The following is a 138,931-nucleotide window of genomic DNA, read 5'->3' as shown; positions in this document are numbered from 1 at the left end:
CGGTTCTATGGTCATTTGATCTAAGAAATGATCATTGGAATTTCTTGTTACTTGTTTGAGTATATTTTAAATCTTTCTCTTGCACAGGCTTGTTAGTGTCAGAATTATAATACAGCATCCGCGCAGATATGTCATACCTCACTGTACATGTACGAAGGCTAATTGATCAGTCATTTGGTTAGTTTATGTCGAAGTAGTAACACTCTTAATTAAACAAGGAAAGTGACTTTTGCAAAATGAACAATATCGCTGAAAGAGCAGTGTTCAATATTTGCATACGAAAGGTCTAGTACCTAAGAAAATCCTTACTGATATAGTAGCAACACTAGGGAATGATGCCTCATTCATATGCTACAGTGTAAAGGTGGGTTGCGGAATTTAAGAGTGACGGCCAGAGAGTGGGGAATAACGACCGTACTGGAAGGTCTATCACTGTTGCAACCCAAGAAATGGTCAATGAAGTCCATTGTAATGGATGACAGACGAGTCACAGAGAGATATGTAGCAAGTACAGTGGGGATTTTACAGGAAAGAGTACATTGCATTCTTACGGAAGATCTTGCAATGAAGAAATTCTCAGCCCATTGGTTACCAAGACTTCTGACAGCTGATCAGAAGCACAACAGGCGGACTTTGTCGCGTGCTAATCTGAACCTTTGAGACACAGATGCTGCTAACTTTCTGCAGAGGTTTGTGACTATGGATGAAACGTTGGTCCATTATTTACTCCCCAGAGGCCAAACAACAGTCTTAACAATGGAAGTTACCTGGTTCTCTCCCGCCAAAGTAGACAAAGTCTGTTTCGTCAGGTGGAAAGGTTATGGCCTCGGTTTTCTGGGATACTATTGCTTCAATGCTCGGAACCCCGGTGTTCTGGCGTATCAACGTTCAGACGTATTTGCGCTCTGGTCGATACTCTAATTACCATTCATTTGCTTACTTGATCTAAAGACATTCCAATACGCAAATCTGTTTGCAAAATGTTGTTCTTTCATACCATCATGAAACTCAAAGATATCCCTAACAAAGCTTAAGTGTTAGAAATTTGCTTTATTGATAAGTGCATCTTAATTGTTTTGAATTGTATATATGATATAAACTAAGAAGCATTTAAATTGTGTATAAATTTAAATGAAATTTAGTTTACTCTTTGAATGTTAAGTGCTTTGATATATTGTCCATTAATCAAATCAATTGAATTTGCTGTTGTTTTCATATCTAAATTACTGTTGTTGCATTAGATCTTCCTGAATGAATTACGTATTTGCCTTCAGCTATTGCGATGCCCATATATCTGTATGTTTTACACGTGTATAGTCTTCATGTTACCGCATGATAGCAGTGAATACAACAATAAAAATGTCATTTGTAATGTTACGTTGCAGTGTTACCTAGAGACACTGACTACATATTGTCGAATTAAAGCATTAAGATAACATAGATTGACCAAAGAACCTGAGACAAGTGTATTCCAATGTAAACCGCCCTTGGCCATTAAAACTACATCCTGTTACTTTATGCCAATAATACATAGCGACACCAGTCACCTGGAATAATGCTTCTTATTGTAAAACCGTTTAAAGACTGCCATAACTACTTGCTGGTTCCATCCTCTAAACCTAGATAATAACGAATTAAAAAATTAAATACTAAAATGATTTCATATGTTGATCTAAAATAAGAAGTCTGGTATCATCAAACAAATAAACACAAAACATAAAAATTGTCACCCAAGACACAGGTAGTCTCGTATCATGAAAAACATATACATAAAAAATAATGTCAGCCAGGACATATGGTAAACGCAGTGTATGTGGTATTAATGATAACCTACAAATCTGTATCCGTAATTAGTATCACACAAGGCTATATGCAGCGTCACAGCGTTAGGTAGAATCCGTTTTCTGCCACTCACAGATAGTTACCGGGTAATAAATAAAACGTACTTAACGTCGGACATCCGGGTCTGTAAGTAAAGGGTTAGGGAGATATTGTACATGTACATGTACTTGTATATTATGGACAGCTCAATTATGAGTACACCTGTTGTAGGTATGTCTATCATTACATCGGAATGTATTGTTATTTAATTTACAAAATGGAATCAAAACGATATGTTAAAATGCTGATTTTTTTTTAAAAACCTTTAGTCTCTGAATTATTTAACCGAAACATGACTAGTAAAATAATGCATTAGAATTATTTTCCCACAAAGAGATTCCGAGTTCTAGATTTTCTTCTTTGGTCATATATCTTATGTTTTAGACTTCAGTGTCATTGGTCGGAGTTATCGTTTATAAACATGTAATTTCTCCATATCACGTATAGATATGAAATTTACAGAGTATTCTTACAGCTTAAACGGAGGGAATTCATCATAGAAAGGATAAAAAATTATAATGATAACTGGATAACTTTTATATCAGCATTTTGTGTAATTGTACGATATTAAATGAGTACTTATTTTATGATTGGAAAATAACTCATTTTATTAAAAGGTCCTGCCATATTTACACCATTAAATAATTCCATGTCTTTTTTGTTTTAGAACTTCTTGAAATGGGAAATAAAGTCAGCCATCAAGTATTCGAACCAGATGCCGAATTTGATGAATGTATAGTTATTAAAACTATAAATGACTTGAATATCGTAGAGTTGAAATGTCTTCATTTATTCACTGAACGTTAAAAACAGTTTCAATTCGCAACATATATACACTGTTTATGAAAATATATCTATAATCGTTATCATAATGTCTCCCTTTGTATTTTGGAAATGTGTTTAAAACTTTGATATCTTATACAGATATATAGAAGTATTAAAAATGGACAAATAAACATTAACTCTCTCTACAAACCACAAGTACAATATGCTTCATCCATCATTTCTATCGCCAGTTGATATGGCGCCGGCACGGCCACCTACAGAATTAGAATTACGTGCACGACAAATAAATCCAGCCGAGCATGACTTCCCATTCGAAAACATTGTGTTTGAGGGAGGAGGCAGCAAGGGGATGGCCTATTGTGGAGCCATTCGTGTAAGTATCCCAAACAACGATTTATCCCTAGACGCATGTAATTATCTGCAGTTGTCACGAAGTGAAAGTACACGACAATAACGCTTTATCTTTATGTCATGTTTAATAATTCCTACCGCGATCAAATTATGATAATAAATAATATTGCCATGAAGGAATTAAGCTTTCCCGTTTTCCTCTTATACTGTTCGCAGATTTTCTTTACTTTTTTTTTTCATTTTTTCTCTCGAGGTTGGATTGATAACCTGAAGGGTACAACGACCACCACAACTGCTATTCTGATGAACAAATTAGTATTAGATTTTTTTCAGTATGTTAACGATCAAGCATAGCATATCATGGATATTTATTTAATTTCTTATAACAATTTTAACCAGTCCTATAGTATATCAGGTTAAGAGAGTTTATAGTTTTATCAAAACTAGCAATGGATTATTTTTATCTGTATTCAACACTATACCCTGATATTTATTGTGGAGCTGTCGTTTCTTTAAAAGCATGTAACGGCCTGAATGAGTGTTCTATTCATTGGTTGTTAAGTGATCGTGCATATTTTGGCTAGCATTTCAAAGAAAGTAGAAAATGAGATTTCAACATACACAGACACGAGGTGATTTATGTCCCGTTAAAAGAGTTAACATGTCAGAAAGAAAAATATTGAAGTAAGTTTGTGCGTATCCTTAAAAGGCACTTCTGTTGCATTATTTTTATATATCTCGATAAAAAATGTATGTTATAGCTGAAAAGCCAATCTAAAAGTGTGACTAACATTCAATGTTAATTTATTGGTCCACTATAAAGCTGTAGGTTGTTGTTTTAAATTTATAGGCCCTCGAAGAGATCGGTTTGTTTCCACAAATAAAGCGATTCGCAGGAACAAGTGCCGGGGCAATCACGGCAGCCTTGCTGACAGTTGGTTACACTTCACATGATGTCGAGAAATTCATGAAGAATGACATGTCCAAGAATTTCATGTTAGGTTGGTATCTGTAATGTGAGATAAAAATTCTTGCTAATTCACGTTGACAACACTGTATAAAATTGGTCAAAGAGTAAAATCAAGTTCATTGCTTGTAACAAAAAAAAAGTAATATATAACTGACATTTTAGAAAAGTTTGATATGATTTAACATTTTCTGGGTCTGGATAATATCTTTTTTTAAGCATTTCACATTGTAATTTACATCGCTTTTTCGAAAGTATAGGTAACAACAACCCCATCCGTGTAGGATTTTCCCGTTGGTTATCCGATATAACAATATAACCATATGGATATCTTTTTATGAGGAATCTCATTCTTATTGCAGGAGCGCTTTGACAATACTTAACGGACTATTGTCTTATGATTTTCAATGTACATTTACTGCATCATTAAGAATAAAGTCTTTGTAAAAGGGCAATTTCTACAGATCCAGAGATGGCATTTATAACCTTGGCATCATTACTTACTCTCTTAGTCACAACTGAAAAGAGATCGGTGTCATCTCTATTGATACAGCTTACAGCGTCTTATTCTCAACCTTTTCTGGTTGAATATTGCAATAACATATAAATATATGATTCGTGGAAAATCACTGAATTTTGACAGACCTTCATGACTCAAGCCACCTGTTGATTAACTATTGATCATGACACATGCCATTTCTTTAAGTAAAACAAAGAAATGATCGACAAAATCTGAATTCAAACACAAGTTCGACGAAACAATAAGAACAAAAGAAAGTTGAGCAGGGAGATTTCTGAAAAAAGTACATGGATAATACGACCAGGTGTTCCGGAAAAGTTAGTGTCTCTTGCTACATCAAAGATACTATGGTTTTAACAACAAGACATCCGAAACTTTATCGTAAATAATCTAAATACGGGTTGGAAAATGTAAAGGTTTAACATGTGCCAGTTCCGAGAATTATCGCGGCAAAATGTCGTGTTGTCACTATGGTTCATGTATGTGTATAAAAGTAACAAGTTACTATATATATATATACATATATATGGACCGAGGGTTGGAAATGCATGCTTCATACTTAAGACGACTCAAAGATCAATATATTAACCACGACTAATCAACGCAATAAGATGTCTTAACATGATACTCTCATGACAAGTCGTGTTTTGTTAGTGTGTCGCTTTGTCGCGATAAATTATCTTGACAACAAGTATATGGCAGTTACATGCCACCATGGCTGTCTTTTAAATGTTTTAAGACATTTTATAAAAATATTACAAAAATATCAATATAAAAGCAAAAATGATTTTAGAACAAAAACCATGCTGTTATCTCGATTCGTGTTTCACCGTTCCTGACAAATGACAATTGTCTTCAATGTTTACGACGTTGTAAACGTGTCTTGAAACTGAAGCCCTTTTGTTAGCAGTTAGAAGTGATGTAAGAAATTACACATACAAACACAACCATCATCAAAGGGTAATTTCTTTCTTTTTCTTTTTTAAAATTTTTCTTTTGATGTTAAACTATAAATTAACATATAGGAGATCTCTCTCCCTAACATCGATTCTATTGATCTTGTAGTGTATGAAAAAATGTTTGCTTATAAACCTCTACAGGTTAAAATGTTTGTCATGTTTGGTATTTGATACTAAATATATATAAATAAATAAATAAAAATATACACACGTAATCCAACGATAATACTAAATCCACTAATGTATACGGTAACCACTACATTGATAGTTAGTTATAAAGTCTATCAATGACTTTGTTATAATGTAGAAATTCTCGTTCAATTTTCAGGCACGTGCACTACATTAAAACATATTAAAATCCACAAAGCATATGTATGTTGTCAAGTAATAATGGTTATAATTTTTGGTCGCGTAATTTTATTATACTACTGACACAACAGAATACTTTTATTAATTAAATCCTATATATCATTCTGAATTGTTACAATACATGGACATTTTCTTTATTAAAAAGTTTGACCGTGTCCAGATATAAACTTTTTTATCATCACTGGACAAAGTGCTTGGTTTATAATTTATTAACCTTTTGCTCCAGTGATAACGATCATAACTAGGAAATTACTTTCCCCATTGATAATATTTTCCGACTTTGTTCTTCAGTTAAAGTAAATACATAGGAGGAGGTACCTAGGCACGTTTTGCAATTGAGTATGACCATTTACTAAAGACAAATTATTTCATGGCTTATGCACAAGGTAAACTCTAACAGTTTCGTGGAAGAAGTTGAAGCTTTTCCAATCAACATGAGAGTTTTTTTTATTAAGCGAGGTACTGCAGTTTTTACAAGAATACGTCGTACAAACAAAATACCGGCGTACAGGATACATGTCCGAACTTGTGATCAAGTGGGCAGTTATTAGAAAACCCTCAAATGTGCATGAGCTTTCAAAAACATTGACATACATTGTGTGATAATTAAATATACTTCAATTTTTAGGATATGACTTTCTAAATTATCGTTTTCATCTTTTGAATATGATTTTAAGCGACAAGAATCTTTAAAGCAACAATTGCCTAATAAGATTTGGCGAGGAAATAGGGAGTTCGCCTCGTAGATGATGAAATAAATCTATAAATAAACATTTATTGTCATTTTTGTTCGCATATTTTTGAGGATGAAACATTGTGTACCCCGATTGTTGTTCGAAAACATCACCATGTTCGGTTAGCAGCAAAACAAGGCGAACGGATCACATAGTTCATCACGTGATGAGTCGCTGCCACAAGAACACGGGTACATGAAAAGTAAGCTATGCTACATCTTCATATTTCTTCTATCTTTTGTGAGTAGGTAATCATCATTATGAGTTGGTAGTCAATCGGATTTCACATTAGGATTGCTTATCAGGAAATGAAAAAATCAAAGACATTTTAATTAAATATTTCCATGTTGCGCCGAAAGTATTTGTACTGCGTCGGCGTTTAGTGTCAGCGCCCACGTGCTAATCGCGCTTTTAAGGTACCGGGTAGGCGGATAGAACGTAGTCATTCTTTACCGTCACCAAGCAGTTCGGTTGCAGAAAATAATTTAGACAGCGACATGGACAATTCTGTTGTACCCTACATTAATGAATCTAGGAGAATTAGTTGACGGAAAATTGTCCAATTTCGAATGGAAAATTTACACGTCAGCATATCTTGTATGTGGTCTCCATGGATAACAAAGTTCCCCTTAAGGTAATCCTCCATCGGATTTGATTTAACTATAAGCGCCAGGTTCCAGCACTGCACTAAGTCTTAGCCGCCATGGGCAATTAAGTGTTTTCCCGCCATGGAATACAGATTTCCGGTGGCTATTTCCGTTTTTTTTTCGGTGCAGCAGATTTCAACTCGCAGGTTGGATAAGTGTTGAAGTGAAGGGAAAGATTTTGGCAGAGCTTAAGACGCAAAATGTTCGCTCAAAAGACGTAGGCATCTGTTAAAACAATATTTATACGCAATGCATTGATGTATTGTGCAGTTTTATAATTACTAAGACTAATCAAAACGCCAGCTGCTTATCATGATAGGCTTTCACAGAAAAAAAAATGTAATTTAAGTTCTGTGTTATTTTTTAACGGTTTGAAATTGTTTTTCTCCCAACAAAAAGTAGTGTGGAGGGATGCCAAGGTTGGGACCCTGGGTTCAACCCCCCCCCCCCCTCCTTACATCATTGAGCCTCTTGCAGGAGGTCTCTTTCACTTCTTTCGTTAATTCATTTCATCATATTTCCTTTTTTCTCTTCAATCATTCTTTCATTCATTAATCACTTTCATACAAAAGGAGTTAATAATCAGAAATTTCACATCAACATAGCTACAGATGTTAATATTTCAATTTTATAAGAAGAAAATGTGTATATGCTTGTATGGAAAACATTCTACCCACCAACTCAAAACCCTTATACATTAAGTCCAGGAACGTGCTAGCATTTGATAATCAATGAAGGGTGCTTCATATCATATTAATGTTACCGTTCGTACTAAGCTCAGAGAAAAGACTTTGGATATTAGTAACGGGACTTCAGAAGAAGAAGACACAACCACTGACAACATTACAGTGTTCGTAATTTTCTAGATTTTCAATATTAAATTTCTGAAGTGAGAAATGACAAAACATCACCGTTCATGTTATATATAGAGGTGTTATGCAGCACGTACACATTTCAAACCGGTTTTATAAATTCCTCAGTGGTGTAGATAAACTACGGCATATCTTTACGGTTACGCGTTTTTTTTCACATTACGTAAACCGGAAAGGTTTTCATCTTCCTTCTCCCATTAAGCGCTGGTTTATAGTTTATATCCTTTAAATCGAAAGTTCAGTTAACTTGTTTCACGGGCTGCGCCCAGACCTTCGTCCTATAATTTGAGCTGTTATCTTAATCGTTTGGTTTTTCATCTCATTTTAAGTTTGATAATATTGTTTAACCATGCCACATGAACTGATATGACTGACGAAAATTATCGGAGCTTCAGATTAAGTTTACTTGTTTTCTCGTTTATCCTATCGATCAACATGTTTAAACTCTCTGCTAAGTAGACTATAATTCTGTTTATCTGTTTTTTTTTTTTTTTAATTTTTAATTGAAATGAATGATTTGTACATATTATGTAAACTCGCATTATACGTAAACAGAACCCTTGCCCTATCAGGCCTTCTAATATAACTAGGATCTCTGTAGGATCAGAACATCTACTTTAAACAGGACCCGTTTACTTCAATCTTCTAATGTACATAGAGTATCTGAAGGATCAGAACATCTACTTTAAACAGGACCCGTTTACTTCAATCTTCTAATGTACATAGGGTATCTGAAGGATCAGAACATCTACTTTAAGCAGGACCCGTGTACTATCAGACCTTCTTATGTAAAGAGGATCTCTGTAGGATCAGAACTTCTACTTTAAACAGGAGCCGTGTGCTATCAGACCTTATAATGTTAATAGAATCTCCGCTGCATAAGGATTCCACTTTATAATTGATCCTTTCAACAATTAGTCCTCCTGATGTCAATAGGATCCTGCAGGATTACGCATTATAATGTTAAAATGACCACTGTAGGATAATGTTGTCTTATATTACTGATGATATCAAATCTATTTGGTTCATAATTGCTGGGCTATGATTTTTCAGATACTGGGTACTGTGTACTCTGATGTAATGTACTAAACATTGTAGATGTAATCTGATGTAATGTACTAAACATTGTAGATGTAATCTGATGTAATGTACTAAACATTGTAGATGTAATCTGATGTAATGTACCACACATTATAAATGTATTTTTGTTAATACTGATCATGATGCATTGATTCACATTTCCAGATGGCTCATTTGTTTGGAGAATATTGACTTTCTTACCGAGATTCATGTTCGGCTATGGATTAAGTCCAGCATCAAGGGTGAACGATTGGCTCGGTGAAAAGATCCGGAACAAAACAGGCAATGCTGATATAACGTTTGAGCAGGTATGTGCTCGACAACAAAGAGATATATCACATTTCCATCTCGTGATATGCTTACGAAAGTAGATATTGTGTGGATATGTCTTTGTATACACATGATATCGCTCAGAAGGGGTTATTTACTAGCGGTTGTATAAGAGCATTTGTATATATTTATATAAATCAACTTTATTTGTTGAGTCGTTTATGTTTACACACATATTTATTTATTGTCTCTTTACCTTATAAATATGTTACGAGATAAGCGACTCCTTCAATTTGTTTAAACGGAGGAAATAAAGGGCGGACTTTTGAAGACTTTTATAATGAATTTAGTAATTGACTTTTAATTGACCTACTTTACTTTAATTTACTTACTTTATCTCTAATAGCTTTATGACATCAGCGGGAAAGAACTTTGCATTCTGGTTACAAACATTAATAACATGGCTGAGGAATACTGCCATCCAAAAACAACACCGGATATGCCTGTTAGACTTGCTGTGCGCATGTCCATGTCTATTCCAGGTAATCGCTCGAGTGATTTACTATTTCGTTTTGCATTATGCCCCAGGCATAGAGAACAGAAAATTTCGACCTTTAGGTTTTCGATTTACAACCAACGTGGTTTTATGAACCTCATAATTCTTCTTTGGACTCTTATAAACGATCGGGTCGTACTCATAGTACAAAACAGGATTTTCATATTTTATACATCATACATTTATTGATTCAAAGTACAAAGAAAGAAACTCTAACTTGACTGTCGGAGCATTGAAATAGTAATACATAACATTAAACCCTTTCACTCAATGGAGTTATCACCTCTGTATCCCAGGAATGTGTGAATAATTCGGAGTTTACTATTAGCAAGTTTCAGAAATACCCCGACAGTTCATTAACGGAACAGAGGAAGTGGTATTAGCTTCTAAGTTACAAACTTTACAAACCAACAAATTAACACGGCTTATCAACATGCATTGTAGTGACAATTCAGTAAGAATACAATAAAATTGTTGAGAGCAAAGCACAACAAGAAAATACCAACATGGCAACATAATCATAATCCAAACTCAATTTCAATAAAACTAGGTCAAAATATGAAATATTTACACGGAGACTCCTGAAACAAGTGCAAGGAGAATATGACCAAGTGTTCCGGAAGAGTAAGCGTCTTTTGCTTCATCGACGACATCCGACAAATGATTGTTTGTCAAATCAAATAAGTAGTGTCACGTTCTCAAATGAACACAACAACGGAACAATGTTAGTAACCATACGTAGATATTGAAATATATTAGATTTTACAATATAAAAGCTACAGAACGGTTCTGCTCAGATAGTGTTTTTTAAAACATTTTTTTGTACTGAGAAAATGCAGATGATTATTTATCTTTCATTGATTTCACAAATTACCAAATTAAGAAAATAAATTGTCCACTAGAAAGTCTGAGAACTCCCACCTTATGTTTAAAATGTGAAAATTATTAAACTGATTTGACGATTGAGTTGGCGAACCATAATTGGATAGTTTTTTTCATTTTACAGGCATGTTTCAGGTGGTGAAGTATAACCACTGTCCCCACTTACGACCCAACATGTATATCGATGGAGGGGTTCTGTGTAACTACCCGATTCACTGCTTCGATGGTACGTGATTTCAATGCAGCATGTTATGAAATAAGATGAGTTCAGCTTTCTGATTTTTGGAGCAGTATCGCACCCTGTGCTTCTGTTGACATCCCGGAGGTTATGAATAAAAATATGATTGTAAGGAAGCTAGTACGGGAGGTTACACGTTTTGCAGAAATGGTGCCCTCCGACCATATCAAGACACTCTCTTCGTCATTAACGATTGAAACTCTGTCCTTTGTTTTAAGTGATGGCCATCTTAACACAATTTAAGTGTCATTATATATGAATTATTAAATTGGTTCTGATTTTCACAGCAAAATTAATTTTTAGAGATATTTGCCCGTAGGCTGGTGGTTGTCTATGAAGCCAGAAGATACCTTTATTCATAGGATGTGTGATGGTCAACAACTTCCTGTTATTCTTAGTAAGGCATGCAGATTTGGAAAGAAGTCAGATAAAACCCTTGGATTTCTTGTGGTTGGTATAATGTTAGGAGTTGAAATTTAGATGTATAACAATTATTGGAAGTTCTGATATATAAGAATTGTTTAATGGAATTGAAAATAAAGTTCCATATTGAAATTTTCCAAACTGAAATTTACAAAAGTCTGTGCCCAATTCCTAAGTATGTTATAAAATCTATACACTCGAATCTCATTATTGCGAAGTAGGCAGGACCATTGTTAACTTCTTTAACTGAGTATTCGATTTAAGCAAGTTCGAATGTTTAGTGTGAGGTTTGGCTTGGACAGACGCAATGCTTCAAATTATACAGGGTTTTGAAGTTATAAGAGTTCGAAGTAACAAGGTTCAAATGTTATTCAAATAGGACTTGAAATTCGGTTTAGACTCATAAAAAATGAATCTAACTTTATAACTTCAGTATTCCGAGACTGAAGCCGACAGCTTTCGGTTTTATCTTGAGAACAGAACACCAGTGCAGGCCCGCTCAAACTCTCAGCTTAACAGGTACCCGTGGTTTATACAATGTCGTTCCTTATCTTCATAATAGTACAAAAGTGAACGATTTATATATTTGTACTATGATGTTTTACCTGTATCGGATCTTGAAGAAAGTTGGAAGTTTAAAATAAGTAGAATTCTTGAATAACTTAAGTCATCATATGATAAACAATCTTCCAATAACAACATTACAGTTCACATAACTAGTAAATTCATAGCTTAATATAACATTATCATAGGAGACGAAGAGCAGAACTGCTGGAGAAAGCCAGAGAAAGGAAACGGATTGGGGCTGCTGTCAGCCGTTTATTACCAGTAAGTGCATAACATTAATAGACAACACTTAATCAACCTTTTTCAGGTTTAATTTTTTTTTATTAACTATCATTTTATTTTAATCCATATGATTATATCTGGTATCTGAAAGTCATCTTACGTTCTGTCATCGTAGTCTATACATGTACATAACTATTTCTGAGTTCGACTCTTCAAACAACACATATTTTTTTTATTTCAGCTTTTGGACAAATACGATGAGAGTCATGACGGGAAGATTGATTACCAGGAGTTCCAAAAAGTATATGTACGTAGAAATATTGACCAGATTGAAATGGTGCTTCCCCCAGACATTAATATCACTGTTTAGTAGATCTTGTAGTATTTAGTTAACATGTTTGTGTAGATGGGAACAATCCAACCACACCTATATAGGAACCACCAACATCACAACTGATGAACGACCTAATTAATACTCATACTCAATACATTGACAACAGAATCATAAACAATTGATTAGCTTGTGTGTTCTGTCCGAGACTTAATGATATCTACTTACTGAAAAGATATTAAATTCTAGTTTAATGCGAGTTTCCTTTTCTAACAGGACCACTTTTCAGACGAAGATAAACAGACATTGTTTGCTGAGAATGCTAGATGCCAGGACATATTTAAAAGGCTAGACAGAAACGGCAATGGTCAGGTGAGAGTTTTTTTTCTTTGTTGGTTTTTTATTATTATTATTTTTTTTTTTCATATCGGAGACTTCGGGTAAAACATTCCTTTGTTTATCGTAACCCTCTACTATGGCTCTTTAGATACCTAAAGACTTGCCCACCATTTCTTTACTATTACTGCCTTTGATTTGTATTCGACATTATCGATGTAAGTATAATGAAAGTAATACTTAATGCCACATTTAGTACAGGAAACACTTCATGTTGCAGAATCAAAGTCTTTCACGCTATGCGATAGTCGGATCTTAACCCGAAGGGAAGGTTCTTATATTGGAAACACCAGGCTTAACGACTCCAACTTTCCTTGAAGGTTGAGATCCCACTATTTCACTAAAAGGCGGGGACTAGTTAGTTTTCTCTTTCTAGTATTTTGTGTGAATATTGTTTTTTATGTTTATGTTTGGTTTCGTTGCCTGTTATTTATTGCCACAATCGCAAGGATTGATTAATTACCTGTCCCAACCCTAGGATCAGACAAGAAAATCACACACCAGGTAAATCTCAAGAGAAATGTATTTATCAATATTGAACAAAAGTTCTATGTTAACTTTCACTTTATACTTGTCGGACCACATTAGGACAGATGGTGTATGGTGATAAGTTGAGAAAATGGATTTTGATGTAGAAAAAACACTTAATGTTTTAAGGGAGCTCAAGTACAGCATGACTTAAACGTCATTGTTTTTACTAGGTTCAAACAAAAGAGGATATTGTACCTCTCGGGGTAGATAGTCTCATACTTCATGTACATTTTCCTAAATATATCGACGTTGGGTTAATGACACAGTTCTTTTTACACGTTGCTTTTTCTCCAGTTTTAATACTTCTGCCAACTCTGTCATTGACCAGGTCACTCTCCAGGAAATAGCACGATTCGTGGAACAGAGAGGTCTTGCTGTTAACCAACGATACCTAGGATACAAACGACAGGATGTCACCAGCATCGTGTCATATGCCTCCACCATATTTAATACCATGCTCCTTAATCTCAAGCGCTTGTATATGGAGGTACTTTGCTTTGCATTCAAACATTTGAAATATTTACCAATTCTGTCTTTTCATAGTGATGATTGTTCTAAAGAACAATGATTAATTTAGAATAGCTCAAACGATTGTATTCAAGCTGCGAGATCTGAGAGAGTTGATGGGAGTGATTGTATTTCAGAGAATGTTCTAATTTAGTGATTTCTCGGAACTTTGTCGTCCTTCAAGTGTACCCTGATTGCAAATAGAAATGAATATAGAATTATTCTTTATAATCCAAAATAAAAAAGGTCGAAAACCGCATCCAAATCGATCAGGCTAAAAATACAGAAATGTATCGGTATTTTCAAAACAATTTTAACATGATGTGTATATCATGACAAATTAACATTATATATTCCTTATGTTAGGTCGACAATTAAAATATTTTATCTTATTTACAGTGGTTATGTATGAAAAGCTAAATTATATCACGGACTTAGATGAAATATTTCCGTAATTATTGTTTTCTCGAAAAATATTAATGAATCATGAAGTTCCATTTTTTCTCCTTATGCATGCAGTATATCTAGGTTATGATGAAGTATCGTGGTTTTATTAAATCTTCAAACTAGAGTACTTGGAAAATTAAATCATATCTGTCCATTTTCTTACATAATGTAGACTACTGAAACGTGAAATATGGGTATAGGTAAATAACACTAAACACGAATGTGTCACGTGCTGTCACGACAACTGAGAAGCCCAATATACACCTTCACACCTGTATAAAGGTACGAGATCAAGGGATGTCAGCAGGTGGGTTAGGGGTAACCTGAACTTTAAGTTACCGAATAGGTGTAGGGTATGCTACTTTCGATTTTCCATTTTACAATGATGTCCGCACTCATGAAACGAGGAAATGTATAAGGACCAATTTGAAGAAGATGCGGAAGCCTGGTGAGATAGTTCATTGATGCACTACCTATCTTTTTGAGCCTTGAATAGGCAGCTCTCCATGTGCAAAAATCTTAAATTTGGTTAGTACATTTAACACATGTTAATTTCTTATAATCGCTGGATTGAGTAAAGCACAAAAATAACAAAATTATCTCCTCCACATACTTCCAGTAAATGCAACTATGCATGATAACTTTTCTCATAAATAGCACATACAGATTAAAATACACAGGAAGCTGTTCATTATGAGTATAGATTTTGTAATGATGTATTTGTAGTATATCTGTATTTGTAAGAGAACTGAGGGTACGCTTTCGTTAATTTGACTGGATTTCTAATCGGTTGCCGGTTTGTATTGTATAAATCAAGGATTCGCCACATTTTTTAGCGATCAAATGGATCATAAAAAGGATAACATTTACAGCCCCCAGATTCACGAATTATGAAAACACAGATAAAGTTAAGATAGCATCCGCGTGTGTGTTCAGACACCCGTATACAGTATATTACTTAATTACTCAAAATAAAAAAAAACGTAATTAAAATTGTAAAAAGTCCTTTCTATATGTATGTAGCACTGCAAATATAAGCTACATCAGTAGGGGGTGAATAGAATATATCACATAAGTAGCGAAAACGATAGCATATAGAACACATGATGTTTCCTGGTATATTTGTATATGGCTGTTTCGACAGCGTTGAACTTGTGACGTCACAGATGTGGGCTTCCCATCTCAGTGTGCATTTGAGATAAATCACAATATCTCGGAACCGGAACTAACTACGACATTCGCACTTCCTTGGCCTTTTGTTGTATAATATGACGTATTTGATAGCTAACTGTAGCAAATCACTCAGAGTACACTTTAAATCCGCAGAACAAATTAGTCCCCATAATTATACTTCCGTATATCAAAATTCCACTCACAACAATGCAAACCTTGTAAACTATCGAATTCTTGCAACGTTTTCGAGCCACATTTGAAAAGATTGCACAAAAGACAAACAAGAGAATAACACCCTTACACACAAATTGAAGTAAGACCAAACAATGTATTAAACGGCAAATTACAGCTGTTTCGTCCTTCTAGTTCTAATCAGTGATGCTAAGCGCCTAAAATTTAAATCTAGGAGGTGACCGATGAAAATTATAGTGATCAATAGAAATGTCAGAATCTAGATGGGGAGGTGCACTGACCCAGTAATTCAGTAAATTGTGTAATTGTCTTATCTCTGATATTGAAATAACACGCAAAGGCTCTAAAGTCTATAATGAATGACCTTACTGCATTACAGTATGATGACCTTGAGCGGACAGTAGGCATAAATACGGGACACGTTGAAACTGCGGACTTCGAACTTGAAGAAGAAGATATCGCCTTTATGTTGGAGGTGCGTTACCTAGGTAACAGTAGTAAAACACTTGTGACAAACCGATAGTTTAAATGGTATACTTTACTTAAGGTCGATATAATACGCTACATTTTCTCTCGTCTCTTCTTTCTTACGTCTTTGACAATCGTTGAGGTTCTTTTTTCGTAACTGATATTAAACCAAATAAAAGAATGATGTCGTTGTATATTGTTTATATCTGTAACAAATACTTGTTTTTATTTATCTTGTTATATTGCTATTTGTGTTATTTCTTTCGGTAATAACTTAACTCAAAGCGATACAAATTATATACATATGTAACCCTACTCATTGCACGATATCAATAAAATCCCCGTTTAAAGTGTAAAGACAGGTCCAAAGAACTTCACCAATGAAAGATTTGAACATTTCAAGTCCTCTCATGTCAAAGCAATAATTTGTATGCAATTTATAATATGTGTATAATATCACTTCGATAATAAAAATGCAAAACTAAAAAAAAAAAAAAAAAAACAAGAAGGAAATCCAGTGTGTGTTGTACCGTTAATATAATTTTCCCGTTTCAGCAAGGAAGAATTGCAACCATTGATTTTCTTAAAATGTATGTGGCGAAGAAAATGAAAAACGAAGAAAAGGAGGTGTAAGTTCGAGACCCTGAACTGTAGATAAAAGTGATATATAGCTTAATGGACTTGGTAAAAGGAAAGTGTGAACTATAACGATACCACGGTGCTTGTTGTAACTTGTGTAAGTCTGTATTCTATTTTTGTCCGATAGATATCTCAATCCTATTTAGAAGGTAGTTCAAGTTTGAAAAGACTTTCAATAACCGTACTGTTATTGCATTGTTGAACATGGAACACCCAACGTGTTAATGATACCAATCTAGTTATTATCATTGTGTCAGTAAATGTGTATCAGTAAAATACTATGTGTATCAGTAAAATACTATGTGTATCAGTAAAATATTATGTGTATCAGGAAAATACTATGTGTATCAGGAATATACTATGTGTATCAGTAAAATACTATGTGTATCAGTAAAATACTATATGTGTATCAGTAAAATACTATGTTTATCAGTAAAATACTATGTGTATCAGGAAAATACTATGTGTGCACGGCAGCGTGATAAAGATGTAGTTCGGACAGAAATTTTGAAAGGAACCTGGAGGATTCCTTTTCTATTTTTTAAGGAAGGATATCAAAGTCAGACTCACTTACTTTTTGTATGGATGTCAATTAAAGACCTATGGAAGCTTGTATTTGTAAATTTATTTTTTAAGTATTGTTTAAACTGAATACTTCTTACACTGAGTATCGGTTTAACTGAAATTCCCTGATGTTCTTCGAACTACGAGTAGTGTATGGTTACTAACGGCTAACTTTACATGGAAAAGTTGGAACAAAATAAAAAAAATAATAACCCCGAACAATCAGAAATGAAAACAAATAAAGGTACACTTACATAACTAAATAATCGTGCGCCACCACAGACAAAAACTCCGAGATTGGTCCAAGGGAGGCTACTCTTACTACTTCGACATATAGGAATTAACCTTCGTTTTAATCTACTATTCTTTTTGTGATGGCGATGAAGTGAACTACTGATCACAGTTTGATTTCTGAAATATCGTCCATTATTGGCGATTAATATAAGATTTTAGTGTGATTTTTATTAAATCACTTACGAGATTCTTCCTTTGAGTCATATCATATTAAGATTTGCCTTTCTTATTTCTTACGGATAAATTGCATTCTATGTCATAGCACCATTTTAAAGATTGCTTGAATATGTCTGTACCTTAAGTCAGTTTGAAAAAAAAAGAGTAATACAAGAAACAGACCATTTTCTGTTCAGATCTATTATTCAAAATGGCTTAAGCATAAACATTCCTGTATTCCTTGAATATATACAAAAATGTCACCCTGCAATAGACATATTTTTGCATATTTAAAGCTGGAGTTTGTTAATGCAGTATAAGTGTATTGGATATAAGTAATCCGATGTTAATGTAAAACACCGTACAAAAACACCACGTTACATCAATCAATACCTCTGAAATATTCACACGAAATTGCAGCACCTTCTCACGTCAAAAATCAATAGGTGCTAACGACACTTCTCCATATATGGAAGTCTATAAATATATATAGTCTATTACGGAGCTCAGACTTCAGGTACAGATGATAAATAAATTATAACACTCTACTTTTTGAATAAATTCAGCTGTTGTAAAGATCTCTATTTTATTGGTTTTCATTTGTAAGCTGCTGTTATGGTATAGCTAAAGTGTTTAAAAATTAAGAAAGCCCTCTCTCACCTTTAATTATTGCTTTAAAATTGTAGTATTTTTATAGGTATTGTGTTACATTCTTAAACTGAAAATGATTAACACTTCCTGTGGGATTAACATTCTCATTGAACCTTAGCTCTTTTGTTCATTATCCCAGGAAATTAGGACATTGATCAACAGTTCCGTTCATTGATTTTACGTCAAACCGAACGGTATACTTATGAGTGTCGTGCAAAGATATTGTGATATTCCTAAATAAATGTTGTAGATTGTGATAACATAAATCTAAATCTTAAGGTAAATACTTAAAAATTATTGTTTTTAATCTTATGTGGTTAAGGAAATGAGAAGGTGATAAGTTGTGTTAATCTTACTAAGAACAACGGGATTCGCGACCTACAGTTGTAAACCCTCGTCATATTTGAGATGCTGTATTAAATGTCTTCCTAGAAAAATATGTCTTTTATATCAACCGCTTATCCAGTCGATCTTTTCCTTCAATGTAACCAATATGGACCTTTACACCAAGTTGTATGATAAACGCGATAATTTCAATTTCCCTATTGGTGAATTTTCCATTTCTGAATAGCAATAACCCTGTATCACCAAAATATTGTATTCACATATCGCGGTTGATTCGATATTCCCGAGCCTGTTCCTACTATCATGATTTTTACAAGCGCCAACTGACGAACAAACAGTGTTTCTAAAAGATGCAGGTTGAAGAAAATTATGGGGAAGTTTTACGGTCGTCATAATGATCTCATTGAGAAATATTCTGTTTCTTTGTGCGATATGAAGATGGACCTGTTTAAAACTTGTTACTTTGCCTGTTGATTCTGTTGTCGTACACATTATTCTCATTTGAGTACGTGACATTACTTACTTGGGTTGACCAAGAGTGAAATGAGGGGTGTCGGCGATGAAACAGAAGACGCTAACTCTTCCGGAACACATGGTCTTACTCTCCCTTATGACTATGTTGACATATCGGTATTTTCTTGTTGTTTTTTCCACTTATTTGAATTGGCATGACATTGAATCATAAATCACAATGAGCACATCTCCAGGGACAGGTACATGCATGGTAACAATATCAGTAGGTACATGCTAAACAGCAATAATCGTTTTCAATAAAATTTTTATGTTTGTGTAAGTTTATCAGAGACAGATAATCCGGGGCACATGTTTTCTTCTCCGCAAAAACATACATGGTTCAAAGACTAGTTCAATAAAATGAAAATACATATAAACACCAAATCTACAATTATATATTAACACAATGACGTAAAGGCGGCAATACCTACATATATACATTGTAAATGTATATCAAGTTTGCTCTTCATATGAAAATTCTTATTTTTTAAACAAACATTTTTGATATTTTTTATTTCATATTATCAGGAATAGAAGATACATATGACTTTAATATGAAAGGAGAAAAAATGATTTACAAACGTTACAATTTGTGGTAGTGTGAGGTGATCTGTGTATCACCGGCTTATCTTCTGTGTCCATTGTACCATCTGGATAAAAATTTGGATAAAAATCTTTGATAATCTTCAGAATCAACCACAACCTATTGTATCAAACCTGCATTTTGAGTAAAAGGAATTACCAACCTGCTTTCTTTGCATGGGGAAATAGGGAAAAATAAGAACCTGTCACAGACACTTATATCTTCATATCTTCTAGACTCCCTTAATTCTTTTTAAATAAATAGTTTCACGGAAAAAGAGAAAAAGATGTATTCCAATTTCGTTGCTTCTTACGATCATGATGGATCTCTGCAGGTGCAGTTCATAGGCCCTATCTTCAGGGCAGTAGAGAGGTGCATGAGTCGATAATATTGTATTGTTTCTAGTAATTTTCGCGCATGGAATAAATAAAAAACAAGATATAAATATATTTGTCTTTCTTGACACTACCTCACATTAACCTGTGTATTTAGTGTCACCTACAATTATGGAAACCTTTGAGTTTAATAAGTAAAACAAGGATTCGAAATGATTTACAACTAATGTTGCTTACTGACATTCTACAAGCGGGAGGAAACAGTGGGAAAGATGATAAAGCACAAACTGTAAGACATTTAAGTTTTGTACCATTCTTACAGAGCGATATCTTCCAGTTTGTGATACATAGTTATCGTCGATTTCGAAATCAGCTAGAATGAAGTGTATTCTCTGTGTAGATCAATTCGTTATGCACAATGAACGTTTATTTGATAGTTACCCTGGAACACAAGCGTTGGCTAGCTACAGTGCTGTTGCTAACGTAGCGCCACGATTGATGTGTTCCAGACATGTAAGACGTGTTTAGTGTTACAGTAGCTTTCATGATACTTGCCAGGAATTCTGATTCTGACAATCAACATTTGACACCACAACTTATTAAATGTCGGAACAGGTTATCAATTAACCTGGTTAAAGATTATTAAACGTAGATAGATTGTTGTCCTTACAACGGAACTCAGCTGCGCTTCGCAATTTTGGGAATATGTCAGTCAATTACGGGGCAAGGATGGTATTAGGAAATAAATGCATATGTAACAGACGAGTCATTGACAACACGGAACAATATGCTCAATACATCATCCTGTGTAACATAGTTACCCCGTTTCTTACTTTTCTTAAGATTAAGTTCACCTGTCTAATCATGAACAGAGCTGCTTCTTTCAGCTTATCGAGGTTTATCCAACTATAGAAACAGAGTGTAAGCTACAATGTCTATATACTGTATGAATATTTATTAAGTAACCGGGCACGTATACATGTCTGGGAATGTTATTGTAAAAAAAAGGTGTCATATTACTACAGAGGTCCATGCCAGTTCTTCCCATGTAAGATGTCTTATACAAAATGTGGCGGTTAACATTGAGATGGAAGGATATCACGGACAAACCAGTTAGGCGGTGTGACGTCAGTAAACATTGATGATATCATTGACACATTAGGATGATGTCATCAATATAATGTCAACTACACACGGATATAATAACAATGTACTATTCTGTCACCAATGTAGCACCACCTATCCTTTCGTTAGACGCCTTAAAGTCTTATAACAGTCTAGTCTTATGAAGCCGGTGTCCACATGTGATAGGCCCACTGACGACACTTTTATAGTGTTATCACACTGAAATGTCATAACCTGGATACATAACGTGACATCCGAGCCGATCACACTTTGTGCATCCCCTTCAATGCTATGTGACAAGCAGGGGAATACGAAGTATCATTTTATTTATTGTAGTATGTCATGGCTTGGATAAGAGGCTAGTGCCATTTTTCCTTTTTTTAAACAGAAGATATTTTTACTGTATAGTGATTATATAAGCACAGAGAAATGGCTTCTTTAATAATGCTAAACAAAACCATGTTTTGATTGTAACATTTTAATAACACACACTTGATTTCAGTATAGTTGATGAATTCTAAGAGAATATTTCCGTATAAGTAACATTGTGACGTTGACTACAATATATTTGAGACGTGTACAACATACGCTATATATTTATTTCGTCCATTTCACCTTTGTTTAATGATTGTTACATAACAAACACATTTCAGTACATCTTTTATCACCCAACAATCTACACCTCAAGAAGCTATAGCCTTCCACTCTAGTGTTAACACTCCATACAGAAGTGAAAGTGAGGGAATGTCAACAGATATATTACAAAGAGAAAAGAGTATTTAGAAACGAGAGGAAAAGATAAATATCACAGGTTAAGTCGCTCTTACCACTATATTATAGCTTGCAGCAGGTACTGTTATTATACTTCCAGCAGGGCCGTAGATACCGGCAACGTTAACAAGTCGTTTCGGTACCTGGTTTACGTGACGCTAAACACATAAACGACTTTACCGGTACAAAGCTATATCAGTTTGATTTCATTACAACTATTTAACACTATGAAATAATCCATGATTTTTATCAGTGCTTTATCAGTGATTTTTGACTGCTGTTCATGTTTATACAACATATACACTACATCTGTATTTCCGTTAATATAATATTTCTTATGATTAATTCGTAATGATTTCATAAACAGGTCAGGGTATTTTGCCTTATTTCGATAAATAACACTATCTTGCCTCGGGATCATGTGTAAACCTCACTTTACAAAACTATTTTGTTGTTTCAGCTAGTTCCACGAGTGAAATAATATCAAACTCGGTTTAAATATAAGGCGATTCCAGTAGGCATAGCATATCAAAAGTAATTTTAATCGCCTTAAAAATCTAATTCCTCTTCTTCTCCAATTTTAAATCAGTGGTAGCTGTGAATACTTTGTTCGATTATAAAAAAAGATATTTTAAAAGCCTGTTTAATGCACATCGATTGAATTTTCCGAGTAATTTTCAGGTGTGTGTAATATCGCGGTTCCTATTAAGATATAACACAGATTGCATGTCGAGCCATTTCTGACGATATTTTGTGGTTTAACACAATGCTTGATATCAGAGCCCTACACATCTCTCCTATAGGATGGTTAAATGCACCACACTTAATACAAATCCTTTTTAGCTACGATTTTAGTAAGGATCACACTGTTGCCTGTAATTGTTTACTCACAACACTCTTTGTTGGAGTGACAACCCGTCCCCCTCTCCCTAGTGAGTTGGTTTAACTGATAAAACTTATTACAGAGCCAAAGAGATTGCAAAGCGAGTGATAGCCGTTTGTGACGAGTCTTCTCCTACTGCAGCTATCAGACGTTGGGTGAAGGGATTCAGGTGTGGCAGGGAGTTCGAAAGATGGTTCCCGGCCGGAACGGCCATCCACCAGTAATTACCCAGAAAACAACGACACTATGCATAAACTGGTGTTGGAAAACAGCCGTATTCTTGAGTTAGTTCTTGAAAGTTGTGAGGAAGTGGAAGGGACTATGTTGAGAACTCAAGTAGTATAATTGCAGATATCTTGCTTTTTTCTTTGTGAGGCTCAAAACTATGCGATACCCACTCTTATTATATATATATATATATCTTAGTGTGCTTAACGTATCTTCATTATAGATATATTGTGTTGATAGTGTTGAAAGTGTTGATAATGTACATCATTTGCCGGGGAACGAAAATTCCTGCCTTGACCATTGCGTCTATTCAAAAGCTGTTAAACCATCTGGTCTTTTCCTTGTGTGTTTTCTAATATTAAGACAAACAAAGAAGCCAATGAAACTGTTTGATCTACATTGTGTGCTGCAGGTGACATGCACAAAAACATAATAATTGTCTCCAGATTTATAGATTGTAAATATTATGTAGCGATAAACGTCTTCTATAAAGGAAGCCGTGCCATTGTGATATTTATTCAAAGTAATATTATTGACGATGGGGCTTTAATAATCAAATTAGTTCCTGGATAATCCTGTAAATCCCCGGATACATACCGCCAATGATTTAACGAGTTGCTGAAATTCCCGGTGCAGAGTTGTATATCACCAGCTTTGTTGATATTAACGTCTCGATAAAACGACCAATAAATTAACAGTGGCCCAAGCGCTTTAAACAACTCTAATAAATCTAATGCTTAGAATAATGCTTTGTGTTTATAAGGATCTTCTAACGCAATCATAAAGTTGTATCAGTTCATCCAAATTCATCATTACATTCAAATGAATTCAATATGATGATATATGAACCGGATAAAATATTAGCCTATTAAAGAAAACCTAGAAAATACCAATATGTCAACATAATCATAATTCAAAGTCAATACAACTCGGGCAAAATATGAACAAAAGGAAGATTTACACGGAGGCTCCTGACAAAGTAGAAGTGGAAATAAGACCAGGTGTTCCAGAAGAGTAAGCATTTTCTGCTTCATTGCCCATATCCGTTGTGTAAATCTTGAACAATCCGACCAAGTAACTTCACGTTCTCAAATCAAAATAAGGTACACAACAGAGGAACCAGAAGGCAGACTAGCGAGCATCAAACACGTCCAGTTTCATATCGCACTGAGAAACATGATATTTCTCGATGAGATCATTATACCGACTGTAAAACTTCCCCCTCATTTTCATTACCTGCATCTATTGAAACACTGTGTTGAGCTTGTCATCAGTCGACGACTTCTTACACGAAAATCATGATAATGGGGAAACAAGCCATTGGACAGCAAGTCAACGGCGACATGTAAACACCATAGGGTGGGGTACATAATAGGGAAATTGCTATCATCACGTTTCTCATAATTCCTGGTGGAAAGCTGTCCATGTTGGCTTCGTAGTAGAAAAAATCGAAATAAACGGCTGATGTAAAAGAATCTTTTGTGTCCTTGATTTCCAATTCTGGTGGGTATATATGATTGATATAGACAATAAATTTCTTTTTTTTTTGAAAGACACTACCTCAACAATATATCTGACAGTGAAATTAACGACTGTGCAAGGTCTTTTTGATTTGCTTTGATTAGCTCTTTGATCAATGCCACAAAAAAGAATCAGCCAACATTGGGCCATAGTAAGTTCCCATTCAAACAATTATTAAAACAATCCTGAACATGAATTAAAATTTTGTCGTGTATAAATTATCTACCATTTCTTCAAACGGACGTATATTTTATACCAATGAAATATGTATGAAATGAAAGGATATTCAATCAGCAGTTAGCCTTTCGTGAAAGATGAGACAGGGGCAATCCTCTACGACTCTACGTGTACATTGTGTGTCTTAAATCCATCCATTTTAGGATGATATGTGACGTGGCGGATTAATCGTATGCATGTTAGTGGTTAGACCACATTCGATGTTGTGACGATACTTATAACTGGTACAGTGATTTACTGTTATACAAGGCTAAGTGAGATATCCTGTATCAAGCGCTTATCGTATGAAGGATTCCTTTGTATCGCCTAACGTGTATATAGTTCCCTTGTATCGCTTATCGTGTATATATTTCCCTTGTATCGTCTATCGTGTATATAGTTCCCTGGTATCGCCTATCGTGTATATAGTTCCCTTGTATCGTCTATCGTGTATATAGTTCCCTTGTATCGCCTATCGTGTATATAGTTCCCTTGTATCGCCTATCGTGTATATAGTTCCCTGGTATCGCCTATCGTGTATATATTTCCCTTGTATCGCCTATCGTGTATATAGTTCCCTTGTATCGCCTAACGTGTATATAGTTCCCTTGTATCGCTTATCGTGTATATATTTCCCTTGTATCGTCTATCGTGTATATAGTTCCCTGGTATCGCCTATCGTGTATATAGTTCCCTTGTATCACCTATCGTGTATATAGTTCCCTTGTATCGCCTATCGTGTATATAGTTCCCTTGTATCGTCTAACGTGTATATAGTCGCCTTGTATCGCCAATCGTGTATATAGTTCCCTGGTATCGCCAATCGTGTATATAGTTCCCTTGTATCACCTATCGTGTATATAGTCCCTGGTATCGCCTATCGTGTATATAGTTCCCTTGTATCACCTATCGTGTATATAGTTCCCTTGTATCGCCTATCGTGTATATAGTTCCCTTGTATCACCTATCGTGTATATGGTTCCCTTGTATCGCCTATCGTGTATATAGTTCCCTGGTATCGCCAATCGTGTATATAGTTCCCTTGTATCACCTATCGTGTATATAGTCCCTGGTATCGCCTATCGTGTATATAGTTCCCTTGTATCACCTATCGTGTATATAGTCCCTGGTATCGCCAATCGTGTATATAGTTCCCTTGTATCACCTATCGTGTATATAGTTCCCTTGTATCGCCTATCGTGTATATAGTTCCCTTGTATCGTCTAACGTGTATATAGTCGCCTTGTATCGCCTATCGTGTATATAGTTCCCTTGTATCGTCTATCGTGTATATAGTTCCCTTGTATCACCTATCGTGTATATGGTTCCCTTGTATCGCCTATCGTGTATATAGTTCCCTTGTATCGCCTATCGTGTATATAGTTCCCTTGTATCGTCTATCGTGTATATAATTCCCTTGTATCGCCTATCGTGTATATAGTTCCCTTGTATCGTCTATCGTGTATATAGTTCCCTTGTATCGCCTATCGTGTATATATTTCCCTTGTATCGCCTATCGTGTATATAGTTCCCTTGTATCGCCTCTCGTGTATATAGTTCCCTTGTAACGCCTATCGTGTATATAGTTCCCTTGTATCGCCTATCGTGTATATAGTTCCCTTGTATCGCCTATCGTGTATATAGTTCCCTTGTATCGCCTGTCGTGTATATAATTCCCTTGTATCGCCTATCGTGTATATAGTCCCTGGTATCGCCTATCGTGTATATAGTTCCCTTGTATCGCCTATCGTGTATATAATTCCCTTGTATCGCCTATCGTGTATATAGTTCCCTTGTATCGCCTATCGTGTATATAGTCCCTGGTATCGCCTATCGTGTATATAGTTCCCTTGTATCGTCTATCGTGTATATAGTTCCCTGGTATCGCCTATCGTGTATATAGTTCCCTTGTATCGCCTATCGTGTATATAGTTCCCTTGTATCGCCTATCGTGTATATAGTTCCCTTGTATCGCCTATCGTGTATATAGTCCCTGGTATCGTCTATCGTGTATATAGTTCCCTTGTATCGTCTATCGTGTATATAGTTCCCTGGTATCGCCTATCGTGTATATAGTTCCCTTGTATCGTCTATCGTGTATATAGTTCCCTGGTATCGCCTATCGTGTATATAGTTCCCTTGTATCGTCTATCGTGTATATAGTCCCTGGTATCGCCTATCGTGTATATAGTCCCTGGTATCGCCTATCGTGTATATAATTCCCTTGTATCGCCTATCGTGTATATAATTCCCTTGTATCGCCTATCGTGTATATAGTCCCTGGTATCGCCTATCGTGTATATAGTTCCCTTGTATCGCCTATCGTGTATATAGTTCCCTTGTATCGCCTATCGTGTATATAGTTCCCTTGTATCGCCTATCGTGTATATAGTTCCCTTGTATCGCCTGTCGTGTATATAATTCCCTTGTATCGCCTATCGTGTATATAATTACCCTGTATCACTCTAAAATACGTTTTAAAGACAGATATACACCTCGATTTCTTTGTTTTCCCAAAGTTGTAGGTAAAAGAGCGTTGCTCAAGAGAACTTATAACTTACTAGCATCGGATAAAGAGTCTTTCAGGAATGAAGAATTAAGCATGAAAAATTGATCAGTTCAGTCTGTCCGATTCAAGAATTTCAAATAAACGGGAGATAAGCTAATAGAATGATTCAATTCAGCGGTATAATTGTTTACAAAAAATAAGGGTTGTAAGTCACACTGCTTAGGACCGTTGGAACGAACTATAGATTTCAATCAAATTACACCTGATAGCCTTGTCCTCACTTACAAGTAAAGATTCCAAACGAAAACATCGAAAGACAAGATGGCCATAAAACACATTTATTCGTCTAAATATTTACAGAGTGTTCTGCTTAACTAGCTAGAAATTGATCATATTTAATATCGAAACGAGACGACGTAATGTAAAACAGAACTCATTTGCTTCTGCTCGATTTACGGGCTACGAAAACGGCCTTGGTAGTAATGCATATCGGTTGGGTCTGATGAATGTTAGACTTTTATCCGCTACCAAACATTACGTAACACAAATACAGTATTAATAGTATTACCAGATCCCAATGTTGGTCTACAGCATCTAATGGATTCATTCTTGCAACGTTTCTTTCGTTAGAGATATTGATACCGAATCAGTCTTAGAGCCTACCATATCAAAATCAGTGCTAAATGCAGTGGTATCGAAACACATTGTAACATACAACGTTTGCAAATGAAAAACCTGTCATTATCAAAACAAAGTTAAATCATCCGATAAAGTTACATTTACATAAAGATTAAGATACCAGATATAGATTAACTATGTATCAATAATAACACGTATTTGGATACCAAACATTGTTGTTACCCTATATCTTCACAGTTACATTTTTGACTTCTTTTGCATTTGTCTAGCAGACGAGTTTCCTCCATTTTTCAGCGCGTACAATTTCCTTAGCGTATGAATGAGTAACAATGTCACAAATATCGCGAGAAAAAAATGAAAAAAGTTGAAATTATTTAATGGTTATTTATGTAACTAGTAAGAATTGAGACATATCAGAAACATTCTTTACAATCTATCAAGATAATTAGAGAGCTATGAACATACCATTTTATATGTTAACGTTGTCCACACATAATTGACATATCCTATATTTGCTGAAGTTGCTCATAGCCATAAAACATGGAAGTATCCTCGTTAAGTAGATACTTTTTTATTTAAAAAATATAGATAACATGATATATTATGATAATGATAACTGGAAAAGTATGTGGACATTATTTTCTCTCATCATTCACAGACTTGTCACCCGTTCAAGATTCCTTTATCAACCCCTAGGGTATGATTTCTCTGTCAACCCCTAGAGAATGACAGATAGCGTGTGCACCGGAAGTGAACCGGAGCTACTTCTACACACGTCGTCTGCTACATCTGAACATTATTTTTACCTGCTTGTACAAGCTGATTATCACCGAAGCCAAGGCTCTCTGAGAAAAAGTATGATGGGAGAAAAATAATCATCCCCTTCCTGGGGATTGGAGACTTCTCTCTTACACCCTCAAGGTAGGGGAAGATTCTACTATTCATTATTATGTTGATGTCTTAAAGTATAGTTACACATGACCTAGACATGGACTCCTGGAAGTAAAAACAGTGCTCAGCTGTTTGTAATAAGCACCGCCTACTGGAGATGAATATTAATTTTCATTTAATATATTACAAGATTAAAACCAGGAAGTCTCAGGATAAAGTGGAGTAGAAACTGCTCATATCTGATGATGAACGATAACTCTGTAAAACGATTCTGTCATTAATTAACATCAAGGTGACCCTCCCATCACGTTATACGAAACATTAACCTGATTTTTAAATCTAAACGGAACTAATTACATGCCATTTTATCATTATAGAACATGCGTCTAATGTTTATTTTCCGTCCAAAATTGTAAGCTATTTATGATAAGTTGATAAACACCTGCTATGGCGGCACGATATTTTGACGATCATCAACCTCCTTCAGCATTATGAAGATACTGTGTCAAAGTTTGCGCTGTTGGATGGAAATGAAGTATCATGTAAGTTAAGAGCTGAGGTGACAGATGGAATATGTTAGATTCGGAGGTGGACATTTTTTTTCGCAGTAACCAAATCTGGAGAGAGCTTATTCGATTCTTACTAGTGTACTAGGACAGAATGATACTTTGTGACAGGTAGTTCGCCAATGAGGGATTTGATAGGAGAAAGAGTATGGGGAACAAGTAGGGTTGTTTTAAGGAATAAAAGGCTAGTCCTTTGTGATGGCAACCAGACTTTGCGTGATTTTGTACATTATGGTCACTCTACCGTCTCTCTGTCTACCTGCAAGGCTGTACCAGCCCCCCAGTCTTTGGAGCATATATCCAAGACTTCCTATGTTGAGATACCTATGTGTCAGAAAGTGGGCGACACGACGCTGGACCACTTCCAGTTTATGCATGCCTTTTTATGATGATCTCAAACTATATTGTGGGCCGCTGACTCCTAAGGCCATCATCCTGAAGTCACTCTGGTGGACAGTAACCCATTTTGTCCACAGCTTACAAAACTAATTACCCGAACGACATCCGTCGTGATTCAAGTGCTTTTGAAATAACGTTATTTTTGGTGATTGTACAAAAGGCACACAAGTGAATAGCAGTTTGTATTAAAAGGTGTAATTCACTTGTGGGAATTTCTTAATTATAGTGTTCTAAGATAAGTACATGTGTATAAGCTGGACCGTATCATCATTTAGTAATCTCAAGCATGTAAATCTTATTTTGAAAGTCTTTCCTACATTTACAGTGCCGAGAAAAAATAAGTGATTTAAACATCAAATCCATTGTAACATAAAACAGGTACATGTCATAATGTTTGCATGACCTTATATTAGGAAAATACAATATGTACACAGTACATATATATTATAAACCGTACTAAACGTAGATTCGGGTCAGATGTAAAGTGTAGACAATGTATATTACAGTAATCAGCATTTCATGTAGGTAGACCACTAGATATGAAATATGTATATAACTAGAATTATAAGTAAAACGTTAGATAAACCAGGTATTTCAGTCAACAAATGGTCATTGTTGTGACTTCTGAAGCTCTCTTTATGTGATATAATATGACCATGATATGCATTCTAAGAAAAGGGTAAAGTAAATGGTTGTTACATGGTCATTCATGAATTTCACAACACATAATATGATTGTTGACGGCTCAATCTAATTTGTAAACCCATATGGATCAGATTTAACTTCGTAGCACAAGGAAGTAGAATTAATCCCAATGGCTCACGATGGAATCCGCACAACTTCCCTTTAGTCTTTTTTCATAAAAATTCAACCCAGGAAGTCAGCTGTTGACATACCTTACTGATATCGCGATATTGGGAACAATCACTTAGGAATACAGAGTCAATCTTGGGATGTAAGTATCGATGAATGGGGAAACAGTCATGTTTAGAGATCTTAGATGTGATTATATTGGCAAAATATCACGTGTTAGATAGTCTGTCTCTACCGATATCTAATTCCAATGTATAAAGACTCACTGAGAGAACAAACATGTCTCCGGTTGTCCTCGATTTATCATTTATCATTTGTGAAAAATGCCCTTAGTGAATATGTAGTATCTGAAAATTACTGTAGGTAAAGAAATGCATATGCTGAACATGTTACCATAGCTATTAGTCGGAGGTTCAGCATCATTGAATATTTTCCTTATGAAAAGGGCAGAAAGGTGGAAGCACTTGTTAAGGGCAATCACAAAAAAATATTCCTTTCGGAATTTTGGTATGGCTAGAAAGTAATCATCTTTACTATCAAAGAGAATTGTTTTAGTGCCTGTGGCATCCACTGAAAAATACTGACGTATAAGGTCAGTTTCCTAGACAATAGTCAAACAGATCATGCAAGGGACGGAACACTAAATCCAAACTATGTTGGCATCAGGCTTTACCTGTGTCTATGGCTGGCATTTACCGTCCATACTATGGTTGTATCTGTTGGTACACATCTTACTGTGTTTGATGACAGACGTCATTAGTTTATGTGAAAAATAAAATCGTCAATTATGACAAAAGTCAACAAAATGAAGTGTTATTGAGGGAGGAGGCATGTAGGCAGAGAGTGGGAAGGTAGTTAAGAGATAACACTCATATCATGTGATATATAGTGACGCAAAAAATAACGAATGTACACTTGTCATGTGATATCGATCGGTTACTCAACCCAAGCTCTTCTTAAAGACCTCAAAAGAATGGCACTAAGGCGTCAAACGTAGCTATCTCCTAATGTCGTAGATAAGTGTAAAGAGTAGAAGTTTTAAACATAACCTTGAAGTTTGTGATACATAATCTGTAGAAATAAAAAAGTAAACATATCGGTGAACGTCTTTATTTTTTAAATCTGTAATATAACATTTAAAGATTTCAACAAAGAAATGAAAAAGTGAAGAAGCAGATATTATGCGATTACTTCATAAAAAGGACCTGTACATAAAGTACTGGGTTTGCCAGATAAGGTATTGAATGTGTCGTGAGGTAATTATGAAAACACATTAATCAGCGATCTGCTATTGATAAAGCTCCAAACCAACACCTATTGTATCTAACATGATTATTTGGTTTATCTCACTAATATTTATTCTCTAATAAGGATACATGTTTTCATCTGTTTGTTACATTCGGGTTTTCGGTCTGGATTCATGGTTACCATCATACTTATGTAAAAAATAAAATGATTCTTTACATGCTCTAATGTGTATTGCGTGTAACTCTTTTATCTAAGAAGCTCTCTGTGATGTTGTTTATGATAAGGAAACGTTCTGCTCCTGATAGTCATAAAGCACTTTACGACTTGTAGCTTTTTTTCATGGAGTGACAAGACTGGGAGTTCACGGCTTTGAAGTGTGGAAGCTGGACTCGCTGAGACCGATGTAGACTGGGCATTTGACCAATAGCCGTCCATTGAGATAAAGTCATTGCCACGACTTGTGCAAGATCCTTAAAAAGAAGTTCTGTATTCATTTAGTGGTATCTCTTCACAGCTGTGGCTGTGAGAATAGTGAAAGTTTGCTTACGAGACAAAGCAGGCAAAGTGGACGAGACGAGGAAAGCTGGTTAGTAGGACAAGTCGCGGTGGGTCCAGACGCAATGCATATACATAGGCTGACAGATCTTCAGTTACGGACTTTAGATTTGACCGAACTATTTTCAGAATTGAAGCTTCCAAACATGAAGTCGTATATACAAAATGTAAGTTAAAACTACGACAATGAATTTTATATGATTTATATCCAAAGTGTTATAGAAATAGAAATTAAACATATAGATATTGATATTATACAAAATCTAGAACACTATGTATTAACGATATAGAGAAAGGGGTCCTTGTACGGAAAATTAAACATAAATAGTCAGAAATGTTGAAAAACAAAGCTGGCGGCCGGTATCGTTAAAAAATGTATCTGAATTTGCATAACGATGGAATTTTTTTGTATATATAAATAACCTGCATTTCTAAAGCACCGTGAAACTGAAAGCAAAGAAGTAAGGAATTTCTAGACACGTGTTTTAACAATTCAGATCCCTTCACGTGCAGATTTTTCGTTTGACATTGTGCCAAATGAAATACAGGCATTTTCACTTGCACACTGTTAGTGATATGCTTTGACAGAAGGACAACGTGCGCTGCATCCACGGCATGTCTACGTCTCACACTTTAAGAAACATTTCTTTCAAAAGCACTGCCGCGCACAGTCTGCTCAGAACAATCACAACAGGGCTGGCACTTAGTATTGGCACCTAACGGAAACATACATCGTAATGTTTCATTTCCATATGTTACATGACCTTTGCACAAATTGGTAGACTTGGCTATGACCTACTTTGTGACATCGTGCAAAACAAGTGAGTGGAAAAAATGTTCTTATTTACACATTTACTTTTATCACGTCTGTCTGTCTGTCTGTTAGGCTGTCTGTCTGTCTGTCTGTCTCCGTGAACATAATGGAAAAATAAGCAAAATGCGAGTGACCTTCAGATGCCGTATTTATGTTTCTTTGTTTTGCTTAAAACAAAACACGGGTTTATTATTCATGATAGAATTATTTGAAAGTGTAATACAATCTATACTTAACACGACGCTAGTCGAAGAGGAAGGGTGCCCGTAGTTTTGATTTCATGTGAAAGCAAAAAAGTCCTTCATATTCCTACGCAAAATTAAATAAAGTTTAAATAAAGTTCAAATGCTGATTTTAATTGACAAATGAATAAAATTAGTATAAATATTTCTAATAAGATAAATATAATGTTTTAAAATGTTAACGTCCATAAACTGATTGATAGTTCGAGGCGTTCAGTTTCGATTTTTTTAAATACCCATTTGCTAAACGTCTATGGCTACCCCCCCTCTATTAGAAGACTTTATAAATGTGAAGGTATCTTCTATTTCATTTTAGCAAAATATGTAGTATTTCTAAACATGTTGGAAATTGTTGGAAAAGTTGGAAATATAAATATTTTTTCTACAAAAAGTATTTCATTTTTGAGGATAACATATCAGTCCTTTAAAAGCGAAATCGGACAGCATTTGATCATAACCTTAATTATACAATTAATTATTGTTGTTAAGTAATTAATTATACAACAAACAATTGTTAATTAAACAATGTAAACAAATTGTAGATAATGCTAACTATTGTCGAATTTCATCACTACTGTAGCATTGACGGAGTACATGAAACTGGTTTATAGGCGCTAGAACATTGCTTTGCAAAGGGAATGCTATTTCAGTGTTCTGAATGACTTAAATCATTACCCTGTATTATCCTGTTTAAAATTCCAAGCCTCACGTCGATTCCTACTTACCTATGAAACGAAGTACATGTTGTACTGTTGTAAACATTAACTAAATGATTATCAGCAGCAGCAGCAATCATTGTTAGTGTTGGTATGCAAACGTGTACAGAGGAATATTCAGTAAACTAGAAACGAATACTTTGTACAGGCTGACAATGACTCCTTTACATTATTTCTGCAGCACTTATTTGTAAACAAATTTTCATTGTTATTCTCTCATGACAAGTGTATGGAACAAGGTATCAAAGTACTTACATCCGTTTTGTAATCGCGGACTCATAAAAACTGGTGTGTTTTCCAATACTGTTATTTATGGTGTGTTTCGTCTTAAGCTTCTCCAAACATTGTGAACAATATCAGCACAAATACATAATCATTTGCAATAGAGTCTTTATACCAAATAGTCGACTTCCTCAAACACCAAATATGATATATATCTCAACTCTGTCTGTGGATGGTCACTTGTAAAACTAGAATCAAACACCAGATATAATGTATACCTCAACTCTGTCTATGGATGGTCACCTCTAAAACTAGAATCAAACACCAAATATAATATAACCTCAACTCTGACTGGGGATGGCCACCTGTAAAACTAGAATCAAACACCACATATAATATATACTTCAACTCTGTCTGTGGTTGGTCACCTGTAAAACTAGAATCAAACACCAGATATAATATATACTTCAACTCTGTCTATGGATGGTCACCTGTAAAACTAGAATCAAACACCACATATAACATATACCTCAACTCTGTCGGTGGATGGTCACCTGTAAAACTAGAATCAAACACCAGATATAATATAGACCTCAACTCTGTCTGTGGATGGGCACCTGTAAAACTAGAATCAAACACCACATATAATATATACTTCAACTCTGTCTGTGGATGGTCACCTGTAAAACTAGAATCAAACACCAGATATAATATATACCTCAACTCTGTCTGTGGATGGGCACCTGTAAAACTAGAATCAAACACCACATATAACATATACCTCAACTCTGTCGGTGGATGGTCACCTGTAAAACTAGAATCAAACACTACATATAATATATACTTCAACTCTGTCTATGGATGGTCACCTGTAAAACTAGAATTAAACACCAGATATAATATATACCTCAACTCTGTCTGTGGATGGGCACCTGTAAAATTAGAATTCCTGTTTATAACAGCCAAGATATTAAAACACTTGGGTCGTCTTTTAAAAAAGAAATCCTATACTGTTTGTCAAACATCAAACGAATTCCAGCCGAGATATTGGCACGGTGTTTTCTTGTTGTTAAAGGTTAAATGAAGAAAAAGTCTTAATGTACGGTTATTGGCTGGAAACAATCGATTATTCGTGTATATTGATCTATTAACGTTCATATTTTTGTCATTATTTATTCAAAATGTGAACTAAAACTACCTTATATTAGATGCGACAAATAAAATCGGTCTTGTCAAGAATTCGTTTAGAACCCGACCGATTTTTTTTAATGCGGTGTTGTCTAACGGGAACGTTATCATTTTTTAAATATCAGGATATCATCTTTATTCACCATGATTGCTTGATGAAACAAATAACTATTGCAGGAGACTTGTTTTGTAGCCCTAGGTTTTATAGTAAAGTTTATTTAGTACACGTCTATATATAATACAGCTGTAGCAGTGCATGGCTGTTTGTATATACACATATAGTATTGTATGTATAAATATGTAATATTGTCTTGTTGTACTTGCAGATATGGCTGTTTATTTTCATTTGCATATATATAGATATAATATTGAATGACCGTTACTGTATACTAATTCAATCTATTAAGAAAGATTTGCGAGACAGTAACCGAAGTATAAAATGCAAGCTTTTCTAAACGGTATATTGTACAATCTGTCTACTTGGAAAACAACATTATCAAAAGACATTGTATTTTACACTGTGTATCGTCCGGTGAAAAGGAGAATATCTAGTAGGGATCTATGTCCAATAATCTATCAAACTTTCTAAAGAAAGGCGATAGTAGACAGGTACATTAACAGATCAATTACTCTACACACATATTGATGATTGTTATTAGGTTCAAATACAATTCTGTTCTAATGACTTATTGTGTGTGATCGTTATCACCGGAATACCCCCTATTGTATGAAACACTATAGTTGATGTACTCCCATCCGTCTAATATGTATACCCTTAACGTCATTCACTCGCTATTGCAGAGAGCACTACTGAGGCTTATTGTACACAATCGATGGAACCGAAAGGCTTCGAAACAATTGGACGAGAAAATTTATACTACACTTTGGTATTCAAAATAGATGTGCTATCGACGAAAGCCATCTCCTCAGAGGGTCACAAAGTCTCAGAAGACCATCCATTTGGTCAATAACGGAACCCATGGATGTAGCAAGCGGCAGGTGCCAAAGCCGACCTATCGACCAATCAGAGACGTTCTAAGATAATTCGGTTCTGTCACAGGCCTGGCCACAATGTGAAAGCAATGTATGGTTGCTAGTGATACTACAGTGGTAGTACGTAGTGTCAGTGCGGCTTTCAATAGGTACGTAATTGTGTCCGGTATAAACTGCTTGGTGACAATTTGTTATGGACCTCGCAGTGAGTACATATGATATCAAGTGTGGGTGTATTAAGCGTTTATGTTGGGAGTGTTTAACTTGTCTGACACATCTTAGTTTTTGTTTTGCTGTGTTTACCAGTGAAATTGTGATGCATTAAACTAGGACATGAACATGCATTTCAGGTGTGCACGATAACAGGTGAAGTAAAAGTGTTTACTATAAAAAGTAAATAAAACCGGATTTCGTTATCGCCGAGTTTACAACGACCTGGAAGGAATGTCGGTTTGTCCCATCGTCTAGAGTTAGTAGTTTGTTAACGAGCGTGTGCAGGATACTTGACAAGCTGCGTGTTATTCTCGTGTTTTGATGAAGCTTTATTGAATTCAATGGAGCGTGGATATCTTATTAGATCTCAGTTGTTGAGGTGGAACCATTAGATTTGCCACATTGTGTCGGTATCAACACGGTAGGGTTCAATAGCCGTACTATTTGTTGACACACCACGGTGGGATAGTGTATTCTCAGCGGGAAAGACACGTCTTTTGTGATTTTGTATGTGTTATGAAGCGAAAAGTGTCGCTTCACAGCGGTATATTGTCTTTCTGGCGCACAGGTGGCACTTGTGGGCAACTGTCTGGTTTTTAAAACTAATAACACACATTCGATTCATTATCTGAAAGTCTATTTTTAGCTTCATCTGTACTATAAACTTTTCATTTTCATTAAAAATCGTTCTATTTTAGTATCACTTCAAAGAAATCATCCATTTTTGTGAGTTTGTAAATTTTACAAACCTTTTGCATTCTTTCTTATCGGGTGTGATTTTAAACCTCATTAGCACTGAGTGGGATATTTATTACTCTACACAAACGACATGCTACGTTTTATGATCTGTATTGCATGAATCCAGTCATGTATTTCTATGTTACTCTGTGGATTTTATTTTATTCTGTCTTGAGTGAAGAGGAATCTCTCTCGGCGCCACGGACAGCGGGATTGGGCACTCGGCGTATAGCCCGTAAAGAAGGGGATGTCATTTTCGGGGCTTTGTTTCCTATGCACAAGAAACCGCCAGAGACAACTGTTTATACCCGTTCTTGTGGAGTGATTTGGGAACAATACGGCATTCATAGACTAGAAATTTTTTTGGAAACTCTTGATAAAATAAATGCAAATCCCAACATCCTTCCAAATGTGACGGTCGGGTACGATATCCGTGATTCCTGCTGGTACTCACCTATAGCTCTAGAACAAAGTATTGACTTCATTAAAGATTCCCTAGCGAATTTAGATGCACAGGAAGCTCGTGAAAATAATTCAACACGAAAAGGTGGCTGCAAAACAGAGAACCGAAAGCCAATAATTGGTCTTATCGGACCTGGTTCCTCTCATAACACCATACAGGTTCAAAACTTGCTGCAGATATTCCATATTCCACAGATCGGATTCTCGGCCACAAGTATGGAACTAAGCAACAAAAACTTGTATGACTACTTTCTTAGAGTAGTTCCCTCAGACAAATACCAAGCTCAGGCCATGCTGGATATCGTCATTAGGTATAACTGGACATACATATCCACAGTTCACACTGATGGTAAGTCAAAATGTTTTCATCTTTTTCACATATTTTTTCCGAAATTTTGTTTCTTCAGGCAATCAAAGTTGAGAATATACATATAACGTTTGAGATTAGAAAATACCAAAGCATGTTTTTCTTGGATGCTTGCGTAACGGCAATACATGCTTTAAGATGCGGTCTGCAGCTCACATATGACGTCATATAAGCATTTTGTGAGACTGAATCGTGACTTGTATTGATAATGACAGAAACACGGCCACGGTGTTGGTTATGATACTACGAAACCCTCTGAAAGGCACAAATTTCGCCTAAAATTTATATCCTTATAGCTATTTAAGGTATCCATAAATGTCAAAAACATTTCCTGTCTATAGCCATGTATGTAATTTTGGAGATATGTTCTGTCTGGGAAAAAACCTAACTTCCTACTTATAACAGTAATATCATGACGGACTTAAGTGTTGTATGTACTTCAGCACCTAGGCGGGCTGCATGGTGGAGATGGATATTATTACGTAATTACACAGTGGCGTAGATAGGGTTTAGGGGTAAAGGTAGGCTGCAGATATATGTGACTTTCACATGCTAACTTCTGTCTGGGAAAACAGAAACAATTCTAACACCACCAAACTATTTCACAACAAAATTCTTTTTCAAACTTTTATCGTATATATTTCTAGATTATAGAACATGTAAAATACATCGCGTGACTCTAGAGAAACCCAAAAAATACAAAGTACAGGATTTGTGAAAAGACAGGATGGCCCATGTTTGATTAGAGTTTAAGCAATATAACGATATGACAATTTGTCTGATATATGCTCGTCTGGACGTGGCTGTTACCTGGCAATGTTTGTCTAACCCGCATGTGCTCCACTTTTTCCTCGGGAACATTGATTTGTATTTCAATCTGTTTGTAAAGTGTTGAAATTTTCCCACTACTTGAAGTATTTGTATAAGATCAGAACATATAAACTTGTCGACCTTGAGATGACACCAGAGTAAAACGCTTTGGTGATTCAGCATACTTGTATTTATTGCTCAGGGTTATCATAGTTCATGCATTATTTTACCTGTCAACTATAAACTCGTAATTTAGCATCGCGTGCGGTTGCACGTTCGGAAGAACAAATATACAACTTTACGTAATAGTGACAAATATGTAGCGTTGAAATATTTATACGGATGTAAGAGAGTTTGAAAATCTTCAAAATCACTTGAAGTGGGCTTAGGTTTAAAGAATTTTCACGGTGCAGTACTCAATGGAGAAATATTACTAGCAAGCTTGTCTTTGTACTGACAATATATTATATAATACTGTGTTATGGTATCAAAGTTTCGTAGTATAAATCATCAAATATATTCTTAGTAAATCACTTAGACCTTCATCCGTTATAATAAGTATAAAAGTATGTAACAGACAGAGTTATATATCCTTTTCAATAAATATTTAGATCTGTATATAACATAGAGACATAAAGTGACACCCAAATTTTATGATACTCAAGACTTACACAGTCATTAAAGCGAAATAATACAAGACAATGTTTAAATTGTAGGTTTAGGAATAAATTTTGATATTTAAAGTATTCGTGTTACATAACAATCAATAGAAAAAATTGAACTATAACGACCATAATACAACATAAATCAGCCGATTGTCTATATGCAAAGCTAAATTGTAAATGGAGTTGAACTGATTTGTTGTGCAGAATACGAGATTATATCACCTAAATAATCGATTTCAAAGTAATTAAACTCGTCTAAATTGCATGTGGATTTTTTTATGCGTCACTGTAATTATTTTTGGTGTCTTCAATTTTTCATCAAAAAGAATATGCAGTGCCTTTTGATAATGTTACACAATTTTGAAATAAAAAATAAGAAAATCAACTTTCTGTTTCAATTATTCACATTTCAAATATTTTTATTTGTCTAAAATATGTTTCTTAACGAAATGCATTCAATTCGATGTTATGAATAAACGAAGCTGAGATAAGTGAAATACGAAATAACTTTAATTGAATGTGAGTGTTATTAGTTCTCCAGTATTGATTTCCTATTAATATGTTGTGTTAGATTTTCGGTATCAAGACACTTATAAGTCATTTCTCATAAATCATTCCTGATTTTCTCAAATTTAACAATTAATAACTCTAACAATGAACTATGAGTTTAAACAGCTTTTGTGCAGCTGAAGACTTTGAATGTATATCTGTATTATTTTATTAAAATAAAATGACAGTATTGATTAAATAAATAAATGATTTGTTATAATGAATCAATGACTGAAGTGGCAAGTTGACGTCGCTTTAACAACATCCTGTTGTATAAACAGTATGCTAAGAAATGATCGCGATGTTGACAAAAAAAATTTGTAAGGGGATCTTCAATAGTACAGTTGCTATATATGAAGATTTGTGAATCCGTCCGAGCCAGGAATTGGCTGAGATTTTGTTGTGTCTATTTTAGCAGAGTATCGAGATTTGTGTTTTATATGTCTTTTTTGTAACAAACGGATACTAAAATTACGTCTGGATTTCCCAGAGGATCCTTCCATTTTGATACAAACAGATGCATAGTGTAGTCTGGTTTCTGATTAACGGGATGGTGTCTTATTCATAATGGCATGTTCTATGAAGCGACACAGCATTTGACGTGAAAAAACTTTACAATCAAACACCTGTGTTTAACGACTGTTGTCTGAACTGTTATCGTGAAAAATACAAATACATCTGTTCAAAACACTGTGTGTGAGGTAAAACACAACACCCTGGTAATTGCCAATTATAAATTACTCCTCTAAGATGAAGTTCTATGCACTTACTTCAGAAGGTAAACCATTGATTGGATTTGCTGTGGTGATTGTGATGTGCTGTTTAAAACATGATATATACTGGAGTTTTTGTGATGATGGTGAAGGCCCGTAAAACTGGTATATTGGAGTTGGAGTGATGATTATGATGATAGCCTGTTTAAAAGATGGCAAAAATGAAGTTGATATGATGATGGTGATCGGCTGTTTTAAAACATGGTATATAATGGAGATGGAGTGATGATGGTGATGGCCTGCTTAAAAAAACATGGTATGTTGCAGTTGGAGTGATGCTGGTGATGGCCTGCTTAAAACATGGTATGTTGGAGTGATGATGATGATGACAGCTTCTTTGAGATGGTATATATTGATGTTGATATGATGATGGTGATGGCCGGCTTAAAAACATGGTATGTTGTAGTTGGAGTGATGATGATGGCCTGCTTAAAAACATGGTATGTTGGAGTGATGATGGTGATGGCCTGCTTAAAAAACATGGTATGTTGTAGTTGGAGTGATGATATTGATGGCCTGCTTAAAAAACATGGTATGTTGTAGTTGGAGTGATGATGTTGATGGCCTGCTTAAAAAACATGGTATGTTGTGGTTGGAGTGATGATGTTGATGGCCTGCTTAAAAAACATGGTATGTTGGAGTTGGAGTGATGATGATGGCCTGCTTAAAAATAAGGTATGTTGGAGTGATGATAGTGATGGCCTGCTTAAAAAACATGGTATGTTGTAGTTGGAGTGATGATGTTGATGGCCTGCTTAAAAAACATGGTATGTTGGAGTTGGAGTGATGATGATGGCCTGCTTAAAAACATGGTATGTTGGAGTGATGATGGTGATGGCCTGCTTAAAAGCATGGTATGTTGGAGTGATGATGGTGATTGCCTGCTTAAAAAACATGGTATGTTGTAGTTGGAGTGATGAAGGTGATGGCCTGCTTAAAAAACATGGTATGTTGGAGTGATGATGATGATGGCCTGCTTAAAAGCATGGTATGTTGGAGTGATGATGGTGATGGCCTGCTTAAAAAACATGGTATGTTGTAGTTGGAGTGATGAAGGTGGTGGCCTGCTTAAAAAACATGGTATGTTGGTGTTGGAGTGATGATGGTGATGGCCTGCTTTAAAAACATGGTATGTTGGAGTTGGAGTGATGATGAGTTGTTGTGATATTGATGATGATGACCTGTTTAAAAACATGGTATGTTCGAGTAATGATGATGATGATGCTGATGGTGATAATGATGATGATGGCCTGTATAAAAGATGGTATATATTGCAGTTGGAGTAATGATGATGATAATGATGGCCTGTATAAAATTTGGTACATATTGGAGTGATGATGATGATGATGATGATGATGATGATGATGATGATGATGATGGCCTGTTTAAAAGATGGTATATATTGGAGTTGGAGTGATGATGATGATGATGATGATGATGATGATGATGATGGCCTGTTTTAATGATGGTATATATTGGAGTTTATATGTTGAAGGCCTATTTAAACATGATAAACATGACAGTTATTTTTTCTTCTTTTTGAAGAACCCCATTTTGAATTCGCGATGACTTAGTACATTGATATGGGAAAACATTGTCACCACATAAGGACCGATAAAACGAACTTTGAATTAGCCCTTAACAGCGAAAAATGTTAACCTTTATAATTCATATCCGGAGTACGACGATATCGAGCAAACTTATCATTGTTTATGTTTAGTAATGTGGGTACCAGAAGTCATTGACTGGACTACGACAAAGACAGGGTTAAAGAAACACGATACCGAATACGTTCGACTGATAATGGAATAAGATATGGTATCAGCTGATACATTTACAAGTAGTGTTCTAGAGATATTTCAGGTAAATACGCCAAACCGACTTATCCTACACGTCATTTTCTGTAGATGTTTACCTAATGTATCAATGTAATCGTTGTCAGGCCATTACGGTGAAGGTCCGAAATCTCTACGAATGAATTTTATGTAAATCAAATATTAAGATCCAAGACCGGCTTATCCAAAAGAATATTGTTTTTGTCATTTCCGGTAAACCATGCTCGATCATACTTTAGAGAGTATACTCGTCTGAACTTTTTTGAAAGATTTCCAGCATTTGAAAGCCAGAAGAAATCTTGTTTTAATTATAGGTGTATGTTCCTAGGCAGTAAAGGTAAAATTGAAAGATTAATTGTCCATGTAGACAGTGTTTAAATTAATTATTCTGTTGAATTTGTTATATCTATAATGAAATCAGGATATCCCTTCTATCTTTATTCCCACATGTTTAAGTCATAATTGGTTTGAATTCATTTAAATATTACAAAACGCATCAAACACATTACCGACTAAAACACAAGATCAGAAAGCATGATGATAGTGATGAATTTAGGGAATTAAGAAATCATTACGATCACTTTTTCTATATCATTTTACAATTTTTTGGATTGACATAGACAAAGTCCGATAACAAACGAAGTTTAATTTGTTTCACGATATGTCGATGTTGTCACACAATCATACATCTTTGCTTTCTAGACACAAAACACATTCAGCGTCACTGTATTGACAAACACCATACACAAGATTTACCGTAGATCAGATTAAAAGTGGTTCTGGTTTATGAACTTCGCATAAGAATGCACATTACCGGAACCAATCTTGTAATTCTAATCTCCGGAATCGCAGTCGGTAGCGAGACCGCCCGGAATGGTGCTTAATGATATTGGTGGAATCATCGTATGTAGATTTGATGAGCTACAACCGTTATCAATATTTCTTAATTAAACGTGTAATCATAGCTAAAAATCAATACAATTTCCCTGATCGTTCGACCGTTCTTTCATCTTGATTATAATTTACGGAAAGTCTGGAGTTTATATGCCGGACACTGGTGGAGACATTCCTATAAACGCACTTACTACACTTATACATGTCACCACTATAATACTTCCGGTGTTTAATTTTGACAGTGGGTCATTCTCTATACATGACACTTTGCATGAGAATGTCGCTCATGCTTTTATAGAAAAAAAATGTGGGATAAAAAGAATAATGTAGAAAGTCATTTATGAATTCACAAATAAACAAGTGTAAAGTGTAAACAAAGGTCAATTGAATTTACAACTTTCACCTGAAATCTCGACATTAATTATATCTCACATCATCTGCAGTACGTTTCCCTTGATTCACAAATGTAACATCAGTGGTACGTCTTTTTCACCTACTAAGTCTGACATGCTCTAAGTTTACATACCCCTTCGGCATTCTACTGCCCATTAATGCTGACCAGTAAATATCGCTATGTGCAATGGAAGTACAAGAGGTCTAAAACTTTGGTCGTTGTGGAACTAGTATTCTAATAATGGACACAGTTTTGTTATATAATTCTATGTCTGTGCTATAGTTATTTTGACCGATTGTCATTGATAAAACAGAAGAACCAGTCGTATCGTTTTAGTGATATTTATCTATGTGTTTCTGAGTAAATAATTCTGTTGTTTTCATTCAGTTCATCGTATCTCCATAACATGAATAGTTACATGGATTATTACGGTATTCAGAGTTATGAGATATCAATGGAACAATAATGATCTATAGGGTGACAATCATGTACACAATATTTCCCTTCTGAGGGCAATCACTCCTAGAACGCATTGCCATTCTATTTCTTCATCCCTTAAACGGCTTTGGCCGGTTCCGAATTGTCTTTGTAGTTATACATACGTTATCTGTTGCAGGAAAAAAAAAAAAAAAAAACAAATTACGGGCATGTCAACATCATCTTAACTAAAACTCAAATTCGATAAAACTTTGGCAAAACATTAAGAATGGATAAATTTACACGAAGACCATTGACCAAGTACTAGGGAAATAAGTGACCGGGTGTTCCGGAAAAGTTAGCGTTTTATGCTTCATTAAAGACACCATGTAAATCTTGGTAAATGCAAGTAAGTAATGTCACGTTACCAAACGAGAACAAAATAGATAAGAACGAAACCACCAGCCAATCTCATATGACGCAAGGAAACAGAATATTTCTAAAGCGATCATTGAAACCACCATAAAACTTGAAACTTTGGAAACAGTGTTTTATAAGTTGGTTTAGCAGTGTAACACAAATTTACAACAATTTTCGGAAAAGCTTATGTATATAAAACGTCAGTTGGTCGAGAAGATGAAGACAAAATACATTAAATTGCAAATAAGAATAGTTTCGGGGAATAGCTAATCCGTTTTTCATAAATAACAAAACAGCAGGCACTATCTTACACTGTTGGTTTTGGCTTTCAATTACTAACATTTTTGCGGTATGTTATGTTTGATTATATCGATAACTGACTTGTACATCAATACAAAAAGGTTACTTAGTGCAGAATCAAAGACATTCTACTCGGGGTAACCAGTCACCGATTCATACATGTATGGCAACACATGTGACCCATAATTATGTAACGTTAACTTCCAGTGGGTTTTAAACTGCTGATATCCTGAAATCTTTGTTACTGTAATACCAAAGTCACAAGGACATTGCGATTAGAATAATTTGTTTTGTATATTTTGTAATGGAAACTTAGCATATTAGGTTAACATCAGCCTGATAAACCATTCATTATTTGATAAGTAAGTCACATGACACTTGTCAGAGTACAAGTTCCCTGTGTGAGTGGATGACAAAAAATCTGCAAAATCCAGATCGATTACGCTTCTTAACTACATGTATATGTAGATAACGAGCCGAAACTTACCAAGCGTTAACGTTCGCTAGTGAGACAAAATGGTTGTCAATCATCTCCATTGTAAATACGTTAGGCTTGTTATTAATATGTTGTCAACAATTTTCGATAACGCGAAAGACACTGTAACTTCTACCACAGACACACGTATACATTGAAGAGAATAATTATACAATGTGATTTATACCCAAGGGTATTTTAAAACATTAATACACCATTAGGTCATTACGTGGAGCCTCCTTTGTCATGGATCTGTGTGGACTACTTGAAGATACTTTATCTAATATAATTTTACATACCTATCATGAATATTTATTATAATAGCCTGTATTTACATATTCATATAATTCTTATGTATTGCAGTGAATTTTCTCTCTTATTAACAAAAGTTCTTTTTTTTTTAAATTAGATTTGCAGATAAGGGTTTTCTCATTGAACATTTAATATCTTGACTGGCCAATGAGCGATGTCAAAAACAACCAGGAAAAACATGTCAACAGAATCATAATTCAAGCTCACTAATTAATGGGGAAATATAAATAAAAGGAAGATTTACAAGGAGACTCTTGAAAACGTGCAAGGAGAATAAGACCAGGTATTCCTAAAGAGAAAGCGTCTACTGCCTCATCCACGACACTCACCATGTCAATCATGGTCAATCCAAGTCAGTAACGTCACGTTCCCAAATGAGGTATATCAACTGTAAATTGGTGTCATAAATGCCGAGTAAAGTTGGTATGTTTTTACTATTGCTGATCTGATAATATGAAAAAAGTGAAAAACGAAAACATAATTGCGTTTTTTTTACGTAATTGAGGAAATTGATCGTTGATGTTCTTTATACTTTGGAAACTTAATGTATGATTACAATATGAAACACATGTATGTGGCTCGAAAATATGTTACTACGATTATAGATATATATATTCACCCTTAGTATTCCTACTATTTAATCTATGATCATATACCACGGTATCTACAAGTAAAACCACAAATACGTTGTGCAGACCGTGAGAACATGTACTACGCATGATGCACTTGATGTAAGTAGATGCACTTCTTGCTTTACACTAGTTGGCCATAACTTCCTGTCGACTTCCAGGAAAACAACAAAGAAAACAAATGTGGGGAGAAAAGATAAACTTGAGTGGGCATAACGGATACAGTCGTGTCAATAGATGTATACTCTTATATACCTGTGTTTCCATTTCATATGGTATTTATGAAACGTACTCCTGGATTCTATAGTTAGAGGGCTTTAAAACTAGAAAAACGGGCTATGATGACATCACATTAACTATATATACAGACGTATATGCACTGAATATTATGAAACAAAAACCTGTAGTACGTTGTAACGTAAAGATAGATATATGTAGTATAAGGTCTCAGAATGATAATAGAAGACTAGAATCGGAACAGGTGTTATTTAAGAGAAAAAAATGAGATTTAACTCCGTGCAAATATCTGGAGTTCCAATAGACGAAGTGCTGGGCATAACTATAAGACACATATATAACAGTGATTACATTACACTGATCACATGACAGGGAAATAAATAATGTGACTCTCATCCAGTTGATTTCTCAGTCACATTTTCCTTATCGATGTCCAGAACAATGTGAGAAACATAAACATTTCAAATCAGAACAATGTGAGAAACATATACATTTCAGACCAGAACAATGTGAGAAACATATACATTTCAGACCAGAACAATGTGAGAAACATATATATTTCAGATCAGAACAATGTGAGAAACATACACATTTCAGATCAGAACAATGTGAGAAACACACACATTTCAGACCAGAACAATGTGAGAAACACACACATTTCAGATCAGAACAATGTGAGAAACACACACATTTCAGACCAGAACAATGTGAGAAACATACACATTTCAGACCAGAACAATGTGAGAAACAAACACATTTCAGACCAGAACAATGTGAGAAACATACACATTTCAGATCAGAACAATGTGAGAAACATACATATTTATAAACAGAACAATGTGAGAAACATATACATTTCAGATCAGAACAATGTGAGAAACATACACATTTCAGACCAGAACAATGTGAGAAACATACACATTTCAGACCAGAACAATGTGAGAAACATACACATTTCAGACCAGAACAATGTGAGAAACATACACATTTCAGACCAGAACAATGTGAGAAACATACACATTTCAGACCAGAACAATGTGAGAAACAAACACATTTCAGACCAGAACAATGTGAGAAACAAACACATTTCAGACCAAAACAATGTGAGAAACATACACATTTCAGATCAGAACAATGTGAGAAACATACACATTTCAAAACAGAACAATGTGAGAAACATACACATTTCAGACCAGAACAATGTGAGAAACACACACATTTCAGACCAGAACAATGTGAGAAACATACACATTTCAGACCAGAACAATGTGAGAAACATACACATTTCAGATCAGAACAATGTGAGAACCATACACATTTATAAACAGAACAATGCGAGAAACACACATTTCAGACCAGAACAATGTGAGAAACATACACATTTCAAAACAGAACAATGTGAGAAACATATACACATTTCAGATCAGAACAATGTGAGAAACATACACATTTATAAACAGAACAATGCGAGAAACACACATTTCAGATCAGAACAATGTGAGAAACATACACATTTCATATGAATGTTTCCGCCAAAATCATTGGACCTTAACTGCTGTACTTCCTCAACATTAATGTATACTATTGATTCAACCAGTTTATACAATGTTCCGACCGGTAATTTGACACATTATCGTAAAGATTATTATCAATCATATTGTAATAATTGATCTCCATTCACTTTAGTAGTTTAACTGGTATTTATACATTCTTATAGCACATCTCGAATGTAAGACTTTTTCCCCAATGCTCTCACTGATCAGAATGGAAAAAAAGCTCAAAATAACAGCACGTAGTAAACATGCAAGACAATTCCTCGAAAGAGTTAAAAAAAAAGGCGGTGCCGGAAGTAAACAATGACTGTTATTACGCCAACATTTTGATTATTTTGAAACACAACTATTGATATATGCTGGGTTTTGTATTCTAAGATAGAACATATGGCGAGTATCATACACGGTCCATCTTCAGAAGGGACGCGTCTTACATTGATACATATGAAGTAAGTATAGAGATATGATGATGTGACGTAGTGATAATAGGAACACGTGATCTAGTGCTGTACTGGTGCCGGTGGTCTTTCGCAAGGACCACAGAATTACACGTAGCTTAATGGAAATTGTAATAATTTTCCTATAATTCTAGATGAGTAGATGCATGTACGGTTATAATACACCTATATAACGCTAATGTTTATGAGTAAGTGAGTTATTGATTTGTAATGAAATCCGACGAGCTGCCAATTAACTTTCCGTCGAGAATAAAGACGACTGACGTGTGAAATATATTGATATATACAACACAAGGACGGACTTTATCAATTTCCAAAATCCAGGCAAGCCTTATTGCATCTAACATTGTTCGTATATTTATAATTTACGATCGCATAATTATTCAACAAATTCAATTATCGTGTTCTGATTTTTATGTAATGTGTATATACTCTTGATAAGGATTTTATAAGTGATGAACAAGTTGCTTTATTTCAGACATATATACATTTTGCATGTTGACCGATATCTATAAATTGATATATGCTGGTTGGAAATGCAACATACTGCTATACATGTGAGTTATATAAAAGAGTATCGTGTCTATGGACTTTTATTTTGAATTCCAGCCAAGTTGGACCGTTTTTCTGGTTTGGAATATGTTTATTCAATTAGCAGATACATTTTGTTGAATTTGATTGATATTGGAGTTGAACTATTTTCAAAACTTACTGATGGAAATATATCTTCACTGTCAGATGTACTGTTTCGACGCAGTCTGTTATGTAAATATCTTACGGACAACTTTCATGCCGATGTACGTTTTGCCGCATACCAAGTGTGAGTCAAATAAATTAAATTCCTCGGGAGACTATCTGTGTTACTGATTTGACTAAATGACGACATTGCCCAACACCAACACAACAGAAGCCTTGTGTTCATGTCTATCTCGAACAGTGCCAATTCCCACCCAACTCTTTCACATTTACATAATCTAAGGGTGAGGCACGTTTTATTGATTCTCTTCTTAATAAACTGTCATCGAGAATAGACTTGATTGGTACTTAATTATACCAAAGAGAGGGTACCTTGAAATAAAAGCTCTCGAGGATTACACTACCAGAAATTTCCTGGAAATGGTGCTGAGTTTGTAGAGAAGTAGGAAGAAAAACAATACTTAAATGGTCATTACTTGAGGAGTAGATCGAATATAAATTGTCAGAGTAGTAAACTGGTGTCTGAAAAATGCTAAAGATAGTCATTAACACAAGGAGATCTCTAGTCAGGGACATGGTGGCGAACAGAATGTTTTCTTTACCACGCCAAACATCAAGATATGAGTAAAAACATGCTTACGGATGGATACGAAAAATTTACCAACGTATTCCTTGGCATATACTCCATGGAGAACAATACAATTGGTGTTAATGTTGTCGTTTTTTTATCGTTTACTTCAAAGAGATAAAATTGTAAAGAGTCATGAGAATACTTCACATTTTTATGGAAGCATAATTTTGTCAGAATTTCTTTTCACTTAAATATAATTAGTGATATAATTTTTATTGCAATGTGAACGAATGAAGAATGATGAATTCGCTTTCGCACATGAACTATACGCGAAACAAGTATCCGTTCGTTTTCCAGCCTAACATGTTTTAGAACAAATTTATTTATAAACCGTGATAATATTGATGAATTATATTTATAATGAATGTATTAAATTTTGCTGTAGTCATCATTTTATCCTTTCTCTGATCTCCAATCAAATGCACACTCATTTCAATTGCTAATGCGAATCCACACTATAGGTCAGTGAGATAGGTTGAAAAGTTATGGTGAAGTATATGTCAAAATAGTGGTAAAATACTCTTTGACAAAGAAACATGTTAACGGATTAATGGAAGGTCACGGAAAAGGGGTTGTAAAATGCTTATACATTAACGTACTAATACGACTTTATAAGAATGAGCTAGCGATAAAGTCAACACACGTGTTATAAATCATTCGCTAGGGAAACAGAAATATGCATCATTAAATGTTTTCAGTACATTCAAGGTTTATTCTGCAAAAAATAAAAGGAGATCAAACTGCTGATTATTTTCGGCACTTTTTACTGGGATATGAAGCGTTTCCCCCTTTCTTTCCAGTTGTAAGTGTGAGGAGACTTTTATTTGTACCCACCCTCCCCTCCTTATATACACGGAATGTTTGTCAGGCTATTGTACAACCCTCTTGACGACATAGCAATACTCGACAAGCAACAGTTGTTCATTCTTCGTGTTGAAGGCATTGCTTTCGAGGGGGAGGGGGAGGTGGGTGTCTCTTTTAAACATAGGCACATGTAACTTTCTCGATCATATCCTGCTGCTAACAACGTCATATCTGTCATAAATTGTACAATAAATGCCTCTACTTTTAAATTCAAAGCAGAAAGAATGATGTTTTCAATTAGCGACTCTGATGTTGATACGTGTAAATAAAATATCAATATAATGATATGTTGCCTCATGTAAAGACTCCTTTTAACTCAGTAATGCAAACAATATGTCTGGTATGATACAAATGTAGTTTTTTGAATTCTTGATAAGTATATTCAGCATGTTAACTTGATGCTTAAGAAGTTTCTTACGAGATGTATACTATTTTTAGGCACATTTTTATATTAAGGAATTGATACCTGCTTTCCACGTTTTAATTCTCTCCAATAGTGGCATGGTTCAGCAAATACACATGTACTTGGCGCTATTCTAAAATTATCTGATTAATGAAAATTGCGAAATTTATCTGATTATGGAGCTGTTGCACCTCCCCGTCTAGATTTTGACTTTTCTTTTGATAACTTTGGATTTTCCTTAGTCGCCTCCTAGACTTCAAATTGTCGGCCTTTAGCATCACCGACAAGTCATAGAAGGACGAAACAGGTGTATGATGCAGTTTAATTCATTGTTTGGCTCTACTGTATCTTACACTAGATTATGAAAATGTTCTACACCTTTGTGTTTTTGTACAATCCTTGATATGGAGGCGATCGAAGAGAGAGGAACATAGTGTTTTGACCTTCAAAACACCTTTAAATGTTTGGCCTAGATACAAAATAACGTGTCTACAGCTTTCTGAAATATATAGATTTTAAGCTGGTGGGTTTATATGACCCAAGACACAAATATATTCCAAAACTTCATTTATCTTCTTTTGAATATTTCTGAGATGTTGCCATCCGGTATTTCCGTCTCACGAATAACATCTATGATGCCCCTGTAGTCTTAAAAATTTGTCACAAATTGATTCTGTTTCAGAGTGTACATGTGTTGCTTCCTGAACACACCTTCCGCCATTGTCAATTTGCCTGCTATGAAATTTACTTAGAAGCTGAAAATTTCCTATTGAGTTTTTCTGGTTTTATCAACATCGACAAAATATGTGATAATTTGCTTATTGTCTCGTGACTCTAAAATCCTTTAATCTATTTCGTATAACACCGTTACCTTGTTTCCATCCCCCCAAAATTGGCTGATATTGATCAAGTTGGCAATAAATTTTATTTTTATTATGCATTTTCCAAGTGCGTTTTTTATTTTAAAAATCAGTAATAATTTATCAAAATTTGCTTGTTAGCTAAAATAAATCTCATGCGTTCACAGCAGATGGAATATGAATGACTACGAAATAGAGATGAATATCGTAACTTCCTTTTGAGATAAGTTTATACTTCATCTTATTATCGTATCTTGCAGTGGAACAAACGAGTACATAATACTACTGCAAATCCTGTCTCCTTATATTCTTACTTCAGCAATGCAACAGTACTGACAATATTTCATGCGTTATCTATATATTGCATGTTCAGAGAAAGAGAAGAGAGAAAGGGAGATTAAGGTAAATTGTTAACATGAGGCACTATAAATTTCACTCACTTTTTAAAACTATTTATATTAGATGATCTGACTCTGCCACTATTTTACCTGCATTCTCATAAATGTCAGAACATCAGCTCGATATGACATATATATATGGTACCTGCTGTAGATAGTGGAACTAAATCAGTTGTTGTGTCAGGTAGTGTGAGATATTATGCAGCAAATCATTAATAGTTAAACAGATCTCAAGGTTTATCATAGAATTTATATCAAAGAAACAGACATTTTCTCTACGTGAGTGATGTATATCGCGTGTTTTATGTACAATTTGCGTGGTTTATTGTCCTTTGTCTTTTGGTTTTGATGGGTCTGCTATTCAGACATGTTGATCCTAATAACCGCATTTAGTATTTTATAAATATGCAGTGAAAGATGTAACGGCCAATTTTGAATGGAAAATTCGCTAACTCCAGATGTAAGTTAATGAAAGTTTGGAAAAGACACATTCCAAATTGTCAAATTCTATGGTTACTGAACAAATGATATTCTATATCTCCTGTTACTATGGATACCATGACATGGCCTACTGACGTAATCAAGATATATTGTTAGTAAATTTTGTGATGGGACATGAAATAAGACATTTTCCCAAGACTGGTATTTGGATCATGCTTTTGGAATTAAAAAATAACTCTTATCTATACATAGGGTTTAAAAATATATTATCTTATTTAAAGCTAATGGCAATTTGCATTGATCTGCAAATATTTCAATGATTGCAAGTGACAGTTTTGTGAGTTTTTACATGTAACTTTAAGTCAGACGATCTATAACAATTAAGATCTGTTTCCATGGTGTCACAAGCATTGTCTTGTGTCATTCCACGCGGTCACTACATCTTCATTACATCGTTCCTCGTTACCAAGGAACACCATTTGTAATGATTACCTTTCGCTCTGGGGATCACGAACAAAATGAAAACATTTGTGTCATCTTCATTTTTTCATTTCTATAATAAAGTAAAGCTGCTATGTTTATTATGATTAGATGTATACTAATTGTACTGGGTCTGGTTTATAAGAACACAAGTATTCCAATCGGGAATTGGATTCGGGTTTTTTTTTTTACATCACTTCACTTTTACGTTACCGACGGAAAAATGGTGAAGCTGTCCCACGTGACTTGCAATAAAAATAAGTCAATCAGCTAGGCTGAAACATTGATGCTAGTATTGATAAGATTATGTTGGAATAAGACTTTATGATGCCACAATGATTTACGTATAGCTACGGTCCTGACAGAGGCAATCGAGACATTGGCAGCCTCTGAATAACCTACATTGTGATGTGTACTCTTCAGACAATATATTCTGACGTGTCATTCAAGGAAGGCATGTATCACTGGAATGTTAATGCCTGATTCTAGCAGACGTACACTGCCTTTCTTGATGATGAGCGATAAAGTGACAATTGTGAAACAACCATGGGCATATCCAATAAAAATCCAGGCCATTGTGGTGATAGCTTCAGTTTTTGTTATTTATAGTTTATGATGAAATGGTAATTTCCGGGAAAATATAAATATTTGTAGAACAGTTGTCAAACAGTGGAGTTATTTCTTTTTTTATATTGCTATTTTCCTGGTCATGTCTTTTATCTTGTACTGTTATTGAATTTGTGTTTACAGACATAATATGGTTCAGTGGCGTTTGCACTGGACCGAAAGTGATGGATCGAGCGTTCACGGATAATCTTAGAATGTCCTTGATCCGAATTTCGCGAGCTTCCGCTTACGTCAAGTGACGATTCTTGGTCGATATCTCTAAAAGGGTGAACTAATTCATCGTTGTTTCAACAAGAAGGGATTCAATACTATACCGGGCTGTCGGAAAGGAACCATGTCATTTATATAACGTGTTCAGTGAAGTAGAATACCATACGTAAACTGTTGTACAGGATGTCTTTCTGATAAAGTTTTCGATTACTAAACTTTATAGTCATTGAATTCATACCAAAAAGAAAGGGTAAGACAGATAGTTTATGTTTGGTGCTGAAGAAGGAAAAGGGGCTGTAAAATTGTCTCATATCTAAATCACTGCTAGATTATATACAGTATGTGTTATCTAATGCGGATGTACCATATCAAAAAGGAAGAACACATTCTCAGAATAAAAAAATATTCAGTATTTTAAAAGTATTACCAGAATAATGATAATAAAATAAGGATTTGATATCAGATGCAAAACGGACTCAGATATGCAGTAGAGATTATGTCTATTTATATTTTTAAAAGAGGTATAAAAAATGAAGTTTTTACCCAGTTTCCGTTAACTTAAATATGAAAATCCTGACCTAAATTTGGCGCGTGGAGTATGTCTTTTGGAGGTAAAAAAAGGAGGATTTTTGGGATTACTCAGACGTTTTGGTAACACCCAAGATCATATTCTAGATGGCTTATGTTGTAAAAGAGTCAACCAATGAAAGTTTGGCGTCATCCAACGCACGCTTGCTTGTATACGATTTTACTTCCTCGTGTCAGCCAGAGTCATTTGAAGAAAGACGATGAGGTTTAATGTCAACACATTGAAATGTCATAACCTGTTCATAACATCCGTACAGTTACATTTATGCGTTCAATTCAGCGCTGAGCGACAGGCAGGCAGCAGGCAGTTTCGCTTTAATGTTCTTAGTAAAGGTATGTCACGGCTCGGGGATAGAACCTATAACATTGGACAGACGTTCAAATAAAAAATGAACAAGAGGCAGTTTCAAGAGAGACAGAAAAAAGTACATTTAAATGTTTAGCCTCCCATTGCATTTTTTGTAGGCAGGGGGTGTTAACAGGCACAGTCCTCACGCCCTCCCTGCAGAAGTACAGCCCCCATACATATCCCTTCTCTGGATAATGTGGGGAAATGTGGACCTTAACAAAGTGTTGACTTTTTGAAAAAAGGTGAGTAGATGAGTATTGCGTGTATTGATATCATTACTGGTACGTATATCGATTGAGAAGTAATATATAATGAAAATTGAAGAATACCATTAGAGCAATATCATTTGGCTACTAAGTTATTAAAATGTGTTCTCACAAAACACTGAATTGAACATAAAATGAATTTTGTGATGAAATTCCGATTAGTTTCGATGCTACATTTTTGTCCGACTGAATTAGAACCTTAGATGCATTTAGTCTGATAATACAAGAACGTATCGAACGTTGAATGCTACTTATTCTTAAGCAATTTAAAACGATATAAGAACGCGAAGGGAACTATGATTACTTATACAATAAAATGACAGGATATTGGTGTTTAGTATCACATACTTGCCTTAACTATGGCTACCTTTGTGACCTTCTGACAGGTATGCGGTAGGCACGCGATACCAGAATCATCAATTTTTCATCAATTATAATTCGATTTTTTCCCTCTAAGAATATTTTGCTTGCTTTGCTGGAAGTCCACGATACTGTCAGTGAAATGATCGTTTGAACCGTAGAAGAAACCCGTATACAAAGTGTACGCATTATGCATGTGTGTCTTTTTTTATTCTATTCCATACGACTCTTTTCAACAAATTAAAAAAATGACAGCTGATGAAGCACCGTCAGTCACGTCATGGAGCTCAAACACTAAGCCTCTCGTGTTATCAGATGAGACCTTAAAAAGAGGTTTTCTCACTGTTATAAACAAAGATAAGCACTAAAAATCAATAATGAGATAGCGTAAGTCTGGCTGGAATAAATTAAACAACGAAAGAAAACACGAGAAAAAACCCAAACGAGTTAGTGATAATGAAGATTACTGAGTCTGAGCAAGAGTAGGTTTAGTGACCTTCAGACTAAAGGTAATCAGGAATAGGTCTAAAGTAAGGGTGTTTTACAACTGTTTATTGGCACAAGGGACCTTAATCGACGAAACAAGACAATATCAGATATACCAGGGTCTCAAAGATATACCAAGGGGGTCACCTTCAACACAGAAATGGTAGGCAGAGCAATGATATGGTCTATTCAGCCGGGCTCGGGTATAAACAGGAACTTTAACCGGCGAGAAACAAAGTAACTGCTGTTGTGATTCTCTAAAGGAAATTACCAGTAATAGGATGTGTAAGTAAAGAAGTCCCATCTTGTATCATTATCTTAGTTCTAGTCTGTACGGCTAACTTCCTGTCAACTTCACCAATGACGAAATGCATCAGTGCGTTGTAAATAAAAAGCATATTTAGAAATATGATTCAGAAATATAGAGACAAATTTTGAAAATTAGCACGATGACCATAGATATAAACCCAGTCAAAATAGTGATTTCTACTTAGTGACTTGCTCTGCATTTTCTAAGCTTGTCATACTTTGTATACCCAGTACTGATGTAAAGATACGGAGGCTGGATACAGTGGCTGGTGAAAGATGCTAGCCAAGGCAATAATGGAAATACACAATCAATAGCATTAAGTCATAAACTCCATACTTATAACGTACGTAATAGAGACAGGTCCATTTGAATAACTTTTTACAAGATAACCCTGGGCACCGTCATACAGTTGGCTTTGATAACAGTAATAGCCACACGGACGATGCTGATTATAAACCAGAACACTTCATGTGTATGCAATATCTATATAGTTTTGTGTGTATGTTTTATGTATCTGTGGTAAAATTGCTGATGCATTGCTGCTTGCAAATATCTCCACATCTGTGTGGAAAATTGCAAAATATGCACGTTTTCATATCTTTTTAGTGTAATTTGTAATGTTTTGTCTTGTGTGGGTATTTATGAATACTTTCGTATATATATTATATTACATCTGTGCGGCAATTCAAATATATAAAGTATTCAGAAAGACGTGTGATTAAGGTACTATAAATGACACGCTGCGCGAGACCGTTATTGCCTTAGTATTGTTGTTTTGTAAACAACCACGAATCACCATCAACACAGCGGCTGCAACAGTCGCTAATGAATCATCTATCTCCGTTAAAATCAAGTCAAAATTGACGTAAGACAAGATAAATGGGTAGGAAATGTAAATATAATCATTTAACTGTCTTGTTAAATTTATAGTCGTTATGTTATAAACGACAGAGACTTGTAGGCAATAAACAACATGACTAAAATGAATACTTTTTTTTTTAGAGAAATCGTAATTGTAAGATCTTCGATGTAGGTCTGCTAAAATGTAACGTTTGCAAACGTGTTCCGATCTACTTGAGACTCCTTTTTTGAGACGTAATCCGAAATCAGCACTTTATCTCATAGCCAAGGAATATCAGTAATTACTGCACCGACATATCCAGGTAATTATCAACATTGTAAACATCTTTATGTGAAGAGTATTGAACTGTCCTTTCATGACAAATTGAAATAATAGAATGAAGCAATTAAGTGTAAACATAACCGAAATTGTAATTAGTGTAAACTGACTAAACCAGAGACAATCTGAACAGAAAACGTATGTATACATCTGGCACATAGCTTGTAAGAAGATACCTTGACAAATCAAAGCGGATGAATGCCGCATTTTTCTCTGGCGGATGTCTTCGACGAAGCAGAAAACGCTAATTTTTCCAGAACACCTGAACTTTTTACAGGAATCTCCCTATAAATTTAGTTTTTTGTGTTCGTTTTTTTTAGTTTCGGTTTTTGTATATATTTTCCCCTTTTATTGAAGTTTTTGTTTGAATTGTAATATCTGTGTATTTTCGTTGTTGTTATTGGAATGGTACCAAATATGGAAGTAAATGGATTTTTTTTGTATGTTTATGATAAATTTTGAATCTGCTCTTTATCATTAAATTGTATTATGTGAATACTTGTTATGATTAAGTAAGTGCTATTGAGTTACATTTATGACCATTGCATTTAAGAACTTTCAAGAATATGACTTTGAAGGATAGTGTAGCATTTTACATATTTGTGTGATTTGAACAATGCGTCAATAATATACATGCTAGATATTAAATGTCAGAAAACCATGTCATAAATGTTATTTACAGTATACTAAAGTTAGTGATAATAGAATGTCTATTCGTTTCTATTTGTCTATTTCACTATCTCTGTCTCTCTCCCTGTAGAATATATTACTCCTATTCTTCTCACGGAGTGTCAATATAAAGGTTGATGTTACATGTATAATACAGCAGAGAATGTAACTTTCTGGTCTAACTGCCTCCAGACGGTACTTAGATGTAGGAATCATTGATTGTATAAACCTCACACTACCTATCAAACATGGAAAGTTAAACCTGCTAAAGGTTATGTGTCACCATGACGTCCCCAATTGACCACGTGACTAGTGTTTCACTGCCTCGCCCCATATATCAGACGAGAAGATATGTCGGGACTTCCAAACCCTGCCACTATGCCATCCATCCTGATGCGCTAATTACACACTATATACCATAAAATGGAATACGAAAAAGTTCAGCGCCCTGTTGTAAGGTATATAACAAGGATCATTTCACTTAGTCAGCTAGCATTTCAAAGCTGTAAAGGTCATGCGTGATTTCTGAGAAAGGTCAACATTGATTTTATAGAAGGTCAAATTGGAATTTGGTATAGAATTGCAAGAGAGAATGTGACAAGATTCTCATTGGCAAATGTTTGGGTCATCTAAAAATAACGGTCTTGGCATCACTAGGCTTCTGAATTTAGCATTGGGAGATTTAGTGTTGAATCAGGTACTATGGGTGTCGACAGCTTTTAATGGGTACTAAGTTTCTCACTTCAGAAAAATTAAAACCCTTTTATGTTTCGCAAACATTACTTTGAAAAAAACAGGATAGTGACCACTATTATTTACTAGTGCACGCTTTCAAAACTTGAGGAAGTTAATATGCCATAATACCACTGTAAATCATCCATATTTATTGCAAGACATGTTTAAAACACAAATAATTGAATCAAAATACAATCCACTAACAGCTTTTGAATTCAAGATGGAAACCATTTTTGCCATTTCATAATCTAAAATTGCGGCAGAGATTTTTTTCTGCTGTAAATTGCTAAAGTGCAAATTCTTGTTACGTCTTAGCTCGAAAAAGCAATACCAATTTAGAATTTCTCTTTTCGATAAAAAGTAAGAAGGACAATGATGAATTAGGATTGGATTGGCAACGAAGTTATGGTTTGTGTGGGCTTATCTGATTGTTTGCAAAGCTGTCTATTCTAAGGCTTGTTTCCGTTTGTTCATGTCGAGTTCTCATTACAAACATTGACAGTCTAGGAAATTTCTTCGACGCCGTTCTTCGGAAATATGAAATATTGATATCAACCTTTTCATAGAGAAGATGTGAATCGTAACTCGTCAGACAGGACTGTAACCTTGATCCTTCAGCGATGTTATGTGTCTTGTATTCTGTCTCAAAAAGTGCATTCAAGCATTAATGCTTCACGATTTTCACTCAAACCATGGTCACGTGCATGAATAATGTAATAAGTTACAGTTTTTTTGTCTTTCAGAAAAGAAAAGAAAAGTTTCCATAATCAACATTACAGAAATGGTGATATGGGTACTAAATTCAACAAGACAAACATGCCTAATGGATATTAAGCGTAAAAGTCATCCCGTTAATTTAATAATAAAATGAAAAAAAAAAGAAAAAAAAAAAAAAAAAAAAAAATAAAATTAAGTGAATTAAGGAGGGAGCTTTGTAGAGTGAAACCATTTATTACTAGTGAATGAATTTTTCACCTGTGTTTCAATGCATGCACGAGATGATATTGAAATAAATTGTACTTCCTGGTAGGGAGAGCTCAATGATTGAATGACATGACTTGAAAACGAAGTTTAACAGTAATGAAATACCATTGTATGTACAATATACAATGTATCATGGAATAAGTCTGTTGACACTGCACTTCCCCCTAGAAACCACCATACACAAGTTAAAGTACAATCCAGGACACCGTCCCGTGACTGTGAGTAACTTGTTCAAGGGTAGCACACGTGAACACTGGTATACGTTTGCGTGTTATGGGTGGGGTATAACCGTAGAGACAGAAATAGAAAAGGCCTTCTCAATAATTAATGCTGCAGAAGCAACATTTCAATAGGCTGCATCTGGTAAAAAGAACATTAAAATCACTGTTGCGTGTTAAGCACTGACTCATGGTGACATTACTTATAAATTACTTATTTATATAGATATGATCAGTCGATAATACATTTATCACCTTTTATCATCAGCTACATGTAGCTACATAATTCAAAGATCTATAGAACCTGCCATATTGTTGACGTAATAACTCGGCGGTTCATAGTTCACTGCTGACCTTAAGTGCAGCAAAAGAAGTAGGTCACCATTCCTAGACACAGGAAAATATATAGGTCAACGTTGGTCTCGGATGCAGGAAAAAGCGTAGGTCATTGCCAATCTGACACACAGGAGAGTATTTAGGTCACCATTGAACCCAGACACATGAAAGTATGTAGGTCAGCGTCGGTTTCAGACACTGGAAAAATATTTAGGTCACCGCCCATCTGTGGCACAAGAAAGTATGAAGGTTACCATCGATCTAACTCACAGGGAAGTATGTAGGTCATCATCGATCTTAGACACAGGAAATTTTGTAGGTCATCATCGATCTTAGACACGGGAAATTTTGTAGGTGACCACTAATCGCAGGTACTGGAAAGTACTTGTATACAGGTCATAAACTTTATGAGGTATCTAGAAAGTATGTTCGTCAAAATCGAGATGTGCTGTAGCAGAAGAGGTAGACTCCAAAATTACATAATCATTAATTACGTCTTCCTGAAAGCTACTTTTCCGCGGCGTAAGATTCTTAGACAAAAAATTGGGAGGTTATCCTTAGGAAGGACAAGTTCTTGAAAAGTTGTGACATGTGAAGTCCAGAATGCGGAAGCTTTAACACAACTTAGATAAGTCAATGTAACAGTTAATGAATTAAACAATTGGTTGCATTTTACAGGTGAATATAATGGATACAGATGATGATCTAGTGGTTATGAATATTTAATGTTATAATGTTAATGTATATATTTATAAGTGGATTATAAATGTACTTCTATATTTATAAGTGGATTATAAATGTACTATAAAGTTTCCCATCAAACTTAGATGACGTCAGTTTGTCGTTAGATAAGTACTTTTGTGATTTTCCTACCACTATAAAAATGCAGTGAAAATAGAATCAAACAATAAAAACATCAAATACTCCTGAAGACAACAGAAGAATGAAACTCAAGATAAAACAGTGCAGCCTAAAAGTATATGTTGCTTACTAAACATCAATATAAGCTCCTCTAACACACATGAAAATAACATTTGATGTTTGAAGATACTTATTTCCCAAACTTTCCGTTCATTTTATTACTATCCATTTGCAACACTCCTTAGGGCATCGGAGCTGTGAAAGATAACTCGGTGACATGTTATTCAATTTGAATGACGAAATAATTTACAATAATGTATAAAAATGTGAAATTTTAAAAAACAAATGTTGTCAAAATGGTTTTATTTTGTTAAAATTGAACACACTAATTTGTTTCCTTCACGCGGTTGGTTCACTCGACAAGAGAAAAATAAATACCAGCATGTCAACATAATCGTAATTCAAACTCTAATTCAATAAAACTAGGACAAAATTTTCATAAAAGAAAGATTTACACGGAGCACATGGAGAATAAGACCAGTTGTTACGGAAGAGTAAGCGTCTTCTGCTTCATCGACGGCACCCGACATGTAAATCTTGGTCAACACGATAAAGTATTGTCACGTTCGCAAATGAGAATAGGGTATATAATAACGGATTCAACAGGCAAACCAACAAATATCAAACACGGGTAGCTTTAGAAAGACAGAAATAATCATAGACTTTTTTCAGAAAAAAAAAAGCAAATACACAGTAAAATAGCTATTTGTATGTATGATTATGATCAAGTTCAGCAGCTGTCTTGTGCATGTATTCTATGACATGTATTAATGTTGTTTTTTTTTTAAATATCTGCATTGACAGTGCTTGTCTGCGGGTTGGGCGGAAGTTCACAGATGCCTCTTAACAAATCGAAATATATCGAACAACGACATATTTATTGCCTATACGATCTGTCTTTTCAATAATGTAGGCGACATATGAAAGTACACACACGCTATATGGAATATTGTGCTTACAGCTCTGTATGGACAGATGTTGCCTAGACCTGCTTTGATTACGTCTGTTTTGGCGTTCTTGTAACTATTTTTGTTAGTCTTATCGGGTGAACGTATCTCATAGCGCGAATTCGCCTCTACTCTCATAAAATATGACAGTATCAAAACGCTTGACTGTCTGGTTTTAAGCCCATATTAGCGTTTGATGATGTTTCTAGCCTCAGTACGAGATTATTTGTCTTCGAGCAGATCTGTTCGCTGATTGCTTTAACTCGTTCTAGCTGTTCGAACATTACTGCTTGAAATTTATTTTTGTGTACATCACTGTTAGGTCAAAACCTATCAGACCAGCAATTTGTTTGTTTGTGTGGTTAATAGGTTCTTTATCTAGTGAACAGCAAGGCTTATTTTTAGGCGGGGTAGCTTTGAAGTAGCAGACAGAACCGTAACCTCAGGTCTCTGTAATAGTCTTGCTTTGAGCACATGGGTATTGTTTGATTTGTTTTAAACACAAATGGGAATGGGTTGGGATGGGGGAGGGGCGTTGATGAAAAATAAGACGCTTCTCCTTCAGGAACGCGGGAACGTGTTAATTTATTGGTTTTCCCGGTTTTCTAATTCCTTTTAATGTAAGAACAAAGCAACAAAATGTTCTCAAAAAGGAAAATGTGATACACTGTATCAGAGTTACCAAATTTTAAAATGATGTGATTCAATTATTTTGACTTTTTTAGAATTCGTAGTTTTTATCGGCTATAATTTACCACGGGCTGATCCAGAATTTTGTGATGAGATAATTTTGAAATAATAAATTGCATGTCTAGTTTCGATTTAATATACTTATATATTTCTAAATATCGTTTTTAGCTCCACAATATACGAGCATCTGTTAACCTCTGATCTTGATACTAACCTACATCTAGTGTCGGTCAATATGTCTAACTCTGGGTTTTTAAGTGTTCATATTCACCTCATGGCCAGTAGGATTAGTGGTACTATCTTGATACATAGTATCGGTGTCAATGCTCCACCGGTTTATCCCATCATAAATGAAGCAATCTTGGGAAGAGGACGACTATTGATGGACTGAAACAAATTATCTACCTGACATTGTTGTCTTATTCATGCATCAAATGTCATCTTTGATACGGTTCCGAGATGTGGCGTTCTGATACTGAACACTTCGAGCTTTAATCTGTGAAATGTGTGTTCAGATATTCGATCCAAACCAGACAGTCCTACCCCTCAGAGGCCTCCTAAATCGTTCTCTGGTAAATTACGACAGTATCTTACCGTTAAACACAAAATATCAGACGTAAGAAAATGTTTGAGTGGAAATGTTATTTATATAGAACATGCGATTTACAGTGACATGTCAGTGATCTACCATTATATAAAGTATATCCGGTCAGATGGCCCAGGTCAGACTGGGCTCTGTAGTTCATATCATAATGGAACTCTTTCGTTGAACACCAGACACCACCGAGTCGAATGTGAAAGAGAAAAATTCCTAATGAACCCTTCAGATGTTTTAAGACTGATCATATATATGCAACGACTGCACTCTACAGTGTTTGTTATCAAGTAAACCCTATACATCACGTATCTAAGGACATTGAGTTTGTTACTAGCATGACTCACTATTTACGAGATGTGATTCAAGCTTTTTGATGATCCCAATACGATGTATTGCGCGAAATCCTATCTAATTTATTACCGTATCCGTGAATGACGTTCCACGACGATGCTAATTAGATTAATGAATTTGTCAGTGGTTTTGTTGATAATCAGACACATATACTATTATCTACAGTGAGATGAAAACCGAAATAATTCAGATGTAAATTTTCGTGAGAGGTTCAATTATTCTACCAGTTCTATAGAGGTTAAAGGTTGTTTCAATGTCAACACAACAGTAGACTTGTCAACACATGGGAATCAGAGATACCAGAGTACTTTCTATGTAGAGCGCCGCTGCCTATGTTTCGATACCAGTTGACTGATCCGTGTGGTCATTTGCGAAGGATGGACATGGTAGCTCCAAATCCACAGCTCAAACTGTAAATAATGACCAATAATGGCTAGCTGGACGGTTTAATTTCCCGAGCCGCAATGATAATCCCTATTCTGGATCTGATAGGCCGGACATTGTCATTTACAAGTGCCCCTAATAGAATTTCGGCCATTAACGGCCAGACCTGATGAGATTATCGATGGAACCCGTGAACTTTGTTAGCATAACATAATGCATTTTTTTATGTGTAAGAATACATCATGGACATCTGACAATTTCCTGTCATGTCCGTGCAGAAATTTCTTCCTGAATGAACTTTTAAAAGTGGTGATGGTGCATACATCCATTTTCAAGTTTAATTTAAGATATATTAATGTTCATTTTAATAAGAGAGTGTGAGAATACTACTGGGTATTTCTTATTTCCTTGTGTTTTATTTGTAGACTTCTAAGTTTGTAAAAACATAAACCACAAATGTAACTGGCACCTTTCAATACTTATTTAGAACAAGTCATGAATTAGACTTAACAATACAGCAAAGATTAAAAATACAACCTACACAATATAAAATTGTACTTGATATATCGAGCATTGATTGCCTGTTTCGATGGATGTTTCAAGAATATGAAATGATACCCAATGCGACACGTATCCACCATCTAAATGTGATAATGCATTGCACAGATGGTGGACGATCCCAAACCTAATAATAGTTAAATTATCTAATGTAAATATAGATATATTTGGAATGTTTCCTACGCGTGTGATATATCAATCCATTGTAAGGGTAGGATATATTACCATAACAAAGATTTATAGTACAAATGTAAGTGTGATGACATTTCTTAATGTAATAATTATTCATGTGATGCTGATTATCTTGATAGGCCAGATGATTTCCATTTTAGTATTATTGCCAGATGATATTTTGTGATTATATCAAAGACAGTGAAGGAATCAAACTAAAGTTAGTGGGGCAGATGTGATGTGGATATAGTCTTGCAAAAATCAGAAATCGTGGTTAGTACAGCAAAAATGACAGGAATTAAATTGACTATTGTATTATTAGAAAAGTTACATTTTGAATTAAATTACATTGTTTCGATATTGTTTCTGAGACTTTGACCTCTAGTATAGGGTACGTTTGAGATCTTACTCAATCAATATTAAAAATGCTTCACAAACGCGTGAAATAAAGAGCCTACAAAAAACTTGACATCAAGCATCTCGATCTTAAAGGAGTGACATATATTTGATAGAACTGTCATTCAAAAAACAAGTTTTTATCTAAATTTCTTAAAATAAGTGTTGCTAATGTTTTTCGTCTCCGTACTGTGTTTGTCGCGAAAAGATACCCTGTCAAGAAAATATACCCTGTCACGAAAATATACCCAGTCACGAAAATATACCCTGTCACGAAAATTTACCCTGTCACGAAAAGACAGCCTGTCACGAAAATATACCCTGTCACGAAAAGACACCCTGTCACGAAAATATACCCTGTCACGAAAATATACCCTGTCACGAAAATATACCCTGTCACGAAAATATATCCTGTCACGAAAATATACCCTGTCAAGAAAATATACCCAGTCACGAAAATATACCCTGTCACGAAAATATACCCTGTCACGAAAAGACACCCTGTCACGAAAATATACCCAGTCACGAAAATATACCCTGTCACGAAAATTTACCCTGTCACGAAAATATACCCTGTCACGAAAATATACCCAGTCACGAAAAGGATATCTCTTAATCATATTCATAATCTTGAAGGTGTTTTTAGTTGAGGCTACGGAATCCATATTTTTGAAATTACGTTTTGATCGATAAAGAACAAAACAGAATCGTTCTAGGAACAATGACCCTAATCAAGACATTATAAACAATCAAATACCCTTTGACGAATTATCAAGATTTAATGCAAACCAGGAGATCCCAAAGAAATACTAACATTTCAAAAACAACAAGACATGTAAACTAACTTTGTTTTCCTCAGCTACAATTGGGATATCAAACCTTCAGGTTTGGTAAGAACATTTGTATTCATGCTTTGTCAAGAAATTTTCGTGTTTTGACAGTCATAATAATTATGGTCAAAGGCTATGTAAAGACATTCCTCGCAACCTAATAAACCATTTCATGAGTTCAGAGTTGATGCTGTTCGGAGTAATGGCATAATGTCCAGAGATCCCTGGTAACGGTAACGTAAATAAGAAATGAATCATTCGCATGCTACTGAATAAAGAATTCCAGGGATACCTATAAGTAGTTATGACCATTGGAAATATTTCACGGTAATCGGAGTATCTAGTATCTAGTAAAATTTCTTTGGTGTATGCTTAAGATTTTCCGTAGTACCCAATTTAGACTCCACTTTTGTTTTCGTCCACATATTCAGATTTTTTTATGATTGAAAAAATCATAATTCAAATTTCATATCATATAACTATGACAAAAAACTAAAAATAGAAAGATTCACTCGGAGACTACTGAAAAAACGAACAAGGAAAATAAGATCAGGCGTTCTGGAAGAGTAAGCGTCTTCTGCTTCATCGACGACACCCGCCATGTAAATTTTGGTGAATGCAAGACAGTAATGTCACGAGCATATATAAGAAACATAGCTTCTCTAACGTATAAATAGAGTATTTATCAAGGAAATGACTATGACGACAGTAAAACTTTGTGTGACATTAACTATTTTTAGAAACCAACCCTTGCATAAAAAGATGTGTTCGAAATGTATATCAATAAACATTTCAGTCTAAGAATAAAACAATTTGCTATTGACAGATTTGAAACAAAACTTTTTGAAAAAAAATGTGTTTTAAAATATATCATATACAAGAATTATTTAACATGTTGGATCATTGAGTAAGGTAGAAATGCAGCGGCAGCTGCTGTGGGTGTCAGAAACAAACGTCAATCTGCATTCTTTGCCTGGAAGCCAAGTGAATTCTGTCGGAAATGATTAGATGTAAAAGGAAACACTTAGCTTTTAATTTCCTTTACAACAGAGTCTGCGAATATAGTAAGAAAAAAATCACAAATACTTCCAAATATAGGGTTCGAGTTTAGCTTTAGGAAATAGGTATAATACGCACATTGTAGATTAGTCTGAAAATCACTCGGCAATGACGTAAAGTCTTATATTTGACAAATAAAACAACTGCTAAGATTATTCCAGGAGTTGGTTGTTTGGTTCGGTTTAAGTCAAATTTCTCATCATTTTCCGTGAGTTTTGGCAGCTCATTGTTAATGACAGGGGATCACGTGTAAATTTCGTTTCAAAAGATAATAAAATTATTTTTGCACTAGATGTCCTATTTTATTTTTTATAAAAGCACGTGACTATTATTTGATAACATTTGATCAAGATATTTCCCTCCGAAAGTGCAGATGATGAATATCAATCCGTTAACACAACCCATCTCAATTATAGCCAAAAACATCATTACACATAGTAAAACAAAAACATTAATATTACATTCAATCTACAGTATCAAAACTATACATTACAACATCAACACATTATTTACCGTAACATCAACTGCCGATATCAAAACCATACAATACTACCCTTAACATATAGTATCAAAGACAAAAGAAGAATACATTTCAATACAAATTTAGAATAAGGTGGTAACTGAGGTAACTCAGAATTGATCGAAATAAGATTGACATAAGTAGGTGTATTGACCCCGTAATTAAATATATTTTGTATCTGATGATTTCAAAGACACGTAAACTGCATGTGAATATCGAACCCGACATAACAGCATCACCACATAAGAAAATAGAATCAACACACGATGTCAAAATGATTAATCTTATATCATCAATAACCAGGATATCCCTTACGTCAGCATCAACACACAGCATCAATAGTCGAGCTGAAATTCGATATTAAACATCAACTACAGGGAAAAAAAGAAAAAAAGAAAAGAGATGACGGAATAACACTCAGCCACAAAAACGCAGACCAGGATGTGTAACTTAGATATCTTGAAATGAGTTTCCTGGATCACACGTGGTAACCATCAAAATTTGATAAACGCACGTCTTTATTGTTTCATTACCACGTGGGGTTACCTCTTAAGTACCTAATAAGTCACTCTCGGTAAGCCATTTCGAAACTGACTCGTGGGAGACGACGTTATACACATGATTTAGTTGATAAGTATTCTATCTTTATCGTATATAAAGGATCCGTGAACAACTGTCTAGTATCTAATGTCAGTTTCCTGGCCACATATCAACCTTGTAAAAGATTCTGCAACACTTCTAAGAGTCGTTAAGCAATCTAGTTAATATTATATACTAGGAATTACTTACATAATGTGAACGTTAGGTCTTAATATTACACAATTTATGTTTATTTACAACTTTACTGATGCTGTTTATTTACCACAAAGGGAAATAATTGAACATAGATAATAGAATAATGTTGAACACATAAATAACATACGATGCAAGAAAGAACGACGAAAGAATTTTTTTTAATAAATAAGGATGTTTGAAATGTAATGACAGTGTTATGATTCCTACTTATTTCCCATCTGTAATTACACAGAACTAAACAAATCCATTCATAGATACCTGATATACGGTCACACCCCTAATTTTGATTACCAAGAGTACGATGAAGTAGAAGCCATTCTATTGGCAAAAATCAACATATCGATTGGGTCAAGTATCATTAGCCCTTACATCAATCGCTTTAACGGAATACTGCAGACAGATGACCAGCAACTAATATGATTGATCTAAGATGGGTATAATAAAACTCGTCTCAAACAACGTTTTATTGCTGAAAGTAATTATCGGTTCTCACGTTTTCTATGTGAATGTAAACATAAGAATTGTCCTCCAGTAGTCATTTGTAACTGATAACAAACAATAACTGGTTTTAACCATTTATTTACATTTATTGTATTCTTTAGGATCTGTCTCCCTATATAGGAACATTTTATCACCTTAGTAAATATTCTGATAATACCACTTTGTCTGCTCCTTCGGCACATCTCTTACACGTTGTGATAAAATATTCTGAACTGTAAATTTTATGTCTTAAGACAATATCATCATTACCTTCCATATAATATGTGTGAAGCATCAACCCATAATAGCACAAATTCCAATAAATCACAGATAGAGACTTGCCTTCAACCCCACCCTATTTACGTAAGGAGGGTACCTGATCGATATAAGGGTTCCGTGTCTAGTACGTGTTCTGACCAATATGGCCCCTCTGTTTGTCAAACCGTCACGTGACAGCACACAATTACGCGCCAAAGGTGATGAATGGCGTTTTTATTTTCTCGCCATTTAACTTGTTGTGTTATTAGGAAATTGCGTGCAACATGCCTCTCTGCAAAATGTACGACATACGAACTATTCGTCTATGGCGTTCCAAGTACCGCTGTGTTATCCCTGAAGGTTTAGAGCCCCAAATGATGGCGTCAAATATTATCCGACACATTTTGTGAACATAGTATCATGTTGCTCGGAAAGAAGTTAACTTCCGCTTTCATCTGTCACGTGCGTCGATTTTGTCATGCATTTAAGAATCAAGGAAAAGCTTTTTACTTCCTCTCTATTCACTGATGTTTGATTTTATGACTGTCAAAATCAAGCGAACCATTTACGACTTTGTTGACTAAAATTTATCCCCTTATTTCGATAAGAAAAGAAAGACCATTTCGTGCAAGTCGCGGTTTGGTGAGATACCAATGTGTATTTGTTAATTTTGTGATAAATCCTGGTATATGAAACCATGCGCTTGTCCTATACCTAAACAATCAAAATAAATCCACGAAGCCGAACGTATCAAACATTAACGTTGCTGCTTTTGATAAGAAAAACGTGTATCTTTTTAAGCTGCAAAGATGCTTTTTCAGTTTATGGTTTATGTAAGTTTATATATGTATATCATTTATAGTCGTGTAAACATATTATAGTGTTATTGCGAAGCCCTGCGCTGAACACTTCATGCATGACAATGATTCTGGTCATGCACAAGCTTGCGTACCAACGCTTGAGTTCCCGGCGGTTCACGTGGTACTACGGCGGTGAATTTACATAAACGTATGTGATGACAAAGTTAATCATCTTTCAATTACTTTCGGTGAAGGTAATTTACCTGTAAAGCTTGTACAAAAGTGCGTCAGTGAATAACACCTACATAATCAGTATTAGGTGCGGTACATGTCACATCCTAAAACTGCATTGTCACAGTTAATTAAATGTACTGGTGGTATGTATATAAATTGATTTAAAATGAACCTTATAAACAACTATTTTTTCTTCCAACTTATCTTTTGTATATTTTCCTACTTCTTGACTTCAAATTCGATCTGCATATTCGGAATTTATCCCCGTTTAGTTTCGATATTGACCCAGTATCTAAAGAATAAAATAGAGTGAGTATATACACAGCATAACGAAATATTTTCTCTCCGGTTGATGATAAGAACAATCGATTGTACTTTTGTCGTTGGTAATTGTTACCAAACAATACCACTTTCGATGTTTTCGAATTTAAGCAAAAATATTCGTTATATCCTAAAAAACCATACCTTATATTACAAACAAATAGTTATTATGAATATCATAATTGGAGCACTATAGAAACCATTTCGGCGTTTGTTGGTATGAATATTCGATAATCTAATTCGGTTGAACATTCTAACATTCTGCCTACTCACTTATATGTGTTTTTTAAATCTAATTCAATATCAAAATGTCATATTTTTTTTCTATTGTAAAAATTCAAAGTCTCAAAATGAAGAGTAGGTTTCACTACTTCACTATCAATGTATGATTTCAGCAATATCAATTGTTACCCTTCCAATCAGCCGCTGATTTCGATCTTTTGATATTTTTGCCTTCAACGAAACCAGCTTGGACGGTTTACTTCCAATGGGTATGATAGACAACATTCCTGCATCCCCAACTATGGTGTATATATGTCGCAGCTGATTCGATATTCAAGGGTCTGTTCCCATTATCAAGATTTTCGTGCAAGAAGGCGTCAACTGACAGACAAACTCGTAAGAAAAAATTTCAAAAGAATGCGATACGAATCTGTACGTGTTTGATGCACGTCTGTTTGCCTGTTGGTTCCGTTGTTGTATAACCTTGTTCTCATGGATTAACCGATGTTTGTATGTACGATGAAGAAGACGCTTACTCTTCAGGAACATTTTGCCTTATTCTTTTTCAGGAATCTCTGTGTAAATCTTTCTTTTGTTCATATTTTGTAATAGTTTGTTTTGGTTATGATTGTGTTGACATATTGTTATTTTTATTTTGACAGGACCCATACTTAATAACTTTGATATATTCTCCAGTCCAAGTACGATTCTGTTTCAATGTGTCATTACAGACATAAAAGGTGAAACATTGAATTTTTCTCAGGTTGATATATTGAGTAGATTCTATATATCATTATTAAATCGTTTTGTATCAGAACTAAAACCAAATTATTTTCATAATGTTTGAAATCATTTACCAAAGTCACATCGGACCCAAGAAATGCATGCTGAAATATGAATCGAATCACCAAAAATGAGGAGACATAGAGAACAATATATATACATTTGCCCCAGTAAAGTATTTTACGTCTCTATCTTACCTACTGAATGTTTATGCAGACGTTACACATTGAGTGACAATTTCAGAAATACATATTGTAAGATAGTGTAACTCATTACAAAATACAACTAGAAATAAACTGGTTTGTTATCTTTAAAGCAAACAAATAAAAACAAATAAAAATCAAACTATTAAAAAACTACTTATTGCGCGTTCTAATTGTCGTGAATGTGCGAAACCCCCTTTCGGTCAAAGTTCAAAATATGCTAAAATGTTATACCACATGTGGTAAAACATGTGTGTTTATACAACAGTTGCAATGATTAATTGACGTCTTTGAAGTTGAATCACACTAACCTATTGTTGCAGTAGCTGTGTTAAACTGTAGACGATACAGACATGTGAGATTAGTAAACAGTCTAATGAATACATACGGTTTATATAAATATCTAAAGTTTCACGTGATACAAGGACACGTTAACCATGGATAGTGCTTTCTCTCGTAAGCACTCCAGTTCATGTGTTGGCATATGTCGATACGTCAAATTAAGTCTGCTTAGATCCAACATACTATACCAAAGTTTCTCCTCTGGGAGTTGAAATAGAGCAGAGACGCTCAACATGTTTGCCAAACCTGGAACGAGTTACAACTCTATTGTTTACTGCAAAGCAGTCTGTGTAAATGTTATTCAATAAATGTTGCAATGACGGTTTTAGGGAAGTGCTTAAATTTCTTTGAACCATTCATTTATGTAATGATATAGATGTCTTCAGGGAGGCTTTAAATTCATGTTACTTCTTTCTTACCGTATTCAGTGTTATATCATAATACGAAAGCGTGACTGTCACTTCACTAACAATGAATGCTTTCTCCTATCCTGATGTGAAAGTGTTGATATTTCTGTTTTGTTCATGTAGACTAAGGTATTTCGGGTGGTTTGTTGTGGAACAGATCTCAACGCTTGTTTTACTTATGATATGGAGTTTATCATGCGAAATAAATTGAAATGCGAATAACTGAAACGGAGGCGGACGTGGAATTCGATCTTGTTGAAACTCTTTCATCCTTGCATCAAAGCAGTGACATATCAAACGTAAATAGATCAGGTCAAGACATCTGTCATGCGTCAGAGATAAAAAAAACGGCGAGATGCTTTAAAATCCGAACTCATTATCAACTGACTTCTTTTGCGTAGTTATAGTAACAGTAATAGTAGCAGTAGTGGTAGTAGTAGTGGTGGTGGTGGTGGTGGTAGTAGTAGTAGTAGTAGTAGTAGTAGTAGTAGTAGTAGTAGTAGTGGTAGTAGTAGTAGTTATAGTAGTATTGGTAGTGGTAGTGGAGGTAGTAGTAGTGGTGGTAGCGTTGGTCGTGGCGGTAGTAGTAGTAGTAGTGGTAGTAGAAGTAGTGTTAGTAGTATTGGTAGTGGTAGTTATAGTAGTGGTAGTGGTAGTAGTAGTAGAATTAGTATAAGTAGTAGTAGTAGTAGTAGTAGTAGTAGTAGTAGTAGTAGTAGTAGTAGTAGTAGTAGTAGTAGTAGTAGTAGTAGAGGTAGTAGTAGTGGTGGTCGTGGTGGTATTGGTAAAAGTAGTTGTAGTAGTTGTAAAACGAATTAGCATTTCACATACCAGATATGTCATATGTAGTGGTAGTAGTTGTAGTAGTAGTAGTGGTAATAGTAGTGGTAGTAGTAGTGTTGGTAGTAGTAGTCGTAGTAGTAGTAATAGTAGTGGTAGTAATAGTAGAAGTAGTAGTGGTAGTAGTGGTAGTGGTGGTGGTAGTAGTAGTGGAAGTGGTAGTAGTGGGAGTAGTAGTAGTGGTAGTAGTAGTAGTAGTAGTAGTAGTAATAGTGGGGTGGTGGTGGTGGTGTTGGAGGTGGTGGTAGTAGTAGTATTAGTAGTAGTATAGTAGTAGTGGTAATAGTAGTAGTAGTAGTAGTAGTAGTAGTAGTAGTAGTAGTAGTAGTAGTAGTAGTAGTAGTAGTAGTAGTAGTGGTGGTGGTGGTGGTAATGGTTGAAGTAGTTGTAGTGGTGGTGGTGTTGTTGTTGGTGGTGGTAATGGTTGAAGTAGTTGTAGTGGTAGTGGTGGTGGTGGTGGTGGTGGTGGTGGTGGTGGTGGTGTTGTTGGTGGTGGTGGTAATGGTTGAAGTATTTGTAGTGGTGGTGGTGGTAGTAGATGAAGTGATAGTGGTTGTGGTGGTGGTGGTAGTGGTGGTGATGGTGATGGTCGTGGTGGTAGTGGTAGTATTGGTAAAAGTAGTTGTAGAAGTAGTAAAACGAAATAGCATTTCACACTCAGTATATATGTGTCATTTGTTTTTTGATCTAGTGCAATGTAGATATTATATTAAGAAAATTCATCAAATTATTCATGCTAACAACATTGATTCCCTACTGACTTCTCGGATAAATCCGCAGCTGTGGCCATATTGTCGATTACAAACCGCTACATCACTGGTGTGTTATCATCAAACAATATATCGCTGAATAATGACAGTCTTATAAATGATATATGTTTGATTCTCTCTATTTTTCCAAGTATTATCGATATATGTCTTGTGCTAACCTGATTTTCGTAATCCACACATGTATCTATTATTAATGAAATAATTGGTTAAGTCATCCTTTAGTTGTAACGTTTGTTACGTGTGGTTATGAAGGGTAAAGCTAACACCATTCTATCTCCGCCAAGTAATGTTTTATCAATAGGTCATCACCTAATCTGTGTGGGGCCATTAATTCTACCTCATACAGTGTAAAACCAATTATATATTTAGCCGCTATTCCACCAGTCAAGACATTCTGAGAGGCACGCGCATGAAATTGCATTTTTATGTTTTGGCATTGACACATGAGTTTGTCTGATGTTAATATTGCTGCGAACACCTTTCGTGGCTTCTGTATGGCCAAATTCTCTATAAAGGGCTCGAGTCTTTACATATACACTTGTATCATTGTTCGTATTTCTGTAATTCTTTCAAATTAATTTTCCTTGTATACTGCGAATTTCTGTGAATAGAACATAGAACAGACTCGTTTCAATACTCGTAAGTTAATAAACATTATCGATGATTTCAGATATATAGAAATAAATGCACATGATAACCAAGCTGTCTTGTTATGCTATATTTTAGGTATTCTTGTCATCTGTGCCGCCTTGGTCCATTGTAAGGAAAAACAACTTTGCATAATGCCAATGTTAATTTTAATTACGTGTGACCTCAACATCAGGTTCTATGTTTCACAAAACCAAAATATCGTCGCCTGATGATAAAAGAATTTTATCATTAAATTCACAGCAGCGCATTGTTATACGGGTAAAATTATCAAACACATTGTAATCCTAGGAGGCATTTTTATTTGGATTATCAATTACAAATCATGGCGTCTGTCTTATTAAAGAAGGAAGTATGTCGTTGGCGCCTACTAATCCGATGTAACACATTATAAAATGAGTGAGAACCAGGTGCTTGGATGGGGTTATCAAATACAACTTCGACGCCGGATGTTCAGCGCCAATGTTGGTATCTGAATAGCCCCAACACCGGTGCCTGGTTATCGGGGTTATGATAATAAAACATACGTGCCCATATTTGACATAACTCGATTCCTATAATCGAAACGAAATGAGTGAAGTTGACGTATTTTTCCTATCACCAGTAACAGCCATATCTAAATTGAACAATTGAACCTCATGAGGTAAAAGTTTAACAGCTCAGTCGATTACATAGAAACTTGGGTGTGGATAGTGTTAGTTTAAGAAATTCGTTCCGTTAAGATGTTGTCTAACAAAACATATTAACACAATATTTTCATCGCCAATCATTTTGATTTCGCAGTGCCTAATAAAGCAACACAAAGAATTTTATCCTTGTGACGTCAAAAATGTTCGATGAACATTGATTAAATGTTTCTCGGAATAAATATATTCTTATAAATGAATCGTGATCATAATTAACACAGGATCAGATTATGATATTTTGGAAATATTATGACGCCTTTGAGGGCGTGAAATTGTACCCGATTTCTCTTTGCATGATCGTAAGAGGGAGGCGACTGAACATAATTTGTTCTTTGTTTTCCAAAGATCTTTCTGTTCCAAATATCTTCCTTGATATTGCCCCAATTTTGGTCTTAGGTTGAGCGTTCGCCCCATTGCACGGGAGTTACTGGAGTGCTTAACGTTTAGCATCATGGTAGTGATGGTACACAAGCAATATAATGTAACTGCTGGTGGTCTTTGGCAGTATCATTCAGTATGGTAGCACTATAAAGCCGACTTCAGTGTAGAACTATCATAAGAAGGCTTACACAAATACGACAGGAGAGGGGAGCACGACACTGCAATCGTACGTATAGAGGAAAAATATGTTTGCCATGCACGTGCGACACTTTATTGAAAAAAATATGATTATGGTAGATATCATCCTTGTGTATTGTTTCTCAAAATTCACTTTAGCATTCGTATTTTTCCTACCGTGTTTGTATTTATCCATCAGTTTATATTTTGTATATATGTTACGTTCTGATACTTGACAATTAACCACACTGATCAAACTAAAAACTACACTTCTATACACTGTGGATGCCATTGGAAGCTTGGCTGAAAAGCCTTTCCGTTAATAAGTTTTGTGATTACGCTGAGGAAGTTTGAAATATGAAAATATAAAAATGTTCATTAAGCAATTTGTAAATCGTTAACTACAGTTACGATTACAAATTTTTATTGTCTAGTCCTGAGCAGCAGTCTTAAAAAGGTTAAAGTAATTCTGTACCCTAAGTGTATACATAAACTGTTCGTGATGTGTATCTACTTGTTAATTTGAACAAGTAAGAATGTTTATGTTATCTTCGATAGATTAATTACTGGTAGCTAACTTCTGTTGAGTATAAAGCAAGCTTTTACCATGAAACATTGGGCAGCACGCCATTGTATTTTGAAACATACCTTCATCCAGCAGAATCAGTTTAATGTCATCAGTGCTAAGAGGTCATCCGATCGGTCACCCTTAGTTTCCGTCATTTTTTGTGTGGTACACGTCACGGCAATTCTCTGGAAAACCTATTCCTGCTACAACAAATCGATTGGAAGGCCCATCAAATGCACATTTGAAAGAAATAAAATGATCCGGGAAAATTCATAGCAGGGTAAACTTTATTAGCCGTTGTAAACAGCCGTCAGATCCAGATCGAGAATCAAAGTCGGTTAAACGTTTGAAATCATCACATCTGAGAATGGATTTAAGCATATGTTATGTTTGTTGTTATTTTTATATACTGTACAACACTAAATGCTCCAGGCAACGGTTTATCAAAGGTAGCAATGATGTTAAATGTGTTTTTTCTTGCCTAGTGATTGGAACCCATCAATGTATTGGTAATTTGTTATCTTTAATCAATGAACGTTCCAGATGATATCTATCAATTGTCATTCGTAAAGTCAATGACGATTAATATCTAATAAAGTACCCACAGAACGAAAATAGATCAATGAATGTAGCGAATGATTACCAAACCAGAATCACCTCATGTCATTTCAAAATATTTTATTGTCGTGATTTTATAGACAAAGGGCACTACAGTTATAGCCTACAGTCTATGAAAAACCCTCCATTTGCTATTATAAAGAAATATACACAGCATTCAGAGCATGAATAAGGTGAAGGTATTGGAAAAATACCGGATTATTTGAGAGATGTTATAATTCATAAAATAATCATTATCAGATATCATTACATCACTTTATAATGACGAAAATAGATCGGAAGTCACTTTGAATAGAGCGCAGCATAGACAAATTGTTCATACAAACACATCATGTTTTGCTGGACCCGTAAAGATGACATACACATCAAAATTTATTCACAACAATGTATGAATGAAAGATTTACTTAAAAAAGACGCCCTGTTTCAGTATTTGAATATCTGAATGAACTCAACAACGTATTTTGTCGTATTTACATCTAATCCATGTCTACCATTAAGAAACGTTTGAATAAAGAAAGATAATTAAGAATTAGTTGTCTTTGTTGATAAAATGAGGGCAATGGAGAAAGAAGTGAGGGGTTTCATTCAGGTGTAATATTTGGGGAGAAGCTGGTAATATGTATAAGTTAGTAGGACACCAAAATGTCTATCATAGTGAAGAGGAAATTAATCAGAATTACCGTCGATAGAAGATTGACTTGAATTATAAGGACGAGCGGGGCACCTTTTGATAAAAATCTTTAAAAATGAAATATTTTGATAAAAACGACTGCATCAATTTCTCTGTATAAGATGTTATGACTTGTTCACCACTTTTAGCCAGTAATTATATATATTGCTTGAAGTGTGCCTTTTCTTAAATCAATCTTGCATGTCGTAAGAACTTTCCGGACCCGGAGACAAAAATGTCCATTTCCTACACGCCGTTCCCTGTCATGTCTTTGCTTATTTCCTGGTTTCCTGTTACTGATATGGGCCCTGCAAGCATCTTGGCGACCCTGATATATCTGGTCTAGTCTGATACGCTTTAACGCGAGTCACATTCCTGCTTATATTTACAATCAATTTCGTTACCAAGGATCTCAAATACAACTCCACTGTATCGCTGATTTCAATGCATTATGGTTATTCATTTAGTGACATTGCTCAATAAGCATCATAGATTCGTAATAACTCTTAGCACACCAGATTTCGCTGGGGTACATTCGCGACAAAGACTATTCCTTCCTTAGGTTTAATCTTTGGGGATAACATGCCCTGATCGTCATTTGTAGATAGGTCTAGACCAGAACTACGCAGTAGAGTTGTTTTTGTAATTGAAGAAATTACTTATGTTCCTTTAAGTTATTTTTCTATAACCCCTCCCCCCACCCGATGCATGAATCGAGTGTGTGTAGTTATGGGAGCTACAATCTTTAGAAGCCCGTATGTATGTGTGGTCATTCGGTTTGAGGTACCGGTATATTAATGGCTTTTTACGCAGACAATTAAAATTCTCACTGGAGTTGAGAAGAAAGTACGTAACCAGAGTCTATATACAGAACACCATATAAAACCAAACAGAAAGTACAGAAGATCGGTAGAATTGTCAGGGACAAAAAAAATCTTAGAAGTGAAAACTGGCACTGATTAATGATGCTAACTAAGCTAGTCTAACTCTTCGAAATGTCTCCTGTCAAACTCAGGATGTTGTATATAGGTCATCATCGATCTCAAACAACGAGAAACAACGAGATCAAGTGGTTGATACAACTAAAGACACACGTGTGAGTAAATGTAGCGGGACCTTGGAAAACTAAGTTTAAGTAAGAGCAGTGTTATTAATAAGTTAAACTTCATAACATGACTGTTTACTCCTTCTAGGACTCACCAGTGATACTAAGTGCCACAAATGTTGAAACAATGAATGAAATTTACAAAGATCCAAAATGGCCGAAACAAATGATTAAAATAATAAATAAAATAATATTTTATGCTGTAAAAACTGAAAAAAAGACCATGATAGAATCGGGTGATTGTCAATCAGTAATAAACACACAAGCCAGAATAATATTCACAATCACTTTGAAACACATTTTCCTGAAGTGTTGAGATATAGATTTGGCGTTAATAATTGACTGGCATGTTAAACAGATACAGTTCCTCCTTGAGTCATGGCGTTGTCACATCAGCCTGACTTTGAAACACTTGACACAGCGATGCATAAATAATCTTGTAACTTATTGTGTAACATTTTTCTTCACCATTTTTGTCACTAAGCTGTTGAGTGCGTGACATGGCACAAAAGACGGCAACCAGACGAGATTCTATTGCTGGGGTGACAGGATATTAAATCGTGTTTTTAAAGCCCGAAAGCGGCTTCTGACGTGTTAACCGGATGTTGGTATGTCCCTTCAGAGAATATTGACCGTAGCTAGCATGTACTTGTAAATGAATTAAGCTTAAAAATTAGTTTTTTTTATCCACAATGTTCTGTTACAATAACATCCGAGCTTAAATGACGGCAATATGATATATGAGGCATTAGCAGGTCTAACAAACTGTATCAATCAAACTAGGCATAAATTATTCCCTTTACATCAAGCTAAAACTAACCCGTTACAGTCGAGTGCAGTCGGGTGAAGCAATAATATCTATCACAGATGTACAATTACCGGGTACCTAGTTCAAAGTCATTTAATATTCATCTACCGCTGATTGTTACATCTGTAAAGGGACATCGACAGTCATACAACGAGTGATAATTCTGAAACACATACATGGCAGCTGATATTAGCAAACAAGTTAAATTTTTAACACTTTATGTGACATTTTGCTATTTCTAATGTAGGCGTTCAATGCCGCCTTAAGCACACCTTATACAATCTGCTTTCATTAAAAAAGAATATAACTGAATAAAACTTAAAACCGTTTTCTACTCTATATTGTGCTTTCCGAAAAGTTTAATACTTATTATTATTGATACATCATATCATTTGTTTTCCTTTCATATCGCTAATGCGTGTTTATGACAGTCTCTTATTTTTACGCCTGTGGATATTTTCTTTCGAAAACACGTGAAGAAGTAGTGACGTCATTTGAGAACCAATATGTGATATTGACTCGTTAATAAGTAATTACTGATGGTATAATTAGGTCGCCGCTATCGCCACATCCTCTAATCACAGGAACGGTATTCTGCCGCATCCATGTTCAAGCGTTTTGTGGATAATTTACTTTCCTGTTTGGCTGTCTTGTACATGAATTATGAATAGAATTCATATTCGATAGTATCAAAGTATCATTCTCCTAGGAAAAGGACGACCAAGTAGTCATTAATTATTCATGCTTATGGAATATATAGTCTCACAGCTTGTTATGGACAACTCATCATAGCCGCAATTTCAGACCGTGCCGATTGTGCGCGCTCCGTTCCTGACTTCCGGTTTTATATATCCGGTTCTTCTTCATCTAATGGACAGTTGTGATGGACACTTCACAAACAACGTTAATTTAACACTACAAGATAAACCTGGCAACACGTTCATTCCGTCGTCTATGTCTATATTACTAAAAGACCAGTACAGCCTTAAGATTATATATGGTGACAGATTACGCCTTACATCAGGATGTTTCACCATAGTTTGATTGAAGTGAATAATTTAGATTATATCACTTGAAAAAAGAACACGATTAGCAGATGTGTTGGACCATACATTAACTTTCAAACATTTGATCGATGATGCCCTCACCATGAGTCTTCCTTCATACCTTTTAATAGAATCCAACTCATATCATATCTTCCTTTCAAGGACAAAAATGTTACAAATTAGTTAGCTATCTCCAACACAGGAAAGGCAGAAATCACGTTAATTCCACCAAGTAACATTCCAGAAACTTCAACATTAACATGTCACTTTTTGTCAAAACATCTTAATGACTTACGGACTATTAATCATATGTTTCTCATAGCAACGAGCAATAACTCGTTACAAAACAGTTTCTTATGGTGAAGGAATGGCTACAGAAACACCATTAACAGCTGTAACCCACTAACAACGAGTTATGTACTAAAAAGGATAGGACATGATAGCTGCCGTCCCTCAGTGTTAAATGTACATTATTTAGGTTGTGGGTCCCTCTACCCACGTATTTCCATGTTTTATTAGACCACTGAAAGCAAATGTAATTTTTAATTATTTCACATAAAAACCGACGCTTAGATTCCGCCATATTAAGTCAATGGTTTTAACATCTGGGGTTTTCTTGGGCAGGTGTTTTACCTCATTTCTTCTACTTTGTGAAACATATAAGCAAACTGTTTATTGTAGCTATAGACCAGAGATGAAAAAACCGACATTGTTTGGCCCTAAAATGTGTAACCTGTAAAATTGGTACAATTGCGTTCTTTACTTGTATATTCTCAGAACAATAAAATTAGGCAAATTGACAATTTGCTAGTAATTTGTTTAAATTCAATACCAACTGTTTACAGAGAGTTATTGCAAACTCCTCAGATCATATACCTTCTACGTGTTCGGTGTTCATTAGTTTACTTTGTGTTGTGTTCTTCATACCCGGCTCTTATCGCAGAAAATAAAGATTCCTTATTAATCTTCCATTTTTTAAATCAAAATAAATTTGCCCTCAGTAAACCGATTTTTAGTCTGGATTATAATTTTGTTCAAAGGTCGGGATTTTGATGTTGTTTATACTTTTGTATCGGACGAAACCACTCACTGCTTTAGATTGGTTATTAACATTACAGGTTGTAGAGAAGATGACGAACGAGACTGTTAAAATCAAGACGTCCTTCACTTTATTGTTTGACCCTGAATTTTTAGTATGTTGATATTCGTGTGAATGTCATAATTACACATTAACAAGTTTCGTAAGGTGACTGTTGTCTGTGCATCTGGTAAATAGTCTTCCTCACTGTTTTCATTTAACATGTTTCTCTTTACAGTACCCAAGACTTTCCCACACACCGATTGCGTGACTGTTAATTACGTATATACATCTTGCACGGAAAAAATCAAACGTTACCATTTCACATGCACGACATCAAACAAAGACTGTTCGCAATTTTGTCTTTGTTACTTGATATTTGATGGATTTCATTATATCGTGGATTTTACATTTGTTCTTCGTTAGCATAACTGTACCTAATGATACTTGTATTTCTTTTATAAATAGTTGAAATATTAATTGACTCTAGAATTTATAGCGTTCCAGTGGCGCGGTTAGTTACTAATGAAGGAACCAGAATTTTGTGCCAGAATCATTGAATGGCAGTATACAGTTGGTTGTAACGTTTGTTGGAGGAAGAAATACGCACGGCCGTTGCTGCCAATCCTTTCCTCAGCGAACAAAATAACAGATGTATTTTCTTAATTCTTTTATTTTTGATTACAAGTTAAAAATGAATGTTATTAAATAGATTAACGATGGTGGTGTATCACGTGACCATGTTCGTGTGCTGGCGTGTCTGTTCGTCATAATCAATCGATGACGAGGGACACGTTTGCAATCGCAAACTTCCTTTTTATTAATGCCGTGTAGGGGAAAAGGGGATCCAATCTTACTGGAGGCCTCTCCTGAATAACACTTTTTCATAAAACAAGATATCTAGAAAACCTATTCTTTACGTGGATTTTACCAGCTTACTGACATTCACAAACATGGCTTCTGTCATCAACTTTCCTCTATGTTCAATGGAATTTCCCGCATTGTTGTTTTTGACTTACATTGTTATTTTCTTTTTTCAGTATTTTTATCTTTCATTAGAAGCGGTAAGAACGAATCTGTAGGCTATTGCTAACACACCTAATTCAATGACTACATACATCCTTATAAATTAGTGTAAATCAGAACTTAGAACTGGTCGTACTAGGTGACACGAAAATGTCGTGACAGTCAATTTTACCTTGTCCTTGAGTAGGAACTCTGGTACCACCTCACATTAACAATCTGACTGATAATCTCCGACAAGTTGTACACTGTCGGCAGCAGATGTTTTATAGCTAACCCATAATCGACTTCGGAGGGTGTATAAAATAAGAGGTTGTTATGCATTGATCTGGAATTGAACTACATGTAATATGTTAAAGAGATTTTGAATCTATGTCAGATTGGTGTGCATTATTGACAAGATATGTCACGTCGTTATGTCTGATACATCGTTTTCGTATGTGATCAATTTTTATCGAGTTTTATGTCGTGAAACTCGTCGACATGAACGTCAGGCTGCAAAACATAACTGTCTTGTTGTATCATGTCATATATTTATTAACGGCCATGCTATAAATATCGGAAGACACTTGAAATAAGTGTTGAGATATTTTAAATACGATGACGTCACATGATTGTCGCGGTGGTGAAAAACGTGTCGATTGCGTCGAAATAAATTACTCTTATAAGAAAATTAATTTAAGAATGTTTGCCTTTTAAGAATACGGTTATATCATAACACTCGTGCCGATTTAACACTGATTTTTATAACTCGATGAATAATTTGATGGGTCATCCGCCGAAAGGCTCATGGTAAAAACGTACATAATAACTTAATATTTGTAATGAAATAATCATTCAGTGACGATATGCATCTTTTTAGACCTATCAGAACTGTACATGCTACTCGCTACATTGAAATTCGTCTTTTTTTAGGAGACAAATGGCTTCACGTACACTTTATAATGAATATCTTGTTGCACATTGTTGTAATATAAAAGAAAACAAAGTAAAAAAAATCAGATAAGAAAATATAAAAAAAAAAAAAAACACATCAATTATGGAAAAACATCAATTATGTAAACACATGTATGAAAAACATCTGTTTTGTAAAAATAAAATAATAAAAAAATATCATTGAAGTACATATAAGAAATATCAATTATGTTGATGTAAATAATAAAAAAGAAAAATCCGATGTGTAATTATATAAACAATTATGTATATATATGCGAACACCATCACTATCTAAACTCTGTTATATGATAGTATCACAATGTTTTACAATGTCATGGTCAGTCTGAGTAGAACAGTGTATATCTTTAATGGATAATGGCATGTGCTCTATCTCTGCACCCAAGGGTAATTAAACCATGATACAGGGAGGTCTCTAGGCTACTGCTGAAGGGCAGTGTATAGATGTTGTGACCTATTTCAAGCACTATGTCATCGATTTTAACCATTATTTGGAGATAGCATTATCAATGATAGCTGATTGATCGGATGTCGGTTACAGATATATTTAGTGTAAAACATAGATGTCTGCCAGTTCTCTAACACACCAAGTCGCCTAACACACGAATACAAATCTGTCATAGTCTTGTTCTGAATTTGTCTCCTGATGGTTTCCAAGAAATATGTCTGTTTTATAAAATCAAATAAATAAAAGGTTGAACCGTATAAGATAGAAAACATATTTCATATGTATAAACATTGCCTTCAGAAGAAAGAAAATATGAACTCTGTAGTAGCTCGTAATGGGTTTTTTCCCATACAAAATATCCTTCTAATACCAAATGTCATGGAATGTAGATTTACAAATAGAAAAACACCCCTTTGTTAAACAAATAAATGATACAAATCTAAAAAAAGAAACACCAAATGGGACTTTCAAACATTCTAAGGAATGTTTACAGCCTAAGACGAGATACGCTCTATTACATAATATCACTCTATTCAGACGCATCGTATACGTTGCTTTGTGGATTGTGTATTCCTATCTATTCTGTAGATTTTATAAACATATGTTATCAACAGTGTTTTGTTTTGCCGTCCTTCCGTAAGGAGTTAATAACGCAATACATCAACGTATAACATACCACAAAAATTTCCGTATTTTCTGAAAGAAGACACCACAATGAATTAATATCATTGAAAAAATCATAGTGGCGAAAACTTGACTGTGTAAGGAATTGCTTCTCTATTGTGATAACATAGTGCGATTGCTTTTTCATTATATTTTAGTTTAAATTATTCAAACCTACGTATTTGAACAGTACTTTCATTTTACAATGTAAACATGTGGCAGTTTCAGCTTAAATCACATTGACAAAACTATTTAACATTGATATCACTATGACGACCGTAAACCTTATCCATAATTTTCATCAACCTGCATATTTTGAAACCATGGGTTTTGAGTTTGTCCCTCAGTTGTCGAATTCTTACACTAAATTCGTTATAATGGGAATAGATTTTTGAATGTTGAATCAACTGCGACATGTAAACATCATAGGTTGGGGATGCAGGAATGTTCCTATTCAGAAATTGAAAAGTGGCTGGTGTAGAAGAGTCTATAGTGTCTTTGATTTCCAATTCTGGAAGGTATATGCAATTGGTGTGGTAAAAAGTTGTTATCATTTAAAGACGTCATCAATATATCTGAAAGTGAATTTAAACGACTTTGCAAGGTCTATGTGACCTGTTTTGATAAGCTCTTCGATAAATTCAGCCTCGTAAAAAAAAACAAGCCAGTCAACAGAGGGGGCACAATTAGTTTAAATAAGGATGCCAGTAGTCTGTTGGGCGATCTTACCACCAAACTCGTCGAAGATGTTCTCTAAACGGAAACTAGATCATTTCGTCCCCCGTAATTTTTTTTTTTGATTTGGGCGTTTTGATTTTTACAAAACACGTTTCACAACCATATATTCATACAGGTGTTAAACTGTATTGGAAATAAAGCTCTCATTACAAGAGAACAAAGGCATTATTTTCATGTTAGTTCGTGGTAAAAGCAAGGATTAAAAAATAGTAATAATATTTTACGACAATGACGAAATTATTTTATATATAACACCTCAAGAGACTTTCTTTTTAATCTATTTAAAAATGTAACAAACTAAATTTCATGGTAGTTTCCTGTAAATGAATCTGATAGCCATGTAAGGAGAGTGCTGACTTGTCATGATTAACAATCAACTGTATACACGAATCTGGTGTATGCCTTCAGTATTTAAAGGCAACTATGACTTACCTTATTTATTGGCCCCGTAGATCTCCAGACAGATATATTATGTTTAATTCAATAATGGTAATGCAGGGATTTAATGAAAACAAATCGCCAATTTATCACAGTACCATAAGGGAAATTGATATATATTTACACCGTGTATGTCTCTCCTCAATACATTGTTGTGCCTATATAACATTGTAGAATAGATATTTAAACCATTAGATAGAAGACTCGAGAAGTTATGCTTGTTTATAATTTTTGATTCATTGCAATAATTGTAAATTAATATGCGTTTTTGAGAGGGTAGTTTCTTTCATGCATTGATCGAGATAGGTCATCTTCATCGCCGTCAAAGATTAAACACATTGTAATTTGTTGACATGAAGTATCATGAGGGGTTGATTTTGACTTGATGCCAGATGTTGAGAGGAGATTATGTCGAGACAGGGTAAAATGCGGTTGCTTTGTTTGGTTGAAAATCGCTAGTGATTTAATGCCAGACATCAGAAACATGTTATTCCCTGAGTTGCATTTCGTTCTATATAATTATCTTGTACTTTATGCGCATAAGCGGAGCTTGTGTTGTTTTATAAAATCGTTTATTTTATCCACTTTTCAATCTAGATTTTGATATTTCTTTCAACCAATTTTGATTTCCTCATTTGCCTCATAGATCTCAATACTTTAGGTCCTTAGCATCAGCAACGAGTTCAAAAATGCTGTTTCATTCTAAATTTGCCTCTTTCGTGCAATTTTTTACACGATGTATGTTAAAGGCAGAGTGCATACGCTGTCAATAAAAAAATTCTAAATAAGAAACACATTTGAAAGATTAAGTGTCAGAGGTTGATAATCGATAAAAACCTTACATTTCCTTCTTCAAGAAGAGACGATTGCTAATTATTCAATCCATTTTAACAAAGCATTCCTACACTCTTGCTTCTTCCTTTTGCTTCAAACCATACATTTCGTCACAATAAAAAAAGTGCTAGGTAAACTAATAAAACATCATTAAGTTAATTTCTAGATATGAGTTTGTTTAATTTCATACTTGTGTGTGTACTGTAAATACTTTGTTTTTAGTTGGGCGCTGCAGTGACTTTTATTGAAATTAATTGGTTTAATTCTTCACCAATTCATATCTCGTTTTCCCTAAAGACTGATAAGTAAGTTTCGAGTTAAGGAAATGTCTTCTGTAAGCTCATGTTCATTGTAGATAGCTATCAATATTCGGACGACTATGTTGACAACAAACACAGCAGTCTTTCATTTATTTACTTTTTCATCAATTTGATATCATATTAAAAAAAATCCATGACAAAGTGATATATATCGATAAGAAATACCCGAGCATTATTGTCGTTACCTTCTTCACTCCCTCATCAGTGCGCATGGGTTAATGGTAATCAAAAAGCGAATCTGCAGCCCCTACTTCGTATCTTTCCTTAAAGGTCACTACTAGATACTTCTATCCTCTAGAACTCGAACTATATCTATTGCGAAGTGCCTGTAAAGTAATTGCTGAGAGGCCCGTGGCGTCCCAGTGGTACGTATGGATTGCTGGCTCCGACTGCCTCCAACATCAACCCACCATATGTTCGACCTGATGAAGGAATAGAGAGGAAAGACTTGTCAATTGCGCAAGACTACAATACTAGATCTAGATATCACGCTGGAGTGTTTTGCACTTAGGCATTAATTTGGAACCAAATAAAGCAATACATTATTTAACTCACGTGGTAATTTTCTACGTAAAATGTTGGGATCGCAAAGACATTGATTATGGGACCTTCTATCTTTAGATGGTAAACATGATCTGTTAGTTTCGTTTGTCTTATCTGAATTATATATGCATACTGTCTTGCAAATGATTTCAATGGCAATCGAATTATAGTTACATAATTTTCATATCGCATTCACTTTAATGCAGCATTCTTGGTTTTGAATTTAATTTGTTTTTATTTAATGAAATTTTGTGAAATATATTGTGCCATTGTTTATTTTCTATTGTTCCACTTGATAATTATTCCGATTGAATGACACGTTCCTAATAGTTATTAAATTTTGAGTGAAGAATTGCTTATCGGAGTATCTGCGGTTTGCTTAGAAATATATTGTTTTATTCAAGTTTGATATGCAGACTTTATTCAGACGTGTATTTCTATTCTATTCAAATGTATTATGTACTGTCCTATGAATTAAAACCGTCTAAGTCATAGAAATTGTGGTAGAGCTTTTGGGTTTTACCACTTTTGTGACCATTCGGATAGGTTATCTTTGTCCTTTATTCACACATTACATGAACGTCACATTAATTTCTCTGCTTATAAGGATGCTATATGTTTCTTTTTCGTGGATTAGAGTGAAAATCGCTTTTACCATTGTTAAAAAATTGGGTGGCAAATTGATTCGTTGAATTAATGGGATTCTTTGGTGATTAAAGAAATAAATCAAAATCTATAAACGTAAAAACTACGCGGTATGTCATTTCTATCTAAAGTGATATATCTTTGACTTGATTGTAATTGTGTTGCACAAACATTGCTCTTGCACTGGAATCAACAAAGAACATAATGACACTAATTTTCACGTCTGTAAAAGACAACTTGTAGTTGATATACTTCTTTCTGGTCTGAAAAATTATCCTATTTTTTTTTGTTTGTTTGTAGATTGTAAATCCTTGCTTTAATCAGTTATTTACTCTTTAGAACCAATAATTAGAAGTGTTTAACCTCCTAATGTAGATTTCAACGTTATGAATCATCGAGTTCATTTACATTTATATACATCCAACATGCATCAACCGTTCGCGCACTACAGATATAACACCCGCTGCCTCAACGACAGTTCCTATTTATTTTAGTTTGATGTGTTCTGTGCACGAGGTGCATGTCGCTTTGTGACTCTTCTTCAACTAATTGTTTAATGTTGTTTATTTTTTGTCTTTCAACGACGCAGAACAGCAACATCGACAACATTTTAGTCGATTTGCTAGAACCCGCTGCCTTACCATTAACCCCTTGTCACTCATTGTGAGATTCAACAAGATGTATTCAAACGCCCATAATTATCCAACAAAGACGTAGCAATCTTCTCTATACAACTTCAACGACTCTCGTATGTATTTGTTTCCGTAAATATTGTTTTGAACTGAAAAAAGTATTACGCCTGTCATGTATCCACGTGTTGACTCAGTTACATCACGGCAAAGAATGCAACCATCGTGAGAGACGATATGTAAAGGCGGCAGGCAAAGTTTTATATCGCTTTACCCTTAACTAGCATCAGTAAGGTATTAATGTTTCACTAACACCATAGTACCTACAATTGCCTTCTATTCGATTGCTGGCTTCTTTCCAAGAATGTTCCCATCCATGCAGCAAGGCAGACGGACGAAAATGACTGAAAACTGGCTTCAATGGTTGGGAATAATAGGTATTGCCAGTTTAATTCATGGCATGCAATAATATCATATTATAATATTATTTTTATTGAACTCGTCATGAAAAAAAAATAAACAATAAAAATGATAACTTAGAATTTTATTTCAATTAAGAATAATGCAAATGTCACAATTAGATAAGGGGTAGTAATTGAGTAAAAAACTTTTTTTGCGTCTTCATACTGTTGAGCATCAACGTTTCTCAAAAACATTCGGTATCCTTAGTGGCATCTTTACATAAAATTGTATAATTTGTCGAGAAAAAAATATATGGATATAATCTAAGAAAAGATTCAAACGATTTTACTGGACCTTTGCATTTCAAAAATCAGTGTTTGAGATGTTTCTTAGGTCTTACAAACGCATATATCTGTATTCTGTATGCGATGACTGCCAGCATCTCTCAGCTTTTCTTATAGTCTTTCTTGAAGGCAAAAAATCGCTCGCGACCTTAACAATTTTCAATATATGATGGAACCCCCCCCCCCCCCTACAATTAATGTAGATACAGACAATCAGATCTGGTGTATCATCGGTGTACCAGGAGACCAAGGTGAATATAATTTAGATATCGGTTTGGTATCCTTACTTTATCATAAGTCTCCGTTTGAATCTTTCTTTTGTTCATATTTTGTCTATTCTGTACCTTTGTAACATTTATTTACTTACAGCCAATCAGAAAGTTCGTGACACAGATGTGAAGTCAGTAAACTTGAATGTAATACAATGACTGCTAATTTCCTGTCCAAAACCATACAAACCAAATGCCTGAGCTAGGTTAATAAAATAAACTGGAATCTTGATTCCACTCAGGAGATTTCATTAATGGTTCATCCGTGTTGAGCTCAAAAGGTTGTTAACCAAACTGGCATCCAGCTTTTCATTCCGATATAGCAGGAATCCTCTAAACGAAGATATAGAGAACATTTTATTCCAAGCTAACAAGAGCTAAATGAGTTCATTATCGTAGCGGTAACGTGCTTTTTTTAATTCCCAACTTCACGACAAAGTCAAAATGGCAGATTGCATTTAAAAGATTTATAAGTTCGTCATATTCTTAATATAACAGAAACGGAACTCCTAGTTTGATAAACTGTTTTGCAATATTTGTTAGTCGTGTTTCACGTAAGTTCCCTGATGTGTGTTTGATGATAAATTAATGGCTTAAAGCAATCAGATTTCGCTTACTTAAGTTTGGTTATGGAATACCGGGCGAAGAATTGATCATATTTGGGAATTCAAATGTATATATAATGACTAGTGTGGTTTTTTTTATTTCGACCTGAAAAAAAGCAAGGCTTTATTTAATAGGTAACTGAGCATTCGTGACGTGTGTGAAACGCAAAGAATAGCTAAATTGGGGTTGCTTGCCTTGAACCAACAATTTTGTCTGATATGAAATAGGAATACTCACTCATGTTTTACACGAAACATGACAGATTGGTTGTAGTAGGGCCAGTTCAAAATGGATATCAACATTCTGACTTTTCTATGGAAATAGTACTAAAGTAGAGTGCAGATAACAACGTTTTTAAATGAATTGACATAATCAAGTTTATGCAGTCACGTCTTCTCAATATTGATTTCATATGTAGGAAAGAGAAGCAATAATGTGGTGTCGGTGTATTAGAACTTAATGTTGAAACAGCAAAATAAATGAAAGAAGACATCAAAATGCAAAATCAAGGTCGGCGAAGTGAAATCCGTTTATCCATATATATGAATGCGTTTTCGGAATGGTAAATGTATTTCAGTCTTAGATTTGGGAAATACACTAAAACGTTAAGTGCACATTCTAGTTTTTTTTTTTTTACATTAGTGGGTGCAACACTGAATCTATGTTATCTTATTCATAGCTCGAGATAGCAAAGGAAAAGGATGTCGAACTTAGGTCTTCATTAGAGCATAGAATTCCTGTGTCGAATTTGATGTACTTATATAAAGCTTTAATCAAACACTACTTCTTCAATCACTAATCAAGACAGAGAACGGTCGGTCTTGCGTTGATGTCACACGTTTCGCATCCTGATTTAATAATGTAATCAAGGAGTTAGAAAAAAATGTCGTTCCATTGAGAGGCCAACAACAATGCTCATACGGACAACATATTCTATTTACTATCTGATGAATGCTATGCTCTTCACGTCAACACAAGTTTTTGAGATGCATTTTGACACACAAAAGGAACTGGCGACCAAAGACTTTGCCTAGCGTGCACCTGTCAACACCCAACAATAAACTAGTTCATATTTTCGCAGTTCACACATTCTTTTCAGACAACCTCAGTTATAATAAATATATTTTACTTCAAACAAAATTGTAACCAAATTTAGACACAAGCTAAAAGCTGGCTTGCATGTGCAGAGGTGTTAAAATGGAAATTATTTTGTTGAAGTGAGGCGCTGATATTACTCTCGTAAAAACAGAAATACGGTTTGAGGTACCACACGCATGTATGTGTAAAAACGAATGTCCCTAGCGTGTTGGAAATTTTAGCTCAATAAAATGTCGGAACAATTAGCTTAATTACATCTATTTACATGGTAAGTCATAAGATATTTTTTCATGTTCAGGAGGATTTGCGATTGGTGTTAAAAATTATAAATAATTGTTGAGTCTTAAGCAGTAAAGAGGTGTTACATTAATGAATCTTATTTTGAAAAAAATTAAGAAAAAAGACATTGGCAACTAAAGAAGGAAATATGTTTATGTTTTGACAAATTGAATTTGAATATTATGATAACTGTTGAAGTGTCCGTTATTACGTAAATAATCGCATCTCGTTGTCAGTTTTAACGATATTTATTTCCAGTTTCCAATCAGAATTATCATACAATGTCAACTTGAAACGGGCTGGTGCCCTTACACGTACTATATAATGACTAAATTCGTCTATTTTATTTTGTCTATTTTTGGGTCAGCCTTTTTATCGTTAAACGAATTTTGACAAAACTTGGTTGCACTTATTGTTGTTTCTGGCTATAAATTCAAGAATTAAGTACTGATACTTAGCGACTTAACCATTGCATTCAATGGTTAAATTCTAATTAATTTATTCTCGGCTGCTGATGTGAAGTATCAAGACAAGGAGTATATCTACATGATGGAATATGAGACAGGGAACTAACAAAATTTAAATCAATGTCATTCGATTGGAAACTGAGCTTTTCTCTAACAGAGATAGAAGACAGTCCATGAAGGATATACATCTTGGTTGAGTTTGAAGGAAAAAATTCCAACAGATTATTTGAATACCTATGGGAGCTATCTGTGCCCCTCTGCTGGCTGACTGGTGTATTTTTCTTGTCAAACGAGGCTGCATTTATCGAAGAGCTTAACAGGTCACAAAGTCCTCCAATTCCACTTTCAGATATATTAATATTAATGCCTATTGTTTTTCAAAAAATGTTATTTTGATCACGTAAATCGCATATACAAAAAAATCAAGGAAATCAAGGACTGACTCCTCTACATTAGCCGCAAATCTTGATGTTTTCCTAAAACCAAAACGTATAGCTTGCCGTCAAGCTGTATGATCAGCATGATCACTTTTCCTACAGTGATTTTCCCAACATCCCTGCATCCTCAACTTATGGTGTTTACATGATGTGATATCCAAGGGCCTGTTCACAATACCACGACTTTTTGTGTAAAATATCTACAACTCATAACACAAGGTATCACAAGATGCAGGTTGAAAATTATGAGGGAAGCTTTATGGTCGTCATAGTGATATCATTGAGAAATGTTTTATTTCTTAATCTGGACGTGTTTGATGCACGTCAGTTTGCCTGTTGGTTCCGTGGGTGTACATGTCGATGATAACGTAATATTACTTCTTTGGATAAACCTAAGTTTACATAGTAGGTGTCGTCGATGAAGCAGAAGACGTTTACTGTTCCGGAACACCTACTTGGTCTTATTCTCCTTGTACTTTTTCATGAGTATCCGTGTGAATCTTTCTTTTGTTCATATTTTGTGTTATTTTTGTCCAATTTGTATTATGTTCGCAAGTTGATACTTTTTGTTGTTTTATTTATGTTTTAGATTTCAGTATGATACTGGAGACGATTGAATATACATAGCACAACTAAAAAAGTAACATGACAAGAAGTTTGTAACCGATCTTTTTCAAACACGGTAAGCTTAATCAACATGAAATGATGTCTGCACCTAAACGGCAGTTTGTTTCGACTGTATCTGGAAGAGTTACTGCCCCTTATTGTTATAATGTTGATTTTGTCCGGAGATCATCTGACTCAGTTTTCTTTCGAGTTGTTTCAAACTTGGTAGGCTTAAACCATCAATACATGAGTTCAATTCAACAATTTGAATTTATTACTCTTTGATTTTTAGCATTTATATTTTTTATTGATATCTCCTTCCTCAGGTTTTCACTAATTTCTCTGAAACTTTGTTTGCTTTATAACAATGACATGACTTACTGGCATTGTGATTTTACAATTTCCGAAAAAGTCATTACCATTTGTTTTTTTTTAATTGAAACATCTTGTTCATATGTCTCTTCCTTAGTTTTCAACCAATGAACATTTGGTAGGCTTGAAAACCTAAACATGATATTATGGTTTTCTCGAATAACATTTTGATTCAATGACATTTAATTAGATTATTGGCGATTGTTCTGTTCAGCTTTTTAATCTCGTCCAGAGACTGATTTCTAGTTTCAACCCACCTCTTTAAACCTAAGTATGCTTCATCATTCAAACTTATAACACTATTTTGCCTCCTGGTAACCTGACTTATTTTTACAATTTACATCAAATCCTGACTATTTCCGCCCTGTGGTACTCTTGTAGTATGTACTTTTCAACAGACAACAAATGTAGTTGATTATTTTTACCCATATCTGAGGTAGACGATATGGGTCTCTCTTATCAAACAGAGAGAGTATCTGACTACATGAGCCTCTCCGTAAAATAGCTTGCTACAGCTACACATGAAATTTATCAGTGTTTGATTTCATCTAATTTTTTACCTTTCATTTCGACCAATTTGAATTTTCCCCAACCGCCTCCAAGTTTTTAACATTTAAGGCCCTTACCATAACTGACGAAACATAAGTATTATGTCGTTAAATTCATGAAATCAAAGAATGTAAAAACATTCTACATGTTTTATGGTTCCTTTATTCAGCGGAGAGGAACACACATTTGATCTGACTAAATATTAATGAATTAGAAAAATAAATAGATAAATAAACAGCAAGGAGAAATACCACATAATATTTCAAGGTCACATTTGTCCAAAAACACTATCTAAAAGTTAGTAAAGAAAAACATTTATTGATACACAATGTACCTTTCACAAATGTAAAAAGAGAAAATTGGCATATGTTTCGGAATGATGAGCGCCTTCTCCTTCACCAAAGACACCCGTCATGTAAATTGTATTCAATCAAAGTAAGTAATGTCAGATTCCCAAATGAGAGCAATGTTAACAACATCAGAACCACCTGACAAACTGAAAGTTATCGAAAACATCCAACTCCAGATCGCACAATGTCTTATATAAAATTGATATATAAAAGCAGAGTTAAGTCTATGGATATGCACATCGATATATCAGTGTTGAAAACGTGCTCAACGACTATAAACATCAACACGCACCCTTGGGTATTATATTCAAAACCATTAAGCACTAATTTCAAACTAGATAGCTACATCTTTCTCAGCATTTTGCACTTTCTAGCAGGTCATGTGTCATGTCTTGCACAAATGGAAGTATCACCAGATGTTTTACAAATACCAATTATTTGTCCATCATTGATACTTCATAGGAGTTATTTATCTTAAAAGACACACATTTTACAAAATTACATATTTCATGATCTTTAAAATTAAATCGAATAAAAGTAATTTAGTTTTCTGGTATCAGAAGTTACATTTGATGAATTGCCATGCAACCAATTATAAACACTTTTCATAACAGGGCTATTCACCGAACAATGTCAATGTCATTAGATATATATGAACTAATCTTTCTTGATATAACGTGACGTCAGAAAGTGATAATGAAACAACGTCACAGTAGACACTAACATTATCTAAAGAAAATTACAAATACAACTATAGATATATGCAACGAAAAATGACTTAAAATGACACAAATAATCAGGTTCTCCTTAATATCAACAAAGGTGATTCATGCGGTAATTTTTTTTTTACTTCATTGAACTTGTGTTATATATTGTTGTTGGTAACACGTGGTCAGACGATGCTCATTTGTCGTGAAAGATTCTTTAGTATTAAGGATATCACGTTTTGACCGAAAGTAGGACATAGTTTAACATAAAATAATTCCAACGTAATGTTTTAAATTCATGCTCTTTTATATATATCATTTTAATGTGTAGTTTTATCTACAAAAGAGCAAAAGAGGAACACTTAATGACATTTTGCAGATTGTTTTAGATGTACACATCATTTTGTGACAGTGTAGCTGACGTCATGGTTCGGTTTTCCATTGTAAAAACAACTATCATTTTTATAACGCTATCAAGTACTTGTGTATGACGCAGGACGTATTACAGATCACAGATTATAGATACGATTTGCGATTAAGCGCAGCGAACATGCTTTTTAAATCGTCAGAAAATTCAAATAAAGAAAAAGAGAAAGATCCGTTTCTTTAGTTAGTTTATCATTTTCTATCCAAGCACAAAGTCCGTTAAAAAAGCTATAATGTCAGAACACTGTCATGTATGGGGTTTAAAGTAAATTAATATAATTTACATTTTTTCGTTGCCATGGAGTTCTGAGAGCGTAAACATTGACATTTCAGATTACCCTTTTTCTAACTAACACAGTTTAACGCATTTGGAATAAAATGAAAGAGATTTGCTAGAAAAAACAAGCCTGAAAAATCACACAGAAGGATTGTTTTCAACGTAAAAATAAGAAATGAATATGTCCTATCACAAATATTCTGACTCCTGCAGCTGTAAAAGAAGTGTAGATACATTGCATTTCGTTTTTAGGATACTTTATTTCTTCTAAACATTCAAAATATTATTATCAGAAAAAATGTTAAATATTTTTGAAATTTGCGTCATACGTATTATATAATTCGGACAAAAGGTATAAAGAATACCATAAAGTGCAGGGAAACCTTCTGAAATGAATACACAAAATGCGAAAGATGTTGAATCTTAGGAGAAAGAAAAGCTTTAAGAAGATATATATGTTACTTTTTGTTTGCGTCTATTTCGAGAGCAAATGAAATGCTCTATTTAGTTTGGAAATAAGTGTGTATGAATGACAGTTTTACACACGGCAAGAGACTTAGAATGTCTATATAAGAAGTCTATGGACATTGTAGAGTCAAGTATGCCTCAAACATTACTGTACAAAACCGGATCTAATTCACTAGAGTATATCACCCTGGGATAAACCAGGGTTAATTATAGGTTTCACTGTTGTAAATCTTACAGATTCCACCGGGAGTCGTCAACTCCACTGAATCTATTGGCGTCGAAGCCCGTATGTGGGTGTGTCAAAGCAATACTTTACCAAGAGCCCAGAACATTCTGTTGTTTTGATTTCTCTTACTTGAGTTTTATCTGCATCAGATACATTAAACAATAAAAGGAAGGGAACTGTGTACAATGTTTTCGAATTTGTGAGTTTTTTTAAAAGTCAGATTTGAAAACATTGGATTTAGATATAACTAGATTGTGTAAGTTCACCAAAGTGTATTTTTTCACTATAGAGATACCGCATACTTGGACGTCCATATCACATTCAATTGGCATTAAATTTTAATTATAAGACCGTTGATATCATAAACAGTTACACACGACAAACAGTTTGAAGAATAACAAAGTGTATGTTACAGTATTTACAATATCAAAATTTCATTGTCCACATAATATCATGTGCAGTGCCATGTTATCAATAGGCTTGCCTCTGACATCAGTCTGATGTTAAAAAAAAAAAAAAGAAAGAAAGTTGAAGGCAATATATTGCTGATTGTATTGTGTTATAAGACTATGAATGCAATTTTGCTGTATGTCAATGTGTTAATTTGGAAAATTTTAGTTAATTAAAAGAATGGCACAGCATGTAAAATATGCTTTGTTAATCTTCTTAATCTACAGCTTTAAATCATTATTTTGGTACAACGCTTAATCTTATGTAAAAGAATAATAAAAAGTAATAACATCGACCAACAGCATTGAGCAATGATCACACATTGCATATAAAATAACATTAGGGTACCTGCATGGCCACTCTAAACGATTCTTAGCATAACCTAATATATATTTCGTTTGGCAATTACTTGAGATAATAATTAAAGTCCTAATATAGGAGCTGATTAGGAAGATCTTCAACAAACAATTTACCGGAATGACCAGTTTATGAACAATATGCTGATGACAGAGCGTATACTTAAATTGATAAACAATTTCCTATTCTCCTGCTTTTTAATTGACTGTGAGACAATTAATCATTGTTCATTGATAATTTTTATTTTAGAATCCTTAAAAACTTGACATTAATCAAACACTGACAAAGGAAATAGTTGTACAGATTGGTCACTTAATATGCCTTAATTTGAATTAAAACTGTAATGGTACTTCAGTAAAAGTTACATGCCATTTTATTACTTTCATTTATTGTCTTACGTGCCTAACTATTGACCACACTTTGGCGCATTGAATACCGTATGTATCCATTTCTTATTGATTCTTGGACTGAAATACATGTATTACCCATAAGGAAAGTTGATGTATATGGCTTTCATTCTACCAAATGCACTGCAGTTCTATATAAGAATGCAGTGCGGGTAATCCGTAATCCAATATATACGTTATACCATACGTTGCCATATATATTTACTAATAAGCATATACACCAAAAGATGTCCGTGTGTCTCTCAGGACCAAGCTTTCAGAGATTTGTTAGCTTAACATCACAAAAAAACAAACAGCATACGTCGTATAACTAGATATTTGGGTTTTATAATGTCACTTTTAATAGGAAAAAATCTTTAAAATCTGTTTTTGAAGCATTCTTTGAAATTTCAGCGTTTCTTTCATATGTTTTTGATTATGTATTCAACTTGATTAAAAATACGCCAAATTCGGTCTAAATTGAGTTATTGCTAGAATTACTTATAGAAGAGCCGTAAAAGACAGTTAGGTAATGTACATCTTAACAAAACTGTCTGTCTGGTTAAGTGTTTTCGTGATAAAGAATTGATTATAAAAATGTGTAGACAAAGAACGCCATACATATATATTCATCTCTAGCCTGATAAAACAGACATGCCGGAGAAATGGTCGTGGCATGTTCCTTTGACACGACAGACAGCCACGTTACGGCAGACAAGGTGAACACAATCATTACAGATTAAAAGCATAAGTGTCAATACAAAGTTAGGTTTGACCAGTAAATGTCTTTTTATAACCGCTAGGGATTTACGTTTTATTTATGAGAACCTGTTGAAAGGTTATGAACAATACAATTCGAGACATTTACCATCCACAGACACTGTAGTGATGAATTATCGCGTAATAATGCACGTTACAGTTATTTTGAGAGGTCTAGTCCAACATTATAGAGAAATACTTTATTTTATAGCAGCAATGTAGAAAGCCGCGAAGAACGAACAGAACTAGAAAATATCTATAAGACACGGATGCCCTATGCAAACGAGGGTTTGATCACGTGTAGAACTTGATGTTACGACACGATAGAATACATGTCAACCAAATAAGAAGAGAGGTTCTGGAGGAATGATATTGAATTCGGAACAGGGCGTAGAGGACAAGACGACCGGACATGGTCAATTTGCAAACCCCCTCCTTCCATAACATGGCAGTGGCAACAAATATGGGATATGCTGTTTATTGCAATCCGTAGTTATTTATTACAAAATAAACGATAGATGTGAAAAGTGAATATAAAAAATTGTGTGAGATTTAATCTAGTCTGAACGTGTATGGCGAACCAGTCAATGGATGATGTGATCGCTGAAATGATTCTTTTGTGCATATACGAGTATAAATGAAGAATTTTTATTTGTTGTTTTTAAGGACATAATAGAATGCAATCCACCTGGTCACATTATAGTTACAATACGCTTACCTTATTGCGTTTTCATTTCAAGCTCAGAGAATAGTACAAAGTTCACATACTATAGATGGTTTGGTTAAAGTGACAGAACCCATGGCTTTCCTTACTTGGCAGGTGCCCCAAGTACAAACAAAAAGTGATTTTTTTCCAAGTGAGGCGTTAGTAAAGAAAAACAAAGCTAGGATAGAAAGATGACACAAAGATCTAAATCGCCTATTATGAGCATCCAATTATAATGCAGCAGATGTTTTATTTACGCCCTGTCTGCATGACAGCTGAGTTCAGTACCAATATGTTTAAAATCAGTAGTCTTTTTTATAATTAATTTAATTATGTGTGGGAATGGATAAACTATCGCGTTAAATGTCTGTGTAATACGTTTACATCGCAGTTCGCGGTGTTTGTGAAATTCTAATTTCTTTATGTACTCGTAATTACTGGTAGTTGTTTCAGGTTGCCTTTTAATCAGTACTAATGACCGTTGAAAGCAAATTTAAGTATCAATTGTCTTTTGACAATAACACCAATTTTGGAGATGTAATATGGTTCAGTTCACGCTAAAGGATGACCTAAAACCATTTACCGTAAAATGATTACAAAGAACGATACTAAAAATAGGACGATAACTTACATTGTACCGACTATATTATGTCTTACATTTCACTACACCATACGATAAATATTGATCCTTACCTGTACGAATGTTAACTAAAAATTACATAATTTGATATTTGTATGTTTACAGGTAACTATGGGGCACGTGGAATTATGGAATTTAAGAACCTTGCCAGAAATAGCAGCGTATGTATTGCCAATTCTGAAAGCGCTCCCTCTCGACAAGATCCGCATTTGTTTGACGGAATCATTCGACGAATGATTTCTTACCCGAATGCCAGAGTTATTGTCTGCTTCTGTGAGGGAGCCACTGTTACTTCATTGTATAATGCTACCAGGAGAGTGAAGAACGCTCAAGGACATTTCCTAATCCTAGGAAGGTAAAAAACCATACATCAACTTTCTTTATAGACTTATTTTTTACATTTGTCGATCGTTCTAAAATCACCACATTCGAAACGAACTTTAATATCAATGTCAGTATATAGGCGTCTGCCTCGAGAATAAGAGCACGGTTATGATATATAACAAGTTTCTATATTGTATCTGATATAAACGTTCTATGTAATTATGAATACGAATGGCTGTGGTCAAGATACGTTATCAATCGACCTCATCTTAAAAAAACGTTTCTACTGCACGTTTTAAGAGAGAGCACAGTTGTCTGAGCACACCATCATACATCTTGGCATCGGTTTGGCATCAGGTGATCTAATATCACTACAGACAGCGAAAATGTTATAGAAATATCAAATCATTAATTTTAAAATGTGAACATTCGTGTTGATAAAAGCCACAGTTTACTGTAGGTATAGATGTACTTACTTGAAAGCACTTTAGATTTTGAAACCTGATTAATAAATGTATAGATACTCGATAGAATGACCAGAGAAATGTACTTTTATCATTTCAATTATATCATCGTAATTCGCATTCTGAAAAAATAATATATCATTCAATTTGCTGTTTTATAGGACTAAAAATAGCACCAATGTATTTTCTATGATCCCTGGAATTATGTGCAGATCTTTCATTTCATCTGCACTTTAAGTCAATGAAATATTCCAATGTTATTCCATTACCCCGTTATTAGACTACATTAACCTTTGCGTCTGTCGGTAGTGACGGATGGGCGGACAGACCTGATGTGGTGGAATCCATAGAAGAAGCTGCGGCAGGAGGCATGTCCATCAAGCTATATTCACCAATCATCCCAACGTTCGATAAGAAATTCAAAGCTTTGAATCCGTACTTAAATGAGAGAAATCCATGGTTCAAAGAATTCTGGCAGGAGAAGTTCGGTTGTACTATTCCAGGAGATGAAGATGCTAACTCGGAGTTCATCAATAAAACTTGTACAGGTAGGCTTTTTCTCTTGTCTCATAACGCCGAATCATATTGGTAAGCTATATGCAGTTTGTGTAACATGTTCAAATATCACAACATACAAACGGAGAATTAAGATCGTGGCTCAAAATGTAATAATTTGCTATCATAAAGAAAATATTAATCCTGTGATAAAATGATTGCTATTTGTGTGAATCAAACACAAGAAGAGTTATAAGGAATACAGTACGTGCTAGGATCAAAGTGATACTGTAAACATATAGACATTATATTTACGAGCATATCATAAAATTGGACTTGTCTACACTCTATCAGACAGGCATCAACTTCCTATAAACAATATCGTCATTACATACAGAATGATATAAACAATAGAGACTTCATGATGGAAACTTTTCATGGACAATATGAGATGACATCCGTTTTCATATGTTCCACTGAGCTATTGTCACCAACAAAACAAGAAATATAGCATGGACCTTTCATTCGTCGATGACTGCCTCCGTTTGATTTTGTTCTCTATATTGTTCCTTTTAAAATCACAATGTAACTTTTCTGGATTATGTGATATAAGACATCTTATTTTTTCAGTTTTCGTTAACTTTTATAAAACTCATCTCAAAGTTTTACGTGTTTCTTAATTTTTTTTCATTATGTGCTCGTCAAAGCTTGCAAAATACCTCCAAGATTCGTTTCACCATTTTTTTCAAACAAAGCTATTTAAGGGAAATCATTTACAAAACCGATAGCGAACAAATCCCATATTATTAACATCAATAATTCATGGCGAAAAAATTGCGACCAACTACAAAACACTTCGTGATCTAGTCCCTTATTGTCACCAACAATAAAACACTTGGTGATCATGTCCCTTATTGTCACGTACGATAAGTGGCATGGTAAACAAGGTCCTTCTCCTCACCAAAAAAATCATATGTTGCTGAACTGGTACGAAATCTTCACCAACTATAAATCATGGTGAACAAATTACTTAAAGTCGCCGACAATAAAACACATGGTGAACAAGTCTTTGAAAGTCACTGACAATAAAACACATGGTGAAGAAATACTTTATCGGCCCCCGAAAATGAAATATTCTATCATCAGATGTATAACAACTGTTGACACAAATTAAAATCAGACACTTTAGCACAGGTGTATATAAAGCATGTGAGACTTCAGCTGTCCATTTTCTACTGTGCAGGGAAAGAGATACATCGGGACTTTGTACAGGATTCAAAGCTTGGCTTTGTGGTGAATGCCATGTATACGATGGCTACAGCCCTTCACAACATGCATCAGGACATATGTGGAGATTATCCCGGCCTTTGTCCGGAAATGATTCCTTTGGAGGGTCGACTGTATAAGGAATACCTGCTCAATGTATCCTTGATAACATACAGTAATGACGACCTCCATTTCGACAAAAATGGAGACCCGCCGGCAAGGTAGGTCCTTACTTAATCAGAATACAGATTTCTGGTGTGTCAGTAGAAATCCATTTTAATCATTATCTGTCAAATAACGTTATCATTACCGTTATGTAAGCTTTTGTGGTCTTGGTTATAACGATTGTATTTTTACAGCTATAAAACTAAAAATTAAAACTTTTGCGATTTGCAAGATTATGAAAATTATGGTAAATTCATTAGGTGATATTATGATCTAGCTAGAAAATTATTTTATTTCCTGTCATGATACATATATCGGGGTCTTGAAGCGTATTGATAAGCGAGTTCGCCGTTATTACCTCGTTTTTCATTTTATCAACGTGACATTACTAGTATTTCATCAAAACTCCCATAATTGGTTTTGTCGATAAATCAGAAAATGTTTACTTTTCTAGGTCATCGGATCTTATTCTCCCTGCAGGTTTTCAATGGTTTTGATTTGTGCGTCCATCGATACATCTGTATTGTACCTCATTCCATCAATTCATTTGCTTTGAATTGCATCTTTTCATTCATATTTCCCTTTTTCTTTGTAGATACGACATAATGAATTTCCAGAAGTTTGGAGAAGGTGCAAACGTGACATACGGTTATGTCAAAGTTGGTGAATGGAATACTGGACATCTGGACATGAACGACTCAAAAATCTACTGGCTGAATCGACAGAGCGGCGAAGCTCATACGATATCAGTGTGCAGTCAACCATGTCCGATGGGTTATGTAAAGGTATGCTTTTTACAAAATAAAGAATAATTGTTATTAGTTTACTGGTACAACAGTAGAGCGAATACGGAGAAGAAGCATTTAGCATAGGTAATATAAACACGGTATTTAGAATTAGGCATATTGTGCAACCCAAAAGCTGATTATGAATGATGCTTGCAAACTGTAATTTAATTTTTTTTCTGAATGATGTGAAAAATACCACAAGCATACAAAGGGAAAACTGTGTATGTAGCAACGATAGGAAACGGCGAAGTTAAATGAAAATTATCTTTTTATATGCAAAGCAATATCCTTATTATACTAAATAACAACAGCATCATTACCCGCTTTCCTTCAGAACATAGAGGGAAATACCCGCTGTTGTTGGACGTGCATCCCGTGCGAGGAAAATGAGTTTATGATGGACGAGGAGACATGCAAGCAATGCAGCATTGGATGGTGGCCTAATGAGGACTTAACAGGTAACAACTCGGACTCACGTTGATACGTTTGTATTGACTAAAACTAAAACAGATTGGAACAAGGTTTCCGTATCTATATTTATTTAGGACGGATGCATTAAATGATTAATATTTCTTAGTCACCTCTGTAAATGACCTCATTTATTAATATAAACCTATTTTGTTGCTATCCAGAATTTCACATATGATACATGTACCAGAAACATTTCGTCCCTGAAAATATCAAGTGAATTCGTTATAAATGTTTTAGCAATATTGACACTCCACCTCTGAGCATAATAATAAAAGCACTGACTGGATGTTATAGTCCCATAAAAACGGAATGCTTGCTATGATTATGATGCCTTTAACGATAACATTTACAGTGTTGTCAACCACATTTATGTCAACACCTGCTTTCTAACTGTTCCGAATGTCACTTGCCGTGATATGTTTCGTTCCTCTTCTCCAGCGTGTTCAGTTACAACACACTGATGGACTGTTAACAGTGGGACGTATTCCTAATGAAAGCAAATGACCCCCGGTGTGCTAAATCGCTCTAAGGCAATGACAATACATCTTATATTTCTAGCTCGTCCTTTGAGAATACTAGGAATTGATTAAAAGATACTTAATATCGATAATTCAATTTTCGTCAGCACATTTCATACCTATAATTCAATTTTCAGCTACACATTTTCTAGCAAACCATAAACAGGGGAGCTATGTGAAGTAATTTTAGCTATAGGCAGAAATTCTATAATATAGCCACTGGGAGTTCCAAGATTTGACACACACTGGGTGGCAGTCACAACACCTAACTGTGAGGATTTCAATTCAATAACCCGCCAATCTAGAGACAAACAGGTTGTCTAGGCTGAGCCAGATGTTCATTGTCTGCAGGCTGGTATTCAGTTTTATTAGAATAGAGAGACAAATAAAGACACATTTACCATATTTGAAATTGATTAATCACGTATATAGATAGTTGTTTCCTCCGATATCGGACTTAATCCTTTTTAGCCTTAAAATAACATCTTTTAAATGCGATGCATACCCATCCTTCTATAAAATGCGACTATTATTGGACTGGTAATAATATATTCTTATTGCTAATTGGTCACTACAAAGTTTTACTTGGTCGCCGCGAATGTTGTTATCAATTATTACATTTTTTCGTTGATAAACAAAATAAAGAAATTACCAACATGGCAACATAATCATAATCAAAACTCAAATTCCATAAAACTGGGGCAAAATATGATAAAAAGAAAGATTTACACGGAGGCTCCTGAAAAAGTGCAAGGAGAGTAAGACCAGGTGTTCCGGAAGAGTAAGCGTCTTCTGGTTCATCGATGACACCCGCCATGCTAACCTTGGTCAATCCAAGTAGGAGATGTCAAGTTCTTAAGTGAGAACAAGGCATAAAACAACGGAACCGACAGCCAAACTAATTAGCATCAAACAAATTCATGGTTTAAAAAAATGGAGTTTGAATACAGCGGTCATAATAGGAAACCAATAACTTCAATGTCATCTGTTGAATTGAGAAACTAATATTATCTGGGTAATGTTGAATTAGATATGTGTTTAGTGAAACTTTTTCTGGATTGACTAAGATTTACATGTCGGGTGTCGTCAATGAGGCATAAAACACCTTCCCGTCCAGAATACCTAGTTTTATTCCTCTTCAGGAGTATTCCGTGTAATTTTTTTTTAATTGTCCACAATTTATTGAATTTGAGTTTGGATTATGATAACGGATAAAATTTAAATAACTGGACAGTTTTAAAGATTTTAATATGAAGTATCAGCGTATCATATTACTGGAAATCTCTGGTTGTGCTAAAGTAAACGTATACGGTAAGAGATTACATACGACAATTATTTTACAAAGTTTATGATAATGATTCTCTTGAACACCTTGGCACAAACATTTAGTGGAAAGCTAAAGGAGGACAGTGTTTGTGCTGAGACTGTTATGAACTGAAGTTGATTGATAAACACTTCCTACTCACTAAACTGTCACTGTACCTTCGAGTTATTTTGGTTTCCTATTGATCTTGTTGCTTTCTCTGTTACATTTCTTTAAACTTTTACAATATTTGAAAAATTCACATCCTGTGCTTAATCCACGGTGTAATTTCATCTTGAAAGACGAAGCTATTGACGGATGTGTTACCATTGAAATACTATTGTCAAGATGTTTCTCATAGAAGGTTGTATAAAAGACACACAAGTTAAAAGCACCATCCAAAATTAAAATAATTAACAGCAGCACCAGACAGTTGTTTCATTCTTCTAGGACTCGTCAGTGATGCTGAGAGAATGAAGTTTGAAATGTAGGAGGCAACTGAGGGAAATCCTCATTGGTCGAAATAAACATATAAAACATATCCAAATGAATTAAAATGTTGCATGCAGAATACGGCAAACCTCGGAGACTTAAAAGTCCACCGGCAGTATCAACCATCTGAAATATAACAATTGAAATATAACATGATACCAAGAAGAAAATACCAACACGTGAACAAACTCATGAACACAAAAATAAAAATAAAAAAATAAAAAAAAATAAAAATGAATTAGTTCCGTACATACTCACTATATCATAATAATACTTGTTACAATTTAGTTGTCCATACCTGTGACATTGTTGTTGTCCATACCTGTGACATTGTTGTTGTCCATACCTGTGACATTGTAGTTGTCAATACCTGTGACATTGTAGTTGTCCATACCTGTGACATTGTAGTTGTCCATACCTGTGACATTGTAGTTGTCATTACCTGAGAAATTGTAGTTGTCAATACCTCTGATAATGTATTTGTCATTACCTGTGACATTGTAGTTGTCAATACCTGTGACATTGTAGTTGTCAATACCTGTGACATTGTAGTTGTCAATACCTGTGACATTGAAGTTGTCAATACCTGTGACATTGTAGTTGTCAATACCTTTGACAACGTATTTGTCAATACCTCTGACAATGTATTTGTCATTACCTGTGACATTGTAGTTGTCAATACCTGTGACATTTGTAGTTGTCAATACCTGTGACATTGAAGTTGTCAATACCTGTGACATTGAAGTTGTCAATACCTGTGACATTGTAGTTGTCAATACCTTTGACAACGTATTTGTCAATACCTCTGACAATGTATTTGTCAATACTTCTGATAATGTATTTGTCAATACTTCTGATAATGTATTTGTCAATACTTCTGATAATGTATTTGTCAATACCTCTGATAATGTATTTGTCAATACCTTTGACAACGTATTTGTCAATACCTCTGACAATGTATTTGTCAATACTTCTGATAATGTATTTGTCAATACCTTTGACAACGTATTTGTCAATACCTCTGACAATGTATTTGTCAATACTTCTGATAATGTATTTGTCAATACTTCTGATAATGTATTTGTCAATATTTCTGATAATGTATTTGTCAATACTTCTGATAATGTATTTGTCATTACCTGTGACATTGTAGTTGTCAATACCTGTGACATTTGTAGTTGTCAATACCTGTGACATTGAAGTTGTCAATACCTGTGACATTGAAGTTGTCAATACCTGTGACATTGTAGTTGTCAATACCTTTGACAACGTATTTGTCAATACCTCTGACAATGTATTTGTCAATACTTCTGATAATGTATTTGTCAATACTTCTGATAATGTATTTGTCAATACTTCTGATAATGTATTTGTCAATACTTGTGACAATTTATTTGATGGCATAATCTTTAACTCTATGAGTGTAAAGGGTAAATGTCGGGATTAATTATTTTATCATGTTACGGTTTCTTCAGCAATACTTTGTGTATAAGCCATAATTATCAGCAATGAATGCAACCGTATCATTGCAACTATTTTTTTGATAATAATGTTTTAAAACAGAAAATATAACGTTGAGAATGACACCGCGTCATGTTTATGTGGAGCGAGACGGTCTTGCTTCCAATGTCGTGTGTTTTCCAGAAAAACAAGTGTCGTCAAAGCAGACATGTATTAATGTCTTCGCATACTTAGTAAAACCCAAGCTTCATCACTATGATATGATATAGTCGATAGTTCGTGTGTAGTGTTATTTCACAAATAAATAATAACAACCAGTTTATTTTATTAAATTGTACATCAATTTCTTGTTTTTTTCAGCTTGTAAAATGATAGAGACTGAATACCTAAGCTGGTTTGATACCGAGGCCGTCGTAGCTATCTCCTTGGCATGTTTTGGAATCTTTGTAACTCTTTGGATCACAGTGATATTCATCCGCCACCATAACACGCCTGTCGTGAAAGCATCCACCAGAGAACTTAGTTACATCATCATGTTCGGGATCATTACAGCCTACTGTTGCAACTTCGTTCTGGTATCAAAGCCGACCATCGTATCCTGTTATTTCACCAGAATCTTGCCCGGGTTGTCCTTTTCGTTGATATATGGAGCATTGGTGACTAAGACAAATAGAATTGCTCGCATTTTGGAAGGTACGAAGAAAATCATCACTAAGAAACCGAGGTTCATGAGTGCGTCCGCACAAGTCATTATCACCTGTATTATTGTTGGCATAGAATGTGCCATCATAACGGTAATGCTGATTATAGAGCCGGCTGACTCCACGCTCGACTACCCGACAAACAAACGGGTACGCTTAGTGTGCAACACGACGCCTCTTGGGATCGTGGTGCCGTTTGGGTTTGATCTTGTGCTGATTCTAATGTGTACCTTATATGCTGTCAAGACCCGGAATCTACCAGAGAACTTTAATGAAGCTAAGTTCATAGGTTTTACCATGTATACAACCTGTGTTATATGGCTGGGATTTTTTGCCATTTATTTCGGCAGTGAGTCTCGGGTGCTGACAATGTCGGTTTCGATCAGCCTGAGTGCTTCCGTCTCCCTAGTGTTGTTGTTCTTTCCGAAAATTTACGTAATCGTGTGGGCTCCTGAGAAGAATACGCGAAGCGCCTTTACAACATCCAAGGATGTCCGGTGTCATATTGGTTCCATTTCCTTTCACTCCGGTGAGAGTGTTGACATGATGAGGTAAGTCTTATGATGGTAACCTTTACCGGGGTTCAAACATATCTGTGGTAGGTGCAGAAATATTTGTTGGAAACGTCTATCAACCTCTTTCACTATTCAATCCAACAACTTCTTACATTCTAAAAGTTCCCCTGAATTACTATCTTTCACAGTTTCTGTGTTGTCTATCAATCTGCTAATCAACATCTTTCATCTTTTCTTAAAGTGGTTTTCCTATTACCTCAACATAAGTTACAAAAACAAACTCAAAGTATAAGAATCGTTGATTTGCTATTTCTATCAATTGATCAGTGTAAGACGTTTAATTTGGTTACTTACAAATTTACCATCACCTCCATAAGTATAGGTATTCCCAAGTTAAAACAAAAGACATTAAAACTAATCTACCAAGTAGGATTATAGTACAAATCTGTATTTATTTTTCTAGAGGGACGGGGGAAGAGGAAGTGGGGAATATGAAAAGCGCCACCTAGTTTCGGCAAAACTCCATTGTACGTAGTTATTCGTTCTGTAGTTTTTGATTGGCTGGGGCATTGTTGGTACTGTATATATGAGTGTTATGGCTGTGCATGCTTTCTGCACTTATCATATTTTTAACCTTAGTTGTCATTGCTGAATTATTGCCTGTACATTGTATTTAGATTTGGATTTCTGAGCATGCTATTTATCTCGCTTAACGGAAACGGAGAGTTTGTCACTTACCTGTGTTCACGTCTTTTAAAAACAAAACGCGGCAAAAATATAACACGTTAACCACACGATACTTCGAAATATCATGTTTGAGAATTATAATATTGATAAAAACCAATCTTTACTGGATTTTCACACCAAGTTCAGTTCTTGAACATAGCCTGAAAAAGCTTTAATGAATTCTTCGGCAAGTAGTGTCAAGTAGTGGCTGTTACAGGACGGCAGTGACGTCAATGGGGAATAGCACGTGCTGTTCTTGTGATGGGAGCCATACATCGTAACGATCTGGGGACGGCTCAGGGATCAGCCTCTCCATCACTCACGGACTTATGTAGACTCCGGTAATATCTACTGTTAATCATAACGCCAAAGAAAGAGATGTATGGTGGCTCCCTAGAGACTTTGTGCTATTTCTGGGAAAGTATTTGGGGACATGTTTCCGAAACTCTTCTCAAAGGAACAATCAAACAGAAATGGAAAAGTTCTCTTACTATGATTCTTCAGAATTGTTTGGAATATTATAGGAATTTCCGTGATAGATTTCACAAAAACTTTTTTTTTGGAACATTTTGAAATCAATTATATAATATCAGTCTATGAAAACGTATGATCATTTATCTTAAAAAAAACCTGCAAAGATACGGCAACATCGAAGTAAAGTATAGATATCGGATGAATAAAAAGGGATACAAGTGTACGTTAAAGTAAATTAATACAGAAATGTATTCTAAAGTTTAAAAAAATTCAGGATCGGAATGAGTCATTTGATCGAATTTCTTACATTGACAATGAGATGATGTGCTGGTGAGATCGATCGAATGCACTCGATTTACACCAACCAAGTACACCCCGGCGACAAATCAATAACGAACTGTCAGAGTTTACCAACCAAACTTACCCTTAAATGTAAACAACGATTAACGTCGATTTACTACGCCTCTCTCTGTGGCCTTTGATATCGATTTTTAATTTACGTAGTGATAGTATCCTTAACTAGCCAATTAACGACTTGTTAGTCAGGAAACTTCACCTAACCTAACAGATTGACGCCTTTGGATTGGTAATAATTTGGAGATATATCTGAGAGTATTTTCTCGTCGAGTTGAGGCCTAATGGATTTCACTCGGAAACCGAATTAGTTGTGGTGAACGTAAAGCCATTCGCCATAATCTGTGAATGCTAGGACCTTTCTTCAATATAGGGCAAACTAAATCAACATCCTCATTATTCACTGGGCGCTTTTCTTTGGGGATTTAGTTGACTCTCCGGGCACCATGGATAGCAGACGAAAGCCCATCACTTAACCGTCAATGAGAACTTTCATTCAGTTCAGAAAACATAAATAACTGGATTTTAAATCAATTTTGCAACCTTCACCATAAAATGAAAACCTGTATACCTCATGATTTATTGGTCTCGTGTTATCAAATCACGTGCTTTCTTAATACAGTTGTAAAGGCGATCATTTTTCAAAAGAAATGAAGTTAAGAGTAAGACACCTTCCTTATTTTCTGTAAGACGGATTATCGTGTATAATGACAAATGCCATTAGGGACAGACGGGTCGCCGGATATAAATCATCATACATGTACCTAGTAACCATGACAGTAGTGAAGACAGGGTATCCTTAATCCTGTAGTTACAGTAATGCTTGTTCATGTAACCCGGATGTCACAATGTTAATACCTCTTAGTATAATGTTAAACTGGTGAATATCAAGTATTGTCAGAATGGTGTGACATTTTTGGTAACCATTTTTTTTTAAAATTGAAATGTTTTGGAGCATACTGAATTCCCACTAAGTTTACCTCAGCTATAATTTGAATATTTAAGTAGTAATTTTAGTATATGCTGTTGGTAAATTTCAGTCATTGTATGAAATTCACACATCATCATGAAATTGTGTTTCATCAAGTGTGGGCTTTTAGATTTCCATACTTTACTTCCCGAAATGTTTATATCGAGTTTATAGACTCATGTTTGCTGTTTTATGTCCACAATGAAAGTAGCGGTCAGTTTCATCATTACATATACATGTACTCTTATCGGGGAAACAAAGGTCAAATACCGTACGTGTACTGATAGGCCGAATCGACAAGATGGACACCACCAGCCGGCATCGTCTAGTAATGGGAATAATATTCCAAGAAATGTTATGGTGATGAGAACGCCTTTATTTCCAAAATAATACCTATTGTGGTACTTGCCTCTTGGAATGCGATACCACAAGTAATAGACGTCCCTGTCTGCGAGGAAATGACCACAAGATCGACCACCATATATAGTATCACAATCAATGTGTGACGTCACACGGTCCTTGATCTAGCAATGCCCCGATAACAGTGCTCGTTGTGGCGACATGGCCGTCCCCCGTGGTTAGCCCATATAAATGTAATTCTTGATTCCGTTATGGGATCTGCCACCAAACGAAGTAGCGTTCGATTCCACATTTCTCGGTGTCCCTAGGGACCATTTATCATAGGCAATTGGTGTAACTTTCTTAAGCAGATGTATTTCCGGAACCATCGTGACCTACGTGACATGCTTTTCTCCAGCGATCAAGTCTGAAAAGTGTGAGGGCCATTTTTTGTGGGATGAATGGGATGGGGTTGATCTTCGAATTACACCTCAAAAGCTTATTCAAAATGATTTAAATCGCAATACAGGCATGCCAAACACCCACGCTCAAACGCTCAATCGAAAGCATGTATTTGGGGCTTCAAATTGGATATTTAACAAAAAGCAGAGAAGATTTTACGAAAGACGCAAAAGTGAAAAGCACTTTTAAATACAAGTTTATAATTAGAAACTGTAGAACCATTAACTTTAACTACATCATAAAGCTAGTTCGTCCTTCTAGGATTCGTAATGGATGCTAAGGGCCTCAGTTTTAGATCCTAATAGACGGCTGATGCTGATATTAAGTGATAGGAAGAAATCAAAATCTAGATGGTGAGGTATACTAACCCCATACATCAATAAATTTCATAGTTTTTATACATTTGTATGTCTAATGATTTTAGAAGAAAGCCATGTGCGTATATATATTCTGAACCATTCTACCATTCAAAGGATTTAAAACGCGGCATGCAGGTCAGCGACAAACCTCAGGACTAAGTTCATCAGTGTCGTTTACCACTTGCAATCACGAAGATTGAACAGAAGACAAAAAAAAATTTAAGTTAGTTACTGTAGAACAAAACAGTGAATTAAACTGCATCACACATTTGTTTCGTCCTTCTAGAACTCGTCAGTGATGCTAAGGGCCTTAACTTTGAAGCCTAGAAGGTGGCTAAGGAAATTACAAAAAGATAGAAAGAAAGGTATTAAATCTACATGCCAAGTCTAATATGGAAGTCTGAAAAGATTTTTAAAATCTATTTCCACGTCGCTCGCGATTTTCAAAGAAAACAAATTACACACTATGAATCCTCAAAGCGTATTCTTGGCAATTCTTTTTCTCGTTTTTTTTTCACACTCTGAACGAATTTCGAAGAATATCGGTCAATTATTATAATGAGTTGAATTTTTAAGTTCTGAAAATAAAACGAACGTAACTATCAGAAAAAATATACGGGAAAATAGCTTTTACTGGGAATTTGGTTTGAAGACATTGAACAAAAAAGTGTTTAAAAAATATCTGCGTAATTATCAGAACAAAATTTGATAAATGGTAATACAATTCGGAGCGGGCAAAACATTCGATACGTAGAGAACTTCGAATCATCGAAATTGGATTCCTGGGAGTTTAACTGCATTTTTCTTTATCTAATTCAGTAAGCAATCCTTTCACTAGATCTACCTTTAACATTTTAAGTTCCATAAAAATCTTCTATACATTATGAACGCGCTCATTGTTAATAAATATTAATTGTTACTATGACATCGTTATGTAATGTGTAACCAGTGTTACTTTTAATGGAAAGAATGCATAAAAGAATTGTTGCATTTTATAAATCCGAACGCATATTCATGTAAAAAAAAGTCGGATTGAGAAATATTACTTTATCTGTATCGATACGGAAATCTTGTCGTAAACATCACTCATTTCCATGTATTACAACAAAATTCCTACTAAGCGACAGTCTAGCCATAGTCGTGTCCTTGAACACAATTTTTGCCTATATTTTATTTTATTCCTCTCAGGCGTTAGTGAAATAATGCAGCGATTTTCCAGTTGCTTCGCAACGACACTTATCGTAAAGATTTAATGAGATTTTGAAGAACACGACAAGGTTTTTAAAAAAATACGTATTTCACGTAAGATGGATTTATTTCGTATCTCCATTGATTATCGTTGGAATTTCATCTTTGTCTGTTTTGTTCTCAATAGAAAAGTCTCACAATAAGATTATCTAACCTACCAGAATATGCTTCCATTCACAGCATGAACACATAACTTCTGATAATTCCACGCTTTTCTTGATACACTGTTCACAATCAAATACAGTGCATGTTTTACTGGTTCACATAGAAGCACCCGAAATTCAAGACAATTGTTTATACATTGATTTGGTAAAGAGAAAGATCTTTTATAAATATATATACCTATAAGTTTTGCATTTCTTTTTAAATATTTGATTTTTAGATGAGAGTTGAATATGGAGAAAGAAGGTTGGTAGTGAGGGCAGGTGAAAGGTAAACGGGAAAGTACCAATAACAACAAAATGCGTGGAAATTGTTTCATGTATTACAATGTGGTTAAGACATAACTGTGATCAGTAACTGGACTCGTACAACTGTCAAAGTATCCTCTTTTCAATATCTCTTTTTATAGATATACTTTACAATCGTGTTTCTAAATTAAGAGAATGCCATTATCTTTGTCTAAAAATACACATCGTGAAAGGTCAAGGCGGAAACTTTGACATTTTTAAGTAACGATCCACGAATAGATGTTGTCGTATACGGGTCAGATCTATGTAAATTTCACTAAATTCAATTTACCATGTTGTTGACAGGGGTATTTTCGAGTTTCGCTGGCAGAACGATACTTAACTACTACAAAAAACTACACTATAAAACATAGCATTTTATTGCATTATCAGCTGTGAAGGTCAATTTACAAAGAAAAGAAACGCAACAATATATAAATACACTAAGTCTATAAATAGTGTCACCATGATTCTCCTCTAATCGTGACGTGCCTTCCTTACCATCATGTTATAACCAATTCTACAATTACCTATATATTTCTTGTAACCTGCACTAAATTCTTTAAATAACCCTTATACTCACGCTTCACGTTACACGGAAACAGACAAGTAAAAAGGAAAACAAAATGTTATAGCGAAAACATTTTCATATCATTTGTGAAATTGACAAATGTTAAAAAAACCCAAAAAATTCAAAGAGACAAGCTATCGACATATTGGCTAGAACGCCGACCTGGTGATGAAATAAAAATATTTCTTGGTCATTCTTTACTGACACACTATGTACATATTGAAAATCAAAGCATTTTTAAAGTCTTAACTAGTTAGCCTTACGTAAACAACAATAATCAATGACACACGTGATGAAAAAAATTAGATAAATTGCACGATGTAAATTTCAACCGATGTGGATAAAATCACACATGCTTTTCTTTTGACAGTAATTTTATCCTGGTTTACGCTTTGAGGGCATCGAACATATTTATCAGTTGTAATTGTTGAAAATAGATCCAAATATACAAAGAATACTTGTTTAATACATTTCCTTTTTAAGCAGGTGAAACACATCATCTCCTATCTACAAACAATGTTAAGATTTTGCAGTTTCGTTTTCTGAAATAAAGGTAAACGCAAGGGCTGCATGCCTACCTGCAATCATCATCCTTTAGGACTCAAATGAAGTTAGTGTTAAGCGTTGGTAGAGCCGCGCATTTTCATACTTGGGACCCTGGTTCGATTCCTGTCAGGTGTCTCTGCCTGGTTATGCTTTTCATGTTGCCTAAATTGCTATCTCGTCAATTGATAGACTAGATAAATATAATATCGTAATAGATTATTTTTTCCGCATTGTTTGTCCACTAAAAAAAACCCCAAGTGACAAAGAGATAGATGGGAATTTTGAAAATGAACGGCAGCAAAACATGAAAATACAAAAGACGCAGAATAGCGAAATAAGGTAAAGATATAACAGTGAGTGGAGACCGAAAACCGACAAACAAATGAAAAAAGTGGACTTTTGGCTCACCGTTCAAGCTTATTCTAATCGTGTCGGCCACCATTAATTGCTATGTATATGGGAAGAAACGTCAATCAAGAAAATGGCTGACACGTTGGAAATCGTCGCTGGATCCTAGACCCGTCCGAATTCCCGATAATGATACGTTCTCCGACGAGCATAACCAACAGAACAGAACTGAGCTCAAAACTGAGACATTAGTCTTCAATTCCGGCTGATTATGTGACGTATCTGTATAGAATGACTGCACGCGCCAGTGAATCCCACTTATACGCTCATTACTTCGTGGTCAATCTCTATTTGATTACGACCGCGTTCTACTAGTGTGGACGGCTGGACTGAATGAAGATTGACGTTCCCCGATTAATCTGTAAATTGGTGTTTTCACCAATCAAAACTTGGAATCATGTCTACGACGGGTTAGATAATATACTATGATACACTACATAGAGTATTAATGTAATCAAATGAAAGATCTTTACAATACTCAACGAACAATTGGCTAAGTTGCTTGTCCTCCAGTTTCTCATACAGACAAGTGTAGCACCCCTAGACTCCCTTATTTACCCCGAGTTCTAGATCTCTCTACATATATGAACACTTTTACTGTTCTGTAAATTTGCTATTTATTCGAATTTGATTTCAATGTTAAAAGCCCGTTTTTCTTATCAGCATAGCTTGTGACCGATTTCTTAGCATTAGCCACATGATAGCAGCAGAAAACGTGGATTAATTGATAAAAGGTATGCTTTCCTTCATGATAAATAATTTGTTTCATCGATTGGGGTGAAAACATTGATGTTTTTTTCATAAATGTCTTAAGAAATATTGTGACATGTAATTATCTAGTTGAGTAATAAATCACCGTGGAGGGGAACCTATGTGATCGAACAGACGAGCATATACCTTTTCAGATTTGTTCTAGGAATCGAACCCTGAACGCATAGGTGAAAAGCGTCACCAGCGAGCTCAAATAATTATACGAGATTGAGTCGTCACTGCATATTCATACTACACTACTTTCTGATTTGTGTAACCATCCTTGTCTCATGCGAGCACTGGCGTGTTCTGACTAATTACTAGAGTTAAAAAAAACAACACAAATAGGAGATATTGCAATAGGCCAGACTACAGCCATTCGACATGCTGCCTGTCGGTGGTAGCAAAAGTCAATAATGGCCGAAGATTTATGACAAAAAATATTTACGTCATCGCCGTATATCATAAGAGATGATAGTGTGCGTGACGGTTTTATTTCAACACCAGTATAATTGGATGGAGGGATATGGCTGCTGCACTCTGTTGTCCTTTGGTACCAATCATCTAGTGATAACTAATTTGTCCTCTCCTGATACCGTCGTCCCCGCTTCGTCTCGTCTTCTCAGGAACACGCCGGTTCGTTTGTACAGATGTGGTTCTGACGATTAGGTGTTTGATCTGACATGAGGTGTTCACTTCAACATTGTCTGACTGCCTATTCTCACAATATGCTAAACATTATGTGGCATGCCATTAAAATAATAACATTTTTAATGGCTGCAAAAACGTTATCAATATATAATTGGGCTATTTTTATAATGTTGTGGTGACTAACGAGGACTGATGTATTTCCTGTTTGGAAAAGTGTGAACAGTTGTCATAGTGGAGTGAATTGTTGTGATAAATGAGTGTGGACTAACGTGAACTGTTGTGATAGTGGAGAGTGGACTAACATACTGTTGTGATAGTGGAGTGTGGACTAACGAGAGTTGTTGTGATAGTGGAGTGTGGACTACCGCGAGTTGTTGTGATAGTAGAGTGTGGACTAACTGGAACTGTTGTGATAGTGGAGTGTGGACTAACGTGAACTGTTGTGATAGTGGAGTGTGGACTAACGTGAACTGTTGTGATATTGGAGTGTGGACTAACGTGAACTGTTGTGATAGTGGAGTGTGGACTAACGTGAACTGTTGTGATAGTGGAGTGTGGACTAACGAGAGTTGTTGTGACAGTAAAGGGTGGACTAACGTGAATTGTTGTGATAGTGGAGTGTGGACTAACGTGAACTGTTGTGATAGTGGAGTGTGGACTAACAAGAGTTGTGATAGTGGAGTGTGGACTAACGTGAACTGTTGTGATAGTGGAGTGTGGACTAACGAGAGTTGTTGTGATAGTGGAGTGTGGACTAACGTGAGTTGTTGTGATAGTGGAGTGTGGACTACCGCGAGTTGTTGTGATAGTGGAGTGTGGACTAACGTGAACTGTTGTGATATTAGAGTGTGGACTAACGTGAACTGTTGTGATAGTGGAGTGTGGACTAACGTGAGTTGTTGTGATAGTGGAGTGTGGACTAACGTGAACTGTTGTGATAGTGGAGTGTGGACTAACGTGAACTGTTGTGATAGTGGAGTGTGGACTAACGAGAGTTGTTGTGATAGTGGAGTGTGGACTAACGTGAACTGTTGTGATAGTGGAGTGTGGACTATCGTGAACTGTTGTGATAGTGGAGTGTGGACTAACGAGAGTTGTTGTGATAGTGGAGTGTGGACTAACGTGAACTGTTGTGATAGTGGAGTGTGGACTAACGTGAACTGTTGTGATAGTGGAGTGTGGACTAACGTGAACTGTTGTGATAGTGGAGTGTGGACTAACGTGAGTTGTTGTGATAGTGGAGTGTGGACTAACGTGAACTGTTGTGATAGTGGAGTGTGGACTAACGTGAACTGTTGTGATAGTGGAGTGTGGACTACCGCGAGTTGTTGTGATAGTGGAGTGTGGACTAATGAGAGTTGTTGTAACAGTAAAGGGTGGACTAACGTGAATTGTTGTGATAGTGGAGTGTGGACTAACGTGAACTGTTGTGATAGTGGAGTGTGGACTAACGTGAACTGTTGTGATAGTGGATTGTGGACTAACGTGAACTGTTGTGATAGTGGAGTGTGGACTACCGCGAGTTGTTGTGATAGTGGAGTGTGGACTAACGTGAACTGTTGTGATAGTGGAGTGTGGACTAACGAGAGTTGTTGTGACAGTAATAGGTGGACTAACGTGAATTGTTGTGATAGTGGAGTGTGGACTAACGTGAACTGTTGTGATAGTGGAGTGTGGACTAACGTGAACTGTTGTGATAGTGGAGTGTGGACTAACGAGAGTTGTTGTGACAGTAAAGGGTGGACTAACGTGAATCGTTGTGATAGTGGAGTGTGGACTATCGTGAACTGTTGTGATAGTGGAGTGTGGACTAACGTGAACTGTTGTGATAGTGGAGTGTGGACTAACGTGAATTGTTGTGATAGTGGAGTGTGGACTAACGTGAACTGTTGTGATAGTGGAGTGTGGACTAACGTGAACTGTTGTGATAGTGGAGTGTGGACTAACGAGAGTTGTTGTGACAGTAAAGGGTGGACTAACGTGAATTGTTGTGATAGTGGAGTGTGGACTAACGTGAACTGTTGTGATAGTGGAGTGTGGACTAACGTGAACTGTTGTGATAGTGGAGTGTGGACTAACGTGAACTGTTGTGATAGTAGAGTGTGGACTAACGTGAACTGTTGTGATAGTGGAGTATGGACTAACGTGAACTGTTGTGATAGTAGAGTGTGGACATGCGTGTGCCGTTGTGAAAGTGGAGTGTGGACTAAACAGCGCCGTTATGAATGTGGACAAACGTGCATTGTTGTGAAAGTGGAATGCAGACTAATTTTCATTGTTGTGAAAGAGAGATGTAGAAAAAGGTACACCGATGTGAAAGTGGACTGTTGACTAACGTGCACTGTCGTGATAGTGTGATGTAAAGAGCATGGACTATTTCGTGTCGACACACGGCATCACTTTCAGTTAAAATAAATTTCTCAATGTTTCGTGAACTGTTCCGATGTAACAGAAATGTTTCGTTTTTAACTTTGATAGAAGCTGTCGATAGCCAGTCTCATTCACATTTTTGTGGTTGACTTATCTTCAGATTCCACCATTTCCTATTGGATATTATTTCGTTTTCAACATGACTATGATGTGATTTTCTTGTGATAAAGTTCGCAAATTGTTCTGGATACACACACATGTCCGTTGATCTAAGAGAACTATTGATGACGTTTCGGTCATATCAAGCCAACTGTATTTACGGTGTATTTTTTAAACGCGTTTGCTGAAAATAGATAAATAACAGGATGTATCTAGATAATGAAGGTTCATGTCTTTAGAGAATATAATTAGCAACTGAACGTTGTATTATTGTTTAGAGGCCTGTGAAGAAAATAGATAAACATCATCATGTTGGCTGTTGTCTTTAATATTAGATCGATTTGCTCTCTCTCTCTCTCTCTCCCTCCCCCTCTCTCTCTCTCTCCCCCCCCTCTCTCTCTCTCTCTCTCTCTCTCTCTCTCTATGGTGTTGGGAATTTTCGTACCGAAGAATTTTCGTTCGAGGCAATTTTCTGGCGTCTGGACATGAAGGCGAAGACGAGAGGATACTATTTCTTCTCACCGTTGATGCTGACGAAGGCATGGATGGAAAACAACTGTCCAGTTCCAACGAAGACACCTGGTACAGCCTGAAGCAAATCAACATTAACAATTAACAACACAAAATATAAAACGTATATAATTAACACAAAAATAAGCTAACAGCCTGAAACAGAAAGAAACTTATTTTTCATGTAACCAGTCATTGTTTCATACCTTAAACATTCCGTCCATGTACCACTGTCGGGCCTGGCGAAGAATCCTAAGTTGGAATGCTGATGCGAAGATGAGATGTCTCTGCCCATCGTCGGTAGTGATGTCTGCTAGAATGAAGTCGTCGCACTGCAGGAATTCCCGGTTTAACTGCAAATAAAAGTTTAAAAAATACAAATTAAATTATAGCAAAAAAATAATGCACATTAACTGCCATATTAACCTGCTAAATAAATACATAGTCCTGTAAATAAACTTTTTTTTTACATGAACTTACAACGATATCTGTACTGGAGTGCTCATCTGGTCTGGAACTGGCTCTGTCGAGGTTGAATACTCTCTTAAGGTTGCTGCGCTTGGGTGCAAGAAAACGATGCTCTGCGTCCAGTTCGTCCAAAATGGCCGATTCCACTATATCCATTGCTGGCCGGAATAGGTTGTCTCTGGCGATGTTCTTGGCCTGAAAAATAAATAGATATTCTTACTTCTATGCACTATAATTAAAGATGCATGTAACATACTATACTATCGATTTTTGGCCTGAAAGAAAAGATATACATATGAAACAAATACTAAAACAAATTACATACATTCACGTACCATCATGGTTATCTTGGCCTTGGCTGGCTTCTTTGCATCAGGTGGATGGACGTGTGTCTGCAAACCGCGGTTGGAGGTCTGGTGTACCTGATTCACCGACGCGTAGAAGTGCAGTTTCTTCGAACGGAGGCTGCATGTCCAAATTGTTGAAGACTGGTTGGCTCTCTGAAAAAAAATTAAAAAATGAAAAATTAAAAAATATTTATACGTTATTTGTATCATATTACCAGTGGAAGTTTCTTTTAATAAAATGATTACCAATTTTTAACGAATAGACATCCCTAATACTTATCCAATTTTATAAAATGGTGCTTGGTACCTTGATATTGTGTTTATTATTTTGTCTTACCTTCACAGTATAGGTATACCCTTGACTCGACACTAGAAGGGGCTTTCCACGTGTTGTACCAGTAGGGAGAACCTCGTAGGTAGTTGGCTGATCAAGATGCTGTCTGATGCTGGATAACCATGTACATAGAAAGATCTGGATATAAACAAAATGAAATAACGAAAATGTTATAATGTTGAAATTCATGAAAGATGTATCATACGGATTATTAAAAAAAAGATTTTCATTAACTCAGAAACAATTACTTACTGCTCAAGAGGATTTTCGGTCCTCTGGCCTGTTCCTGTCGGGCAGGTTGAATGAATCATCTATGTCCATTGGTTGGGGTGGTGGCTGTATATCGGCAGGTGGTGGTGGTGGCGGTATATCGGCAGGTGATGGTGGTGGTGGTATATCGGCAGGTGGTGATGGTGGCGGTATATCGGCAGGTGATTGTGGTGGCGGTATATCGGCAGGTGGTGGTGGCGGTATATCGGCGGGTGGTGGTGGTGGTGGCGGTATATCGGCAGGTGATTGTGGTGGTGGTGGTGGCAGTAGTGGTGGTGGTGGCGGTATATCGGCGGGTGGTGGTGGTGGTGGCGGTATATCGGCAGGTGATTGTGGTGGTGGTGGTGGCAGTAGTGGTGGTGTGGCGGTATATCGGCGGGTGGTGGTGGTGGCGGTATATCGGCGGATGGTGGAACAACATCCATGGGCTCATCGCATACTTCTTGTGCTAAACAAGTGGTGCATACAAAGTGCAGCTCTGTCCGGTTCTTTACCGCAGCCCTGTAGTCAGCTAATGAAAAATCTGCAAATAAAGTGATATACATATATCTGTCATTATATCTAGTTTAATTTTAGTTACACGAAAATTAATAAACCTTTATTGTATGACTGGATTTAAATAAATTATACAGTTTAATTCAATAGTTAATAGTTAATAAAATAAGACAATAAGATATCACTTTATGAAAGTTGTATTACTTAATTATAAAAGTAATGAAAAACATATATAACTAATACTATAATATATATATATAATAATACCTATTCAAACTATACAGTTATACAGTTTATTTATACAGTTAATGGAATACAATAATAATTTAACATATAAAAAAATTAAAAGAACTTATTAAAATATCAATACAATAATTCAAAAAAATATTCAAGTTATGATATATACACACACTTAAAAAAGTGCAACTTACCAGTCTGGCAGGTTCGGTGAAGCCAACTATCACATATATCGCAAGTGATGCCATATTGTCTAGGTCGGACTCGTTGGTTGCACACAATACACAAATCTTGATCTGCCATCATTCACGATGAACGAGATTATGGTTCGGAAGCGATTGAGTGCCATACTTAAAATCAACTCAACTCAATATCTCCTCATAAATTTCATTGGTCAGTTAAACCAGAGCTGGTGAGACCTCCTCACAAACGCGTAATAAAAACAATACAACACATTGATCATGTTAACAATCTTTAATAATTAACTAAAACAACATCGTCTTCTGGAAGGTCTAAAAACCATATACACCTTATACACACACAACTTATTCTATAGTACTACTATATAATAGTAGTACGAAAATTCTCTGGACGAAAATACCCGGGACGAAAATTCCCGGGACCCTCTCTATTGATAACAAAAATGTTAGTATGTAATTTTCATTGAGTGTCTATTAATTTCATTTGCAACCAAAGTAATCTAGTAACAATTTTATCGAGTCTGTAATTTAAAGTAGAGTGAAACAAATTGAAACACCGACGGGTTTCTGTACCGTCAGTCGTTCTGTATAGTAGTCGGTATGTTTCCGGATCCGCCAAAGCGCGCGTGAGTTTAATTTCCTACCAGTGACACAAAATATAATGGGTTTGGTTACATTTAATAATAGGTTGTCTGGGTCTGTCACCTTGTCATGAGTCGCGGGGTATTCCCGAGTAGACTAATATCTCTGTCCCCACGGCAGGCATTCTTTAATTGAATGTCTTCTAGCGATTGTTTTAAGTTCCATTTTTTATATTGAAATTGTTGAGAAATCACGTCCATTTTCACAAGTAAATTACTAGTCTTCGGCCCCTAATGTTGATAATATGTAATTAGAACCAGTTGTGTATCTCCCGTACAAGATAGTGTAATTACTCGCTAGAAATCGTGAGTAATTTTTCTGTCGAAATATTCCGATGTTTTAATCTTGCCTCCGGAAGACAAGATAAATTTTCCTTGTCATTTCCGTAATTGTGTTATGCGATTGATAGTAGATGGAATCGCCAATATTCCTATCAAGGGAACTAAAGGATGGCCTGATTCTAATTCCTCCCAAGTAATAGGAGGTCTTGCATTAAGTTGTGAATGAGGTCTGGCTTGTAGTCTCCCGGGAACACGGCTCCATATAATAATCTGTGTTAGGTTTTTTCATCCAATGGTAGCTTTCACCCCCCACCCCCACCCACCCACCCAACCTCATTCAAGGAGATGTTCATTTTTCTTACTTCTTTGATTTGTTAATATAAAAGAAGGCCACATACGTTTACAAATACAAATGTAATATTTCATATTCTTTACGTGAATAATCCTCTTTATACGTACACGCGATTCTCCGTTATTTCATACCACATTTGATTTGTTTAACATCAGTGGTAATTTGACTTGACATCTCATAATGATTATCTCGACAAGACGACGTAAATTGTGCCTGTATGTCGCTTATAATGCGAATTGCACTGTAAAACAACTGGATGACAGAAATGGGCTGCCTTTCGTTCCTTTATGATTTAAGCTTTGTCATTAAAAGGATAAAAAATACTGAACACGTCTTAATTGCAAAACATACGTTTCCTACAGAACATTTAGGAATTTGTTTTGTTTTATATTTTCTAACATCCTATCAATATCTGTATGTATGCATTTAAGGACGGTTTACCGTTGTTTCCGAGGTGATGAGGAAAGTTGTGATATGACCGTGAACTCTCTCTTTTTATAAAACGGAAATAACTCGAGATAGGAGTGCTATCACATAGATGTATGCACCCGAAGGTCTCCTCTCGTTCAAAATAGATGGATAAATCAGTCGTTATACTACATAATGCTGAGAATCTCGAACATCTCGGCAGGAAACAGAATGCAAATTCAAAACTGAAGTTATGTCACAGGCAAAATTTAGAAAAAAATGTTCAGGAAGAACAGAAAATATCACATCCCCAATTTAATAATCTATTACAAATTATCAATATAATAAAATGCTAGACAGTCCTGTGGCTGAAGATATTTCCCGATGGCTTCCCGTTCAAATATCTTCAGCCTCATCTCGAGAAAAATAGCTGAGCGTCAGGGCTTAACATAAAACAATGTGCTATTACCCTCATAACCGTGTGATAGCTTGACAAAACTAAAATAAATTTATCTTAGCATCTCTATAGCACGGCTATCGACAGAAAACTGGTTTAAATACAACAAAAGCAGCTCGCTACGAAATATGACCATTTCTGTATTTTTGTTTGTTTCTTTTAATAAAAGAGACGAAAGCACTTCAGAAAAATGAAAATTTTAGTGTACGTAGGAAAATCGCTGGAGTGTTGCATAACACAAAACAGACGAATTAGTGATAAGTTTGAGTGAGACTCCAAGGAACACTCTAATGTATTCTGTCTGTATCCATATCCATCCCATGTATGACGTAATTAATTATTCTAAACACAGATAAAAAAAAAAGACATAGACATGTTTTCCATTAAGATGAAAAAGATAAAGAAAAATGTCGTTTCCCGCGGACACGTACCGGTATGATCATGGCCGTGAGAAACACTAGAAGCGCTAATGTTTTCCACTGTGCAAAAACTGCATAACAACACGGCTAACGGCCAATGACGTATGGCCTTCGGCGCAAACATTGACAGTAGATTCATACCCAGCTATATATTTCAGAACCGAAGCATATACAGAAGATGTACATCTAAATTAAAACAGAAGACGCGTAGGTTTCAATATCACCAAGAGACTGAAATAAAAATATCCATATATGGTAAAATATTTCTGTTATCATAAGTCCCTGGTGCATTGGATCGAAGAACATCGAAAATAGTGTCTGTTTCAACATTTATTTATTAACAGTAGTTACTATCTACAGCCTTGTGATAACAACATGTCATAATAATTTTCAGTCTCAGTTGCTTTTTTCTTTCCCAGAAGCATGATAATGAGAGCTGGTATGGTCATGGTACTAATAATCTAGAATTTCATCTGAACGGTAAATGTCAAAATGTAATTGAGAATAATCTAAATGCTTGTATGGTGAAATTTAAGTTTACGTAAATATGAAAACCTCTGTCATGTCTCTAATGCAGTCATTGTTGTTTTGATAGTTTGACTTTTACGGCTATATCAAAGACATGTTTGCATACTTATTACACAGGATTTCCTTTTTTTTTGTCTTTGCAGAGATAAGAAAGTGATAGAGGGTAAGAATGCCTATCGACGCCGTTCGTTGTTTGGAAAGAACCGTCAGAAACAAAAGGATAGCCTCGTCCGCCATCAAAGCATGTCATTACCGCCGAACATCCGCCTAAATCGACAGAATTCTACGCATGTGCAGGCCACTAATTCTAATTCAAACTCCAATCAGAAATTTCCTTGGACCACTAAGGACCGTTCTCCGTCGGAGGACGCGGATGACAGGCTGAGCACCATCAGTTCCAAGGAGGAATCGCACAGCCATGGCAGCGATAGGCGAAAGTCTTGCGTCGCTGCGAGCGGAAATAACAAGAAACAAGATTCACAATGTCAGACTGACAATGTAATGTTTGAAGAATACCTAGCACGCTCTCGTAGCGAAAGGGCCGGAAGTTCACTCAGAAGTCGAGCATCAACTGGAAGAAATTCTGAAGGAGCTCATCGATGTGGTTCTGACAGTTCCATAAACAGTGATGAAATATTTCTGTCTCTTCCACCCAATAATGCACACGAAAGACGTGGGATGTACAAGACATCCCCTATTCACGGCGACAAGAGTCCTCTTCTTAATGACAGTGGAACACCAGACAAATGTTACGGAAATAGCCTAGTAGCCACATTGGAACCGTACGGTCATAGCGTCATGTCGGATTATCAAAGACAGGACGTGCCACCTCGAGTAAAAAGTACTAGCCCATATAGTACACTACACGACAATGCACATTCCAAACATGATCATCATTTTGAATGTAGCGCTAATGCGTTTCTTCATCCCAGCCCTAAACCACTTAGAGGCTCAATCGATCCAGTATTGCAACCACGTTTAACAAATGGACCTTTCTTAACGGCAACTGTATCTGCACCTTCAGGGTCTGCATACCAGTTGAAACCGGACGAAAGTTCCCTTTACGGACGTCGTCATAGTGACAACAGTGCCCTCATTAAGATCAGTGACCCAGAAACAGTTGTTCCAATGTCACAAAGACGGAACACTACACCCAACCGTCGGCCATCTCCGAAATGTGACCAATCACGGACCGAGGCTAATGAGCCACTGCTAGAACGGCATTCATTAGATGTTTCCAATTCCTCTCCTGTTTATTTTTCCCATGTCGACTGTGTCAGAGACAGTAGACTCACCCCAGACATTAAGACAGATTTCATCAGATTGCCACCAGAGAAGCGTGTTCCTACTAGTGCCTTTACCCAGATCCCTTTAGGGGCGCCTAGTCTGAACTCCTACGGACCCAGCAGTAGCGCTACCTCCCCGTCTCCTGATAGTACCATGTCTACAGGGCTAAGTCAGCTGGAGGAGGAAGAGGTTTCGATGATATCATTTCATTCTTATCTAAAAAGTCACGGCGTTGATTTAGATATGTCTTCCGTACAATCAAGCGACGTATGAAACATTTTGTATTGTTCAACATTTCCCATTTCTCACTTTGGCAGAAACTAACAGTGTTTTTATATAGAAATTTTGAATCGTGTATTTATCTGAGGAATTATTTTCTGGTAGAAATGAATTATTTTAAGATGTGATTGAAAAAATGTCATGAGTAATCTTGGCAAATCAGACATTTAAACAAACTCAAGCTCGTCTTATCGCAAAACAGATGTAAGCTTGATTTACTGGATTTAAGAAAAATCCTAACGTGGCAAGGACGAAGATACTGAAGATGACAAGGAGTTGAATGTGACAAATAGCTTTACTGAAAACACATGTATAATAACCCTTCCGTTCTATCAGTATAAATGATCTTTTCTTTAACTAGAACAACAGGTTTATCCTATCGATCTCGATGAACAATTGTCTACATGAGTATAAGTATTGGTCGAAGTGAATGATTGAAAGAACCAATAAAACCCTTCCCTGTTTGTATGTAGTGGACGATACCGTTTGTTGTCGTGATAAATTTCAATGTGCCATTAAAATTTATTTCCTTTTCAATATCTGATTTTAGAACTATTTTGTGCTGAAAGTATTATTCCATTTGTGGTATTTTCTTTTTTTTTCTCTCCTTTATTTTTCTCTTGTATTTTTCTCGCACTAGAGCTTGCTATTGAAACGTTTTGAAATGTTAAGAGAAATCTCATTCTCACGATCAGCTTGACACTGAAACAACATGTGATACATTAAAACATACCAATGTTGTATATATTAAGTTGCACATTAAAAACAATATCATTATAACAGAATAACGTAAACTGTTATAGATGAATATTAATTGATCAAAAACCGCCATCTTGATGACGTTTTATAGATAACAAAACGCTTCTAGAATACCGTCTAGTCATTGAGTTCCTTTGAATGTCTTAATCCGTCATTTTGTCTTCTCATATTTTATTACACGTTTGGGACTGAACGATTAAGTTTCATTACGTTTTTGGAACTGATCTGGGTAAGATGTTAAATAATCTCCGGAAATATGAGCGCCAAACAGTCTCAGATCACATGTGTTTTGTAATAATACTGGGATTTCCGTTGACAAAAAAACATGCAGGTGATTTCGATGCTTATTATGAGTACATGGGTACTGATAAAATATTTAGGTCATTTCACATAGGCGTCTTATGATCATACAATGATAATATTCTAACGACATGAACACGACAGGAAAAAAAATTAAAACTGGGAACCTTTGGGTAAGATAGTAGTCCCGTCCTATATAACAACACTAGACCCATATCTGGCCAGACAGATTCACAACTTTGAAGCATGTGTACTAAATTAAGGTTTTCTGCAAAATACGCAAAGTGTTCGTGCGTTTCGAATAAAATTCAAATTTTATGTCATTACATCAGGAAATACTGACAACAATGCCGCTTACCCCGCAGATTATCGAAAGTAACCCATCCATTTTAAGTAAAACAAAAGCAAAAAAACGACTGGAATAATATATCACACACTAGTACGATATATTTGTCTATGGTTAACTAAACACGTAATAGGCAAAGCGTTTTGTCATCGTTATCAATAATTTAAAAGAATATATATAGAATGTGTACTTTAGCTCAAAATGACATAAAAGTACTGATGATAGATGTTACATCTCACGTGAGAAGAAATTATCTGGAAAGTCATCAATCAAGCGCAGGTTAGAACATTACCGACTTCTGTGCGGTTAACAAGGGTGCATACATTGCCAAAATACTGCTAGTGTTATTTTTCCAGAGACAATCATAACCTTATAAGTTTATTTCTTGTGTTCAACTACACATCGAATTTCGTTGTCAGAAAACATTAATGATTTGCCTGTGTGTGATAAAAATAAAATGGCATATATATGTGTAGTTGTCAAAATATGTCTGACGCCGTGTCGAAATCTGGTGATATACAACCACGGATCGCAAGACAAACTATAATCTGTAGACTCCATCAAAAATGAAACTATGTTTATGGACGTTTGGGTGCCATCTTATCATCGTGGATCAGAAAAGAGGCAGAGACAGACACGCACCGACTGGGCACACTGATACCCATGGTGACAGAAAACGGTCACGCGACCTTCGGTTAAAGGTCAGAGGAGTCGTCAGATCCCCCCTGAAGACAAAATAGACAGGGTGATGATTTATGTCACACAATGTCATGTTAAATAAATCGACAGTCCATGCTGTTTTACTACGAACACGGGCGTATGTAAAACATGCACGCAATTCGGGCTGTCCATGTCATTTTCCCACGTAAACACTATGGCGTGTCAAATGTAACAATGTTTCCACACGCACATATGGTCGTGTCCTTTGTGATTTTAAAGTTAATGGAATACCGTCGTTTGCTGAACACCTACCGGCAACAAAGTTAATGACGGCAAAAATTGTACAAAAATAACACAAGTGTACAAATTTAGTTTTAGATAGATCCAAAACATATAAATTAAAGTGAAAACTTCCATGTTACAATGATATGATGTACTGTCATAACGACGCTTTTCTTTTACCTACGGTTGATCCACGACTTTCAATATAAATAAAGGCAAAAATATTTACAAGCCTTAATATGTTAACAGATTAGTTTTAATATACATGATGTACATGTATATATGAAAATGTGTATAGCAGTCAGATTAACATCAGGCAATATTTCGAAGATTCATAAAATTTTGGGTATAAATAATATATTCCGAATATAAAATGATAAGTTTGACTTAGACTAAAATCAAATTAACATGCCTTATAATGATGGCAACATCTTCGAACTCTTAAGGTCATCCACGTGGCTCAAGACTCCACCACCACAGGAAGGATTGCCATATTCAAATTAGGACAGTAGGTTATTTTTGAAAAGGGAACAGATCAAGATATGTAAACAATCCTTGTGCAGTGTACGTGTATCAATGGTAGCAAACATCAAAAGGATCTCTCGATTTACAGAGAACATATTCTATCATTTAAGTATCATATGATTTGTAGCTTCCGTTTGAAAATACCCAAATCATGATACAGTATTAGATAATTAATTAATATGAGGTTTTGGTTTTGTTTGTTTTCCGTGAACTACATAACAGAAGTACAGTGCACATGAATATGTAGCATACTTCAGGTGATGGAATTCTCTTCCAAGTTGTTTTTTTATGCGGTCAAGACCTCCTACCCCGACTTCGACAGTCTAAATCATATAAATACGAGACCCAAGGAGAATAATATTAAAAAATATTACCGCACCAGTGCTGTATCAATTCATATTCACAAAAACATAATCGAGGAAAACAGACATCAATCGAATACATCAATAAATTTGGTCATTTTCGTATATTTGATAATTAAAAAATTACTTCGAGTACATGTGTTTATTCTAAATAGTGCTACTATTCAAATGAATTAAACCATGGCCAACTTCGGGCGTTAAAAGTCCACCACCGTGTCTACCACCTGCAATCCGGAAGTCACACAATATAACTAATATGTTGAGAAATTTTGTGAAATCACTATATGGAAACATTCAGGGTTTGCCACTACTAGGAGAATGTTGATAGAATATATATCTATTGTAAACGTCTAGATGATTCTTATCAGAGAACAGAAATGAGCTGAATGCGTTATGCAGTTGAAGTTTCAGCAAAAGAAACTGTTATATAATAAATCATTTAGCACAAATAAATTTCAGTTTTTGGAAAATTAGCACAGTGAGAAATTCACGCGTTAGTTATAATTGTTTGATATAAACAACATTCAGAAGAGACGATCACCGCAGTATTACTTTACCATATTCCTTTCAGCGCGAAAATCGCTAAAATAGAATTACTGATAATTTTAGTATAGGTGTAAACCTTTTTGGCCTCAAATCGACGAATATGATGGAACAATATGATGTGTCATGCATGCGAAAGCAGTAGAACATTGAAAGATTTTAACAGGACATTTGTCATACGATAGACATAGCTAGTGTATAAAACAGAAACGTATTAAAGGTCTTTAACAAAAGCAAACACCTGTGGTTTAAGTACTTCTATATTTGGAATTGGTAGTCTCATCAAGTTTGATGATTCCAGACAGGAGTCTTCATTCTGATAAATAGAAGGAAGCTGCTACGTCATTTGGACAGAACAGTTTTTAAAGACGACGCCGCGTTTGTGATGAAACTGGAGCCATAAGTAAAGGTTACCCAAAGATTAGGTGTGGCGAATATTGATGACTGTTTTGACTAAATATCATGGTAAATAAGCAATCAATACATCGGCCTATCGTTATAGGCAGAAATCAATTGAGATTATTAGTCAAATATTTATATGATGATACGACACTTGGATACAATATATTACTTAAATATCTGTTGGTAACTACCCTGTGAGGACTTTTATATCGAAAACGTTGGTTAGTTATTAATCTTTATCACATAACAACGTTTAACGAAACCTTTCATAGTACTTTCAGGTCATTAATGAGGAACGAATTGTTAATTTCGTTACTTATCTTACATTTTGGTGACGAATAAGCTGTTTACAAGAATAAACTACAGTTGTTAAGTATCACAGATTCGTCATTTGGATCATCACAATTTTCCGTCATTCATCTGTGTCAGTGGTACTGTCTACACGAAGTTGTTGATGATACTACAGAGACGTTTTATGTGTCAGTGGTACTGTCTACACGAAGTTGTTGATGATACTACAGAGACGTTTTCTGTGTCAGTGGTACTGTCTACACGAAGTTGTTGATGATACTACAGAGACGTTTTCTGTGTCAGTGGTACTGTCTACACGAAGTTGTTAATGATACTACAGAGACGTTTTCTGTGTTAGTGGTACTGTCTACACGAAGTTGTTGATGATACTACAGAGACGTTTTCTGTGTCAGTGGTACTGTCTACACGAAGTTGTTGATGATACTACAGAGACGTTTTCTGTGTCAGTGGTACTGTCTACACGAAGTTGTTGATGATACTACAGAGATGTTTTCTGTGTCAGTGGTACTGTCTACACGAAGTTGTTGATGATACTACAGAGACGTTTTCTGTGTCAGTGGTACTGTCTACACGAAGTTGTTGATGATACTACAGAGACGTTTTCTGTGTCAGTGGTACTGTCTACACGAAGTTGTTGATGATACTAGAGACATTTTCTGTGTCAGTGGTACTGTCTACACGAAGCTGTTGATGATACTACAGAGATGTTTTCTGTGTCAGTGGTACTGTCTACACGAAGTTGTTGATGATACTACAGAGACGTTTTCTGTGTCAGTGGTACTGTCTACACGAAGTTGTTGATGATACTACAGAGACGTTTTCTGTGTTAGTGGTACTGTCTACACGAAGTTGTTGATGATACTAAAGAGACGTTTTCTGTGTCAGTGGTACTGTCTACACGAAGTTGTTGATGATACTACAGAGACGTTTTCTGTGTCAGTGGTACTGTCTACACGAAGTTGTTGATGATACTACAGAGACGTTTTATATGTCAGTGGTACTGTCTACACGAAGTTGTTGATGATGCTAAAGAGACGTTTTCTGTGTCAGTGGTACTGTCTACACGAAGTTGATGATACTACAGAGACGTTTTCTGTGTCAGTGGTACTGTCTACACGAAGTTGTTGATGATACTACAGAGACGTTTTCTGTGTTAGTGGTACTGTCTACACGAAGTTGTTGATGATACTACAGAGACGTTTTCTGTGTCAGTGGTACTGTCTACACGAAGTTGTTGATGATACTACAGAGATGTTTTCTGTGTTAGTGGTACTGTCTACACGAAGTTGTTGATGATACTACAGAGACGTTTTCTGTGTCAGTGGTACTGTCTACACGAAGTTGTTGATGATACTACAGAGACGTTTTCTGTGTCAGTGGTACTGTCTACACGAAGTTGTTGATGATACTACAGAGACGTTTTCTGTGTCAGTGGTACTGTCTACACGAAGTTGTTGATGATATTAGAGACATTTTCTGTGTCAGTGGTACTGTCTACACGAAGTTGTTGATGATACTACAGAGACGTTTTCTGTGTCAGTGGTACTGTCTACACGAAGTTGTTGATGATACTACAGAGACGTTTTCTGTGTTAGTGGTACTGTCTACACGAAGTTGTTGATGATACTAGAGACATTTTCTGTGTCAGTGGTACTGTCTACACGAAGTTGTTGATGATACTACAGAGATGTTTTCTGTGTCAGTGGTACTGTCTACACGAAGTTGTTGATGATACTACAGAGACGTTTTCTGTGTCAGTGGTACTGTCTACACGAAGTTGTTGATGATACTACAGAGACGTTTTCTGTGTTAGTGGTACTGTCTACACGAAGTTGTTGATGATACTAGAGACATTTTCTGTGTCAGTGGTACTGTCTACACGAAGTTGTTGATGATACTACAGAGATGTTTTCTGTGTCAGTGGTACTGTCTACACGAAGTTGTTGATGATACTACAGAGATGTTTTCTGTGTCAGTGGTACTGTCTACACGAAGTTGTTGATGATACTACAGAGACGTTTTCTGTGTTAGTGGTACTGTCTACACGAAGTTGTTGATGATACTACAGAGACGTTTTCTGTGTTAGTGGTACTGTCTACACGAAGTTGTTGATGATACAACCGAGACGTTTTCTGTGTTAGTGGTACTGTCTACACGAAGTTGTTGATGATACTACAGAGATGTTTTCTGTGTTAGTGGTACTGTCTACACGAAGTTGTTGATGATACAACCGAGACGTTTTCTTTTCTCTCGTGCAGATACCAATAGCTATATAATCATTGATTTTTAAATCTGATGCTAAAATAATAATGCACTGTCGGCATTATTGTTTTAAAAGTTGATGTGTCAATGAAATCCCAAATGTCACCCAACGCGCGGAAAGCTTCGCTCAAACTGTTGGATCAGGAATTAGGTAGGCGATGTCATCAACGAAAGCAGAACAAAATATTCGGTTATTTTTAACGTAAAAATTGATAAAAAAAGAAGTGAATATTCTACAGCCGATTATTTTCGCGAGATAATGTTTTCGTTTTTTGTTGTTGTTCTGTGATAGCGAAAAGTTAATCCATGAAATAATAAGATTTATGTATTTAATGTCCGTAGTATCCAGATTTTAGTTCTAAAACATTTAAATTTTAATTCGTTCGAACATAACTAGATCGTTTTAAAAGAATATCGTCAAAATTTGACCCAAGCTTGTACGATAGCACTTTTCAAAATAAATTTAGAACAACAGAGCCTATTAAAAAATTAACGATTTTCGTGCAAGATTCCGACCAATGACAAACTCACAGCACCGGGTTTAACAGTCGTCATAGTGACCTCATTAAAAATAGTTTGTTTCTTTGCACGATATGAATCTGGACGTATTTGGTACCTGCCAAGTCCTGAACACGACATTCAATACATAGTTTGGTCAAGGTTTATATGGCGGGTGCCGTCGATGTAGCAGAATACGCTTACTCTTCCAGAACACGTGGTCTTATTTTCCTTGTTCTTTTTCTTGAACATTGGCTTATACAAAATACAATATGGGCGAATTCACTCTGTAGCAAGGCGGTTAAGCAATAAAGTTGAATAGATAATTAACATATCGATATAAAATCTCATTTTCAATATTCAAAACATCCAGTCCATACATCCTGTCACGGTTTATATTACCTATCAGAGATATCATGTTGACTGAGACTATTTCAATGACTGGATACAGTTACAACAGGTTTTCAGTCTCCGTAGCTTTTCCTTTCACTAGGCGCTGCATCACAGACTAAAGGTAATCTGTATTTTTCAATGTTGTCCTTATTTATTCGTAGCATCACCGACCTTTGCCGTCAAAATGCTGGTATTTTATTCAATACCTTGTCCTGGGGCATTGAGCTTTCATGGGTATTTGTCACAAATATCGGTTTTGTAATGTAAAGTTGTTTCACATGTATTGTGATATAGATACAATTTTAAAGTAGTATATTGCAAATCACAAGTATATTTGACCCACGTAATGTGTTTACTAGAAGCTGTGGCTGAGTTTGGAGTGACATTTCAGTAATACCAAGATTAAACAGCAATGTTACAGAACACACTATTATTAAATACACACGAGCAGCAATTGCACCACGTTAATGAAGATAGATGGAAACTTCGACTTGATATACTTTGTCAGCTCGGGATCAGCTACTACGATTTCCTTGTGATCTCTCTGGAAGATAGGCTTCTGTCAAACTGGCTACTATATGTAGCTTGTGATTAATGAAACCTTCAATCCATTGGTTGGTTAATTTCCGAAATACGAGGCTCGATACGGGTTTCAGTCAATGCAATGATCTAACCTGATGACTGAAATACATAACTCAGACCCAAGAGGAGGGGGAATTTGTCACTGTTACACTGATAACCTTGTCACGTGTACGAAGTTGACGTTACGTCAATGCGCCGTGACGGTCAAGTCGTTCATTATTTTGACCTGTCGCTATCCTGGGATGACAAAGAGAAATGTGAAGAAGTTTGCCAAGAGGAATAGAATACATAACGTTTGTACTACCTAATTAACTTAACAAGTGAAGTGGATTTACTACAACGTTTCAAAAGTAATATTACATACACTATGTAAATCTACGGAGCCCGTTCATTGACATGCTCCATACTTATTTTGTTTCGTTTTTTCGAAATATTATTTCGTTTATTAGAAATATTATTTCGTTTTTTCGAAATGTGAATTCGTTTTTTCGAAATGATAATTCGTTTTATCGAAATAATATTTTATTTCGTTTTTTCGAAATATTATTTCGTTTTTTCGAAATAATATTATTTCGAAAAAACGAAATAAAACAAGTATGGAGCATGTAAGTTAATGGTCTCCGTATAAATCTGTGTGGATTTGAGTGACGTTATTTTATTTCTAACCTTCAGTGACGTGACGATGACATTCATAACCAACCGACAGCGACGAGGAAGGAAAAAAATGACGTTTTTGGATAAGTTTTGTTATATTTAGTCGTAAAGTATAAAGAAATGTTCTTCTCAAGAAAGTGGGCAGACCTGTACAATGTATCATTTTTATCCAACCTATGAATACATATAACATATGCAAAAATTTACATGGCGGGTGTCGACGATGAAGTAGAATACGCTTACCTTTCCGGAACATTTCGATTATCATCCATGTACTTCCTGAAGGATCCCTGTGTATTTTTCTTTTATTCAGACGTTGCAAACTTTTTTCTTGTTTTTTTTTTTTTTTTTTTTAATTTCGGTTTAAGCGACATCTCTTGTTAAGTATATCAGTTCAAATGGTCGATGTTTATTGCTAATGCGTACCACCGTCTTAACTACAGATTCGTTGAGGTTATATCTGGCACGAAAAATTTAGGACCTAAAGCACCAGAAATGCATGTCTTTGAATGATGTTATTATTAAAATTGATCAGTTGAGCAATAATAATACTTTAGCTTTCATTTTTGAAATTTTGACATTACCAATGATGCGGAAACCAAATATTGAAATTGCAAAGCACTGGATTTGTAGAGTATGTTATTGAACTCTAGTTCATTACTGCACTGTTGTGCTCCTTATATCACTTCACGGCTTTAAATCTGTCTTTTGGGTGTCAATTAACGAGGGTTTGATAAGATGCTGCTGTCGTCATAATTTGAACCGTTGATTAACTAGATGATCCTTGCACTGCAACAAAACCGTACAACGATGTTTCTAATTACTCTGCATGCGTTAGGATTAGCTGATCTGATGCTCTGTTGTAATGCTATTTGCTACACATGTTTTTGGAGTTAGCGTATACTGTTCTGTAGGTCAACATCCATTATAATTACACTCGTACCCAAACAATGCAATAGTAATTATTAGTTAATTTCACTTTCTTGTGTTATCATACAACATACCTAAAAGAATTAATGACACATTAGAAGTCATAACAATGAAATGGAAAGAAGAATATAAATAGTATTGTTTTA

General features: G+C 35.3%; 2 protein-coding genes across 2 annotated transcripts; both read left to right on the top strand.

Moving 5' to 3' along the window:
* The first annotated feature begins 9,932 nt into the window (after window positions 1-9,932).
* LOC132550406 (uncharacterized) lies at window positions 9,933-23,452 on the top strand. Its single transcript, XM_060214468.1, has 11 exons — window positions 9,933-9,978; window positions 10,999-11,100; window positions 11,432-11,562; window positions 11,969-12,054; window positions 12,288-12,363; window positions 12,566-12,631; window positions 12,932-13,027; window positions 13,911-14,069; window positions 16,281-16,376; window positions 16,925-16,998; window positions 23,311-23,452. Exons 1-11 carry the CDS (start codon window positions 9,936-9,938, stop codon window positions 23,450-23,452), a joined length of 1,071 nt encoding a protein of 356 aa, XP_060070451.1. The 5' UTR covers window positions 9,933-9,935.
* Window positions 23,453-37,259: 13,807 nt separating this feature from the next.
* Window positions 37,260-129,483, top strand: LOC132550390 (metabotropic glutamate receptor 5-like). Its single transcript, XM_060214452.1, has 8 exons — window positions 37,260-38,750; window positions 101,768-102,017; window positions 102,760-102,998; window positions 104,189-104,432; window positions 104,972-105,161; window positions 105,499-105,622; window positions 109,770-110,661; window positions 127,553-129,483. The coding sequence occupies exons 1-8, from the start codon at window positions 38,057-38,059 to the stop codon at window positions 128,967-128,969; spliced, it is 4,050 nt and encodes a 1,349-aa protein (XP_060070435.1). The 5' UTR covers window positions 37,260-38,056; the 3' UTR covers window positions 128,970-129,483.
* Window positions 129,484-138,931: the final 9,448 nt, after the last annotated feature.

This window comes from Ylistrum balloti, unplaced genomic scaffold (genome assembly GCF_031769215.1).
Source record: "Ylistrum balloti isolate Yb309-2 unplaced genomic scaffold, AGI_CSIRO_Ybal_v1 Utg370122, whole genome shotgun sequence".
NCBI classification, from domain to species: domain Eukaryota; kingdom Metazoa; phylum Mollusca; class Bivalvia; order Pectinida; family Pectinidae; genus Ylistrum; species Ylistrum balloti.
This window is presented reverse-complemented; position numbering and strand designations above follow the sequence as displayed.

What these genes read in the sequence shown, in the direction of transcription:
- LOC132550406 (XM_060214468.1), top strand. Translation starts at nt 9,936, where the DNA reads ATGCCTGTTAGACTTGCTGTGCGCATGTCCATGTCTATTCCAG. An exon ending in ATATCGCCTTTATGTTGGAG is followed by an intron (nt 16,377 to 16,924) that starts GTGCGTTACCTA and finishes TTCCCGTTTCAG; the next exon opens with CAAGGAAGAATTGCAACCAT. An exon ending in AAAAACGAAGAAAAGGAGGT is followed by an intron (nt 16,999 to 23,310) that starts GTAAGTTCGAGA and finishes AACTTATTACAG; the next exon opens with AGCCAAAGAGATTGCAAAGC.
- LOC132550390 (XM_060214452.1), top strand. Translation starts at nt 38,057, where the DNA reads ATGAATCCAGTCATGTATTTCTATGTTACTCTGTGGATTTTATTTTAT. An exon ending in CATCAATAAAACTTGTACAG is followed by an intron (nt 102,999 to 104,188) that starts GTAGGCTTTTTC and finishes TCTACTGTGCAG; the next exon opens with GGAAAGAGATACATCGGGAC. An exon ending in AATGGAGACCCGCCGGCAAG is followed by an intron (nt 104,433 to 104,971) that starts GTAGGTCCTTAC and finishes TTTTCTTTGTAG; the next exon opens with ATACGACATAATGAATTTCC.